Raw genomic sequence first — 144179 nt, 5'->3', positions numbered from 1 at the left:
AGAGCACCGCACTACTCGCTGGAGAGCTTTGCAGTTGTAGGCGGTGCTGTTGCCATACCAGGTGGTGATGCATCCAGTGAGGATGCTCTCAATGGCACAGTGATAGAAGGTCCTGAGGATGCGGGGGCTCATGCCGAATCTTTTCAGTCTCCTGAGAAAGAAGAGGCGCTGCTGCGCCTTCTTCACTGTTTTGTTTGTGTGTACTGACCACGTAAGATCCTCAGCCAGATGTACTCCAAGGAACCGGAAGCTGCTCACTCTCTCCACAGCAGCGCCGTTGATGGTGATGGGGGTGTGTACTTCTCTGCACCTCCGGAAGTCCACTATCAACTCCTTTGTCTTTGCGACGTTGAGGGTGAGATGGTTGTCTTGACACCAGTGGGTCAGGGCGCTGACCTCCTCCCTGTAAGCCGTCTCATCACCATTGGTGATAAGACCCACCACTGTAGTGTCGTCCGCAAACTTCACAATGATGTTGGAGTTGTTAGTGGCTGTGCAGTCGTAGGTGTAGAGTGAGTATAGGAGAGGGCTCAGTACACACCCCTGTGGAGCACCAGTGTTCAGTGTGATGGGGGATGAGGTGATGCTGCCCAGTCTGACCACTTGGCGTCTGTCAGACAGGAAGTTAAGGATCCAGCTGCAGAGGGAGCTGCTCAGTCCTAGATCCTGCAGTTTCCTGTCCAGCTTCGAGGGAACGATGGTATTGAATGCTGAGCTGTAATCTACAAACAGCATTCTCACATACGTGTCTCTCTTCTCCAGGTGTGACAGGGCAGTATGTAGTATATATATATCTTCTCAGTTTTGGCACCATGATCCTCATCAACTACACGGACAGGAGCTTAAAGTGTAAATAGTATGAATCACATTTTTCACATTAATATTCAAGTCATATCCCAAACATGTTAGTATCCAATGCTACTATGACTGATCCCCAATTTGAGAAGCTTAGTTGAGTCAGTCAATGGAGAAGAAGCGTAATGCTTATATCCATAAATGTAGATTGTCCATATTTATGGATATTTATACATGTCAGGGACTGAGACAGAGGTATTCAGCACTATGTGGAAATGTCAAGTATGTCTCTAAACAGTTGTGACACGCTAAGTGATGATCAAATGACATTTATAGTATTCCAGGCTGCCAAATCTTCCCCATAGCAGCCAAGCAGACAGAGGTTAGTGCAATTTAACCTCTGCTCATTCTCTTATCCTTCGGACCACATACAGCATTGGAGAGGGTGATTATACTCAGAAAAATGCATAAGCCAGTTCATTATGTATTGAACCCTACTTGGCTGAGCCACTATATTGATGCACAAAAGCAAACACAATGTACAGTGGGTCTCTTTACCCTCAATATTGTCCCTGTAGGTGCAATTTTTGAAATGTAATGCTTGTCTAGTTAATGCAATGTGTGTGTCTGTGTACATGTACCTCTGTTTGCAATTCCTAGTGCATGAATCATACAGAATCAGTCAATTACAATTACAATTCCAACTCTTTTTTTCCGTCTTCCAACTCAAATACATCACTTCAAACATCAAACTAATGTTACAATACAGCTCTGTGCTCTCCTCCCACACATACAACTCCTCCTCTGGAGAGGACCAACAAGAAATGAGATTCCACATTGAGCCAATTAAGCTGATGGGTAGCTGCTGTGCTGGCACGAGCATATGTTTACGATCTCATTATAAACACTCTTCCTTGTTCTGATAGGGACCGCCTCATCATTATTCTGTGTCGAGAGTAATTCCCAGGCCTTTAATTTGGCAAGGCAATAAAAAGAGCCAGCCCTCCAGAAGTGGGAACTTGTACTGAGATTGTCAGAAGGCCACCTGCGATTCAGGTGGTGGTAGCAGGTCATGCTGCTGGCACTGTGGAAAGAAGATGAAGGGTTAAAGTGCTGCAGCAGTTTGGGAGATGTTTCACCATTGTTAATTGAACATGCTTAAAGGTGTGAAATACAGGGATTCCCTTGCAAAAATGTGATGTCATCATTGCAAATAGTGATGGAGTAGCATGGTAGAATAAAATCTATCCTTCCAGTGGAAATTAAACATAAGCTAAACTAAACAACTAAACAATCTTTAGAGAAAAGCAGACTATGGTGAAGATTTCATTTGAGAAGTTAAACTGGAATTAAACTGGATAAATTCAAATTAATACAGTTGTAGTGTGTGAACACCCATAGTTAAAGATTGCAGAGATGGCAACTGGGACATGCATGGTCACATTGTGACAATGGTGACAATGGTGAAGTGTATTACTGGAGTTGTTTCAATGTGGGGTGGAATTACATCAGGTTACATCAGGGATCAGCTTTGAGCCCCTTCTTGTGGTAATGGACAACTTAACAGATGAAGTCAGGCAGGAGTCTTTGTGGAGTATGATGTTTGCTGACCAACAACACTGATGGTGTTTGCACACAAAGATGAACTCAAAGTGATAGAAATGTTTGGTGCACACATGGGGCACTGTACTTTGAATTAAAATGGTTAATAAAGGATTTAAAGGGTTAAAGATCAAATATAGAACGTTTCATGAACATTCATGAATCTTGGGTCTTGAGCATAACACAAGCAGCAGCATACATCCACGTGATTTACGCACACTTTCCCAGTATGGATTGACTCGAGGAAAAGGCAAACTTGAAATACTTGGAGGTAAAAAAATAAAACGAATATCATAGTGGAAAGTTTGAAGGTAAAAGTTTCCCTGCACAATAGAAATGTAGACTTAACCTTAAAATGAGCCATGTCCACTACTGTGATAGTCACTTCACCTTGGAGTGGCAATAGTTTAATCTTGACACTTTGCTCAAATTCATTGCTTTGAAGTGTGGGGGATTTGAGTGGGGTTGAACCAGATCAAATTTTACTCAAGACTCTGCAAAGATTTTGGTGGCACTCAACATGAGGTATTCATACTGTCACCTTGATTGACTCAATAGGCTGTGAAAACCAGCCGTTGGCAGTTCACATGGAGTCCTCTCTTTCTAAGCATCAGCAGTCAGCCAGTCAGCCAGGCAGCCATGCAGCCATCCGGTTGTTAAGTGAAAGTGAATCTCCATCAATAATGATTAGTTGGTGCCAAGCACTCTGTCTCACCCTTTATCTCCAACTGTATGGATATAGATGGTTGTTTCTTTTTCACCAATATACAACCTAATTGCTTCTTGTGACTAGTCAAGAATAGAAAAGAACGTTTACACACTGCCTTGTGTACCAGTTTCTGGAAGGAGCAGGATCATACATTATATCAAGTGTCTGCAGTTTCTGGAATGAATGAGATAGCCGCTAATTATTTGTAGCCATGTTTTCTGTTACCCTATTCTCTGGATGTAAAATGCAGCTTTATTTTCCAGTGTGTTTTTGTCACGCTTGTTGGCCAAATTTTGCAGAACTCTTGAGAATACAATTGTTAATTCTGCTAGCCTTTTCTCACAATTAAACCCCACCTTCACTAGCCTTCAAGTCAAGGAATTCTCCAAAGGGTTTCTTGCAAGTAAACAAATATCAGCCTGTGTGTCCTCAGCTCAATGGCCACCCAAAGCTAAGCAGGCCATGCATACATAGTTTACAACGTGTAGGCTGCAAACAACATGCTATGCTGAGCCCATTGGCTGTTATGTCAAGATGAGTGGACAGGAGAAAATTAGATTTTTTTCGACCTACTGAGTTAGTTATACACATCCTATTACAGATGCAGCAAGGTTTAATTCATAGACTGAAAATAAACAAAATTTGCAATAGCTTCAAAAATGCAATCTAAGGTAATCTGTAAACAGGCAGAGAGGCAATAGCCTTGTGAGAGCATTTGATTGGCACATTCATTTTTCTTATTTAGCTGCAGAACTACTTCCCTCACCCTTTTACTTTGAACAAATCATATTTGTGTTTTGCTAGGTTATACGTATGTATATACACACTAAAATTCAACTGTAAAGGAAACCACTTTCTCTATAATGCACCATAACTAAAAGCATTTGTAGAAAATAGAAAATGGATTACTTTAATGTGCAGTGCAAACTGCATGGCAGAATAGATATTGACTCGTTCCTGTGGACCCCCCACAAGTGCAGAGAGACAGAGAGAAAAAATAAAAGCAGTCAAGTAGTAAGTGTAATAACACCCATGAGAGGTACCTCAAAAAACATATCTGCAAGTCCCATCCAAGACCCCTGAAACATTGCTGCGGTCAGTGGTGGGGAATCAGATGTGATGATCCTTTAAAGATCAGTGATGGGTTTTTATCTCTTTTTCTCCCATTTAGGTCTTGCTCTGTCTAACTATTTCTGAGTGTTTACTGAGTGCAATTTCTGATATAGGACCCTTCTGGTGAGTCGGAGGGCAGAGGTCTCTGGAGAGAGTGCATCCTGTAATTCCTCTAAACAAATAGATAGCGGGTTAGCCAAAGAGCATCTGTTGTGGCACAAGACCAACAACACACAGCTGCCTGGCTGGATGCAGCCAATCTGCCTCCAAGACATGCTCAGGAGGATAGAGATCAGAGAGAGAAACAGAAAGAGACAGACAGAGAATTTGTGTGAGAGAACACTGTAAGTGCTGAATAGGGAGAGGGAGAAAAATGTATGTGAGAAAGACGAGGTAGCAGAGCTGCAGAGAGAAAAGCAAGTAAACCTGAAGGACACAGTGATAAAATGATTCAGAGTGGGAACGTGGTATGTGTGAGGGAGACAGAAATCCTGCAGATATATGCCAATCCCTGAGTCTAGAATTGAAATGTATCCAAGGCATAATACAAGATGCATCACATTTCTATTCTTGATAGTTGCAAGCGTAAACACATCATAAAAGTCCAACACAATGTTAGTATCTTCTATAACCATGCTCTAAATCCTCACAGTGCATATTTTACACCATATAAATCAATTTCCATTAGCGATTCAGAAAAAAAAGTACTTTTAAGTACTCGACATTTGTGTAGTTTTGATAAATAAAACAAAAGTTATCTTTCTTTTTGCACTCTCCAAGCCTTTAGTGATTTAAAAAAAAAAATACAGTTTAAGAATTTATGACATTAAAGATCTAAGCAGCTGAAAAAACTAGACACTGACCATGTTTTTAGAGACTTATTTAAATACTATTGACATGAATTATTTGAAGTTTTGAAAGTGACGGGAATCGGTGTTAATAGTGGCCACATGACATGTTCTGATTCACTTAAGGTCTCATTACAATAGTCCAAGAAAGATCTATAGAGTGCAGCAAATCTTCCACCATTACATACTGCAGTATTTTTACAGTAAAACTCCCACTGGCAGTATGACCCAGGGGGTCAACTTCACAGTGCACAACCCCTTTTAATGTGTGAAAACCAAAACAACACAAACAAAAAAATAAGCAGTCTTATGCTGCTGTTGCAGGCTGTTCCACAGTTTGATTTTTTGATTTTAAAGACGCTGGAGATCCAGTTTTTTAGAAACATCCAAAGCCAAAAAGGTGAAAAGCTTCATCGTGAACAATTTTATTAACTAATTGTATGTTTGTTTGGAAAATCTTTATCTAAGAATCAGCCAGTGTTAGCAAAAATAATCTAGTGAAGCTAAAAATAAATGGGCATAATATGGAAATACTGTTATGCCCATTTAATGCAACTAGCTCAAATTTGTACTTGTGAAAATTATTTCTCACCAATGAAAAAAGTGTCTGTGCCAACACATCAGTATTTATAATATAATATTAATTTATTTTAGTCGTGTACACTAAACAAACAAATAGACAAAACAAACAACAGTTGTACATATTGATTGCTTTTAAATTCAATATCCGGTACATTTTATCCACAACTGTTAATCCATACTGATCACACTATACAGGGGCAATGCCTCACTGCAGGATGTAAATCAAAGAGTAAATACAGGCAGGAGTACAATCCTGCTTGTATTTACTGTACATCAGTGTATTGAATCTACTCATTGATTGTGGGCTACAGCTTTATCATTGCTTAAACGATCAAGCTGACATCATTCTGTATCTTGCTGTGTGGGTCACCAAGCTCACAAAAACAGTTTTAATTAACCCAGATCTCTGTGGGGTGAGTTTTTCCTAATCCTTATGTGATCACGGCTGGACACCACCACCCGCTTGTGTTGATGTTACGCAACTCTTCCTGCTAGCCAAGAGACATTATGCAAACACACACACACACACACCTAATATGCCCTCCCCTCTTTTAAGAATCAATGTGCTGTGAAAGAGTTTATTGCTGATAAATACAGCTGTTGGCAATGTAGCTTGCAGTTCTCTTCTCTGTTTCATTTGCTTTCTGTTGGCATGCTTTATCCAGCATTGGGAATAACCAATTATAAAGCAATATAATGTCAAAAATGTGTCATCTTATCTGGAGTACAGTGTATTGGAAATATGAGTAGTAAATGTCAGGCTTTGGTGTCATTTCACCAGAATCAAAGGGTAAAGTCTTTTTTCTCCAGTCACACATGGTTGCATTGATGTTTAACTGTCACAAAGTTGGTTTTTTTGGGGTTGTTTTTTTTTTTTTTAAAAAAAAAGCACCACAGAGAAAGCAGAGACATGTCTAATTCAAGGCCAATGCAGCCTCAAAAGCCCAGAATGCAATGCAAGAAATGTTGTCCTTTAGGAAAAACACACTGTCACTTTTAAAATAAACAAGCTTATATTTTATCTTGGACCATAATATTTAAACAGATGTAGATGAGAAATAAGAAAATAGATAAACAAAAGGTCATCATGTAATATATTTGGTATAGGGCAGATTGTGATACTGGGTTACATAGATTTAGAGAATTACATGGTATATGCCAATTGCTCTACAAGCATGCCTAAAATAATTGTATTATCTTCATGTAAAATTTTAACTTTGAATAATAACAAATACAAAAAAGAATCACCTCAGAGCTGAAATTGAAAAAGAGCTCACTTAGTTTTAATATCTGTTTTGAGTAGTCTCCATTATCGTCTCATAACTGAGCATGCTCACTAGGAGCTCTACCATAGACACTAATGCTTTCCAGCATGCCCTGTAGGGTGCCTGTATACACCTTAGTGAACTGTGTGTTTTTCTTATTAAGGACAAGATTTCTCTTCCCAGTCACACTTGGTGCAGGTCAACCTATAGACTGTAGTAAAAACTATTTGTATTCTGAAGTGTTCTTCACTGCAAAGTGAATCAACTGAGTTAGCATTAGTGGAAGGACTTCTGAGTATCAGTTTCCTGCAATTCTATCTTAAAATGCTTTTCATGCTGCAGGGATTTTCATGTCTTAGGAAGAAATGCAGCGCTAATAGTGTTAATAATGGCTTTATTTCAGCAAGTTGAACCATTTAACCATGCCAGTGAACTATTATAAACAAGGATACGTCATACTAACATATCCTTGTTTATGTAGCCCATACTTCCAGAGCTCTGAGTGCTCCGGGAGTATGGTGAGTTTGACCCATTGCTACAGGCCATTCGATCTTTATACAACCATTGCAAGAGCTTGGTTCGCATTGCCGGCAATAAGTCGGACTCATTCCTGGTGGGTGATAGGCTCCACCAGGGCTGCCTTTTGTCACCGATTCTGTTCATAATTTTCATGGACAGAATTTCTAGGCGTAGCCAAGGCTTTCACTTGGGTGTTCTCAGGATCTCATTTCTGCTTTTTGCGGATGATGTGGTTCTGTTGCCCTAATCAGGTGTTGGCCTCCAGCTCGCTTTGGAATGGTTCGCAGCCGAGTGTGAAACGGTGGGAATGAGAATCAGCAGATTGACAGACAGATTGGTGCTGCAGCTGCAGTGAAGCTCACGCTGATAGGGTGAGCAGTTCGGCCATCTGGGAGGGGCTCAGAGTAGAGCCGCTGCTCCTCCACATCGAAAGGAGCCAGATGAGGTGGTTCGGGCATCTGACAAGGATGCCTCCTGGGTGAGGTGTTCCAGGCATGTCCCACCAGGAGTAGGCCCTGGGGCAGACCCAGGACACACTGGAAAGATTATATCTCATGGCTGGCCTGGGAATGCGTTGGTGTTCCCCCGGACAAGCTGGAGGAGGTGGCTGGGGGAGAGGGAGGTGTAGGCTTCTCTGCTTAGGCTGCTGAACCCGTGACCTGGCTCAGGATAAGTGGAAGAAGATGGATGGATGGATGGATGGATACGTCATAATGCAGTGCAGTTTGTTCTCTGTATATAATGTAGCTCCTATTAGATAGACATGGCATAATTCTAATAACAGTTGAGTTAAAAGACAGGACTGAATTTTAAAACTCCTATCTAAAATGATCTAAATTCATTCAAACAACTAGATCGAATTTTTAGCCATGAAGAATGCCCTGTGTTCTGCATCCAGTAACCTTTAATATGTTACATTCATAGCAGGTGGTGGTATATTGTGATAATATGAATGAGGAGACGGTACAGGTGGATAGATGCTTTGCTATGAATCAGTTCAGCAATATTGATAAAGTGATGTTCATATTGTGAACCATGGATGACCTTATTATTACAGTGTGGATGTATAGTAGATGCCTTGTAAATAAACTCTGAAAAGGCAGAGCAAATATCTTACTGTTTGTTATAGCACCAGATTTCTTTATTTATCTTCTTGTAAACTGCCAATAAGTAAATATCTCAAAATCACAGCATAGTCAGCTGTTTTTGTTGTTACAGTCAAAATTGCAGGAACATTAAAACTGTTATTATCACCACTTTGCTCGGGCTCATTGCTCATCCGCATGCACAGGAGATTTTATTGTCGCAATGAGAAAACCTGAAAGTGACATAGCAGCTTAATTCACTCTGATTTGCCATATTCAGTATGTCTCAGCACGTTCAAGCACAACATGAAGCGATTTGCAAGTGTTGAACACTGACAGCCGATGTATTTACCTTATGGGCTTTGCAAAAGCAACAAACACATCAATCCCTCAAGGACGCCATTTTTGTTAATCCTACTTCTTTAGACTGTCATGGGGGGGAGGGGTTTAAAAATTAATTTCATCACTTTAAAGCTCCCTATTGCTACAATCCCCTAGTTCCTTTTCAAACTAAAACATCTTCCCTGAAACCATTAATCTCTATATTGTACATATCTGATGGTAAGTCAGAGGGCTTGAAACATATTAGTCTCTCCCTTTAAAAAGAGAAGCCATCACATTTCTTCATTAAACCTCAACTATAGCTAGGATGGCAGTCTTTTAATCTGGTGGTTTGGTACTTTAATCTGCCTCACATATGGCCTTCTAGATAAATCAGACAAGCTTCACTCTTCCCTGTACAGCACTGCTCCACTGGGGTTATCAACATGTTTTTCCCTCAGCAGTAATAATAACTATAGCTGCAATAAGCCAAAGTCAAGTCTCATTTACGCTTTCTGCACTGTAGGGTCTCCTCACACTTAGACAGCTTCTGTCACCTATTAGAAAGACAGAGCGAATCTACTTCTCACTTAGCTCGAAGCAGGTGTTTCTATGGAATATTGTGCACTTATTTGTTTGTGCTGCAAAATGAAGTTGTAAATAGACGTGCCAAGTGCTCGTCTATGCTGTCAGAATAATTTACAATTTTTAGCTCACTACTTCCGGGCTCGGTTTTAATGTTTTGCAAAATTGATATGTCCACCTTCTCAAGCTTAACTTCAACATAGATGATTTAAACTGTAATGAGGATTTGCCAAACTGTTTTTTTTTTACCAGAAATATAGATAACTATATAACAGCCACATTTCTAGCAGTTTGTGTGACTAGGCTTTAACCTCAAATTCACATATATGAGTAGGCATATACACTGGATGTCTGATTAGCTGATCGAAGTTTACCAGAAAAGTTTTGGGTAAAAGAAAAAAGAGAGGAAGTAGAAGTATCTAAAGCATAACATAGCATTTAAAAAGTGAAACAGTGAAAAGCTGAAGGTAGAAGAAACCAGGATTAGTCTGCTGATGCTCAAGGCAATTCTTCTTGTGCCATTCTTTTTTGTGAACCTATTATATTGACATGCAAATGTATAATGCTCATGTATGTTTCCAAATCTGCATTTTCATGTTTTTCTGGGAGATTTGTCCTTCCAAATGTATAATCATATGACTAGTTTGTGATGTGTCTATGAAATCCTGTTCAAGAACCCACGATTTTTATGCAGTTACTTGTAATGCAATTTGAATAAGTGAAAAATTAACCCTATCATGGGATTACACATGATAGTGCTGCATTTACATCTGTGAAACCTTATCTGGAAGTGCCGCTTTAGCTCACATAATCCTTGCCATTGCTTGCCTCCATATGACACCAGCCAACACCATTAATTTAAATATCTTCCTCAAAGATGTCTTCATTTCCCCAGATACTTTCAAAGAAAACATCATCAATCATGTGGTCCTCTTGAGCTCTTTCAGTTTGACCTGCCTCGTTGTTTGTGGGCACTCTAATTCAAAAGTTCCCCAGTGAAATGATTATAGTTCAGTGTCTACTAATGTCCTCAGTAATTTGTATATGTAGAGATGGCATTCATTCAAATGTCTAAATGCCATCATTATTAGCTTAGATGCATAATTCCTTATAATACAAAGCTGAGAATTAAAATATTAAGTACTTGTTTGGTTGCTTAACCAAAGGCCAGTGGTGGGCTTGATGTAGACAAATCTCAAAAGATCATTCAGTCAAAGAGCAACTGATCAGTCTAGTTCATGATGATTTTGAAATATTTCAGAAATATCTAAAAATGCTTCAAAGTGACTATTATAAAAGAAAAAAATGGTTTCATATTCACTGCAATCACCAGAAAGTGAAATGCTGTGACACAGAGGCTGAGACCTCTAACTGGATGTTGTTAGGATTAAATTGCAGAATGAGGGTTAAGAAGTGGGTTGGATTTTATCCTCTCTGTTGGCACATATTTTCAGACACGATAGATTCGGTAGGTACACTGAGCGTCACAGAGAGTTTTTTTTTTTTTTCAAAATCAGGGATTAACCTCCATTGGTTGTAATTAGATGGAGCAGGCACTTCCACTCCACTACAATGGATTTGTGTGTCTAACACTCTGGTGCTCCATTTTCTCTGTGATTCATTTGTCATTTGTCTGCACTGAGCGCCTGCCTTGGACAAAAAGCTCAAGGAGGTAAATGGGCTGTGCTCCAGGAAGTTTAGAATTTGGCAAGGATGTGCCACTAGACCACAACTTCCCAAAAGAAGAAAAACATACACACACTTACATATATGCTGTTAGTCCTTCTTGGGAAAGCACTGCCTGTTTTTCTTCACCAGTGTGAAAAATAGTGCCATTTTGTCAAGGCTGTAATGTCTCAGAGACCCCTTAAATATCATTTAAAAAAGTTGACCAAACTGACAAAGTGCCCATTTTCTTACAGCTCATACATAAACCAGAAATAAAACCCTATTCACAGAAAAGTGCAGCAACGTAATCTTTGATCTTGTGTAGTGTTCGTCACTCAGAAACATACCACCAGAACAAGTGTAATAAAAAGCCTCCTTTCCTATTTTTGATGTCCAACATTTGATGGAGTGTATGTGTCAAAGTAATGCAATCAAAGTCTTACCGGTATCTGTGACACCAGCTGTTTATGATAAAAAAAGCCATATTTTTAATCCCCTGTAATGGGAGCAAGTTAGAAAGCAATATATCTTGATTCATTTGTGCATCATTAAACATTTACCCTGCCAGCTCATGTGTTTTAATTTTTGGGAACCGAATTCTAATTAGCTGTGATCGGTAAATATCTTAGATCTTTAATCGTAGATTAAAGTACAGCATGCATAAAAGTGATCTACACTGCCCCTGTTGTGTTTGATTTCTTTGTCTATTAACTTGCTCTGATTGGAGGATTATAATTATTACTCTACAAAGTCTCTTTACTACAATTTGACTTGATTCACTGAGCATAGGAGAGAAAAATCTATTCATAAAAGCCACCAAAATCAATTTATTCAGCTAAATTTGAGATATGAGCAGTAATTTAGACAACTAGAACCTGATTAGGAGAGATGAGTCTTGCCTGCAGCAGGCTGGCCTGTTTACATCACTGTTTGATTGTCACGGTTAACTTTCCTTCCACCATCTGCCTTCCCATTTTTCCTCACAACCGTCTGCTACATGTAATCACGCACTTAAACAGTTAACTTTTTATTTCTCACTATCTCTTGTGTATGCTTGTTAAACTTCAGTAAACTTGTCTCTAAAAAAAGAAAAATGCACTGAGGGTGTAGTTTTGGTGCTTTACTTTAAACAGATGTCACTGAGCTACAGATGCTATGTTAAAGAGAGACCTGTGTATAAAACGGCTATCTTAGTCTTTTTTTATTTTTTGCAGTTTTGCAATTTTAAATGATTTATTGGCTCAATTGTTGTTGAGCATTTGCATTCAGTTTGCTGCATTCAGTTTATATGCAACAGTATATAAAAGCTTCATAGCAGAAGCCAGTATATATAGCATTCACCATTTCTGACACAAAATGCATATATTATTTTATATTATTGAAACATCCTTCGCATATAATTAAATGGTGTAGTTTTTATTTACCAACAGTTTTAACATGCTGGTGTTCCATTTGTTCTGCGATTCATCCGTCATTTGTCTGGATTAAGAGCTCAGTTTGGACAAAGAGCATGAGGAGGTAAATGAGTTCTCTGCTAGTGACTTTAGGATTTGGCAGTGATACGTAACTGGACAGCTACCCCTCAAATGGACACAAATATCTGTTCATCCAGTCTTGGTAACTTGTAAATAATTACACAGATCTAGCAAACCTTCATGACAGAATCACAAGATTGTGCATTTGATTCCTACACGATGGAACGCCACACCATCATTCCTCATTTTGCACTTTAGAGTTATTACTTCATTGATAAATAAGCTAATCATGGTAGTGTCATTAAGATGTTCAAAAGATGGCCTACACTGGCTTTACAAAACTGCTTCACACAAGAACAATGGGGTGAGGACAGTTTGATTGTCTCATCTTACAGATCCAATAATGGACTCTAGCATGAGAACCACCAGGGTCAAAATAGACAATCTGCCTGCAGAAAGCAGACAAGATCACGAGCTGAAGAACATCCACCATGACAGTTGTATTTACCAGCCAGAAAATCAAAGCAGCCACTTAATGAATCAGCCCATCTCCGCGCTGTCAGGCGTTTCAATAAAAGACAGTACTAAACAGCATCAAAATCCATAGTTCTATAGAAGACAAAAACCCAACGTGGAGGATTATCCGTTCAGCAAATTAGGCCAAAGAAAAACAGCTAATGTGTTAAAATGGGAGAGAAAAGGGAGAAAGAAAAAATCTTTATGGGTGTAACAAGATACAAACAGGCCAATAATCCGCTTTTAACAAGATGAGTGATCATGGCCTTTTGTTAGTGCATTGAAGTCACACAATCAATGCTGGCGATTTAGCCCCCCGTTTACTCCGGGGCCCCCTCTGTAGTGAAAGTCTGGATCTTCATTTATGTGGCGCAGGTTTTGCACAAGGCTGTGTCCTCGCCTGCGGGGATTGTTGATTAGGAAAAGTGACAGAGAGGCGGAGAGGAGTTTCGGGCAAACAGGAGAGAATGGAAGTGGGAGCAAGAGGTGAAGACAGAAAAGGAACGACAAAGTGGACATGAAGAATAAGGATGGAAGCACAAGGGGTGGAGGTTTGAATAGAGGCAAAGAGACTCTACTAGTCTACTGCCCTGCTGTCAAGTAAATGCCATCTGGGTGTTTTACAGATGAGACTGCAGCTGTTGGCATTTTGAATGCTCCACCTACACTTTGTCCTTTTCTATTTCTTGCTTGTTTATTCTGCACGGTCTACTCTTACACAGGCTCTATTGAGAAAGGCCCAACATTTGACATAATAAAGCATAAAATTCAATATCCAAAACACTAACATGTGTTATTCAGATTGAAAATAACAGAGTTTGTATGAAAAGAAATGAGGAAATCATCTGTGACATACACACACAGCTATGGCAGGGTGAGGCGATGTGGCAGTGTACTAAAGTAAAATACAACTGCAATGGAATTGCCAGAAAACCAACAGATATGTGTTGATAAAACCTCACATTAAATTATGCCGCTGTTTGACGTTGTTTGTAGCATAAAGTTAAATACTGGCAGACATCTGCTGACATTTTAACATCATTATTGAAATTCAAAAGTCTATAGATTTTAAAATATGACAGTCTTTTTCTTTGGAATTACTGGAACTAATTTGCCAGGGTCCAAACCTTTAATTTATGAACAACAGTTGGTTAACAGAATGATTTTGCCTAGGCAAGGGGGTCTAAGAATTAACCAATAAGTGCCATGAGAGGGGCTAACACTGACCGCTAAGCATTTTTCAAGTGTTGCCAAGCTGTGCAGTAGGAGCAAGGACCAATAACATAACAGAAATCAGGAGAAGAAGGAGGAGTAATAACAGTGGCATATGCAGCAACATGTATTCTTAATATTGCCTGACATTAGAGTTTGTTTTTGTTCAGCTTGACTCTTGCAAGCAACCTTACATGATTTTCTATGTGAACATCCAGGGAAAGTATTGTGAGAAAGGTGAATATTTATTTGACAACATGTGTATGTTCCATTCTGATATATTCTCTTTTGCTGTTGCAAATTTTTTTTAAAAAGTGGGAAAAAATTTTCAGGTAGATCCATTTGATTGCTTATGAAACATCAAATTCCCTACTTGGGAGATAGTTGTGTATAATTCTGTCTGATATCATGCAAATAGTCCACTTTTAGATTTGAACCATGGTGATCAGCATGCCACACTGACTTTATCAGTCATTTTTTTCTTTCTTCACACACAGTTTAGGTTTTACCCCGAGGCTTCCAAAGTATTTTGAACATTTGTGTCCTACTAAAATGAACAGGACCTCCATAGCAATTTTCTCTGAAGGCCGTGAAGCTCATGAAAAATTGATTTTGAAAGCCTTGAAATAGTTTTACTCTGCTTCAAAAACTCAATGCTCATAGACTAGCAAAAATAACAATAGCTGTATTATTGAGACAGGAAATGCCTGACAAAAATCATCCACTGCCTCCAATAATATGAGTTACTTTCCCAGGAGATTTGGAAGAACTGTGAACATATCCACAGCCAGGGCATCCTGATAAAATTGCCCTGCTTGCTCTTAATTCCACAATATTCTCTCTGCTGTTATTGTCAGTCTCTGAAATGTAGGTCAGAGGGAATTTGTTGGCGTTGTATTGAAAGGTAGATTTACACAGCCGCTCAGCACTGCCACAACTGCCTCGCTGCCTGGCAGTTACACCCATCCCTAGAGGTAAAGCCTGCAATTTCCTTCCTCACACTCATTCTGGCTTCTGTTAGCCCTGTAACAACCATACAGGCTATCAATTGGCTTCAATTGCAGCTATAATTTTTACATTAGCCAAGCTAATGAAAAAAGGTTCCTGTTGCTCATGTTAATTTTGCAGCCTCCTACAGAATAAGTGGAGCTGTACAAAAACACAAGTACTCTGACGGAAACATTATACTCACAGCACCCTTCCAGCCCTGCTGCCCACAGAACTGCCACCTGAGTATGTACGTCTATTTGACTTCTGTCTGATCAGTCTAAACAGGATTAAGTGCTTGTAGTCAGTCCCATTTTTCATGTAGAAATAAAAGATTATGTGTTAGGTCTGTACAACTATAAATCCGCCTGCACAGTGGTGTCATTTAGACACTGCCTATGACAAAAGCTGCTGCTTTTGTGCTGCTTTAGCTACACAGCTGCTTGCACACAAGGTTTGAGCTTCAAAGTAACCAAAATCACCCTAAAAATAGAAACCTTTGCTCTCTTACGTGCTAATTAGAAAAAAAAATAGCTTGTTCTACAACACCTCAAACACTTTTGAAGATTTATTTTGATTTCCCACAGACTACTTGGGAAATATTTCATTTGTATATGTGTTTGGATTTTTCCTTTTTGCTAAAGAACCTTTGAGGATTATTTCAAAGTTATCGTGCAATAAGTTTGGTCTTATAATATTTTTTTGTTACTCTTTAAGGATGTTTGCTTTTTCTTTTAGCCACGGAGAAATGCTTAGCTGTATTTTAACACTGTAGGTATTACAGTAAATTGTCACTGGAGGCGACTGCAGTCACAGGTCAAACGTGTGCATCGTCATATTAAGAAAGAAAAAAAAAAGCATCTTTTTGGCCCTTGTCAGACAAACTGTAATCTTGTTTATGACCAATAATAACACCATCACTGAGTTGTAGCCATGAATGGGCTTTTATTGTTGCAATTTGGTTGTTAGCAAAAATTAACTGGCATTGATAGCTACTCTCATTTGATCGTTATCACAAGACAATCCCATATTGTTGGGCTGGCACTGCACTTATAGATAAACAAAGGTTAGTTGACACCAGTCTGTCTGTAGATGATATATTGTACGTTCAATATGAAAACAGTGTGCACTGCTTCACTACTGTTCTCAGGTTTGAACTGAGAACAGAGAATTCTCACATTTAGCAGGTGTGTTAGAAGTGTAACCCAATCAGCACGATGCTATAAATGTTATAAATAAATGTTTTCTGTGTTTTCATCTGGCCAATATGGCTGAGGCTGAGGGTGTGTTCTAGCTGTTGCAAGGGAAATTTGTTTCTTTCAGTTACCTGCCAATTATCATTTAATCATTGTTGTTTGATTCCTGAAATTTTACTAACAGTTTTGAAGGACTGATTTCACTTGGTAGTAAAGTAACAGAAAGATTATGGCAAGGCAAGGCAAGTTTATTTGTATAGCACAATTCAACAACAATGTGATTCAAAGTGCTTTACAGAGACATTAGAAACAAAAACAAATAAAAAGCATGATTTAAAACTGATTAAAACAAGCAAACAAACTAACTAACTAATTAACAAACAAACAAACAAACAAACAAACAAAACTATATAAAATCAAAACAGATAAAATCAGAACAATAGATAAAATCAGTAGTTAAAATGTTAGTTTTGAAATTTAAGCTTAAAAGTGTGGATTTGGTGCTTTATTCAAATGCAGCTGAGAACAGGTGAGTCAGCTGATCTGAGGCTTTCTGGGAGTTTGTTCCAGATATAAGGAGCATAAAAGCTGAATGCAGCTTCTCCGTGTCTGGTTCTGACTCTGGGAACTGATAAAAGACCGGATCCAGATGACCTGAGGGATCTGGAAGGTTCATACTGGGTCAGGAGGTCATTTAAAAGTACTGTGAGCTAAAACAAGTCGAATGTAAAAGTCTATCTGTACTATTTTATGTAAATGAGATATCACCGTTTTTTCTTTCTTTCTCATTTAGTAAAATTAAAAATAAGTGTAAAATCTCTTGGCACACAGGAGTAGATTATTGACCAACAAAACATTTTAAATTATTAATGAAAAAGCATCTACTCCCATGCCATAACTTAGCTATTACCCTGGTTCCTGAACTTCTGAATTGCAATTTGCTGATCACATTTAAAATTTTCTCCAGTGATTCAATGCAAAGTCCATTCAGTCTGAATATCAGGCTACTATTCCACCGCTACAGCAGCCAAAATGTCAATGGCCAATCACTAATGGTGGCCTTGCTGTAGCTCTTAAGGTCTCAGTTAATTGGCTATTTAGACCCAGGGAAATGGCACTGCCAGAAGAACAGTCACCACTACACACCTGGGAATGAACAACCAGCCATTCAAGAGAAGGGAAACAGAGGAGAATTAATCGGTCAAGTTGGAGAAAACAATGAGGTAATGGGTTAGAAAACTCATACTACATATCTTTCAAGGTTATAGCGCGAACCTAATGACCCATGTAAAACAGTCTAAAGGGTGATTGGAGCAAGATTTTAAGAGATGTACCAAAACTGGGGTGATGTGTTTTTAAAGCAGTTAGCAATGCATGCATCTAATTTAAGAGCGTAATAACAAAACAGGTGCTAACATTATATGGAGCAGAATGAACTAAAATGTTGAACCAGTAGATCTGAGAAATCTATCCCGAGCAAAGTAGTTTTATTTCCAGCTTCATCCATTGTTGCACATTTTGAAATCCTAACTTCTACTGAGAAACCATAAATGCTAATGACACCAATTGAAAGCAGAAAATAAAGAGTTGAAGGTCTTAGATGACAAAAGTTGACACAAATCAGTACACATAGAACATATAATCTATATACTACAACAGAAGTAGTCCAAGTACACACTGAGACTTCTGAAGAAACTTTTTTGTGTGTTATCGTCACCTTTTGCTTCCAGGGAAGTATTGCCTATAATAATATTATTGCCTATTTATTTTATCAAAATGTTACTCACTACAAGAGGAGCTGTGGTCATGGAAAAATGACGATGTGCAGCAGAATAATATTAACTTACTGTATATTTTGCCTTTTTTAAGCAAGACGCAAAGGTGCCTTAAAAGTTAAATGGCAGTCTGAATTATGAACTGTGTGATTGTCACCATGACTTTAATTACAGTGTAACACTAAACAGTTGAATTAAGGTAGGCCAGCTTAAATAGGTCACTCAGTGAATTACAAATGATGTAATAGCTGCTGTGGCACACATGACTAAGCATCTAAAAAATCATAAGCTCAGTGGATAAGCCCCTCCTGTAATATCTGAATTCTGCCTTCACATTTGAATTTGATACTGTAAACATCTGACAAACTTAAACAAGGATCATTAAAACAAACAAACAAATTATAGAAATATTATTTATGAATCATCACAGAGAAACACATTTATACTTACAGCCAGTTTGCAATCTCCACGTAACCTAACAATCTTACTGCACCAAATACAATCAGCCCAGCAATCCCTTTTAAGCAAGCACATGGCGACGGAGGGGAAAAAAACCTCCCATTTAGCATAAAGAAAACTTGGGCAGAAACAGACTCAGTGAGAGTGGCCATCTGCCTCTGCCAGCTGGGTTGAGTGGAGAGTGAAAAGAGAAGAGAGGATCACTGTCGAACAACAAACAACCAACAACATAACAATCTTTCAATCAGGTAGATACGGGTGCCTGAGAGATACTCGCAGGAGGAAGCTCAAGCACAAATAGCAGACACAAAGGTAATGATATGCAATGCTTCCAGTTGTCATCTATATAGGTTCCCCCAGTTCTGCAAGCTGCTCATTCTCATTTCGTGCCCCATTCTCCCTCCCTCCTTGTTCTCAATTCTTTAACTTCTTCACTCCTATTTAGTGCATGGGGATCTGCCAGGCCTGGGAGCTGTTGCCAGTCCCCTTCGAGGCCTTCTCCAAACCACAGCTCAAATTATGCCCAAGCATTCACCTTTACCTACTAAAATGCTGTCAAACCTAAAATGAGGACGTGGGTCCAGCTGGTGAAAAATGTTTTTATGTCCAAGTTTAGACTGTAGGCTTTGCATCTATAGCTAAACCTGGTGATAATGAGGCACAGATTTTCTATTACTGAATCTGGAATTAAAAAATTCATGTTTTGAAATATTCATCCTCTAAGAATATGCCCTGTCATTTAAACCAATATGATAATCTGAGGTCACTTATGCATAACAGCAACCTCCCTGAAGTGTTGGGGCTCACAGACCTGTGTGTCCACATCACCTGTGTTGCTTCTGCAGTGCAGCAACTACCAACCCTTTCTTTCCACTTTGAATTTGCCTTTGATAGTTATAACCTGTAGGGGATTTATAGTACACACATTGCCCCCGCTGTCTTCTTTAATAACATTCCACTGTGAGATGTTCAAACGTATCCCAGACACTAAAATCAAGTGAAAGGTGTCAGTTATGCAATATATCAGTAGATGTTTTAACAGCCTATTTTGGCTCCAGACTGAGTCACAAAGGCAACATGCTGAATCTCTAGACGAGTTTCATCTACCAGCATGCGTAAATAAAGATATGTAGTACCAGTCCTGAGTCTCTCCCTACTGATGAGTGAATCAGATGTACCTAAACTGAAATATCCCTGTTTATTAGGTGATTGGCAATTTATATCAGTCAAAAAAAATAAAAAAAATAAAGTGATGACAGTGGAGCGGTAACTAGTACATTCAAGAACTGAAGTTTGGCAATTATTCTTAAAAGTCATATAGGTTGCTTCATTTTAAAGGCATGCCTGTTTTTTGCTTGAATGACTAGTGAATCATGAGGTATTGGTAAGTTTAAAACAACACTCTGGTGTGGAAAGTGTTAATGTTTCTTGGCCCTCAGGATCCCTTATTGGCTTTTAAATTTAGGAGGTTAAATCGATGTGAAGAATAATTATAACTTCTACATTTATTAAATTATCACCTGTGAAGCTGAGGACTGCGGGGAGTAAGTAATGGAAACACCGCTGTTAACACTTGTTAGTTTCCTAAATTATTATGAAACAGTCAAAGTTATAGTAATAAATGTAACAAGGCATATTATTTCTCTTCCAAGATGAAACACAGTTCATACTGATAGTAAGGCAAAAGCACAGTGCTTCTGTCTTGGCCTGTCCTCTGAAGGACTCTGCTTTTTTGGCCAGGTCCTTTAGAGGGTCTTTGTGAAGGGTTACAACAACACTGTTCAACCACCTACGGGTTGTTCCTGAAAAGCTGAATGATGCTCAGTATATGTAATTCTACAGTCATTACTACTTGAACATTCAGTCTTGGCTTAATGCATGCAAATAAAACAAAAGAGGAATGCAAATTACAAATAACGGAAAAGACTGTTGCAACTTTTTCATTGGATAGGCACACTCCAAGAGTAACAAGAGAGCTGAGACTAAATATTTTACATAACCTCTTACAAAAGTACATGAATATGGGTCAAGTTTATTATGTAAACTAAAATATATATGCAAATTAGCACAGTGCATTTGCAAATTATGTTTCCTTTGATTAAATTGCCAACACTTGTAGACATCAAACATGAGGCTTTCAAACAGCTGAGTTCAGCAATGCAGTGACCTATTGCATTTTATCATGTGTTTAAACATACCCATATTTGTATTTTTTTAATCTGAATATAGTATTAAACATGTACTTCAGAAGTCCTCTAAGCAATAGATTACACATGAAAAGGTCTGCATGTTGTAAAGGCTACATCACAACTGAATCTTTGGACAGTTTTTGTATAATTTCTAATAATTAAAAATTTATAATATAATGTAATTCATAATTTACAGCTAGTTAAAAGCTTAATGATACAGCAATTATTTGTCAAATAAATAGTTTTAAGAAGAAACACAAATTAATCACATTTACTTAATTTATAGACATTCTAAGATGGTCACTATGGTTGTCAGATGTTATTCTGCAAAATGCTGTTGCTCCCTGAAGGATGAATTGGATTGTGTGAAATGATTTGATACAGTATGAAAATCTATACTGCATTAACACTCAATTAAGGTCTAACTAGACCGCATCCCTATTGGTCATCCCACATCTCAGGAATGGATCAGCCGTCTCATGCTACACTGACAAAAAGCATGGCGCCGCGACAGATACCACAGCCGAAAAGAGAGGGCAGGGAGACAAGTGAACTCAGCATTTTAACCGGCAGAGCAGAACCCGAGCCCTGGAATCCAGTGGAGCCTTGCAGTACGAAGAGTGACAATGGATCAATACCTGTGATTAATTAACTTCTAATGAGTTCATCTAGACGTTGAGAGACCTCGAAAGTTGGACATGTCCCATCATCTCTATCCTCCCCTCTATTCTTTCCCTCATCCCCTATACTGCGTTTATTGATTCGGTGTAAACCCAAATGAATAATCTTCTCTTTTTATTTGTAACAGCTCTCCTTTCTCTTTTAGAGTACCCTTTCATTGATTAATTAAATAATTTGAAAATATCAGTACAGTAACCTGGATTGTGCTGGATTATTGATTTTTGGTTTCGAGTCAATATCTGTCTTGGGTCACTGCACATTGCCGGTACCTCATTGTTAACAATTCCTATTGTGCATCAATAAAACACAGCACAGTGAAGATTAAATGTCATTGAGCTGACCTGATTTCCTATGGCTCTTAAAGCTAGAAGTCACGGTGAAGTCAGAGCCACGATAGCAGACAAGCATTCCCACATGTAATTACCCCAGCAGTCATTATGATGCTTCAGAGAGTGAGAGTGAAAGCTTGGAGTACAGAAGCAATGGAGATGAATGGTCATGTGAATAGAGAAGTGGATTGGGGAGCCTGTGTAGCTAGGTCTGCCATTTTCTCTCTATTTCTCAGCGCTGAGGGCCAAGCGCGAAGTTATTTGTCTCACAGTGAAATTAGTAATCGTACCGCCATCCATCATTGGCTGACCTGCTATTGATCGCCACTGCACCCTCTCTTTTCAACTAAATTATATTACAAAAAAAGAATAACAAATGTCTGCACAATCTGAGTGGTCCACACTTTTGTCTGCCTCAGCAGAATATTTTGAAAGAAGAAAAAAAACCACTTTATTGTGTAATGTTTGTGAGACATGTCAAGCAATCCTATTCAGAGAACTTAGTGGTGTTTTCAAGGTGACAAGTATTGTACCGATTTAAACCAACACAGACTTTCAAGCGGGGGCAATTTCTGCTAGAACTGCTTGTTATATACTCGTGACACCTTAGTGACAAACACTGTAGAACATGCTGATACAAGCATCAACTTGTAAATGTTTCAGAGGTGAAATGCATGCCCTCTACTGTGGAAAGAGTTTGCACATACTGTATCTAAATATAAAATTTCAATTTCAACTACAGCTATCAAAATGTGCTGCAGTGCACCAAAAGGAGGTCAACATCAGCTTTTTTGTGTAGACTTTTTCCATTACACAGTCAATAATACATACAGGCTCTGTGCTGTGATTAGCCTGCTATTGATCACTGCTTCCCTGTGACTATGAAAACACTGTACACAGAGTTCACTTGTCAAAGGATATTCAATAATGTCCCACAGAATGTCAAGATTTCAACAGGATTTTCTGCTGTGAGTTATATTACTAGCTTAGTAGCTTGAACTCTGTGAATGATAGAAACACTGTCACACAGACAGACCCATAAAGTTGCCATTTGTGGCAGAAAGCTACATAGATAGCTATATAGCTTTAGAGATTATAGAGAGGGGAAACTGTGGTGGAAAAGAACATTAAAGTGGTGTCAGTTACATTGTAGCTCTCTAATTGCAGAAATAGCAGGAGCTTATGTGATCTTGTGATGAAATGGATTCTGGTTGCAGCTGTTACCAAAATAAATAAATAAATAAATAAATAAATAAATAAATAAATAAATAAATAAATAAATAAAGTGTCTAACTGTAATTATTGCAGTTATTAAAACTGTGTTTGATTATCAGTCTTATCCATTCAAATACTTTTCACTGTCACCCAAACTTGATGTAGCTGTGGTGGTGCAGAATGCAGTGTGGGGTTATTTTGAGTAAATGAAAACAAAAGGCAGTGCAACAGAGATATTTTACCTAAGTCTGTTGTTGCATCTGTATCTTGGATGTTAAGAGTGCTAGGGAAACATTAATCGATGACAGTCACCCTGTCTGCGTCACAGTGGTCACCCACCGCTTCACAGTATGAGCAAAGTAAATTAACTTTAGGTCAATACATAATTTAAGAATTTCTGAACAGTAGAAAAATTCTTGAACTTTTTTATAGACCGTCAGTGTTGTACTTTGAATTTACCTTCTGTTGCAGAAACAATACATACGCAGATAAAGATAAAGTGAATTATATGCCTGTCAGTGCCAGGTGTAGGCTTTTGTTTGCTGCTTTCTTTGGACTTCACAGTTCTGCTCATAATATCTGAAATATGAAATGGTTTAGGTATTGAGTCTATAAGGCTGGGTTAATACTATGCATCCCATTCACTCTTACCGCGATAATAACTAAATGGCCAGTCTAAATTGTGATATTTAATCTCTGTGCTCATTCTTTTTGGTTTCTGGGACTCAGCATCAAACAGAACCTGTGATGGTCATCACACATCCCACATATCTGGTAAGCACAACTCCATTTCTGTCAAGTTAGAACCATCCTAACTGGAAACATCACAATCTGGAATGGGTTGTGCAGTCCATGACCTGAGGGGTTTTGAGTGGGTGATTACATGAGAACATGAGCATGACCAGTCCACTATAGACTAATGTGGTGAGGGAGAGTCTGTCCAGAGCCCAAAGGATACTAAAAGACAACACTGACCGCAGTCACAATCTGTTCACCCTGCTGCCATCTGACAACCGATGCAGAAGTATTTACTGCAAATGCCACCAGATTTCGAAGTAGTTCCTTCCCCCCCAGGCTGTGAGAATACTGAACCCATCCTCCTTACTTCACCGTGTAAAGAAAGAAGAGATATTGCCTTCAGTTATCACACTCCTTTCCTGTAGAACGAGTTTGAATGTCATTAACTTTCCTGTCTCGCATAGATTGTGCTTGCTCCTGTTTGTTGTTTTTATTGTCTCTCTGTGGTCCTATTTTGTCTTCTATACTTCCTGTATCTGCCAGAAGTTTCTTCTTGTTAAAGGAGAACTATTTATTCTTAACTGAGAACCATTTCTTCCCATAACCAGATAATTGGGGCTCACTCTTTAATTTGCAATATAGGGGTTAAAAATTAATGACAAACAGACACTCTCTTCTTTAACTGTGAACACTGAATTCTGCAACGTAATGGAATAGAATAGCAAGGTTGATGTATTAAATCCCCCTTTGAATCAGATCAGCACATGGGTAAAACAATGAGGTATGTGGTCATCTATATAGTCCTCTGTTTTAAATCTGACCAATAGGCTTCATTCACATTTTCCTATTTACAAATCCCTAATCCCTGTGCTTTGAAATGGGACACTTGAACAGATGTCTCGACTATGTAATCACAGTACAGTACAACAAACTGTAATCGCATTGGATCTATGTTCTCTAAAATGTACTGTAAATGCCTAAATACAATTTTTGACACACAGCACAACCCATAAAGCCTCTTCACATCTTCTTTTTACCTCTTTGTCACTGTGACTGTTTGCTTTCTGACAGTTGCATGAACCCTCTCCTCATTCTTATCTCCTTTCTATCCTTATCTCAGCCCTTCAATTCCCCTTAACCGTTCCAACCAATATCCCTGTAGATTCTTTGACACACACTAGATAGCCTCTCAGACATCCACTGTTGTGTCTCCTTCTAATGTCTTTGCGCAGTGGACTTTGAACTGCGGATGCCCCGAGCACCCAGCAGAGACCTGAGAGGGCCTGTGGTTTGGCCTCCAATCTGTCATATCTTACCTGCAGCCATGGAGAGACAACCACTCTCAGTTCAGCTGTTGGACTCGATACACACTAATATACATCACAAATATAGATCCCTTCAACAAGCCATTGAACCCCAGTGCTTCTCAGATTGCTGTTATATTGAGCTTCTGTGTGGAAAAAGATATTATGACAGCACTTCAAAACATGTGGCTTAGCCACGTGGTAAATGTGAGGTGACATTTATCAATATTGGAACCAAAAACAATGTAGTCTAAACTATTCTACGATATATTGCCAAAAATATTCCTACACTCATGGCTACATGTTTATAAAATTAAGCACCGAGGGATGCAGACTCTACAAAGATTTCTGAAAGAATGCCTGAGCTCTTGAGAACAACCCAATGTCAGCATGATACCATGATAGGATGCCACCTGTACAACAATTCCACTTGTCCTAGCTACTAAATGTTCCACGGTCAACTTTTTGTAGTATTATCATAAAGTGGAAGCAACTGGGAACAACAGTGCCTAGAGACCTTCATGGAATATGATTCCATGGCTGAGCAGCTCCATTCAACCCTTACATCATCAAGTGCAACACAAAACATCAGATGCAGTGGAGTAAATAATGCACCCATTGGATTCTAGAGCTCTATGGAGTGATGAATCGCTCCCTCTGGCAAGTCAAAAGGCAAGTCTGGGTTTGACCCCAGGTAATTTTTCAGAAGTTGGACTGCTTCAGAATACCAAGAGATGTTGGACAATTTCATGCTCCCAACTTTGTGGAAACCGTTTGGGGATGGCCCTTTCCCGTTCCAACCTAACTGTGCACAAGTGTGCAAACCAAGGTCCATGAAGACATGGATGAGCAAGTTTGATGTAAAAGAACTTGATCGACCTACACAGAGTCCTGACCTCAACCCAACAAAACACATTTACGATGAAACAGAGCAGAGGTCTTCTTTTCCCACATTAGCATCTGTGTTCACAAAAGCACTTCTTGAAGAATGGTCAAACATTCCCATGAACAGACTCATAAATCTTGTGGAAGTCTTCCCAGAAGGGCTAAAGCTGTTATAGCTGCAAAGGGTAATCTGACATCATATTAATTCCTGTGGATTGAGATGGGTTGTCACTCAAGTTCATATGCATGTCAAGGCAGAAATATTAATAGTTAAAACGATTACTTATTTCCCAGAATGTTTAAAGGCTTGATTTAGTTTACATTCCCTTTCAAACCTGAAGCATATTTACATTCAAACGGGAATTTACTGTTTGGGTTTTTTGTTTGTTTGTTTGTTTGTTTACCCTTTCAGTGGCCTGTTGCAAGTAAATAGTGATAACTGTGAGCTTTTTTGGATAATGTTTTGTTTTTAATATTTCAGTCTTAAGCTTATACCGTACTTCTTTTTAAATTTGTATTCAGACAAAGGGAACTTCCAACCAAAGGCATAAGCTTTTCCAAAAACATACAAAAGGAAAAAGAAAAGTAAAATATTTGAGCTGAAAGTACCAGCAACATAAGGCAAGGATGGGGTGAGATACTGGATAACGCTTTGGATAAAAGCCATGGAGTTGTCTTTTAAATCAATTTGTTATGAAAACCAAATTCTCTCAGCATATTAGCAGAGCACTAATAATAGCTCTCTTTCAGCGCCGCTTGGGAAGAGAAAACCCTTTTGAATTTGAATCATTCCATTTTGAAAACTTTGCTACTGGCAGAAACCCAGCTCTTCCTGAGTGAGGTCTAATTGACTCTGTTGTATTAAAAGGAGTGCCTCTAAATGATCCATTTGTATCTCCATGTGTGATTTATTGAGCCTGTGGAGACTTATGCTGAGGTTTAATGTAACAAGTAGAAAGTGAAGACCATATTTAGCTACAATATAACTGAGTACATAGAAAAACTGAAATCCTAAAAAAAGGAGATGTTTCTTTCTTTCTTATCAGGTTTTATACTTTGTATTAAAATGTATGGCTTTTTTCATTCACAGTCAATAACTGATATCCTGGTAGTTATATAAAAGTGCAATTACAACATGAACAATAATTTTAGCTATGAAAGTTTCCACCTTGACATTTTGTGCCCCAATCTATCATATACTAATTAGCATAATGCACCAGATTTATGCCTCTGTGAAGGTTGCGCTGTCCTCCTCACAAACTTCGACAACTCCACACCACTCGTCTGATCATCCATTCTGGAGGCAGTGCTTGACGTTTGAAAATCAACTGCCTGTAAACCTTCCTGACAGGAGAATGAAGACATATTTCCCCTGTCTGTCCATGTATCCCTGGTGATTGTCTGGGAGGATGAGAAAATCATCAATAACGAAACTTTAGAAAGCAGAGGGTGGCAGTTGCAGTGGTTACACAAACCTCCCACTGACACCTCCATGGGATGCAGGGAAATTAAATTAAATCAGAAGGAATCACTGCGCCACTCATGCTGGCGCGCACACACACACAGACACAGAAACACACACACAAAGCAAATGTGATCTTCGTATTTATTTACCCACACAAAAACAGAGTGTGGGAAAGCTCCATCTGCTCTACCTGCCTCAGTCACTGTCCATGTGAAGGGCCCTCAAATTTCCAAATTCATCAACACAAGAGGAGCGTCCATCTGTTTCCAGTACATACGTGGCCAAGTGTGTGTTTGCCTTTTGAAGACATGCCCCAACTCAATGACGGCAAATTACAAAGAAAGAGAGAGGAAGGAATTGAAGGCTCAAGCCATTAATTTCCCTGGAGAAAGTGTGCACTCTGCTTGGAGGGCCAGCCTGACCTTTCGCTGACAACACTGGAGCTGCAGAGACAGGAGCAGTGGACAAATGAGATATTAGAATACACCAGCAAGTGGGGATGGAGGGGAATACAGACAGCCAGGAATGGATAATCACTGTAAGTATGTGTTCTGACTCAAATATACAAGGAAATTTGAAGTATGTGGTAATCTGATGCTTTGCCTTTGGATTATATTGCAATGCTTTGTTATTCATTTAAAATACCTGTACTGTGTTCTGGTAAATGTATAAAATAGATATTATTTAGCAGGTATATTTTGTTTAGTCCTGATCATGACCTGACTGGGAAAAAAGAAATCTTTGTACACTACATCTGCAAAAAGCAAATAATAATCCAAAACATTTTTTATTTGCATCTTTGAGCATATTAACTGTCAATCAAAACGTGAACTGGGGGCACTCAGACTGCTTTAGAACTTTGAACAGTGCAGTTTTAAAATAGTAGCAGTAAGAATTTGTGTTTGCTTTTCTGCTGCTGAAAAATATATCCAGCCATTCAGAAGCCTTGTCAGTGAACATGATGGATACATTACTGTGTTTAAGTCAACCCTGGTGTTATGGGATTAACCAACATTAATTACAGTTTAATTACACTGTTGGATTCTGGTCAACGTGTATCATGCCCTTCACCCTGTAAGAGCTGGGATAGACTGCAACTCCCTAGATAAGCAGCTAAAAAAGTGGATGACTTTAGATGTAGTATTCACTTTAAATATTGTGTTTGCTTTTAAGACAGAAGGAAACCAGCAATCCAGACTAACTCCCTTTCTGAGGTGAGACACTTATACCATGTGCGCCTCAAGAAATTATGATTATTTTGCAACAATGCTGTTCAAGTGCGGTTCTCCAAGTAGCATGTTGGAGAACCACGTGAGAGTTTATGCAAGTGTATACAGAACAACATAACTCAGAAAAAGAAATCAGAAGAGATAAAACAAAATGGGTGATGGTGATGGGGCAGGGTTATAAACCTGTTCATCTCAAAGTAAACAGACACACACACACTAGTAAAATGAGCATGATGAAAAATAAAAACCCATGCCTTGTTGGTCTGCAGTTCCTATGAGGCTCAAGTAAGAAAAAAATATAATAAAAGTGAAAGCAGCAGACCAATAAAACTGGAATCTAAGCCCATAACAGTTTCTTGGTCCATGAACATGAGGCAATTTAATGGTTGTGCAGCATGTGTCATTTTGATGGACAAGGTCACTCTAAACAGGATACGAGTCTGGTGGAACTTTCCTTCATTTTTCTAATGCAGAGATCTCCTGTGAAATTTATGTGCATTGTTTGCTTTGGGACCATACTTACCTGAAAGAGCTGAGGCTGAGAAAAGTAATAAAGGGAAGAGGTATGAGGCCATTGTGAAAGTTATAACCAATCCTTGAATGTAGGCCAGGCTGTAGCTCTGAAGTCTGGCCTCATAGTGGTATCAAAGAAGACTGATTTCAACTGGACAGTCTTTTATTTCATGCAGGATTTATTTGAAAGATGATGTTATGCCTCTCTCTCTTTGTGTGTGTATGTGTGTGTGTTGTTGGACAAAATATTCAATTGCTCACTTTTATTTAATAAACAATATATGTGCAATTTCAGGAATGATTTGAACAGGGCAGCAGAGTGCTTTGGTTCTTGGTACCCTTCTGTGTGGTTTTTGCATATTCCCTATGCCTGGATGGTTTCTCTCCCACAGTCCAAAGACATATATGTTAGATTAACTGGTGATTCTAAATTCCTCATAGGAGTGATTGTGAGTGTGACTTGTTGTCTGTCTTTCTGTGTTTGGACTGCAACAGACTGGCAGCGTGGCCAGGGTACACCCTGTTTCTCATCATATCAAAGCTGGGACTGGCCAGATCCCCACTGTAACCCTACCAGAACAAAAATGGATGGATGGATTAATAATTTGAATTTTGAATTTTGAATTTAAGGCATCAAATCAACTATAAATCCTGGTGAGAGTCAATGACTAAAAACATCTTTTGCAACAACCAAGTCTAACTTATAAGACATTAAATAATAAAATGCCAGAAGGCTTTCTGGAGAATGAACAAGCATAACAAAGCACCTTGTTCAAGGGTACATTAGAGAGTTTTCATGGGCTAAAATGCAGTAAGCTTTCAGCCAACCTGCAGTCCTGTATTAATTAGAACTGTAAGGATGTGAGGATCACTGCAGTAATCTCATAATACACATACTCTACCCACACACAGAGAAAATCAACAGCAACCCCAGCAGTGACTAATGACTAACACCCACTTGCTTGGTCTAAAGAACACAGTAGCCACTTTAATTCAATGGATATGGTGCACTAATGCGCATTGCTTTGTTGAGTGCTGAAAAAAGACAGGCTGAACACTGGAAAATAGCTGAGCTTCTTAGACCAGAAACCTAAAGCTTTCAAATGCTGATAAGCATTCACTAAGTAGTGTCATATCAGTGGGGACCTCAGACCTGTCACTCATGTTTTTACCATCACATTGATTTTGTCTGACACATTTTCATCTAGGTACCCACAATTGCAGTTAATAATGCAGGGTTCAATAACTGGACAGAGTTCAAAGTATTGCATAGTTTTAGCACAAGACTAGTGGATTAGAAGTTAGGCAAAAGTTGTAATCGTAAGCTACATTATATTGCCAAAAGTATTCACTCACCCATCCAACTCATTGAATTCAGGTGTTCCAATCCCTTCATGGCCAAGGGTGTATAAAATCAAGCATCTAGGCATGCAGACTGGTACTGGGATAAGATACCACCTGTTTAACAAGTCTAGTCATAAAATTTCTTCACTACTAAATATTCCACAGTCCCACAGAGTTGGAACAGAGCTTCCACAGAGTGGGAACAACAGCAACTCAGGTACAAAATGGTAGGCTACGTAAAATCACAGAGTGGAGGTTGGTGAATGTGCCACCAGTGGACTCTAGAAGAGTGGAGATGTGTTCTCTCTCTCTCCTCCCCCCTTTTTTTCCTTTTCTTTTGTTCTCACCAGTGAAAATTCTCGATTCCATATCTGTCAGTCCAACGTATGAGTCTGTTTGGTGGTTGCAAGGAGAGTGGCACTTGTCTGACAGCATTGTGCCAAGTTTGAGTCCAGGTTTTGGTCCAAGTCTGCCCCTTAGTTCCAGTGAAAGGAATTCTTAATGCTTCAGCATACCAAGACATTGTGGAAAATTTTATGCTCACAACTTTGTGGAAACAGTTTGGGGATGACTCCTTCCTGTTCTAACATGACTGTGCACCAGTACACAAAGCAAAGTCCATAAAGACATGCATGAGTTATTTAGTTGTGGAAGAACTTAATTGACCTGGACAGAGTCCTGACCTCAACCCGACAGAGCACCTTTGGGATGAATTAGAGCAGAGACTGCCAGGCCTTCTTGTCCAACATCGGTGTCTGACCTTTTGAATGCACTTCTGGAAGAAAATTCCCATAAAGACTCCTAAACCTTGTTAAAAGCCTTTTCAGAAGGGTTGAAGCTGTTATTGCTAAGAGTGGCCTGACATCATATTAAGCCTATGGAATAAGAATGGGATGTCACTCAAGTCCATATGCATGTGAGGGTATGAGCAAAAACTTTTGCATATCTGGGTTGCGAACGAGAAAAAGCAATGACTGCTAGTACATATGTGTCTTAAATGTTTTGTTTTTTTTTTGGTTTTTTTTGTATTTACCACTGCAAAAATACATCCAAGTGAGGCCCTAAACCTCTGACTGCTGGATTTGAACAGTCACATTAGCTTGTGTTCAAGCGTCTGCTAACTCTTAACAAAATTTAAGTGTGTAATTAATATACTGAAAAATAAATCCAGGCTCTTAATAAGGCTGTCTCAAAGAAATAAAGGTTCAAAGTGGAATATAAAATTGCAGGGACTTTTGACTTTTCTAACTATATTCTTCTAACCTCAGAAAAGGTCCTTTGCCATTACAGCGTTCCAGATTTGATGTGCAATGTAAAAATGAAATTAAAATTGTTTAAAAAGGAAGTTATTCAACATTTGACCCTCACCTCTTAAATTATGTGAGAAATGATGCACATGCACACGAATCATTCGATATGAAGGTGAGTTGCTTGGAAAACAGCAACACTTACGGTAAGACACAAAGTGTTCTCAGATGTGTTTGTGGTTAATAAACTTAACAAGCGAATGTAGGAAGACACACATTGTGCATTTACATACATAAAGCAAGTACTGTATGTTAGTTGTATGAAATGCATTTAAAACATCAAAGCGATTACATTGACTTTGTTTAGGAAAGAGCAATTGGGTCTGAGAGTATTGACTAATGCCTGCATTACGGATAGTTGATGCACCAGCTTTAGCGGTCAAAGGTGAACTTGCACTCCTGCCCAAACCCTCCGTTTCCTTTTTCTGCTTGAGAACCATGCATCCATTTGTCTATCATGAGCAAATGTTTAAAGAGATAGAACCACTGCATTGAGTCAGCTAGTCCAGACAAAATTTGACAGCTATTTCTACCCTTTCTCTAAAGCAGTTCAGCTTGTTAAAAGTATTAAACTACGCTGATATATTTTGATGCAAGGATAATAAAAAGCTTCGTTTGTTTGCAGAAATTTACCTTATATTACCTTGTAATTAATTAATTTAAAGTTAAAATGTTCCACTTAAAGAGCATAAATTTCTGCCTGACTAAGCAGCTGCATTATGTTGTATAAATTAAACTTGATGAAAGGAAGATGATTCACAGTCATTCACAAACACGTGTTCAAATATTCTAGTTGTTCCATTTGTGCAGCGTGTTCTTTGATCTCATGAAAATAGATCACAAAGCTAAGACTGTTGTTTACTAGCATTAACAATTAGATGGAAATACGCCTCCTCCATGTGTAAAAAAAAAAAAAAAAGGAGAGGTGGAATTGCCATTTTGCGTACTATCACTGTGAAAAAAACAACAACAACCAAAAACTGCTAATACAAATAAAAACGCTATGGTACATAAGGGTGTATACATTAAGGTATTCTGCAAAACATTTCTTTGATGAAAAAACATGAGTAGTAATTGTCCTGTTTGTGGTTTCGTCCAAGAGATTGATTCTAAAACTTCAGTGTTGTGCTATTGTATGTATAACGACTTCTAAGCTGTACATTACCCTGTTTAGCTGGTGTGAATCACGCCTGAAATAACCTCTTTCATTATCACAGCATAATTGCAGTCAACAACATGGCATGATTAATCAAAGTGTTTCTCTGAACCAGCTGGAATTGCCTCTCTCTCATTTAGAGGAGCACATCCAATCATGACATCACAGGCACATCACAACAAATTAGACGAGGAGGTTTCCATCTAATGATGTTTATCGCTTGATGTGTAGATGTAGGGACTTAATCACATTTCCTTCACTTGGTGTGAAACTAAGTGTTTATCCTTGAGCCGGGCTAATACAATTGGTTTTAGGGATGCTGTTAGTGAATCATGAGTGGAAACTTATCTACAGAGAATGCTCAATTACATCCTGACAAGTAGGGAGGTTTCTCAAACTCCACGCAATGCTTTTCTCCTTTAACCCAATTAAAGGATTTGACGAAAACACCACTTTCATTATTCATCATAAAGCATGTCAGCCTTGTCAAGTAGGACTGCTCACAACCTGATCTAAGTGCTGTTAAACAAAACATCACTGTGAACAGTGAAACATGTTAGATACACAGATATTGGCCGCGGGTGCTGCCGGCTTGTTTTTCCCCCAACTCCTTCCAAGGATTTAACCCTGTGAAGATGGCCTGCTGAGATGACGGTAATTAAACTCCACATTTCCATTGATCTCCTTCATCTCTTCCTATATCCTCCCTACCTCCTCCCTCATTCCAGCTCACATCCCAAGGAAGGATCCTGAATAAGTAATGGCTCTTTCCGAGTGTGGGTGTGTTAATTGGCCTGTCTTTATGAGCGCTGAGTGTTCGTGCTGACCTTTTTCAGAGATAGCCTTTAGCCCAGGGCCATAGGCTTACAGAGAGACAAAGTGAAAGCTGTTAGCCATGGGATTACATCGAGGTGGTAGCACTCTACTCACTGGGGAAGAAGTCCGACCTTTGAGCTTGTTGTGTTTAGCAAACATCAAACAACCAATAATAGCTTAGTTTAATTTGTTTTTGATCAGGACAACAAATGATCACATCCATTATTGCATGTATGTGCTTGCTCACTGAGTTGATTATTTATACTACGTGAAAATACTAATGCTATTGCTACAAAGTTATCAAAATGCTAAGAAATTACTTCCTATTGGTTGGCATGACTCTATAAATGAGGAAAAGCCGTGATTGTAAGATACATGAAGGGTTTAACATGATGACATGTGAGAGATAGTTTTTAAATGATTTTGACTCACACACAGAGGAATATATCACTCCTTGACAGAAGGCAATTTGGACCATTTGTCAGTTTATTTTTGGGCTAAATTTGTACAAAAATATTTGCGCTTATGTGCCAACCGATAGCTCAGAGTACCCAGCCTTCTTGGAGTCACTGACTGGGGTGCTTGAGGGTTCTCCACCTCATCATCCTATTGGGCATCAGATTGTATCATATCATCAGATCTGCAGCCTTAATGTTCTGAAAACTCTGGTAAAGAGAGGACCTGAGCTATCCATTGATCACCACCTGGTGGTGAGTTGGATCAAGTAGAGGGGGAGAATGCTGGATAGACCTAGCAGATGCAAACGTATTTTAAGGGTGTGGCGGGAACACCTGGCAGAGGCCTGGGTCCAGGAGATCTTCAGCAACTGCACTTGGTGCCTGTTGTGGTAATCCCTAAATATATGTATACCAGAGGTGAAGGAAGTCATCAAGCTGAAGAAAGAATCCTACTGGGCTTGGTTACCCTGTGAGACTTTTGTAAACAGCTGATGGGTACTTGCAGGTCAAGTGGAATGCAGCTTGGGTGGTAGCTATAGCAAAAATTCAGGTGTGGGGGGAATTCAGGGACGCCATTGGGCAAGACTTCTGCCTTGATGCAATTCAGGAAAACCGTCAGGTGACTCAGGAGGGGAAAGTGATACATGTGATCAGAGGCGGAGCCAGACATTTGAAACACCCGGGGCTTAGCCCTGAAGGGTAGTATGCATGTGGATTTTTTTTTTCTTTTTTCTTTTTTTGGGGGAGGGGGGGGGGGGTGTAGAAATGACTGAAAGATTAATTGGCTCTGTTTTGAGTTTTGTTCAAAAAAGAATGACTTCATATAGGGAAAAAAAGATATCACATATACAGGACACCTTAAACTAGTTTTTTAATTAAGCAGCAAGGCAGAACAAGGTCAGGGCTGCATCAAGACACAAGGACTAAACCCCAATTCAACCAGACCCAGAACTGATCCGGAATTAAAACAGGACTACAAGAGTTCAAAATCAGGACTACTTAGGATTTAACCAAGACAGAACCAGAATCAGAACTAGATGATAGTAGCACTAAAAATCATCATAGACCTGCACTACACTTATTTTTTAATTCTACCAAAGTACACTATTTAGATTGAGAAGAGTTTATATAATTATTTAGCCTTGTTGTGCAAACAAGCCTGCATAACTTAATAAATATAGAATTTGAAAAATAACAAACCTAAAAAGAAACACTAGGTACGAGATACATGAGTACCTGTGATACGGTGATACTTTTGGTAAACAACCATTTGACTAACATGTGTGTCTCACCTGCTCTTGTTCATCTCTGTTCTGTCCTGTCTCCTCTCTCTCCCTCTCTGTTCCTCTCTCTCCCTCTTTGTGCTGACAATCATCAAATATACAGTTGAAACCAGATATTTACAAACTCTTCAGATAAAAACACAACACTTTTATAATTGTAACATCAAATCAGACTAAATGTTTATTTTTTTAGATTGATAAATATAAAAAACATATTTGTTAACTTTAAGAGTAAAGAGAGAAACTATCTGTATTTCTTAATTGCAAATGGCACCAAATTGTATTCAAACTGAGCCACACTTATGGAGCTCCACAATTCTTTTCCTGGTGTTTTGGTTGATATCTCTTAATTTTCCCATTTCAAAGAAACAGGCTCTGTGTTTTGCCTTATATGCATCCACAGCTGTGCCACCAATTTACTCACATGGACTCTACTAACCTATCAGAAGCTTCTTCAGCTCAGAATGGAATCGTCTGGTTTTCTTATTAATTAACAAACTTAGTGTATATGTACTCCTAAATTTGATGAAAGTGATAAAAAATAGAAGCTCTGTCTCTCTTTATTCTGACATTTAACTAATTCAAAAGATATTTCAATATTTATCTAAAACAAAAGTTTACTCTAAATTGATGTTGTACAGAAAAAATGTTTCATGTTTTCTCCCTAAAGTGTATGTAAATATCTGGTTACAAATGTGAATATCCTGCTGTGTACTGAAATCCCTCTTGTTTTGCATAGAAATATACTGAACAACATACAAAGCATAATATATAAAATAACATTTACCTGAGTTTTTTCTTTGAAAGAAGCCTCTAATGTCCATTCTTATATTTCAGTACATAACTGAAACCGATTTAGTCGGGGAGGGTAAGAACTGAAAATATGAAATAAACACACGTAAGATAAGACTCTATTAAAAAAAAAAAAAAAGCATTTGTTCGGCTTTTCATTTCGCCATTTGTTGATTCACTTGAAGAGCAAGTAACGTAATATTGGTCAAGTGATCAGTTTGATATCAATCTTTCGTGATTCACCGTCATTTGTACGGTATGAATGGTTTGCTTTGGTACCTGGTCAAACTTAAGCTCTCCTTAGTATGGCTGGCTCCGTTACTCCAACAGCACACTCACAGGCACAAGAGCACCTGGCTGCAGCCCCGCCCCCTCGCTCAGTTGCTTAGTGCCTGAGCTCGGATCATACCAATATCAGGGGGGATTCACGCACAGTCGTAAATTCCCACTGTGTGCATTATGTGCTTCGAATATTGTGTGTACTTTTTGTTTTATACAGTTGTCAGCCAGGCATCTAACTATGAAAAAATTACACTCCAAAAGACCCCGGGCTTCTGACAAAACAACCCGGGCTTAAGCCCAGTAAGCCACCCCCACGCTCCGCCCCTGCATGTGATACATGGTGTATTGTGAGGGTGGAGTGCTGCTGACCTCAGCTGAGGATATAGTTAGGTGGTAGAAGGAATGCTCTGAGGACCTCTTTAATCTAGCTTGACAAGCCTTCTATAGATGAAGCGGAGTCTGGAGATGAGGGGAATGATTTGCCCATTACTGACTGTGAGGTCAACGCATACCAGCTACCTCCTGTGTTCACTGAGATATTCAACATCTCTTTATCTCAGTCGGTGATCCCCACATGCTTCAAAGAGTCCATCATTGTTCCTGTCCCGAAGAAACCCCACCCTGCTTCTCTCAATGACTACCGCCCTGTAGCCCTCACCTCAGTAGTGATGAAGTGTTTTGAACGCCTGGTCAGAGACTTCATCATTTCTTCACTACCAGACACACTGGACCCACTACAGTTCGCTTACCGTCCAAATCGTTCCACAGACGATGCCATCTCTCATCTCCTCCACACATCACTCACTCACTTGGACACTAGAAGGGGGAATTACTGTATGTTAAAATGCTCTTCGTAGACTACAGCTCTGCATTTAATACCATAATTCCCTCCACACTCACCACCAAGCTGGAGCATCTGGGACTCAGCTCATCTATGTGTCAGTGGATCTCCAACTTCCTAACTGGCAGACCACAGGCAGTAAGGATGGGCGGACATGTCTCAGCCTCCACCACTCTCAGCACTGGAGCCCCCCAGGGGTGTGTTCTGAGCCCCCTGCTGTACTCTTTGTACACATACGACTGTGTGGCCACTACCAGCTCCACCACCATCATCAAGTTTGCTGACGACACTGTCGTGGTGGGTCTGATCTCTGATAACAACGAGACGGCCTACCTGAAGGAGATTAGGAATCTGGAGAACTGGTGCCAGAGGAACAACCTCCTTCTAAACGTCAGTAAGACAAAGGAGCTGATAGTGGACTTCAGCACTAAGCAGGAGAGGAACTACCAGACCCCCGTCATCAACGAGTGCCCAGTGGAGAGAGTGGACAGCTTCAAATACCTCGGAGTTCACATCACGCAGGACCTGTCATGGTCCTGTCACATCAACACCGTGGTGAAAAAGGCCCGACAGCGTCTCTACCACCTCAGACGCTTGAGAGACTTCCAACTGCCCTCCAAGGTGCTCAGGAACTTTTACTCGTGCACCATAGAGAGCATCCTGGCGGGAAACATCTTAACCTGGTTCGGGAACAGCACCATGCAGGACAGACGAGCTCTACAGAGGGTTGTGCGATCAACTGAGCGCACCATCCGCTCCGAGCTCCCTGACCTGCACTCAATCTAGAGCAGGCGGTGCTGGACCAAGGCCAGGAAGATTGTGAAGGACCTCAGCCATCCCAACAACAGACTGTTCTCTCTGTTGAGGTCAGGAAAGCGATTCCGTTCCCTGAAGACCAACACAGAGAGACTGAGGAGGAGCTTCTTCCAGCAGGCGATACGGTCTCTCAATCACACCACCACACAGTACTGACCCACACATATAGTTCTTACACACACACTGGACATTCTGGACATTGTTTTCACTTCATCACTTAAATCACTTTAAGCATATTTGCACTGCACAAGACATAATGTGGATTGCACAACACTGGTCACTATATTCTTCATTTCCAGTTAATACTTGTACAGCTGCTGTTATTGTGTATATATTTATTTATATTTCTTCATACATCCTTATATAGTTCTATACTGTGTATTGTGTATTTTGTTGTACAGTTATTTTATTTTCAACTTTAATTTATATATTTTATCTTATTCTTTCCCAGTTAAATTTGCCCTTCATTCTAATTTTTGTTGTACAGTTATTTCATTTTTAACCTTAATTTATATTTTATTCCTTCCTAATTAAATTTACCCTTTTTAATTTTTCATATTTATTTCCTATCTTATTCATAGCCTTTTCCTTTTTTTTTTTCTCTTTAGGTCACGAGCAGTTGTTTAAGCATTTCACTGCATATCGTACTGTGTATGACTGTGTACGTGACAAATAAAATTTGAATTTGAATTTATCAAACAATTTCTTTATGACCAGGTACCTGGGGTGGACAAGGTTTGCCTGGAGTTACTGAGAGGTCTGGATAGCGTAGGGCTGTGTTGGGTAAAATGACTTTGCAACATCATGTGGAGATGTTGGGTGATGCCTCTGGATTGGCCTTCCTGGGGAAAGACCATGCCAACGTACTGGAAAGGAGAGTTTATCTGTTAGTTGGCCCTTGGATGCAATAGGAACAATACGGTTTTTATCCTGGTAATAGAGCACTGAATCCAGTTTTTGGCCTCTCAAAGATATTTTAGGGTACGTGGGAGTTATCCCAATCAGTATACATGTGTTTTGTGGATATTCATCTGCATCTCTTGGCTTCTTGCTATGTGCCTTTCAGGCTCTGTACAACCATTGCAAGAGATTGGTCCGCATTTCCAGAAATAATTCAGACTCATTTCTGGTGGGTCTGTTCTAGAGCTGGGCGATATGAGATTTTTTCATATCACGATATGTTTTTTTTCATTTCAGGCGATAACGATATCTATCACGATATAAGCCAAATAACTATATTTGTAAGATTTAAATGTGCCGTTGCTCACAAGTAAAATGTGAAATAATCAGCAGCTTGTTTTTATTTAAATATTTATTTCCCATAATAAGTTCAACAGGGTAGATGTACTTAAGGAACATGAGACTTTTTCAGATAAATAAAGGCAAATATTGCAAACTACACAAAAGGCAGCCGCTAAAGCGTTTAAGTTTCAAAATAGAACAAACGAAACAGACTAAATTGTCAATTCCACTTAGAAACAAAATATTAATTCTAAAAATAAATCTTAGTTTGTTTTACAGAAGAACAGACAAAACTGACTAACTTTTGTCAATATCAAATAAACTGAGAACTAAAAGGAAATTCTCAATCTCTCCTTGTTGTATAGCTTAGCTTTTCAAACACTTTTAACAGTTACTTTAGTCTGACAAAAGCCGAATGACAAATTAGCGCTTCCAGTCAGAGACTGAGGCTACGTCCACGGGTACACGGGTATTTTTGAAAACGGAGATTTTCCGTTTTCGTTGTAAAAAATAATCCCGTCCACACATAAAGGCAGAAATGAAGGAAAACGCTGCTATGAACATGCCAAAGCAGCAGGTGGAGCTAGATTCCTAACCGTGCCGAAATGTTGGCCAATCAGAAGTCTAGAAGCCTCGGTGGGAAAAAGTAAACAAAGCTGCGGCATAGAAGCAGAACCGAGTCGTATGTGTGGAGGGACAGTAACTGTGTGTATATGTAAGCATTTAAACACTGCAGAGAGTAGAATTAACAGTAACAGTATTGTAGAAATTCATTTCACCGAAACAATAACGTGGCGCACAGTGTGACGCATGCACCAGTTTATTGTATTTCCAGACTTGCTTTCGGCACAATTTACAGTGCACGCTACTCTGTTTTTTGTCAGACTTGAAATAGCCGAAATACCTTCACACTACGGAACTTCTATGGCTCTTCCGTTCGACAATCTCTCCGGCATTGGAACCATCATCTGTTTTCTCTTCGGTCACGCTCGGTTGATTTTTCTAGTCGGCACACTCATTTCCTCCATTACGCGCTGGCTCCATTACCCGCTGGCTGCTTCCCAAACAAACACACGTGCGGCTTGGCACTTGTGCTGTACGTAACAAGTCACGCGGACGTGACGCTGCGGCTGTGATTGGTTCGGCTCTGCGCTACTTAATTTGGATTGGCTGACCTTTTTTTTTTTTTTTTTTTTGAGGACAAGAGCGGCGAAGTCTATCGCGATAGCTTAATTTCTCAATCGAGTAAAAGTTATATCGCGATACATATCGTTATCGTTCTATCGCCCAGCTCTAGTCTGTTCATAATTTTTATGGACAGAATTTCTAGACATAGCCAGGTGGAAGTTGGAAAAGGTTTCCACTTTGGTGGTCTCAGAATTTCAGCTCTTGCTCGTAGGGTGTCATCTTATTGTTGGGGTTTCTCTGTATTGTTGTAGGGTCCTTACCTTACAACATTAAGTGCCTCCAGGCAACTGTTGTTGTTTTTTTGAACTTGTAAATAAAATGGAATTAAATGGATGGATGGAAATTTGTTCAGTTCATAAATTTGTCTATAGTCTTTTTTTGTTGGCTGTTATCAGCAATGCAGATTAAAATTCAAGCACTAAGCTCATTGGTGCTCTTTGTTTAGAATATTAGAAGACCAGTTGCTCATTCAGAGATTATGTTAGTGTGAGTAAAAGTCCCTATTTCTCTTAGATAACTACATTGTATATTGTATTTGTATTGTCTGTTGTAAAATGCCAGCTGGCGTCACTAACATTTTAAATCTCTTCTATAAAAAATATCCTAAACTCACCCTCTTCGTAGAGTGTACCACTTCTTGGATAACCAAATTGAGATCCCTGGGGCTAAACCCCTTGTGACTTTCTATCAATTTCATAGGCAAAGCTGGAAAAGTGGGCAGATGTGTCATGCCATGCTCAGGGCTACCCAGCTTCCTCTTTCATTTCCTGCTGAGGGCTACTTTGAAGCGGCTTGTAGATGTGCAAGTTCCTTCAAATGAATTTGACTGCCTTATCTGAAATTCATTTGGACAGAGTACCTGTAAAATGGATAAGGAAGATCTGCACTGTATTTCTGGGGGGGAACAAAAGACATATATTTATATGTTCCAGTAAGAGGCTTTTCTCTTTTTTGATTGGAAGAGAAGATTTCTGAAGGAAATGAATAGTTTAGCCTAGACTGTAGATTACAAACAATCCGAGAAATACAGCATGTTTTGTTTTATTTTTTTATTTTTTAGGTTAATCGTTGTACAAGGGCCATTCTTTCATGGGCCAGCAATTTTAATGCTCGTGTATTATCTTTAAGCTTAAAGAAGAAAGATCTTGATTCTATCTAAGATTGATTATACTCTTTCACAAACTTTCAATATCCTACAGAAAACTGTTATTGTGAAAAAATTATAAACAGACCAGATTTAAACTGGAACATGCCACATTGGACACGCCATCAGGCAATCAATCTAGGTCTGGACCACACATTACTGATGCTGTACTATGATACCATCTATATATATCTAGAGTAAAAAGATCTCATTATATGATTTCACATTATAAACGTAGTAACTGAGTAACACACAAATTTTAATTTTCGACTGAGATGGATTGAGAGATTTTGACTGATAAAGCATACTGAAATAACTTTGTGGTATATTGTGTTACATTTACTGAAAAGAAATGACTTTAGATGGTAATTGTCTTGAGAAATACATGAAATCTGATTGTGCTGGAAAAAGCACTGCATCATTGTACTGCTTGTGGTGCTTTTCCTCAGACAAATGCAATGAGAGAGAAGAGAGAGAGAAAGAAAAGATTAAGGTCCTAATCCAATCTAATTCAGACAATGACATCTCAGCTTGTGAACAACAGAAGCTTCAAAACCGCTTGGAATTTAGTGGCAAATCTGAACACCCTTAATATTTTGATATGGAAATGAGTTAACCATTGTGTCTTACCCATTTCCTCTATGCTAGCTGTGGTAGAATCTTAGTGGGATTTACACATTTAAAAAAGAAAGGTGTCTTAGTTACCTAAAATGCCAAAACCTGAACATGTCATAAACAGTTTCTGGGGTTCAGGATAGGTTACATGCAATAGAAGCAGGAAGCAGTTGACATAATGCTGGTAACAGAGATTCCACTGAGGGAAATGAGGCAAATTGCTTAATTCAATTAAGAGATTTGTCTAATTGACTTTATCTATCCTGGAATCATATCAGATTTAGAAATAATAAGGAATGAGGGGGACTTTAAAAAAGAATTAAGAAAGCTTGTTTGTCAGCTGACCTTGTAGTTTTTTTTTAATCCAACCTATATTTACTCGCAATCCAAAGGAGAACAATGTGGCATATTTATGTAAGACTGACTTGCTGCTTTTCCAGGGCAAGTCAGGACAATTTGTCCTGCTGAGTGACTGTTATACAGTAAAACAAAAAGGCAACATAAAAAGACAGGTGTTTGATCTCAAGGGTGGTTGAGTAGGTTGTATGCAGTGACCCTGTACTGTTATATATGACTAAGAATAAATCTCTGTCCTTTATGAAATATTATGCTGAATAAGTCAGCCTGAGACAACGTTCTAAGTAAGTACAGGACAGAGCTACTGTATGTGCTCATGTACATTTAGGAGTGACGGCAATTAAAAAAACAACATTTAATTGTACACCTTCCTTTTTGGATAACACATTACAAGGTGAATGAGTCATTCAACGACATTTACAGTGAGACGCACAGAGATTTTTTGAGTGAAGTCCTTTAAACCTTATTGGATGGATTTTCATACAATTTAATACATTTATGATAAGTGCAAGAATATTAGTTACACCTGAATTTTCTAATAGTAAAATCACCAGTTCACAATTATTTCTTCCAGTCCTTTGATTCATGACTCACTACCTACAACATTTATGACACTTCCACCTGCTTCAGTTGCACATTGGTAGTAATAAGCAAATACTAGCATGTTAACATTTCCTCATAGTCCCACCTCTGTGAGCTCTGAGGGAGTGTTACATATTCAATCTTTTCTTTGCTATCAAAGCTATATGCCCGATCTGTGTCTTTTTTGCTGGCTTTCTGCCTTTGATAAAAGGAGGTGTCTTCTGTGAGCTGCTGCTGTGAACACTTTCTCACTACTGACTGCCTTTGTGTTGCGAAGTTGTTACCTCTCAGGACCGTGAGCAGCATGTTTTCCAAGTACCCCAACATCTCATGGAGAGCTGGTAGTTCTGAAGGCAGAAAAGTGCCAATTTCACACCCATTTTGTCTTCCCAAAAGGTTACATTTGCTAAAGGTGAAGCGAGGATAGATCCTATCAAATTCCTGCCAGTAAGAGATTGAACCCACTCCCTGAGCTGGAAGGAGCCATAGTGGGCCCTTAGATTTTCAAACTTTTATAGCAGCCAGGCTACAGCAAGGTATCGTGACTTCTGATAGTTCTTACCTTGAGCTTTAAGTGGTCCTATGAGGTTGGATCTCATTTCTTCAGAGCCCATCCTGAATTCTACTAACACCTCTTACCAGTTTGCAGTTAAGTTTGATACTTTACCCAGGGTCATATCATGATATTGGGAACAGAGATTGACATAAGCAGCTTTGATTAGATGGGCCTGACCATTGTTTTATTGTTTTATTGTGTGAAGGAAACAGGAACCTTGAAGGAACCTTATTAGGATGTCTAAAAGATTTTAGTATAAACTTGGTACTTTACTATAGGCCTACCTCAAAGAATGGTAAGCCAGACAGGCAAAGAATGATGAGCATATACATATATATTTTTAAATGTTGGCTATGCAACCTTTGATATAGAAAGTCTTAGAGTCACCTTTAGCAGTCAAACTCGGGCAACAACCCCCCCGACACATTATTTTTGGAACTTTCCAAAAGGTCCTGTGCTGGAGGGGTAGAACACAACAAAGGTTACCTGTCACCCTGGGATACATTGTGTACCTTTCCTGGTGGCTGACAATGGAGCGGGACACCAGAGCGTTTGTCACAGCCTAGTGACCCATTCAAACTAACGCTGCCTTACCTTTCCCCTTGTGAAAAAAGTAGCACATCACTGTTTGTGACCAGCTTTCCAGTAACTGATAGACAAGTTTTCTAATTATGCTCAGTGTATTCTTCATTCTATACTGCACTAAGGTAATGACATAGCTGAAGTTCGGATCAGAAGAGGTGCTCTGGCTTCATGTCCTGGCAGCTGCAATGCTGTGGGCTTCAGCTTATCTCTCCTTTTTTTTCTGTGAAGGGTCTTCTGTCCACCCATCGGTTCATGCACTCTGTATGGGAATTTCTTTTATTTATGTATTATTCACATTATTTTATTGTATAATGCCTTGGTGCCACTGGATTTTAACATGTCTCACACTCATACAGTTAGACAGATGGTGGGGGTCTGGTAAGGAAGTTGGGGGGAAGCAGACAGGTCCACAGGAAGAGTCTTTTGTCTCTTCGAGGACTCTGGGAGGTAGCAAGGGAGTGCGAACCTTAAGGTGTGAAACAGCTGTGTACTGCCTTTTGTTCCTGGAGAAGGTATTTAACTGAGAGCCATGTTAGGCTCAGTGAGACTCTGCTGACCGTCTGCCCCACGATCATGCAGGCTCTCCACCAAGCTTGGTTTTCTGTTCTTTGTTTTGATTAAACAATGTTAGCTACTGCTCACTGCTTGTCTGCAGGCTTTATTTAAATGGAAAACTTCCACAACAACTTACAGACTTATGTACAGCCTGAGAGGGAATACAAACTGGATTCTACTCCATGGTGTTTTGTCTCCCAGACTCTTGTATATATTCCACATGCTTGGAGTAGGCCCACATTGCTCAGCTCTGCTCCTATTGCAGTTATTCTATTGTTATCATTGTCAGGCACCTGTGCCCCTTTCCCAGGAGCATGGTCTGAAAGGCACTAAATTCCTAATCATATATGTGGAGGTGGAATTGTACATGATAATGTGCTAAAATGGCCCTAGCATGAGAGACTTGCCAACCACCATTAATCAGCCACATTTATTTACAAGACTGTCCAAAAGGGACCTACTACTGTGAGTACTGGCTCATTCCCTGTGGTAAAGGTGCTTAACCTTGTGGCTTCCAGTGTCTGCGGGACTATCCTGTGTTCCATGTGTCTTGTGTTGATCCAGTTTTCTGTCATCCACTCATTTTCCTCTTTCTTTACCACCACTTGCACGGATCATTGATGTCGCGCTTTCTTACTTGTACTTTCCTACATCTTTGATGCTCATTTCGGGAAAGAGGTATGCAATGCCCGGAAAAGTTGAAGAGTTATGTTCTAGATGATTTATTCTCATTTTCCCAATGCAACATCTTAAATTCTGCATTTAAATTTTCACCATCCAGTGAAACCTGGCAGGAGCCTAAAGGTGCTGGATATCTGATAGTATTGCACTAAGACAGTGTTTTTCTGTCATCCCAGAATCTTTGTATAAATGCCACATTTTGGATCTCTCATTCTCTCACTCTTACTGCCTAGGGCTGCATACAAACAGCCATTTTTGCTTGAGAAGAATGCTGGCAATAATAAAACCTGGAAATTCTATAAATCCTTGTGAAAGTTGCTTTAGTAACTTCCTTTTTTTCACCTTCCTTAGTGGAGAATTAACTTGAGCATTCTTTATAAAAGGAAAAAAAATAATATTGTCATTTCAGCGTCCTTGAGCCCAGGGTTCAAGTGAGTCTTAGATTCGATTTATAATGTTCTCTATTTGGTTCCTGCTTTGTTTATATTTTTCCAGTTTGACTTTTCATTAATATCTTGAACAAGTAATTTTTAGTTCCAGCATTTTTTTTTTTTTTTTTTGTAATTAGAGTTCCTGAGACTGTGATTAGACTTTATTATTTCCATCTACTTTGTTTTCTTTTTCAGCTACTCCCAGTGTTCTACTGTGTCAAGTTCTTTTTAATTGCTTCCTGATTTACTTTCTTACTTCCTGTTTCTTGGGCCCTAGTTTTATATTTACTTCCTGTCTACCACTGACTCAATTATTTTCACCTATGTTTCATTCCTCTGAATAAACTTCAGTATGACTGTGACCATTTAAAACACTGTCTTCTCTTTGTTCTTTGTTGGAGTATCTGTTTGTCCTCCTTGTTTATTTCGTTTTGCCTTTGTACTGGTTTATTTTATGGATTTATTTAAAACCTAAACAGAGGTTCATTTCCTGTTAATTGACGTTTGGTCTCAGAGTTTGCATTTGGGTCTTCCTTTTAAAATTTATTGCATGCTTACAAAAATATACTGATAGCAATATCTAGGGTGCTACCACAGATTCTTGGAGCATGTGTCAAATTCATACTGATACCACAAAAATACACAATGATTTTCACAGTGTTTTCATGTAGTACACATGTGTTATGATAGAGTTTATCTTGGCTAGTGTGAGAAAGTCATGTCCATTAGCTCATTCAAAAATTGGCCCTCGCTAATTCACGTGCTGCATGCTTACAGTATAATTGACTTTATATTAATGTAATTTCACATATTTGTCAATATGAAAACCATTTCATACCCATTCATACATACCTGCTTAAAATTATTATATAGTATAAATGGTATGCAAGCCAGTCTTGTCGTACTACACATTTATCCTGTAAAGGAATTCATGCTTTTCATCCCATATTTAGTGGTGAGTTAAACAAATTACATCCTGGATACATATTTTGGGGACTGTAAAGTTAATTAGGGGTGACATACATTAATGCAAGACACAAAGACAGACAGAGAATGTAATATCACATTCACAGGGGATGATTAAGACGAAAAGCAAAAGAATTTGGATTTATAATAAATCTTTTTTTTAAAAACATTCAGATGCCAACAATCGCTGTATGTGTGACAATGTTTGTGCAAAGTTTCGCTGAGATTGGCTAACTCCTTAAGGAGGAGAAATTTGTGTATTTACTTACAGGTTCCTACAGAAGTGAAAAAGGTAATTTCACAAGTGCAAATATAATTAATTAAGCAAAAGCTTCTTTTTTTTCCCATGCCAATGCAGTTACATTACTGTGCATAGAGAAATGCAGGAGGAAAAAGCCATGGCTCACATCTGCTATCTTTGCTTATATCACAGTAGAGAAGCTCAAATTCACACGAGAGATGCACCAAGCCTGTGTTCATTCAACCATCACTTTTACTTTCTGTATCTATCCCCCCAACCCCCCTCCTGGCTATCAATTGAAAAAGAGACAAAATCAAGGTCATGCAACGAAGCACGTGGAGTTGTAGGAGAATAAATTTCCACATTCTTATGCTTATGCTGACAGTCTCAAGGAATGTAGCCTTGTCATGCCAGGTAATATATGACTAGTGAAGACACATGGCATGTTTGCACGGAGACCTCCTTCATTTTCACACTCTTTTCTTGTGCATCTCACACATGACACTCAAATAATATTGGAAATGATGAGTCGGTGGGTGCTTAATTCAGGAGTCAAAAGCAAGTCCAAATTGTCAATGTTTGAGCAGAGGAGAATCTAATTAAAACTGAAAATGGAACGAGAAGAAAGAGAGTGACTGAGAGAGGGAGGAAGTGAGTGAATCTGTATAATTACAGCTTAATGCAAACAACTCCACATTGTCTTTATTCCAATGAGTTAATGAGGTTACACACTAAAAAAAAAGAAAAAAAAACCCAATTCCAACACCGCTATTGTCTTCTACAGGCCACCAAGGAAAATGAGCTGTCACTCGATCTTAATGGCAACAGGGTTTTCACTCGGGCCAGAATTAATATCTGACTCTAAGGCCTAATGAGCAAGAGCAGGGGGAGCAGCACAAACTCTTCGTCCTGCAAGTTTGGAGAAGAAAAGAAGAGAAAGCAAAAAAACATAAAAATAAGAAATGAATGGTGCAGAATCTAATGGCAGTAGCGAGGGAATACATCGCTGTGATTGAATTCTTCTCCTCAAGGGCAATTTCAATTCAAATGTGCCTCATCAGCATGAGGATCAGAGAATTAACAGCATTCTCCAGGTGATTCACTTCACACTGTAAAACTGACATAATTATGTGATAGTTGTAATAAAATTGATTACAGTTCATTTCAGTGCTGGTGTCCAGCATCTGTGACTGCTGTCCATCAGTCATGTGTGATGTACAGTACATCATTGTTGACTGTCTTTTGACATTTTAGTAATATATGCTTAAACATATTTCATAGTGATAAACAACTATTGCTTAAGCAAGCATGTATATACTGTGCACACACTAAATAACAACCTTTATTTATGGTTTATGGTTTTGGCATGGTGTCTGCAGACAGCTGTTTCATCTCTGAGCAGCTGGGAATGTAATCTACAAATGTACAACCCCAATTCCAAAAAAGCTGGTAAGCTGTTTAAAATGTAAATAAAAACAGAATGCAATGATTTGGAAATCTCATGTTTTATTCACTGTAGAACACGGAAAACATATCAAATGTTTAAACTTTTACCATTTCATTGGAAAAATGTCAACTGAGCTTCACCAATCAGCAAAACACTGCCCCTACCCATTGTAGAATAATTTAGTAATAGTCTCTTTGTGCAAGGGCAAGCCTGAAAATCAGTATCTGATGCCCTTCAGGCCCTCGGGCAGCACTGCATTAAGAACAGGCATAATTCTGCCGTGGAAATCACTATGAGTGACTGCCATTCACAAATTCAGGTTATAGCTCAATCGTCCAAAGAAAAAACCTTACGTGAATATAATCCAGAAACTGAGGCAAAGTTGAAAACTGTTCTGCTGTTAGACAAAGACAAATTTGAAGTTCTTTGTATGTACGCTGCCTCCTTGACTAATGAGAAGAGACCATCCAGTTTGTCATCCACACTCAGTTTAAAAGTCTCTATCTCTGATTGTACGGGGGTGCATAAGTGCCTGTGGCCTGCAACCATCTGGAAGGGCACCATCATTCCTGAAAAGTATATAGCGCAACATATGCTCCCATCCAGATGATGTCTTTTCAGGGAAGACATCATCTGGATGCTAAATGGCATACTGCATCTATTACAACAGCATGACTACATAATAGAAATTTTCAGGTACTGAACTGACCAGACTTTTCACCAAATGAAAACATTTGGTACATGATGAAACCAAAATACAACAAAGAAGACAAAAGTGACCAGCTAGAATCCTTTAGCTGAGAAGAATGGGAACATTCCTCTCCCAAAAACCCAACAACTGTTCTCCACAGTTTGTAAGCACTTACAGACTGTGAAGTTAAAAGAAGAGGAGGAGTTATACATTGGTAAACATGGCCTTGTCCCAACTTTTGTGAGATGTGTCTCATTGGCATCAAAGTCAAAATGAGCTAATATATTTAATGAAACAGTAAAATGTCTCAATGTATACATTCAATTGGTTTTCTGCATTCTATAGTGAATAAAATATGAGAATTGGGTCTGTATTTCTTTTATATTATCATCACACAAGCTACCTTGCTTTTATTTCTACTTTTTAGGTTAGTTTTTAATTTGCTAAATAGAGTTCTCTAAATATGTCCGTGAAGGTTCTCAGTCATCCAGGTCATCGTAGGCTAAGGAGCTTGGAAAGAAAAACGTCTGGACCTCTTTGAGTTGCTTGAAGACGTTTCACCTCTCATCCGAGAAGCTTCTTCAGTTCTAAGGTCAAAAGGTGGAGAGTCTCAGATTTAAACCCAGTGGGAGTTTCCCCCCAAAGAGGGACAAAGGACCCCCTGATGATCCTCTACCTAATCACATGAGCCAAGGTGTGAAAGCGGGTGTGGGTCACCAGTTCTCTAAATACATAAAACAAAGTCTGCTGCTATTTCCTATAGTATTTGAAAGAAAGATGTACAAGTAAATCATCTCTTCACAACGTAATTTTTTTTAAAAAAAAGTCAGTATATAAGGTAATTCAAGGGTTCAATTTTATATAACACCAATTCAATCATTTTTCAGAGGAACAAAACCAGAACTTTCTTATTCATATAATATTTTTCACATACCACTTTCCAAAGTTAAAATGTGTATTTTTAATGTGAAATACACCAATGACCAATGTCAGGATTATGAGACACTTAAAATAACTCTCATTCAACAACTGGTATTTAAAAAAGGCAGAATTGCCTTGGATTTTCTTTACCTATCATATTTCACAGACTCATACTGTGAAACTCAGCCAGCAGGGATTCTCACCCTGAGGAGGATTTACATTTTCATTCCTTTTCTTTACACATTTTATTTCTTTTTTAGTATATCCAAGCATTTTTACCCTTCCTAACCTCTGCTGTTGGTTTGGGAAACTTTTAAAAAGCCTATTGCCTAAAGTGACAAATGTACTAATCCAGCTCACATTTAGACTAGCAATGCACAGATAAGGCAAAGAATATCTCATGAAGGTAACCACCTACATCTTTATAACTATTGTAGAATATTTACATAGTGTTGAAAGTGTGGAAAACATAAGGAAGCGTTATCAGGCAGGGGAATGTATAAGCCATGGGGTGCCCTAAGGAACCTCCGTGACCTTTTTCAAACTCAAACATAACTTAACAAAAGTATCTTCAAACTGTTCATTCTGTAATCCAAAGTGTGTAAAGGGAATATGCTTTAGCTGTCATTCATATACTGTGATTAACACTGGCCCTGCTGTAGTTCCTGTGGCAGTGGAACACAACTAACTTTCCTATTACCAAAGGAAGTCATTTATGCCCCTGTTCTCCTTTTGATCTGTCAGACTTGGGATGAAAAGAATAGTAGAGTCTCAGCCTAGGGATCCACTGCCTTTGAGACTCAACAGCTTGACTCATTTCATTACTGTCATGAATTAAAGATCCCCAATCTCCTTTTTTTTCTATTCGCATGGCAATGATCCACCCTTAGTTAATTTACAGTCACTCGTTGTGCAAGGCCTCCAGCCTCAAAGCTCCCACGACAATTTACCTGCATCCTTTTCACTTGCTGGTGCATATCATTGTGATATACTGTAATAGGGTTGGCAGAGGACTCAGTAGTAAGCGTGCATGTTGTATAATGAGCAGAGGAAGTGAGAATAATCACTTGCATAGCATCCGTAAGTTCGTAGCACGAGAAGACGTCATGACACAAACAGCATCCTCACACGTATGTGAGGATGCTGTTTGTAGATTACAGCTCAGCATTCAATACCATCGTTCCCTCGAAGCTGGACAGGAAACTGCAGGATCTAGGACTGAGCAGCTCCCTCTGCAGCTGGATCCTTAGCTTCCTGTCTGACAGACGCCAGGTGGTCAGACTGGGCAGCATCACCTCATCCCCCATCACACTGAACACTGGTGCTCCACAGGGGTGTGTACTGAGCCCTCTCCTGTACTCACTCTACACCTACGACTGCACAGCCACTAACAGCTCCAACATCATTGTGAAGTTTGCGGACGACACTACAGTGGTGGGTCTTATCACCAACGGTGATGAGACGGCTTACAGGGAGGAGGTCAGCGCCCTGACCCACTGGTGTCAAGACAACCATCTCACCCTCAACGTCGCAAAGACAAAGGAGTTGATAGTGGACTTCCGGAGGTGCAGAGAAGTACACACCCCCATCACCATCAACGGCGCTGCTGTGGAGAGAGTGAGCAGCTTCCGGTTCCTTGGCATACACCTGGCTGAGGATCTTACGTGGTCAGTACACACAAACAAAACAGTGAAGAAGGCCCAGCAGCGCCTCTTCTTTCTCAGGAGACTGAAAAGATTCGGCATGAGCCCCCGCATCCTCAGGACCTTCTATCACTGTGCCATTGAGAGCATCCTCACTGGATGCATCACCACCTGGTATGGCAACAGCACCGCCTACAACTGCAAAGCTCTCCAGCGAGTAGTGCGGTGCTCTGAACGGATAATTGGAGGTGAGCTTCCCTCCCTCCAAGACATCTACAGGAAGCGGTGCCTGAGGAAAGCGGGGAGGATCATCAAGGACTCCAGTCACCCCAGCCATAAACTGTTCAGACTGCTTCCATCAGGAAGGAGGTTCTGCAGCATCCGGTCCCGTACCAGCAGACTGAGAGACAGCTTCTTCCACCAGGCCATCAGACTGCTGAACACGTCATAGACACCTCAGCTTCACTACTGGAACTTCAACATTATGCACTCCACACTGTATATAAATGCCACTTGTTTTGCACATATTCAACTCTGTATATTTTATATATTTTATTATTATTATTATTATTATTTTATTTTATTTTTTTACTATTTAATTTGTAAAAATGTGTATACACACACACACACACACACACACACACACACACACACACACACACGTAGGAAAATATTTAGTATACACATCCAGAAATGCATACACTATTATATATTGTACATATATTTATTAGTTTCAGGTTGGCCATTCTTGTATTTTGCTCGTTTGTGTTGTTGTGTTTGCACATCTCTGTTGCTTGTGGGGCTCGCACACAAGAATTTCACTCGCATGTGCTGTGCCAGTGTGCCTGCACATGTGATGTGACAATAAAAAGTGATTTGATTTGTGATTTGATTTGACAACTGAACCAAAATAATATTTTTACTGGAAATAAAATTGACTGGGGTTATATTATGGAAATATCTTGTGACCATGTCAACACTAAATGCTGTGACTTAATTAAGATCTCATTTCATATGCAACTCATGTCTGTTTCATGATATTTTGGTTCGAAGACCTAACACACACTCAACATTCTTGCAGTTCCTGTTGCTGTTAATACTGGGAAATGCAACTTTTTGTCTGCTCATCGTGATTAGTATTATTTTTCTGTGAAAAGCTTCCAAAACAGCACATGAAAAAGCAGCACACGAAAAGCATTTTGTTACCATTCACTCAAGGACACAAAAATGCATAACGTAGAAGTGCATGGCAGGATTATCCACAAACATGTGTTTGTCCACATGGATGCATTAGGATAAAGCATGAGAGGCAGAGACGACTGTGAAAGGTGACAGCACTTCCTTTCTGGCAGGGTGACCTGGTTCTCAGCGGGTTGCTGAGGCGGCTTTGGACTGTCTCTACTGGCCATCTGGCCCTGACGGTCTCCACTGTGAGCAAATACCAGGCTAGTGGCTCACCGACATATTCTGATAGTGTGATTCATTATTGGTGGTAGTTGTAAGCTTGGGATTAGCCTGCTGCATTCTCCATTACACTCAGCTAAACCACCCACCTGGCTGCGGTTTCCATTCACCTGCTCCCCATGGTAATCTTGTATCTTTTATGTCCCCATGTACGTACAATATTGTAATATGCAATGTGTTAATCTTGTGCCTGTATGTGCTGCGAATCAACAGTTAAACTGCTTTTCCAAATACAAATCTGAGAATGGTATGTGTAATTTTATCAATGTTAATTCCAGAATTTCTTATTGAAAACTAAATATAAGAAATGTACCTTCCACTTTAATTTCAACAGCTTCTCTGCCTGTGCTTACAAATACATTGCCAGTGTGATTGCTTGCTGTATCTAAGGCGAGGTGGGAGACATCATCTCGAGATGAGGCTTCTCTTTCTCTTTCTGTGATGCTGAAAATCAATTTTTGTGTCTGTCGGTAGGGGGCGTGTGATACCTATAGATAATAGCCCGCTGCTGCTTCTTCAATCCTCCAGGGTTTCAGCAAAACCCATCAAAGGTGCAGGCCAAAGACAAGGTGAATTGGTCTTCGAGCCAATCAGCGTTAACAGTGCAGTAGTTAAGTAGTTTAATCCTTTCGTAAAAATAAAGGTTATCACATCCGATACACTGAAAAGGAATTCATAATGATGGATTCCGTTGAAAGTATAAAGACATGAAAAAATATTTTAATTGTGTTTTCAATAGACATTTTCACCTAGCACAGTTTTGTTTTCATTGTTCTTTTTCTATATACAAAAGAAAACATTTCCAGAAGTAGTTAAGGGTCTCAGGTGAGCCTCAGGATTACAAATGTTATTGTAACGGTTCAGTTAACCAAGTAGAACTGAGATCTTTGTTTCTCACGGCTTTAACAACTACACCTACGTCAGGACAGCCAAACTGAAGTCCCCAGGAGGAAGCTTGGGTCCCTGCAGGAAGCCTGGCTCTCAGCCTGTCTTTTGGGGGTGTTTTCGTATGCATGTGCGTGCCTGGCCATGTCCGATCCAAATAGATTCGCCTCACGTCACCTTCCTACCCACCACCAGCCCACCACCCCTGCACATAAAACATTCATTAGAGCACAGCCTAGCACTGTAAGAAATGTCTCTCCAAATAAGTCATTAAGTATCAGATTCACTCTTTGATTCTAGGAATGACACCAGTTACCTAAAATTATGATTATTATTGTTATTTTCAATTCAGTTTTGTTTGTGTTCAGTATTTTCTATAAATAGCCTCGGACATAAAATCTAGTCTTTCTTTTATTTGCCATGATTAATAGCCCATGCACTCAGAATTAGGAGGGATATTTTTTGCAGCGTGATACAGACCCATAAAACATTCATCTTCGAATTCTCTCTCTCCCTCTTTCTGTCTCTTTCCGCCAAACGCCCCTTGCCGCCCCGCCCTCCCTTTCCACCTCTCCGTGGTAAACGCACACTGGCGCGCACCAGTGCGACCGACAACCGTGCTCATACCACACACTTTTTTTCAGTGTACTTGGGAAATACAGAGGGGCAAGTAATCAGACTGGATATCTGCTGCGATTTCAAAAGATGGATTCAATACTCGGTTTTCGCCTGTGCCGTTGATTCTCCACTTCTGCGTTAACACTTTGAGCTCTTCTCCCGAGCTGTTTGCGCGTCCTATATTTGGGGAGGTGTCGACTGGTGCGTCGAGTCTACTGATCCCAAATTGGATGTTTATTGCTGACTGTTTTTGAATCTCTCGTCCACATGACTGAGCCAGGGTGCAGCTGGAGACGTGGCTCCCCACTCGGGAAGACCTACGGCTAAAGTTTGAAGGGTGCAGGGGTGCTTTAGTCTGCCTGTTTCCCGTCTTGCACTGGATTTGCAATAACCCATAAATTGCAATAATTAGCGGATTTCCTATCTATCTCCGTATACGTGGGATTCATTCTCGGAATTATAAAGCCTCTGGATTTCACTTTCATCTGAATCATGAAGACCGTTATTATTGATGGTGAGTACACATCAGACAGCTGGACACCTTTGTAAAGTTTTCACATATATCAGACAGTAGGATCCCGCTGGGTTACTGCGCACTGATAAAATCCACAACGGTGCAGTGTCACCGCTCTGTGGAGGACAGACAGAAAGATAAATCAGGTGTCCTAATTGGAGTTGACTCCGTTCAACACCCCCGAGGTTTGATTAAAATAAGGTATGGCTATCAGCATGACAATAAAAAAAGAATCGAAAGAAATCGAAAAATAAAGCCTTTATATACAATCAAATATAATTTTATTGTTGGAACGGAAAAAAAAAAAAACTAGAAACAGAAGTGTCGGCTGTAAACGACCTTGAATCAGTGGCTCTTAATTGAGTCATAATTCGGATCTTATCTTGTGCGTGTCTTGCTTTCCCTTTTTGTATGCGTATGTCAGTGAGAGTGCGCACGAGAGAGCGAGAGGCCGTGTACTGTTTGCAGTGGTCAATATGCTCTGCATGATATCGCAACTTAAACCGGGCATCCGCTTCTGCCCGTCTGGACGCTGTGGGCTGAGCGTTTGATGAAGTCTGCAGATGGTCCGCTTGGCGGCCCAGTAATACCGCTTCATTCCCCAGCTCCTTGGCTTATAATTGGTGTTTTGGTGGCATCGTCCCACTCAGGGTGCCGCCAAAGTGACGGGAAATTGGGCCTTGTAGCTTTCATGACTGGACTTGGAGCTATTCTAATGAGGGCAAGAATGCTTTCTCAATTCCGCCAGAAATGGTTAAGAATTTAATTTCTTGTCAGTTGTTTGAGTGTGTGTTTGTGTGCGTGAGGACACTCACGGAGAGCTAGAGGGAGGGTGGGAAAGGAAGGAGGATGCAGCACCTGGCGTGTCATTGTGTCTCTTCCTGCACCTGACTGTAACCCTGTGTTTTTTGGGGGTTTTTTGGCTTTTTTTGTTTGTTTGGTTTTTTTTAGTGATCTAGTCATGTTTACTGCAGTGCAGAGTGTATAACACAGATATGACATGTGCTGTTTGGTCAGCAGCACCGAGGCTGTAACATCCACTTGGTTCAAATAAGATATTGTGGAAAATCTTAATTTCCACTTTGCCCCACCCGTGCATAGACTGCCCCAGCACTGTCACATGCATACACCACTGCCACAGTGCTTATGCAACATGCTGTACACACTCCATCTTCCTCATGTTCATGACTTGGCTAAAACTGCAGGAATAGGGTAAGAAAGCTGCAGATTATTGTGGGGATACAGAATAACTTTGCTTTTCACAAGTAGCAAAATCAAAGAGGCACATCTGCTTGTGCATTCTCTTTGATATGTCACAGGGTGATGCAAATTCAAGTGCACACCCCTTCATTGGCACAGAATGGCTCTGGGTCCCTCAGACCCTACAGGCAACCTTTCATTACCCAACTGCTGGCATGATTTAGCACCACGCGTCTGACACACACCTATGTCTGATTTTTATTCATTTATTTATTTTTTTGTTTCTGCTGCAATTATAATTGGTATCCATCTCTCAGGCTCCTGATTTGGCTGAGAAAATATGGCCTGCCTTTTCTTGTGTTTAAAGTGTCACAATGAGGAGGGACTTTAATTTACACTCTTTTTCACCCAGTCAGCATATGATCAAATGCCTCTGTGGGAAAGCTGTTGCTTGGGGGTGCCGTCGCTCCCTGTCTACTGCCAGGCAAAGCCAATGAAGCCCAAATGAATGGATAAAACCATTATAGTGGAACTGAACGCTTTCTCTTTGAAACCACTACACATTTAGGGCATTTTTTTCCCAATTAGTTAACTCTGTTATTTTTTGGCAATGCCTTGCCAAAAGCTCTGCCCCATTTTCAAAAATAGGCCACAAGATGCATCATCTGAGGTGGCAAGATGATTGTTCTGAATGCATTAAGCTATGAGAAAATGGTGCTAATAAAAGAAAACAAATAAACAATAAAAAAACAAAGCTGATTTGCATTTCAGCATTAGGGGAATCCAACATCATGATATAAACTGACAATAAGGCAAGGCATCTTCCGCACCCTGAAAGGGAATGTGAAATTGATCCATCTTTGTGTTTGTATGGATGTTTATACAAGCGCAGGGGGAGGGCTGGAAGAGATAATGTGTGTGTGGGTGTAGTGTTCAGTTAGTTTATGGGGAGGTCTGGAGAAAGGAGAGGAAGTTAAGAAAATGAAATAAATGTTTTTGGGGGGGTTTTTTTGATTTCTTTCATAATGTACTGTATGGATGGCGTGGCAAGTGAGAGAAAAATGATTAGGGATGTTATTTTGAATGCTGTTTACATCCGTGTGAGTTATAGAGTTACAGGTTTGTTTGGTTTTTGTCATATTAGTCATTCATGGTCAGCAATGAAACCAAACAACACTGTTGTTCTCTTGAGGTATTAAATGAGAAATATGCAAAATCACAATACACCCTCTGGTTACATTACTGGTCCACTTTGCTAGTATTGGGTTCTACCCCCTTTTTTTCTTAACAACTTAAGCAGGATGTAGATTCAGCAAGGTGGTGGAAACAGCCACCAGAGATTTTTGGTTGATATTGAATTGATAGCGTCATCCATTTGGTGCAGATTTGTCAGCTGCTCCATGATACAGATGTCCTATTTCACCACTTTCCAAAGATGCTCATTGAATTGAGATGTTGTTTTTAAAGGCCATTTAAGTTAATTTAACTCACTATCGTGTTTAAGAAACTAGTTTGAGATGATTTAAACTTTGTGACACGATGTGTTATCCTGCTGGTCTCCAGAAGGGTACTCTGTAGTCATAAAAGGACAGACGTGGTAAGCAACAATACTCAGGTAGGCTGTGGCATTTAAATGATGTTCATGCCCAAAATGGGAAAACATGACACCACCACTATGACAGGATGGACCCGTGCTTAATGCCAAATCCTGATTCAATGATCTAGATGTCACAGGAGAAATCAAGGCAGTGTTTTTCCCGTCTTTTATTGACCAAATTTAGAGATACAGTCAAAAGTCTCAGATTCCTCTTCTTGGCTAACAGGAGTGGTACCTGGTGTGATCTTCTGCTGCTATAGCCCAGTGTGTTCCAAAGTTCAGAGTCTTGTGCATTCAGCGATGCTCTTCTGTATACCTTGGTTGTAATGAGTGGTTATTTGAGTTATTGTTACTTTCCTATCAATTAGAACCAGTCTGGCCATTCTGACCTCTCACATCAACATGGTGTTTTTGTCAAGATAGCTGCTGCTCACTAGATATTTGTTCTATTTTACAGACTATTCACTCTTTACTCCTAGAGATGTTAATATGGGAAAATCTCATTAGATCAGTAATTTCTAAAATATTCAGATTTATATTTATTAAATATTCTTATTTTGATGTTTTGATGATACACCGGTTCAGAATCTCTCATTTTCGTTCTTTCAGTTGAGATGTGGTGACTGGGATGACCCATAGACAGGGATGATAAGTTAATTCAAACCACTGTAATAGAATGTCCCCCAACAGCATAAAAGAGCCAACTACCCCCTCACTGTAGGCATGAAACATTGAAGGTTTTTTTCCTTGAATTCCTCACCTGTCAGAACAGGAGTCAGAACAGTGATGATTGATCAAGTTTTCATGAATATCTCCACGTCTACAAATTGTTTATGCTCGAAAAGGAGTAGGATGAAGTTTACACTTTTCCTGTTCCTACACCCTTATTTCAAATTCCATTATTTACAAATCAATATTCAGAATTCAACATTATATGATCCATACATTTTAACTATATACAATTCTACACTCATATATAATACACACATAAAACAATTTAAGCTTGTAAACCAAAACAACAGCAAACTACATTTTTACATAAACTAAGCATAACTGGCAAATCTGAGCTCCTTCAAAATAATCTCACAAAGCTCAGAGATTTTGCCATAATGATGATAATGATGCATGCAAGAAGTCACTGATTTACCTCAACTGAAGGAGGTAAACAGGAGGTGTTCTTGCCACTTATTTCACATAGTGACCTCGGGATTGCCACTGCACACAGGGTTTGTGGTTAAATACACTGGTGTCACCCGTTTAGTGGTTCATGGTTCTATGTATTTTGGTTGCAACCTTTAGTTTCATCACAAACGGATGTTTCATTCAAAGTAAATGAAATTTCAACATTCACCTTTTCAGCCAGATGCATATTTAAATGTCTTAGCAAAATATACTGTTAACTTTTTAATAATAGGTATTTAAATCATGTTGAAAAGACTTTTAATCTCTCTAATTATGACTAAAATTGAGTTGTTCTCTTCATGTAACGCACTGCTGGGTGATGTAATGACATCTTTGGCAGAGTTTTTGAATTAAAATAATAACAAGATTTCCCATGCAATTATAAATTTCTATAAGATCTGAGTTTGTGAAACGTTACAATAGATCAATTTTATCATACAGTTTCTCAACGTCAAAGGATAAAGATGTCAAAGTTTTATGCTACGGAGCTCTGTTGTATTAATGCCTTAGTTACAGTGACAGATTCCAGCAGGCTATCTGAAAGTGGATCTGCGATGTTCACTGCATCCTGATGAGCGTGCTCCTTGAGGGGCTTCTTTTAATTGGCCGCGCCCTTCAAGTAGATCAGCATTTGTTTATACAGTACATGCACACACACATTCAGACTCCCACTGATGCGCACACGGGCATGCTGGCCTAAGATATCCTTGGAACCATCCGCTCTAGGTTATCCCAGTCTCACAGCCTTTCACTTCTAATCAGAAAGACAGAGAAACTAAGTGGATAAATGAGCAAAATTCTATTTGTTTATACAGAGGAAGCTAATGGGCAAAAATATAAAAAAAGCAGTTGAAATGAAATACACTATTCCCCCAGATTACCAGTTCTTAATCCTCTCTGTGGGTTATTATTGTACTGTCAGAATATTTGGAGAGAGAACCAGCAGGAGAAATGCTGCAGTTTTTAACCCCCACTCCCTACAAGTCTTTTTTTTCACATAACAAAAAATAAATTAAAGTGTTGGCCCTTGTCTTGAAGATGGTGTGGGGGAAGAAGGAGGGCCAAATGAATTAATGTTATGCGTGTATATGGTGTTGACGCAGGTGGAGTCTTTATGAAGGGATTTAGTTACATCTTTTTACAAAAAATAGAAATCCACTTTGACACCGTATTATAATCCTTTCAAGGTGCCTACGCATAACAGAGCAGATCACACCTTCCACTTTTACTTTACACAACACTTTATAAAATGACAAGTGAAATTTGCACACAATATTCAGTTGTGTTGACCCAGCAGTGATACATACTGATGGGAACTCTTTTTTCCTGAAGATTATATGGATGAAGGTCCTAGTATGCACAAACTGAGCTGCCTAATTTGTTGAACACAATGCCCATCTCACTCTGCTGCAGTGTCATCTTTCATTCTGTGGTGTCACAGTTATTCTCGCTGCATCTTTGGAACACACAGTGCCCACTTTTCTGTTTGTGTACTGATGAAAGTTGCATGGATGCGCTAATCCTATTGCAGATGCGAAAGGGTGCGATGAGCTGCTTGAACGTCAGTGACGCTGATTATACCACAATGGGGAGGCTGACTGATGGCCTAGTAAATTGTTAATTAGACAGAGCAGAAGCCGCTCTTAAATTAGACGCATGAATGGAGCCGTTGTCAGCCTTATAAGTCAACCCTGCTCTGCTCCTTTTCTTGCAGGCTACAGTGACATTCAGATAAAGCAGCTGGTTGATCCAAGATGTGAGCAGTGTAAGGCGAAGGGTTAGCATAACAGATCAACACCATAGTGCATATATAGCTAGAATCAGGGTTTTCAGGTTCAATTTTTGAATATCATGGTTTTGAGCTGTAAAAATAACTACAAGGATTGGAGATATAAGTAAAAACATGATAAATCCTATGGCGAGTGATTCCTGCATGCCCAGGTATTGCTAAAGGACAAATTCCAGCTCCTATAGATCAACAGCTGAGAGCTTAATTGCTGCAGAAAAGGAGTTCTATCAGTAGGTATCTTTAGTAAAAACAAACCGACATATAATTAGTAATATTGTGCTTGCATATATGATATGCAATCTGCACACATTCATTACTGGCTGATGTGCATATTCTACAGCAGGACTATAAAATGTAAATGTAAACTCAGTTTTACAATGTAAAAGTTTTAGAGAGAGAAGAGGAACTTCCGATTTCTTTTATCCTGAAAGAATAGCTACATTCTTATTTATCACCATATTCATTTCATAAGCGAGGTCCTTAAATTACCCCTCATTATCCTGATCGAGTCAGCCTGTGTTTGTCATTAGATTGCAAACTTAACAGATGGGAGCTGGTGTTTTGATGCAGTCTTACTGAATGTCTGGTACCACATTGTTGAGATGCTTAAGCCAGCGGGGTCACCTTTCTCTCCTTTTATGCATTGTTGGATTTTGTTCTTCCTTTATTTATCTTCATTCAAAGCAAAGTTCTTAACAATCACTCCAGGGTGTTGTATGTGAAGGACACATACTTTATGTTGAAGACTGCATATATTACCTTTCTAAGGTGTTTTTTAGCAGTAAATACGCACCCTGAGTTGACAGACAGATAGATAGATAGATAGATAGATAGATAGATAGATAGATAGATAGATAGATAGATAGATAGATAGATAGATAGATAGATAGATAGATAGATAGATAGATAGATACTTCTATTTGAGATAGTGGTAGAACAAAGGCTTTCAGAAATTCTGTGACATATTATTCTTTACCTTATATTGCAAAACCTTCACAACAGCAATGCGTCTGCCTGTGAGCTTGGTAGTTCACCACTGAAATATGTATTGGGAGCCCTTCAAAAGAAATAGGTCATTACTCCCCGACTCAGGGGAAATTGATCTGTTATAGATGTGAAAGCTCATTCTGTAGGTGCTAAACATATATAATGTGTACCTGTTCTGGCAGCTTTATACAAGAATTCCACAGTTTGTTTGTTTTTTTTTTCGCGTCTGATAACTTTCTTTCATACACAAATCGGTGTCCTCAATGTCTGGTGGGAGTGAAAGGATTTGTAGAGCAGGAAATGCATAATCCTGCAACTGCGGCAGAAGGAAAGAGTTTCTAAACATACTCACAAGCATAACAGTGGAATCAATGAAGATCCCACTCATCTGCTCCAAGAAGAGTACCCTATAACCTTCACTTAGAAAGAACAACACCACTCTTTATCTGCATGTAATTGAACAGGGCTGACCTCACAAAGCAAACCAAAGTATGATGGAGAGGCACCCCTCTCCAAGCTAAGATGTAAGGTCTGTGTTGAAGAATGTTGACAAAGATTTAGGTTTTGCTCTCAAGTCATTTTAAGTCCAAAGTAGATTATTCTTATTAAAATGCAAATCTTACAAGTGTGCTTCACTTAATCTTTTGTTGTTTAGCATGTGTGCTGAATACATATACCTTCCTATTCCCTTACCTTACGTCTTTCTTTTACTTTTACTTTCTCCCACTTTTCTCGCAGTGTCTTGGTCATTCTTCTGTCTCTACCTCGATGTCTTTACCGCATACACATTGTGGCGTATATTTCTGTCTTCACTCTCAGGTGTAAATGCTGATTATCTCGTGTAGATATCAGGCCATGGCAAATTAAATGTGACCGCAGCTGGCCTGCCAGGACATCCATTATAATGATATCTGTAATCTGCTGGGTTCAGGGGAAGCGGTGTCAAGGGGTTGGAAGATAGTGGGATGATGATGGAGGGGGATTCAGTATGGTTCCAATAGCTGGCAGGAAAATAGAGCACATGGATTTCCACCACTGATGAGGTTCAAATTGACCATATGTCATCCATGGGTTTTAAATCCTACGATCAGAATAGCATCCAAGCCTGTAAACACACCGTAAGCTGAGGTTGTGTACAGTATGTTGAATTCATTATACTCCTTTATTTTGTCTACTTGTACCATCTAATATATAAATAAATTGTGGTTTCAACCTTTAACTTTTGAATTTTCTGTCATATCGGTCAAGAGTGTATGGAGCTCTTTGTTTAACCAAGTGGTCCATATCCTGATAACTTATTGGTTCCTTAGATTATATAAAATACAGCATAAAATCTGCATTCTCTGACAGTCAATAGGGAGCAATACCTAGGGCTGAAAAATAACCAAAAATGTATAAATATCTAAACGTAAACTTCCCTAATGACCTATGATCTCAGTTTCTAATTTCAAGCCTAAGTTAATTCAACATGATGGTTATTTAGTAAATATATGATAAAACAGGTTATGCCTTAGGGCAGCGGTCCCCAACCCCCGGGCCTCGGACCGGTACCGGTCCGTGAGTCGTTTGGTACCGGGCCGCGAGAGTTGAGGCTCAGGTGTGAAATGTATGGTTTTCAGGGTTTTTATCGGTTTTCAGCGTTATTTTGTTATCGTTTTTATCGCTAACTTTTTTTCCTGGGTCTTTTCACATGTGTTATGAATAAATCTTCTTTTTTTTCGGTACCGGTACTAGTTTTATTTTGTTGTATTTATCCACGACACCTTAAAGACCGGTCCGTGAAAATATTGTCGGGCATAAACCGGTCCGTGGCGCAAAAAAGGTTGGGGACAGCTGCCTTAGGGCATTTCCACTTTGTGACTGAAAAATTGGTAACATCACGAAATTGCCTAACTGGAGTCCAAAAATCAATTGCTTTAAGTAAGTAAATTCATTTTTATGTACATACCATTATTTATTCCAGTTAGAGCTGCTGATAAAATGAAAAAACAAATAAACAAAAAATCCCAAACAAGCACATTTTTTAAAGATTTTAGGACCTGCAAATATTTTCTCTCTACTATATTATCAGTCGGTGAGTTTCCGAATGGAAATTTATCCATTTGAAGGTATTCCTGTTGATCATACTTGGGCACTGTGCAAAATTGAAATAACAGTATTTAAATCCCGCAGTGTTGCATTTTGACACAACTCTAAGTGTAGAATAGAGATTAGATAAGTGTTAAAAAAAAAAGCATGGAGTCCTTTGACATTGAGCATCAGACAGCCCAAAGCAAGAATTGATTTGATGAGCGAAACAGAGATATGTCACTTTTGCGGTCACATCAGCTTGGCTGGCTTTCCAAACCCTCTAATCTAAAATGGTGCATGTTTTCACATGCCTGTACATGTTCCCAGCAAAGCCTATCATCACAGCAATTATTCCGGGGGGAGAGATGAGAACTGCCAACACTCAATCTCCGAGCTGTAAACAAATTATGCCGAGGGGTCTTGATGATGGCTGTGTGAGAAACAAAATAGTCTAAAACCGATCTTGATGGTCCCACTGTGCCATCTTGGGTCTTCAACCAGCAAGAGTGTGCCATCGCTAGAAGGAAACTGGCTGGTTATAGCACTGCCTTCGGAGGTATGGAGTATCTGTGTAGCATTTTTTTTTCACAATGTATTTTGCATCACTATCAGAAGTACAGCGCCCACTCCACTTGCTTGGATAATGAGTTTTGACAGATCAGTCCTTTCCTTTGTTAACATAAATCAAAGCTTGAAATTTGCACCTAGCACTTTCAAGAAGTAATTAATAGATATACAAATTGCTGTATGCGTCCTTAAACATAATTTATTTTGACACAATGGCAATGAGTCTGCGAAGGCTCACATCATTTTATAATTAGTTAAACAGGTGGTGCCTTGTATTTTGACCTGTCACGTTTAAGCTCTTTTGTCATGTGGAATTTTCTGGTTTTCAATAAATCTTCCTGTGGTTTTGCTATAGGTAATTGACAAGTTATGTTTTCTCCCCCTCCAAAGCTCCCTAGGAATGCATTAGCATATTGAGTTTCGTGCCTGACTATGAAGTGATTCCCACCATGCCTTTAAAAGGCATCGCATGAACAGGCAGCACATTATACCAAAGAGAAATATGAGACAAGAGAGAGAGCATGCTCTTCCTCCACTTTTTCTCTCAGCTCATACACACTTTAGCAATACAAGTTCAACACCTGCACACATACAGCACATACTTGCACGGACACATGTTTGCTGCTTGAATCCCCCCTCCCGCCCCCATTACTTGCTGATTCATACAAGGTTTAGCAAACGGACCATATTTTCGGGAAGGGTGAGTGGTACATGTTACATTTACATTTCCCACAGTTAACTCTGGAGAAAAAGCCATGAAATAGTTTCACCTTCCTCTCCAAGTTAAAGACACCTGAGCCGTTCCGTGGTTTTTCCTTTGTTTATTGTTGTTTACTCTACCGTAACACAGAAATTAGAGCTGGAAACTCTATAGACTCCATCAGCAGTTCACAATCACTCAGGATTTATAATACTTGGCTACTGGAAATGCACAGAAATTAAAGTGCTGTAGTACTTTCCGAAAGTCAATATCACGGTTAAAATCTAATGTCAACAGCCCACAGTGTCACAAAATACATTATTGAGCAAGCTAAATACATTATTTCTAAGTGCATGCAGTGTTGTTGTTTTTTTTTAAAGCTTAAGAGTGGGACTTTTCCATTTCACACATTCATATTAATGAATGTTCTTTACATTTAAAGCATTGCACAATTAGTACACACAATGCTGATTGAGTCTGTCAGCACCAATAAATCACTAAAATTTCTCATGCTCAGTCTAAAAAAGAAAGTAACAGATAACAAAGACAAATGTGGGCTTTCCTCATTATAAAAACACTTTATTAGCATTTGTTTAGAACTCACACTGCCAGAAGGAGCAGAAGGGGGGGATAAAAAATTCCAAACTTTTAGGATGTCAAGATGCTTTTCAGGGTTTTCACTCACATTAACATGAAGAAAAAAAGAGACGTACTCTTAAGCAGGAATTATACTTTCCATGTCCGCGGGGGTCTGCCCAGGTCCTAGTTACATAAGTTTAGCCAACAGACAGTGCAAGGGTTTGTGTAGATGTCCACGTGCCTGCCTTTTTTTTTTGTGATCTCACTTACTTGAATTGCATTACAGTTCCCAGTTACACATGCTCCCTAGGCAGCTGACTTCCACCAGACACCAAAGAAGTATAACAGGAATGAATGCCTGGCTGTCGAGTTTTCACCTGTCCATGTCCAAAATGGAATATTATCTAGGCTTTGCGTCAAATGCAGTTATCCTTTCTGTAAATATATTCTTCTGGAAAACTGAGATGTTTTTTACATTAAACGTAATGCACTACATTAGATAAAAATAACAGTGTGAATTAAAACAATGAATGCAACAACAGAATAAAGCTGTGAATAGTTTTTTTCTATTGAAGTGTTTTAGTGGGGGGGGGGGGGGGATCATAGCTATGTGCCCTCATAATAACATGTGTCCTGCTACATTTGTGATTAGTTCCTTTGTGAGATTTTTTAGTCTCTCTTGCATTTAAATAAATAAATAAATAATTTGTCAGTTCATGTAAATTACTCTTCATACTTCATACTAGCAGATTTTTATTATCGCACAGGAAACTAGGTATTTAGCTTTGGTCTTCCAGGTTTTATGTTGAGCCTATCCCAGCTACCATAGGGCGAGAGTTAGGGTATTCCCTGGACTTTTTGCCAGTATGCATGCATAGCTAACACAGACAGTCACAAATACAGCCCACATGTACAGCCAATTTAGAATCACCAATGGATATAATCCCACTAACTGCCTGTCTTTTTGACTTTGGGAGGAAACCAGAGTTCCTGGAAAGAACCCACATACACACAGGGGGAATTAAATTTCAATTCAGTTCAGTTTTACTTATATAGCGCCAAATCACAACAACAGTTGCCTCAAGGTGCTTTATATTGTAAGGTAAAGGCCCTACAATAATACCAAACAAGCATACTCCACACAGAAAGGCCCCAGCCAAATGATGCATTCTAACTCAGAATCATCTTGTTGTGCTGCGCTAATCACCGTACTGCCCAATAGAAGTAATCTGAACACTTTTTATTCATATAGCACAAATTCAAGTTAACTCAGGGCATTTTGAAGCATTATAATACTTTACATAATTATAAAGGAACCCAACTATTCCCTTTGAGCAAGCTCTTGACAACAGATTAATAAGTAGAGACCTCCATCAGACCAAGACTGAGGTAGGGTGGCCATCTATCTTGATTGGCGGGGTAAGCGGAAAGCAAAGAGAGAAATGATGAGCACAAGCAAATTATTAAAAAATCAAATAGTAACCATCCCCAGATTGGGGAGGCCTATAACTGCAGATTAGGAACATGCAGCTTCAGAGCCAGACACACTTACAGAAAGTTACAAGGAGACAGAGGAAAGCACTACAGAAGAGTTAATAACATGCAATAGTGGCGATTAAGGGTTTTTATATAGGTTCAATAAGAAAGATCTATTCTGTCATATCTATCTCCATTCCTTTTTGTAATATTGACCATTTTTGCTGCTGTTTTTTAACTCCCATTTTTCCATTTAAATGAGGTTGAATTAACCTCATTGAAAATGTCAACATTATACCAGGTATTGAGCAATCTATCTGCCCTTGTTCTCTCAGCCCATCAGCTAGGCCCTAGTCTCTGTTAAATTCATTGTTATCTGTCGTGCTCCCTTTTGAGCCATCTGTCATGCAACCTCGCTGTAATGTTGAGAAGATACATTTCATAGTATGTTCTTTTCTTCCCAGTCATGTTACGCAGCTATATTTTTGGTAAACCAGAGATATTTGATCTACTATCTACTAAACTCTTGAATACTGGAATATTATTTCACATCGATGGTAGATTTTCCAGTCTTCAGCAGCTAGTAGTTAGTATTATTAATCTAGCTCGTAGTCTGCATTGTCAGTTCTCAGTTCATTCTCAGATTCTATCAGTCTCCAGTCCTGCAAGAGCCCAGCAGTTGTGTTGAACTTGCTCAGAGTTCCCAAACTAGGTTTCTTATCATCAAAAAAGACTGAAAAATTCACCCCAGCCAAAGCACAAATGCAAAAGTATGAACCACCCAACCCTACCCTACCCTTGCCCTTCCACCAATAAAGCTGGCATGGCACCATCTCTCTACGCTGTAATGGCATCTGCCCCACTCATCTGGTGATTCTTATGTATGATGTATGATTTCTAAAACATTTCAATAATAAAGGGCGTTCTGTCTTATCTTTCAATGTTATCATTTTTAAACTCTATCTCAGACCTTTTATCGCCATTTAATCACAGTTTGTCCAAATCTTAGTTTATCAGTATTCAGGCTGCTCCATCAGAATCGGTGCTGCTACTTTAGCAGCTACACAGGAAATGTTATCCTAATCTCTTAAACATCTGGGTCACTGCTGGTCATCTGTTGCTAACATTTCATGACTCCTGATTCTGATATCAGCCTCTAATCACAAGATCTTTCAGGTCTTAAGATTCTTGGGGTAAGATCAGCATATGTTTAGTTTATTGTTCACATTTGTCTATTTTCATCATATTTATTTTTGTTTGGTTCACCTGTTTCTCGCTGTCTTACAATCCTTTAATGACAAACCAGTTACAGTCTCTCGTTCTTCTATCTGCTGACAACCTCTGGGCAAAGGCTGTCATTTCTTTTTCTCTGGCCTCTGACAGTCAATCAGAAAGCTTCATTTTTCACCCTCTGCCTCCCGACATCCTCTAACCAATCAATGGCCTCTTTTCTAGCCTCCAATGGCCACCAGCCAATGAAAGGCTCTAATTTCTCGCTTTCTTTGACCTTAAACAGCCTCTGGATGATCAAAGGCTCTATTTTTTTTCTTTCTGGTTTCCAACATCTTCAAGCCAATCAAATGCCCTCATTCTCTCTCTGGCTTCTTTTCAATCAAAGGCTCTTATTTCGTTCTTTCTCTGTCCTCCAATGACTGCCAACCAATCAGAAGCCTACGTTCTTCCACTCTCTCTCTCTTTCTTTAGCAGCCTCTAGCCAATCAACGACTCCCAGTCCTCTCCCTGTGACCTAGTCAGCTAGCCTTCTTTGCAAGATTTCATCTTCGCTGTCTTTAATCTATTTCTGACTTCTTCTCTCATCATAATTGTAACTGTTCTTTATCTGTCATTTTTCTTGACTTTGCCTGTTTCATATCTTTTCTACTCTGGAGATGAGATTTCCATGCTATGTTAAGACTGCCCCTGCTGTTCTCTTTTAGGTCCGGTTATAATCCCCTACCTTCTTCTGGGATTGTACACTATGATCTATCAAATTGTCAGTAATACTTAAAATTTTGAATCTTCACATTTTTGCTGTTAATATTGCTCTTTTATTCCAAATGAGCCCCCTTTGCTGAAATTACGTTTTTATGTATCTTAATTGAGGAAGACCTGTACTCTCACATATGTCTTGGTCATATCTAAAATGCTTCATGGCTTTTTCTCCAATACCTCTCTTTTCCCACAAATTTGAATTGAGCTTTAAATTTTAATGTCACTACTTGTATCCAAAAAACAAATCTATCTGTGAGCTCTGAGCCAATCAGCCCCTTCTCCCACTCAATGCTCCTCCTTATTTCCACCTTATCAATTGTCAAATGTGCGCTGTCCAAGTCTCCATCAGCCATCTGCTTACTCTGCTCCACCACCCCCGTTTGTTTTACTCTCGGGGTTCCAGTCTCCATTGCCTATCTTCATCTGGGATTTGACTGCAGGATGTCACTTCTCATTGAAGTATAAAATTTTGCATGCTCATATTTTTAAGCGAGGAAGGGAGGTGGGAAACAAGTTATGAGTAAATGTAAATGAACAGCCAAATTTAATGTAGGGACACTATTCCCTTAAAGACTCATAAACAGGTAAGAGAGCAAGTATACGTTCATAAATTTTTTGGAGGTCAATTGTAGCATCACAGCATTTCCTGATGACAAATTCTATCCACACACAACATTATCATAGAGCACATTTTATTTCAAAAGCCATAGCATCATGCATTAGAAACCATAAACAGCCATTAGCTTTTTCCAGTGTGAAAGCACTGCACCTCACCACTGGCTAGGCAAGGCATTACTCAGCAAATGGAAACTGGAGACTGGAAACTTTATTGCAGATGAGTGGATGAAAGGAGAAATAGCTTACTGACATGAACTTTATGGGGCTCTTTTCTTCAAGGCTGCCTCGTTTACTGAATCTGTAGGGTTTTTACAGGGAAGAGCTTTCATTGGGCAAATATTGTCAAGCAAAGCTGAAATTATGTTGACATGTTTGAGTTGGCAGTGTTACTTTAGATATCTTTCTCTCTTGAAATACTGAAAATATAGGCTCTTATTAGGTTTTGTTCAATTCTTACACTTCTGCTAAACGACCTGTTTTTTGTCTTTCACATCATTCCAAGGATATGTTTACTTAATAATTACATGAAGATAGCTCCTTTTTTTCTCTTGATAACAGACCCTTTCAATGTTTCATCTGCTCCAGTAAAAACTTCCACATTATGTAAGTGACATTGAAACAGCTCTTCTGCAATGATTTCTCTGCCAGTACAGGAACACACTAATTGTCGTTTTCATATCAGTTCAGTGATTGAGCGCTGTCAGTATGTGATTTTTTTTTTAACCTTACAATGGGTTTATCCAGCCCACTGACATTACTATGCAAACTATCCTCCTGTGCACCACCTTCTCAGTGAGATAAAGTTGGAGCCGTGCATACTGGGACTATATTACATTATCGACTCCTTATCCACTTAACAGGAGAATCAACTCCGTTTACAACTAATTAAAGTCATTAAAGGGGGCACACAATAATGCATTTTTGCTCAGATAACAGAAGTACGGGTGGCAGTGGCAGCTGGGCTCATTCTACCAGCAGGTCAAGATGAGAACAATTAACTGCATATTAAAGTCGCAGTGTGACATGTTTGAGACAAGTGAAGATGGTGAATTCGGTACAAAGTGCTGATATGGGTGTCATCAAAACTGTAACTGATTGCTTCTCTACTTAGCACCTTTTAGCTCAAAAGCCCTATGTTAGGATCCATTAAAGAGATTCTATATCTGTAAAGAAACAGCATTAAATGTTTTGCCAATCACAGTATAAGATTTGTGGCTCACTGTGTAACATCAGTGTTAGTTAATTTCCAAGCATTCGCAGACATACTTTTTGAACACTCAGATACTACTGCTGCTTTTGTAGCAGTACTTTAGAGCACAAATAGCTCTTGGGACAAATTATAGGTTACATCATTAACATTTACATAAAAATGCTTGGCAAGTTTTACCATGCATTATATGTTTCTACTTTATAACATTTTCATTATCTACAATTCTAATGGAGGCTTATGCAGGTTAAATGCATGAAAGGCTTGCATAATAGCTTTGACTGTCCACAGACAGATGCTACTTTTCAGACATTACAACAGCCTGCAGCCTATGGGCAAAAAGTGTTCCATATAACCTACTTTAAATATACAGTACATATTCCCATCATAAAAAACTGTGGTGAAGGTCAACATTTTTTAAGATCCAGGGGGAAAGGTAGAGTATGTATTACATACATTACATAGGTAAATATTCAGCGTCCAGATGTCGATTAAAAAGACAAAACAAAGCCTGGTTTCTAACATAAGGAGCAAGATGAAAGGAGAGGCTTTAAGAGTTCCTCCACCTAAGGTAAGCTGTTACAAAGCTGAGTCTGCAGTTATCTCATATCCACTGTGCTCAATACAGGAAGAGAGGAAAGGGAAGAGAAAATAAGGGCTCGGCATTCTGTTGCCAGATTGACTCCATCTTCAAAGAGATATTAACATAGCACCAGTTTCCTTTTATCATCCTTTAATTTCAATGATGCCAACCCAAATTAACATGACTGAAGCTCAAAATATCACAAACACAAACGATGGAGAGTAAGATTAGGAATAACAAAGAGAAAGGTATGCATTTTGAAGACAGTGATCTGCCTGCCAAACAGTGTCTTACTCCATCACTGAGCAATCATAGGTCATATTGTCTGAAATTCTTCATTTCGTCGACCTAGTCATGTCAAATGATGTTTCTATGATGACATATGAACTATTATTGGGCAAATACATTTGTATTAGTAAATTCCAAAGGTTCTAGTTTTTCTTTAATAGGATACCCTGGTGACAGTACTGTTTTATTGGTGAGGAAAATGTGCTACAAAAACACTCCAAGTAACTGCTGTAATGACTGTTTTCCATGTCGGGGACATAGACTACAGTCTTGCAGCTGTTCTCTACGCAGTTTGTTGAAAAATTATCTTCTGATGAGGCAATGTTTCATTCCAAATGTGGTGTGGAAATTAAAAAAGAATTAAGCAACTTGTTTGGAATACCAAATAGAGATTTAAAGAAAATTGAAATAAATTAGTGCAGGCTTCCTATAGGCTGCTTAGATCAGTGGAGAAAAGGAAATACCTTATTCTGCATCAACTTTCATTTCACATGAAAACATGTCTGCGAGACAAACAATCTCACTATCACTCCCACTCCTTATATATTTAATTGGCCTTATGTGTCTTGGAAAATGTCCTTGAACATTCTGCTCTGTTTGCATCTCAAAACTTGCAGTAAATTTTAAACATGTCATCTCAGCAGGACCAGTTGTCCTCCTTCCTTCACTGCGGAGCTACCCAGCAGCATAATGTTAGAGATCGAGTGCTACAGCAGCTTCCTAAGCCTCTCAAAAGAAGATTTCGGCTGCTCTTTCCCCATGCTACATTGCTGTTGCAGACATTGCATGTTTAAGATAAAAACAGGGAATAGAGGATCTTGGAAGATGATGTAGTAGGGCTGGCAATGGCACAGAAGATCAGACTGCAGTGGAGAACTCTGGGAACTGAGTAAGACAGAGTGAGGAAAAGCATGCATACTAATATAGCCCTCAGCATCCTTGTCTCTCTTTCACTACTTTGCATAGAGGTCTTTACTTCAACTTTATATTTCATGGCTTTCATTTAATGATGCCTCCTACACTATATTCCTCCTTTTGTATAACTTCCCCACTGAAGCAGTCATGAATCACAGAGCTGAGGCTTTTTTCCATTCTATGTCATCAATATGTCATCCTAATTCATATACAACTACCTATACCATAGTGTCAACCTGACAGAGATGTTGGTACTGCATAGAAGTAATTTACCTGAGGTATAATGTGGGTAATAACTGACACAGCATATTGGCTAGGGTAATTAACTAAGAAATGATGGTAGTCACAAGATAAATGACAGTGTGTCTGTGGTATTTCTATCATTAGTTGCATACTGTACTAGAGTGACAGTCTGAGAATGTGCTTAGCGTGGCTTATCTATCTGAGAAATGATGATGAAAGCAGATGAAAGTGATGGACGCTGGGTTTTCTGTCAGCTTGAAGGATAATGATGTAAAGTTCAAATGCTCCTGGTCATATATAGGCTTAGAATTTTTAGATAGTCTAGTTTTTTTAGTAATGCCAATATTATCCACCCAGCCATTTTTAGCCACACTGGAACTAAAATGAGATTCCCAGACCTCCCTGTCCCCGGGTACCTCCTCCTCCAGTTCTTCCAGGGGAATACTAAGGCCTTCCAACACTAGAAAAAGGAAGTTGAGCATGCATTGTATTATGTGTCCAACTTCTAGTTGGACACATAATACATCACTTAAGATGTATCCAATAGGCTTTATGGTCAAATACTCGAACGACCATAGCTAACAGCTTTAAGTGTGGAGAAATATTGAAAGCGCTGTCTCTAGATGACTGCACTCCTTATCTTATCTCTAAGTTTGAGCCCAGACACTTTCAGAGGAAGCTCATTTTTGACGCTTGTATCTATGATCTCATACTTTCTGTCACTAACAGCAGCCTGTGACCAAAGGTGAGGTTAGCAAAGCAAAGAAAACAGTAAACTGATTACTGTCAAATGATGTTTCTATCATCCCATATGAACTATTATTGGGCAAATACTTTGGTTTTAGTAAATTCCAGAGGTTCTAGTTTTTTTTAATAGGATACCCTGGTGACCATACTATTTTATTTGTGAGGAAAATGTGCTACAAAAACACTCCAAGTAACTGCTGTAATGACTGTTTTCCATGTCGGGGACAAAGACTACAGTCTTGCAGCTGTTCTCTACACAGTGTGTTGAATAATTATCTTCTGATGAGGCAATGTTTCATTCCAAATGTGGTGTGGAAATTAAAAAAGACTTAAGCAACTTGTTTGGAAGAGATTTTAAAGAAAATTGAAATACAGCTTTATGTGTGGAAAAACATTGAAAGAGCTGTCTCTAGATGACTGCACTCCTTATCTTATCTCTAAGTTTGAGCCCAGACACTTTCAGAGGAAGCTCATTTTTGACGCTTGTATCTATGATCTTATACTTTCTGTCACTAACAGCAGCCTGTGACCAAAGGTGAGGTTAGCAAAGCAAAGAAAACAGTAAACTGTTAGCTGTCAAATGATGTTTCTATGATGAACTGACAGCTCTTCTTTATGTTTAGTGTGTCAGTCTTCCATACTACTCTTCTCCCACTTGAGACAAGAACTCTTCCCCAATCCAAAATGGATAATAGATAATAGAGCAATATTATAATATTTCGGTCAAAAACAAAAACAAAAACAAAAACACCCATCACAATATTTAGAGTAAAAACCTTGAAAAAACCCCCACTAGAATTGGCAAACATAAAATATACAGTAAGGAACTTCTAACCTAGCACTATAGCTGTAGCCTATCGCTTTTTATAGCTGTTTAAGTTTTAAATAAAAAAGTTGTTTTCAGCTGTCGATGCCATTCTATATGATATTATTATATAAACTGCAGTTTTGGCCATCGATCTTTAATAGTAACATGTTAATACATATAATAATAATTTTGCAATTCATATTTTTTTATTTCATAATTTTGTTTTTTAAACAGACAAAATGAATAAAAAAATATATACACTTTTGTAGAGCCCACGGTGTCCTTTTTGGCGATTAACAGGTAAAAGCTGAACTATATAAATGTAGTTCTGTTATTAAGGAAAGATGTAGACTCTTCAAAAATTTGTTTATAATTAGTGTGCCATTGCTCATAATGGTTCATATGTTTCTAATTACTCAAATTCAGCCTGTAACAAATGTATTTTGAAAGCCAACTAGAAATAATCCCGATGACAACATTTGTCAGTTTTCCTTAGAGTTTGGAGCAAATCCAGTTCAACTGTTTGGACACGCTGAGTCGTTTCTCAATTTGGTATCAAATGCCCATCTGGAGGATAATCAACATCAAATTGTTAAGCATACACACAAAGTCCATAGACAAGATAACAGTAACATTTAATAATTTGCCTCGTTAACAATCAGTTACTTTCACTTTCTTTAGCGATTCTTCAGTGTATATGATTTGTTATATTGCGTTCTAATGACTAATACGCTCTAGTAAAAGCAAAATTAGTGGAATGCACCTTTATGTTCAGAAGATTCACTTCTTTTTGACACACCTTTCAGGACTCACTGATGAGGAGTCCCATTAAGTATTAAGTATTCTCTTGGCTCTCAGAGGAGGCGGACGCACTTTTTCTCCTCTCCCTTATCTTCCCTGCTTATGTCCTTGTCTAGTCTCGTGTTATTTGTATTACTTCTCCCTGGAACACTCTCTCACAGTCTGTTTCTAAAACCTAAAGAGAATTATGGATTTGATCAACTGGTCTCTGAATGCTATTGACACCCTTTTCTCAACGAGAAGTCTGAGAGTGCCCTGGAGGTACTTTCCCTGCCGGATACACGATGGACGGGTGGCAGAGGATCGTGTGCCTGGCGGGACTGTCGATCGAGGACGCTGAAGATATCTACCTATTCGGAACCATGATAACAGGGTTCTTGCTGATCGGAGCTGGCTTGGCCCTGGCTTATCGGAGAATTAAGACAGCGGAACCGGCTGTTCAACCCCCCCCAAGGCTGCCCGCTGGGATTGAAACGATGGGACGAGGCACGACTTCTCAGAACGGGCTCATTGAAAGCAGCATGGTTAAGACCTTGGAGATGCTTACAGCTGCTGTGAATACTCAGAATAACACCTCTGAATGTATATTGGGTTACATCAAGGAGAGGCCTGCTCAAAATAACACCTTTGAGCGAAAGTTGGATTACATCGTAGAACAGCTCACTGTGAGGTCTCAGAATCGGCTCTCTGAGCAAAAGAATGACAATACCACGGAACGCAAGTTTGATAACATCATGGGGAAGCTCGGGGTTCTCCAACGGGAGATTGAGAGACCAGTGTCAGAGTGTTAAAGAACAGCTTTGAAATTCTCATGAGTTGTTGCAAAAGAAAAATTACCATCATAATCCGGCTACCCCTTCGTCTCCAGCTGTGGGCTCAAGGCTGGAGCCGAACAAAAACTCCCTGATAACGACTGTGTTGAGTCTGTTCCTTCCCATTCCATGCAAGGCCACCTGGGTTGGCTGGAAGACTGTTTACTCAGCCTGGCAGGGCGAAGGACACCGTCTCAGCTGAACTATGGACACGCACACACATACATATACTGATACTGATAAGCACTCACTGACGCATCACCCTCCCTACCCCGGATCCAACGCCACCTCCAACGCTTACCTCCCCTCTGATGTGGACATCGGGTCAGCTGGAGGCGCAGTCGAAGATTGCAGCGCTCCCAGATCAGATGTACACACTGGAACACTTTCCCATGTTGCCTGTCCGTGTTTATTGTGCTATGGTGTGTTGATATCTGTGCATTCCTGTATTATCCTTCTGTGTTACACATTTCGATGTTTTTTTTTCCTTGCTACCTAGCTTGACCTGTCTCCCCAATGTGATGTTTGTGTATTGTATGTACGGGCGGCAAGTTCTGTCATCTCGGTTGGGGGCAAAAGACCTGCAACTGACAAATAAAGGCTATCTCATCTCATCATCTCATCCCATTAAAGCACTGAGTAAAACAGCAGTACTGTACTAAGATAAGATAAGATAGAACTTTATTAATCCCTCGGGTGGGTTCCTCTGGGAAATTCGACTTCCAAAAAAAGCACAGCAACGACCGAAGTTACAGTTACAGAACTGTTATATATATATATATATATATATACACACACACACACACACACACACACACACACACACATATATAAATACAGAGACAAATATAAATAAAATATACAAAGGGGATAAATAGAATAAATAGGAATAAAAAATAAAAATACAAGTGAATGAATTGCACATTTCAAGTATTGAGTCTATTGCACTGTTGACTATTTACAAAAAGTATTGCACAAGGTATTGTACAGTGAGGTGCAGAGGCACTGCAGCTTAGTTGTTCCCCCCTCCTTTGTCCTCCTGTTTCCCCTCCCTCTCCCCTCCAGAGAGGAGTTAAACAGTCTGATGGCATGTGGGACAAAGGAGTTTTTAAGTCTGTTAGTTCTTGTCTTGGGGAGAAGCAACCTGTCACTGAACAGACTCTTCTGATTGTTTATGGCCGTGTGCAGAGGATGCCCAGCATTGTCCATAATGTCCATCAGTTTCTTTAATGTCCTTTTCTCTGCCACTGTCACCAGAGTGTCCAGCTTCATGCCGACCACAGAGCTAGCCCTCCTGATCAGTTTCTCCAGCCTGGATGAGTCCTTCTTTGCTGTGCTGCTCCCCCAGCACACCACAGCATAGAAAAGTACTCCAGCAACCACTGACTGGTAAAACATCCTCAGGAGCTTCCTGCAGATGTTAAAAGACCTCAGCCTCCTGAGGAAGTACAGTCGGCTTTGGGCTTTTTTATACAGGTGCTCTGTGTTGCATGACCAGTCCAGTTTATTGTCCACCCACAGCCCGAGGTACTTGTACTTGTTGACCACCTCCACCTCCTCCCCCTCTATCTGAACTGGCAGTGGACCTTCTCTGGACCTCCCGAAGTCCACAACCAGTTCCTTAGTCTTTGAGGTGTTGAGTTGCAGGTGGTTTGTGTGACTCCATGCGACAAAGTTCCTCACCAGACTTCTGTACTCCTCTTCCTGATCATCCCAGATACACCCCATGATGGCCGTGTCATCTGCAAACTTCTGAATATGGCATAATTCAGAGTTGTAGCAGAAGTCAGAGGTGTACAGGGTGAAGAGAAGAGGGGACAGCACAGTTCCCTGTGGTGCTCCTGTGCTGCTGACCACTGTGTCAGACGTGATGTCCTTCAGCCTGACGTACTGTGGTCTGTCGGTGAGGTAGTCGGAGATCCAAGCCACCAGGCAGGGGTCCACCTCCATCCTGTTCAGTTTTTCCTGAAGCATACAGGGCCGGATGGTATTAAAGGCACTGGAAAAGTCAAGAAACAGGATCCTGACCGTGCCTTTTCCCCCATCCAGGTGTGAGTGGGCTCTGTGTAGGAGGTACAGGATGGCATCCTCCACTCCGACACCCGCCTTGTATGCAAACTGTAGTGGGTCCTGGGCATGTTGTACCTGTGGTCGGAGGAGGTTGAGGAAGAGCCGCTCTAGAGTCTTCATAAGATGTGACGTCAGTGCCACCGGTCGGAAGTCATTCAGCTCATTGGGCCGGTTCTTTTTGGGGACCGGGACGATGCAGGATGTCTTCCATAGGGCGGGCACTCTCCCCAGTCGCAGACTGAGGTTGAAGACTCGTTGTAGCGGCTCCCCAAGTTCAGCAGCACACGCCTTAAGCATCCTAGGACACACCTTGTCTGGGCCTGCTGCCTTTCTGGGGCGAAGCTTCCTCAGTTGCCTCCTGACCTGATCCACTGTGACACTGGGAGATGTTTGGGAGGAGGGGAGGGGGGGAGATGTCTTGCTGCTGAGAGAGGGATTGGAGGAGGGGGGTGTCATGGTGTCAGGAAGGGGGGGAAGCGAGGGAGGCAGGAGAGTGGGGAGAGGACTCTGTAGTGAAGGTGAGGGTGAGGGTGGGGGGGTTGTGGGCTGGTCAAACCTGTTGAAGAAGTTGTTGAGTTCGTTTGCCTTCTCCACAGTCCCCCCCACTGTGCTTTTCTTGGTGTTGTGGCCTGTGATGGTTTTCACACCATTCCAGACCTCCCTCATATTGTTCCTCTCCAACTTCTGCTCCACCTTCCTCCTGTAGGTGTCCTTTGCTTCCCTCAGGCAGCGTTTCACCTCCCGCTGTGCTGCTTTCATCTCCTCCTTCACTTTGCTCCTGAAAGCTACTATGTTTACTTGTAACTTTCATATTAAAATGCTTTGTAGAAAGAAATCCAGCCTGTGAAAGAAGGATGGTATTTTTGAAATGATTACAGTGTGACAAAATTTAACTTGACTTATTTGGGGAAAACAAGCAGAATCCAAATGGCAGTACTTAACTATTTGGTTTGATGTTGGATAGAAAATGTCAAAATATGGCCCTGAAAAAGAAAGTAAGTCAGAAGATGGCATGATATCTCAGGCTAAATATGTTCACACCACCAACACAGTTCCAGAGTTTCCCAACATCATAAGACAGGCTTTTACGTCACTCACAGGCACATATTCAGATTTGGTTGACATGCGTAGTCAACAGGTGCAAGAACGCAACAGCTGCTGCTTGCCTGCAATGATGCTGCCCTGGGGAGCTCACTGCCAGAGCTGGTTTGGGTTCATCACACATGCTTTTTTCCCCCCCTTTCTTTTCTTTTTTTTTTAACCAACTGTAGAAGCCATGATTTAAAAAAGGGAAAGCAATAGTTCTGTTCCCAGAGATGGGGTAAGTGAACTGATCTTTTGTTACTTTCATTTATTATTCAGGCATCTACGTGACATTTGTTTCCCAAAGGTATGAGCAGATATTGGTTTTTATAAGTGAAAAAAAAAACAACTGAAATAAAAGAGTTAATGGCAGAATTCAGCTGATTTTTGGTTTTCAGTAGCAATGGAAAACCCAAACATTAACACCTCTTGACCTCCTCAAATAAGACAGATGGATATGTTCTCCACTTAGCTCCATTGGTGCCTATTTAAGAAGCCGCCAGTCTCTGCTCTGTTTCATCTGAGCCACGGAGGGACAATGGCTATTCGAGTTCAAATGATTGATGTGGTCTCATCTCTCAAACTGTCACACGCTGCTGATGAGTAGATACTTTATCGACTTCAGTGTGTCAGAGTGTGTCTAGTCTTACTCTTTTAAAGACCAGAATCCAAATGGTGACCTCAACCCTGATCTTAAAAGCGTTGATTTAAGTGTAATGTCCCATCAGATAAGTTCTCTTTGTAAGAGAACATAGTCTTGAGGATAAGGTAGAAACCATAAGAAATAGTCCTGTGCTCTGTACAAGACCACTGACAGAAAAAGAGATACTAGCGTTTGAATAATAGCATTAGCTAAGGTGACAAGATTGCACTGATATTTGCTTTTGATGTGGCATCTTCTTTTCTTTTTGGCTCTTTTCTGCTGCAAAATATATCTTGGTCAGCTTACACTGAACAGCAAGCTTCTTATAGAAATTGCTTTCTTCTTCTATGCACATATGAAAAAGCCAAAGTAGAAGCTATTTCAAACACAAACAGGCCTGATATTACATTTAAATATACAAGAGGATTTCCTGCTGTTGTTTGCTTATCCTTGCTTTGTGCTTCAGTTTAGGAAAAAAAAAATTAAAACTGTAATCCACAAAGTCTCTCTTTCCTTGCAATAAGGTGATGGCTTTGCATTTTCACTCTTAAGCTCTGTTGGCTGTATCAGAGAGTGGCCTCTACAGAGGAAATTGTACAAACCCATGTAATAGCCCACTTCGCTTATAAAGGGCAGGTGCTTATCTTGTCCGTATAAGATCCTGGTCAGCCTCGTCTGTTGTACAGAAAATAAGTCATAACCTGCATGTTCAGCTCTGTGTCAACCAACCATCTCTAGGCTGGCGCAAGCTCTCAAGTGGAAAGAAAAGAAAAGAAAAAAAAACAGAGGGAATAATGTGGAAAAATCATTAAATGCAGTGCTTTTTAATATGAGTATCATTTTTTTCTTTTGGTGGCTTTCTCTCCCTTTTGTATCACGTACAGTGTGAAACAGTTATAGTTGAGACAACCAGTTTATTCCAGTAAGTGATGCAGAAAATACTTCGATAACAAAAAGACTAAAACTTGAAGGAGCAAGGCAGCAATCAGCAACTTTTGATCAGGCTTGATTAAGAATTTTGCTACAATGTGCTACCAAAGCATTCGGTTTGTATTTCCGTTACTATAAAGAGATCTCACATTCCTTCCTGTATTCGTGGCACTGCTTTTCTTGTCATTTTAAATAATCTCTTTTATTTTGGCATTTAACCTAACACAACTCTGAATCGTAGAATTTGAATTGTGAAATTATACAACCGGAATAAGCAGCTTGTTTTAACACAGGCTGTTATTGCATGTAGGTGTTTCCTGCCATAAACCAAGAATTGGCCCTCGTGAAACAAGAGTTTTGATTGGAAGCCAGTATAAACAGTCAGAGTTTCCAGTGTATTTATTCACAGACTGCAGAGCCTTGGGAGAAAAAGGAAGAAGAACTATTAAAAACACCACAGAGTAACATAACAATAAGATTGCACCATTTAGGCCCAAAGGCATATGTATTAATAATCAGAAGAATTATGACATTCTGAAACAAGTGACAGGAGCAACAAGGTAAGGAAGTGAGGCAAAGAGCAATGCAGAATTGTATCCGTGCTAGAGATTATCACAGCGCTGTGCTGATATGTTATATGATGCCTATTTTGTTCAATTATATTTCAGTGATTTCTAATGTAGTGTTTTATGGTAGTTGAGTCACATTAATCTTACAGTGTCTCAATCTAATTTTGTTTTTATTAAACAACAGTATGTCATTTCTGTAGTCGGAGCATGTTCAGTGTGAATGGTTTTGTGTGTTTTCTTTCTTGGTGCTGGCATTTCAGTGTTGAATCATCGCACCTTATTAAATCAAATCTGCTGCTGGCAATACAAAATGGAGAATTTCGAAAGACGAGCGGAAGAAGGTCTCATTAATGGATTGCATTCTTTTTTTATCTTTCAAATAATGAATCTTTCTATTAATGTAGTGCTGACTTTGATGTCGATCCACAAGCGTATACACCATTAGTCATGAAACTGTCTACTTCTCACCATATTTAGCCTTTTTTTCCCCACTTTCGCACATAGTTTCTTCATGGCTTTGATTACAGACAGCTTTATTATTTATTAACATGCATAAATCCAGTTACAGAAAATATCCAGAACCTTGGAGTCGAATTGTAACGGCATGTGTGCCTGCATGCATATATGCAGACAATTCCAGTGGCTGCCACTACAGTACATCTTGAACCAAGAAAGAAAAAGGCACAAAACAGTAATCGAAACAAAAGAATGTTTCTTTGTTAAATAAGCATCTTGAAACAATATCTGTTAAAACAAATTAATAATAATAAAGGAATATTTTTAGATTGTATTTTAATTGGGTTTAAGAAACCGAATATCTTGCTGTAATTTTCTAATACTTTCCAGTGTGTTGTTCGGATGTCATAAGGGAGTGGAATGAACACTAGGGGGCAAGCTTAAGCCTTTCTCACATGTCCAGAGCATATTTAGGCATTTGAGTCTCTTCTTTTCTCTTCCATCCTTTAACACCTCATGTTGTGTGTGTGTGTGCACCACGTACGTGTTTGCTTCACAGAAGAATAAGCTTGTGACAGCCCGTGAACGTTTGTTTGTGTGTTTGTTTGTGGGTTTGTGTGTGGTGAGCCAGCCACATTAATCTTAATCCAAAACTAACGTTCGTCACTTAGTATTCTGATTGAGGGACATTGTTCGAACGTCTGGCATGTTGGATTAAAAATGAATTGCATTCCCAAATCTTTCCTTCTCTCTTTCTTTCTGTGTGACCACACGCAATGTCAAATCTCTGTTGTTGCTGGCTGCGTCTTCAGACATTCTAGCGTTTCCCCCCTTATTCTCCTCTGCTTGGATAGTCTGTCTTTGGTCTTTTCCGTTGCATAGTGGCTACAATCTTTCGTTCTCTCCCTCATCTCCTGCCACATCCCACTGGCTTCCTTTCTCCTGCTCCTTTGCTATGAAGAGTCTCTCTTATTGCACGGCAGCTCCTTTGCAGTGTCTGCCTCAATTTCCATCATTCCTTGATGTGCAGTGTCAGCTCAGGCCTCCTGATCAAATTCTAACAGCTGATGACTGCTTTCATCCCCTGTTTAGCTGCCCTGCATTTGTGCAGTAGCCTCCCTGTTTCCCACAATTCTTTGCTAATGCAGGAGTGGTGGCCGCCTGTGTCTGCTGGTCTGTCTGCTGTGTTGGTCTGTCTCTTGTTTGTTGCCAGGGATTGGGGAACAGATGGTGTGCTACGTTTTCCCCTGCAGAGGGTGAGTTCTACAAAGTGCATCATTGTGCAAAATGGGTTTTGCTGCACAAATTTCTTCTACACAGTGTCATATTTGAAAAAAAACAACAAAAAAACAAAAACATTACCACTTTATTATATGCTATATACAACTTTCTCTTTTGGTTCCTTTACAGTGCAGGCTTTTTAACTTGTTTATCCTATTTATATGTCTATAAACATCAAACAGCAACATTTTTTAAGTCTTTGAGTGAAATCTTAAAGAGCTGAACATCCGATGAAAACTCAAGAGAAGCTTGGGAATTTCTTTGTGCTAAAGTAATGTTGGATCTATAGTTATTTGACAATTCCAAAGTTCTTTAGAGATTATATACTTCAGATGATCTCCCTTGACAATACTGCTGTACCAAGAAATACATTTACAGGAAACCAGCACCAGTTCAATCACGTATGCAGGACTCCCCTCTGGGAGGATGAGTGGGTTTAGTATGGATGGTAACTCTCAGGAAGCAGCACTTCCTTAATACTATCAAGGCAGATTAATTCATTTCCTGCTAATGATTGTTGCCACTGATATTACCAAAGCACACAAATGGCAGTGATTGGCAGGATTGGGTGATGTAACCTGTAGGCCCTATCGTACAAATGGTCAGGCCAGCTGAAACCGTGTCACTCACCGCAGAGTGCGTTTTTACAAAAAAAAAAAATCAGTTGTGTCTGGGCTAGTGCCAGGCACTGTGAAGCAAAGATTAAAACTCTGCTTTCGCTAATCATAACTAAAACCATGGGATTAGTCATTGGAGATAGAGTCAAGGTCCTTGCCCACACAGCTAATTGAGCTCTTATCTTGGCATAGACAGTAATAGCATTAATCACACATAGCATGTCATGTTCACATTGTAATGCTCTTCTTTCTGGGCTACCAAAGAAAAGTTTTAGAGGTCTACAGATGGTGCAAAATACAGCTGCTCGCATTTTAACAAGAACTGGGAAATTTGAGCACATTAGCCCTGTTCTGAGATCTCTGCATTGGCTACCTTGTCAGGTTCGAGCAGATTTTAAGGTCCTGCTGCTCACCTACAAGGCTTTAAACGGATTGGCACCTTCATACCTCTCCGACCTTTTACATCTTTACGTTCCATCCCGTGCTCTCCGATCTCAGGACTCTGGCCTTCTATAGGTTCCTAGAGCCAGAAAAAAGACAATTGGAGAGCGTGCTTTTTCTTTTCGTGCCCCGTTTCTGTGGAACAACCTCCCTCAAGATGTTAGGCAGGCATGCTCTGTGGAAGTTTTTAAAACTAAGCTGAAGACACATTTGTTCACCTTATCTTACAAGTCTTAATTCTATGGCTTTTAGTTTTTAAATTTTTACTGTTTTTAACTTGTATTGTGTCTTTTACCTGTATTGCTATGTATCGCTTTTATTATTATTTTTATCTTTTTAGTTTTAAATAGTTGTACAGCACTTTTTTTGAAAGCGCTTTATAAATAAAGTTGTTATTATTATTATTATTATTATTCACATGGATATGTGGAAACTGCATAAGCTCCCAGTGAGCTCTGAAAGTCCATGGTGCTTTGTTTTTAAAAGCCCCAACCGCTTTGTGAAAGTTGTAAATGTGTATGAAGATTAGCATTTTGGTTAAGTTGAGTTTGTGTAAAATCGTAGAACCAACATTGACACATTAAGATTTGTTGATTTGTGTTTATATGTTCAATTCATTGCAGCGCTCTTGCATTTTGCCAGACTAATGGCAATCTCATAATTTCTTTCTTAGAAAAAACACAGAGCATCTATTTTCCTGTTTACTCTGCTTCACTGGAGGTCATTTACCTTAGTTGCAGCAGAAGTGAAAGCGCAAACATAATCTATTGTTAACCACTGCAGTTGCTGCACAGCTGCTATTTATAGATGCCCTGGAGAAATGCGCTGCCTACCTGTGAAGATGAATGTAGTTACAGTACTTTTCTTTGTTCTCTGTCATACTTGTTTCAAAGCTATTATGTTCTTTGGAAAATGTGCATAACCATCTTCCATTGTCATGTCAAATTTTCCTCAGGAGAGTGCAAAGTTGTTCTTGTTTCTATTCATATTTCCTTTTTTAAATTACACAAAACTTTAATTGCCAGCCAATGATGGTGTCTATGAGAAAGCCCTAAAACATGAGTGCTCACATCAGTGTGCACTAGTAAATTAGCATGACAGTGGCAGGTGGCTGCATTGGGAATGTGGGGGAGGTGGTGAAGGAGGAAATACAGATATGAGCCAAGCACAATGATTGAAATCCCTGCTGTCAGGCGATGGCTGCTCAGGTAATGTGGCACCGCGCTCCTCTAAGCAGAATGCAGTCAGTTGGAGAGTCGACTTTAGAGGTTTTCAGATGAGGGGGGATCAAGCGGTATTTTGTCCAACGCCGTCTGTCTTTCTCTTTTTCCTTCTTGTTTTTCTAACAGGGCCACATGTTCAGCAGCATGCATATGTGAACAGCATGCTAAACTACCAGCTAATACAATTGCATAACATGAACAGAAGCCGTGTATGTAAACACAAACAATCAAAGAATGTTAAATAGAAACGAGGATTAACTTAAGAGACTTGATGGCTTCTTAGGAGTAGATTCTGGGATGTGGAAATGCCAAAAGAACAACTTAGAGCCACAGTTCTCAAAGTGTGGCCCAAGAACCACTGGCAGCACTTTGTAACATTTTCGTGACCCTTAACTATGACAAGCAAGAATGCAGTATGTAAATTATAGTCATCTGCAGTTCATATTCCTGCCTTTCAACACACATAAAAAGATATAACAAACACTGTGCTAAAGTATCTGTGCATTTTTGTACATCATTATCACATCTTGATCTCAACAAGTCGCATGATAGGGTGAGGCACGGTCTCACAATGGTTTCACCCCAAACCCCTGCTAATAATGACCCACACTCTTTTTCACACCTTGGCTCATGTGGTAAGCCACATGATCAATAGTGGGTCAACGACCCTCTTAAGCAACAACTTCCACTAGGGCTTAAATACCTGGGCCTCTCCACCATTTAGACTTAGAACTGAAGAAGCTTCTCAGATAGGGAGGTGAAACATCTTGAAGAAACTAGTCCAGTTGCTTTTATTTCCAAGCTCCTTAAAACGCACGGATCATAAGAAATTCATTTTCACACACATCAAATTCCCGTAAAGATAACATGTTGTATTTAGTGAGTTTTGCAGCAACTTACTAATAATTGTTTGTCATCTTTGGTGAAGTGACTCAAAAAACTAAAGTAAATTTGCAGGTGTCAGCTGTTAAGCTATATGGTGTGAGATTATATAAGACAAACACAGACCTGGGATTGAGGTGGCTTTTGAGTTTTGCATATATACAAATTGAACCTACTAAACTTACAATGTGATGCAATTAGTCAGATAAATCTCAAAACAACAAAACAGGCACATAATATAACACAATATGAACATTTTTCTCACTAAAATCAACTTCTAAAGTAATTTACCAGCTACGTTCAAAGACACTCAACATTCGTAGTATTCTTGCAGTGGTAGATCAGTTAATTCTAATCTAAATATTTGTGCACTGTTTAATTTTGGGACGTATTGGCCAACTCACTTTTATTTTATCCAACAGCTCCCTCAAACTCATATTCTTATATTTCGGTGCTGTGTGATTCTAAAACTGAGACTAGCATACTTTCTAAAATTTATGTAACACATAGTGTTTGCCTCGCTTTTAACATTCTAAACGCTGGAGTGTTATAACCTGAAAAAACGCTAATAGCACTGGACTACTGATTAAATGGTAATCTCACATTTTGCTGCATTGTGTAGAGCATTAAATCAGAATTGTTGGGGCATGGATGAACCAAGAGTACCATTAAAAGGTCTGCAATGCATTTCTATTATTCAGACATATCAGGCCCATTAGCACAAGAACTACAAATGGCATTCGTATTACAAGCCACTGAGAGCTTACAAGATGGAGCTCGAGGGAGAAAGGAACAGCTGAAGGATGCAGTTTAAAAATACCAGATTGTTTTTCTCCAGGGCTGGAATGACTCATTACCCAGGCAGCAAAGCAGGAAGTCTTGTCAGTTGGGTCATCCCACACTACAGTGACACGCAAATTGCGCCAGCGCATAATTTACAGTGTTACAGTTATTTTGGAACTGTGACAGCAACAACAATACACACAAATACTTGGATGCAATTTCATATAAACAGATACACACACATACACACCTGTGTTGGAATCCGGTTAAGTGATGTGTGCAAATTGCTTTAGGTTTTTGGATTCTGGGAGGCAAGCTAAGGTTTCAGGTGGCCGCCATATGCTGGTGTGTTTATCCCCTCTTCTCAACTCGTGACTGTTTTGTTCAGAAGGGAGGGGTGTAGGCTGACCAACCCATTGCTCGGACACTGCAGCATCACTGAGCCACTAGTGGTCTGCCAGTCTGGTCTTATTGGATAGTGTGATGTGATGCAAACTTGTGCGCATATAACCAAGTTTACACTTCCTCTCTCTATCTCTGGGAGCAGCCCAGGAATTGAAGAGGTTAGAGGGCGTATTGGGGGCATTCTGACATGGCACTCAGCCTTGGATCATCCCTCACCTGGGAGATAAAGAGCAGGGATGATGACTTCCCAGCATGAACTGAGCTTTGGGCCAATGCTCGACCTTTTCAGTAAAAAAGGTTACTGATCCGTGGAGGCCTCTGATGTAAAGAACTGCCCTTATCAGGCCAACAGGGAGGATGAGGTGGAGATAGTAGACAGGTTGATGTGAAGAAATTTAACTGATTCTGGGTTTGGCTAATGTCTCTCTGTTTTCACCCCTTTTTTTGTTTTCTGTTCTTCCTTCCCCGTATATTTCTTATCTGAGCTCCCCTGCAGGAAAATCCATTTTCCTGCACTAGGCCACTTTGTCTACGCAGGGTGCGGCGGTACTGAGGCGGGTGGTAAATAATGCACATCTCTTTCCCCTTTCATTATTCCAAAGGAGCGAGTGCTTGCTTTAAGACGCTCTGTGAAGTGAGCTTATTAAACGAACCAGGCTTCAGCCATTTCTTTTTGTTTTTAGGGGTCGAGGTTAGGAAAACATGTCCCTAAAAAATATCTGTAGGAAAGGCCCAGTATCCCATTCTTTCCTACTCATTGAAACTAAAGAAGATTCTAGATGAAGGCCTTTGCAGAAGTTGAGATCCTAGAATCAACAAATATCTGCTCTGTTTCAGAACAATAAGATGGCTAACTCGGTGTTTTGTGTTATGACATTTACATCAGAAAGTTTGAAAGGCTTACTTATCCTTTCTGTCTATTTTGCATTCTCACAAGCAAAATATTCACTTTGAAATGAAACACTAAGAATTTATTAGAGAATGCCCCTTTTAAGTCATTCTGTTCATATGCAAACAAATGTGGTTTTATTATTCACCTCTTATTTTCATAAAGGCCTGCAACTCCACTCCATTTGTATTCCATTTTCAAGTAAATTGCCAGCGGTTGTCATTTTTCTTTTAAGCACAGTGAGTTTTCTACCATCTGCTTTGCCTCAGCACATACTGTCAGTGGTGAATCGACGGATGCTGGCCAAATTCTGCTTCAAACCTCCAGTTTTCACATGCTTTGGGTTTAAGTGGAAGGTCTAGGATGAAGAATGAATCAGATGTATGCGGAGGCAGGGGAAGATATGAGATCCTATACCTCACAAATGTCAAAATCCACCTACATCTGCTCACAGACAGTATTGCTGCCTCCACAATTATTTACCGGGTTTTCAATAGTTTTCATTACGCAACTAGATTCCAGCGCATTCCTCTGACAACACTATTTTTGAAAGAATGGCCGGTAAAAATCCAATGTGATAGGTGCAAAACATTGCTAAGAACACTGCTGTTGTTTCAGGGCAGAACAGCAGAAGTAGGCCTCATGATATTGGCCGTAATACATTTGCTTGCAGGAACTGACTCAGAAGATGAAAGGAAGGGAGAGGTTTGTCTTTTTCAGGTCAACATGCCTCCAGGGCTGCCTACACATCCAAAATAGATGGATCTACAAGGAAGCTGGACAGAATTAGTTAATGCTTGCAGTCTTCCACAAAATTTTTGTATTTCATCATTTTCATTTTCCTGTGATTTCTTATGACTCATCAGACATCTCTGTAGTTCCTTTACTGTGTGTCTGATGAGTCATACAGAGGGAATAAAACAAGCTAAAGAATAAGTGCATGAGATAATGGATACATAATTCCTACCCTAAAAGAACACATGCAGTGATTGGATCTGCTGTAAATGATTGGAATCAGTTAACCTGCTGGCATTACGGTATGAGTCAATAGTATAAATATTACATGCCTACATACAATTACACAAACCCAGTGTTTTATATCATGCAGCAAACTGGACATTAGCTTCCCCCCTCATCTTATTTTCTGGAACTCCCATATTCATCTTCTTCCTCTTGGGATCTCATTGATTTCCTTTTCCTAGAGGGCAATTAAATGTCATTAAAATGTTATTAAAATGTCATACCTTTTTTAAGAAGGCATGGATCTTACATTCCGCATGATTGCCTTTTCATCTCTTTCAAAGGTATACTTTCTTGTGTGTCATATAGCTAAACAATTTGTTGACAGATGACAGCTTGATAACTGCTGCGCTGTATGACAGATATCACAGCGAGCTCTATCATTTTGTCTGTTGAGCAGTCTGTGATTTTACTGAGAAAAACAACACCACCCGACTTACACTGTTTTGAATCGTACTGTTGTGCTGTGGTTCAAACATGCTGGTCAGCTGGGGCCCTGTGTAGGTTTTTCATGTTCTGTACCTGCGTGTGGCTTTCCTCTCACAGTTCTAGGGACCTGCTGTCAGCTTATTTGGTGACTCTAAATTGGCTGTAGGCGTGGATCTGAGAGCAGGTATTTGTCCTTCTGTGTTTGCCCTGTGTTTGAATAATGACTGATAAAAAAATAAATATTAAAACACAAAAGCATTCATTCATTTTTATAACATAGTGGAAACAATTTATGAAAAAGACTAATGTATTGAAAACCTAATGATGATATTGTAAACATGCTGTTAAAAATACATTTGTACATATTCAACAACAACATTAGCAGTCATTTGTGTGACTTCAACTTATTCGCAAATTATTTGCCTGGCTATCTATTGACTGCTCCAGTTATTATTCTCCTTTTATCTGCCTTTTGCTCTTCACCAGCGCCTAAGGGAAAAATCTGTCTCTTAAGCTGCTAAATGCTCTACCATGTTCCTAGAGCCGCCTACTGTGACTAAAAACATTGCTGATGAGAGAAGTGAAACTTAACAAAAAACAGATAACTTGCAGACAAACTATTTGAATTTGCCGAGGAAAAAAAAGGCTCGAAGGGGGAAAACAAAATCAAAACTCAGTAATCATATTCTCTGGGAGCATAACAACAAGAAATTCTTCACATTGTTATACAAAAATGATTTATATTACTTCAAAATCTAGAACTCTGCCTCCAGTACCATTTCTGAGGCTTCAGTAAAGCATCTCTAACAGATGAGACTAGAAGATACCCCTGCCTCAAAATGAATGAAGTGAAGTAAATCAGCTGTTTATAGACAAATGTTTTCATTAGATATCGATAGTTTTCAGTTTAATTATGTCACCACTAGTGGAGTGTAGGGCACATGTAACAAAAAGCAAAGCATTTTTTAGTAGCTGACAAAAGTACCAAAAAGACTTAACAAAACATGAAATTAACAGTAACCAAAAAAGACAAAGAATAGCACAAGCACTTCTAAGCTTAAGTGCTAAGTATCTAACATTCATACACATTCACACTCCGATGGATGCATCGGAGAGCAACATGGGCTTAGTATCTTGCCCAAGGATATTTGGCATGCAGACTGGAGCAGCCACTGGAGCAGATCGAACCACCGACCTTCTGGTTAGTGGTTGATCCGCTCTGCCACCTGAGCTACAGCCACCCCATTTGCCACCCACAATGAAACCAAATAGAAAATGAAGTAATAAAGATAGAGCTCAAAGAGCACACATTAAACATGATACAAAAGAACACAGAGGCAGTAAACAGATTTTTAAAGTAACAAGAAAAAACTCAAAGTACTGTAATATCCATGGAATTGGCATCATGGGAAATCAAAACTTAAACTAACATTATTCGGACATCAGCAATAATGAAAACAATCTGAAATTACCAAATAAGAAACCAGAACCCAGAACTCAAAATACTAGTACACATGTAAAGGGGGCAGGACAGTGTACCATTTCAGCTTGAGTGCCTGACATATCACTGTTGTGATTAACTTTTTTAATCTGCTAAAAACACATTTTACATATGGTTACTAGCAATTGTTTGCTCAAATCTTCTGCGCATTTGTGTATGTCTTAATAGGGAGATCTAGTCCTGGAGACAACTAGTGTGATGGGGAACTATCACAAAGTTCTTTGATTGGTATTTAGATGTCTGAGGAATTCGTACTGATTAGTCATGTAATGATGTTGCAATGTAGTGATGACTAATGGATTGTGAAATATCAACATCTTGACAGGTGTTGCGACCAGTGTGAGATGGTCTGTAGTTCAAGCAGGCTGTAGAGGATAAGCCTACGCTTGAAGCCACTGAGGTGTTCGTTGGCGGGGGTGACGCGATATCACTGGTACAGCCCAATAACTCCAGCTGTACTTATCTTGACCTTTAGAATCTTTATTCCAACACCATTTTAACATAACAGCGCAGCAGTTACAAACAGTTTGCTTCCTCCCAAACAAAAACACCTGGTGTTAATTACATGTGTCTACCTTAAATACCTACACATAAACACACCATACCAAAAAACCCAAAAGGTGACCTCTAGCAGCATACATAAGGTATCAACCCAAAAATGGCTCCTACACGGGCCTTTCTTCTTTCCTAGTTTCAGTGCGAGGTGATTGAAGAGGACACATTTGCAACCAGCCTGCATAGTCAGCAGGCCAGTATAGCAGAGTGCAATATTGCAAAAGTGGAGAAGACTGAAGAAGGTTAGATAACACATTATGGCAGTAAAAAGGGGTGTCAATAATGGTTTGTCTTCAGAAGTATTTTCAGCCTCATTTTCTCTACCTATCACCCCTAGGCATTGAAATACCTGTGTCATTCATTGCATTTTCACATGAATGAGAAATCTGCCAACTGAAAATACCAGTCTCTGCTGTACACCCACCAATGAATTACCTCAGAGTGACTAATGTATATGCTTGCAATTTTTCGATCATTGATGCAAGGGTTTTGCAAGGTTAAGTTGAGCGCCTGTCTCAAGAACAAAAACAACAAGGTGGTAGGAATTCTGAATTCCTTGCTAGTTTTCCCTACAGCTACTCATTTCTTCAAAGCAATTCTCCCAAACAACTACATGGATTACTCACAGAATGATGTTTGTTTTGTCTAGACTGGGCAAAGATTAAGCGCTTGTTTGGTGCATTTCCCCCCAATTGTAACTCACACAAATGCAACAATTTATCTAGAGCTTGTTTCTCTTCAACAAGCACAATCATTGCTTGTATAAGAGGGCATCTGCCAAACATAGGAATTTTGTAGTAATGAAGCCATCAGAAAAATGTTGAGTGGTTAATGTTTGCACCCACTTTACTTCCAGCCCTGCTAAACACAGTATACTATTCTTTGAAAGCTCAAATTTGCCCACAGCAAAGACAGGCTACAATGACATCAAGCTGTGCAACCACTTATTACCGCATGTTCTCAGCTCGACCAAACTGTGTTTCATCATCTTTAGATGCAGCAATATACAGGGTCGCCTGTGGGGGCTGTCACTGCTTTGACACTTTCAGAGCAGAGCAGAAACTTTTTGTTTTTAACACTTAATGTGTGATGGTGTCATTATCTGAAGCTTTCGTTTGCATGGGCTGTTATCCTTTTCAAATAATTGAGAACAATATTACTAGTGATACGTTATTTTCATGCCACGGCAATACATTAAATGTGATTGTAGCAGTCTCCATCAACTTACACATGCAGGACCATGACTTGTTTTTTTGGAGTGGTAAATATTTTATTGCATTCAACATGATGTGCGTCCACAATAGACACTCTGGAAACAACATAACTTATTTAATGTGAAACATCTATGACTCAATAAATAGAACTGGTTACATTGCAAACAATTAAATACAAAAATCAAAACAAACACAGTTTTGACCATGCAAAGTACTTTCTAAATCATAGTGGCAAACCTTAGGAAACATCCATCCATCCATTCATGATTAGATGCATTTAAGAGTAGCCTAACCTAACACCCATTAATGATAAAAAAATATTAAAAATTACTGACAAATGCAATTAAACAAACACTGCACTCATTGTTTTATTAGTTTGGCTCTAAACTGTTGTTTAACCATTGTTTTGAATTTCATTGCAGAAAGGATTTTCACATTAATCCTCTCAGGTCCTTCATGTCTGCTCTGTTTAAACCCCCCAAAAAGAATGCATTGTAAATGTTGTTAACACCTGCGCTAAAGTCTAGCTCAGAGCAAAACAACATCTAGGCACATGGGGCATGTACTGTAGCTGCTACCCTCATTTATTTTCTTTCCAGCTATGTGCAGATAAGGTAAAGCCTCATACACTCTGTTAAGCAAAAAACTGCACTACTGGCAGTCTGCATGGCACAAACCCTAAGGTAGGCCATTCTGAATTTTTGGTCTTCTGTGGCTCAAGGAGTGCATCTGAACTCCTTGAGTCCCCCAAAGCCAACCCCACCACACACACACAAACACGCACACTGCTAGCATTATTTTCAGTTAACATTACTTGAATTACGCATTTTGCATGGTTTCACACAAGAAAATTGTCCATGTCTGTGACATGTGGGGGTGGGTATAAAGCTGAATTTGAGCCATTCTGCAATGGCTCAAATTCACGGGTAGACTTGACTCCTAACGCCTTCGATGGAACATTTCATAGTGAGTTGTAGAAGCACTGAAGGCCACTTGGTTTGCTGCCAACATACAATAGAGTTGTGAGGAATATGCCATTTCTGCCCCTTAATCCAATGGCACTTTGCCACCACTTCACAAATATTTCATTTTAGTGGCATTCAAGCATATCTAACTCTATCTTAGCTATCATTAATGCAACTTGGAAGAAAAGGCAGTACCATTTAGTAGATAAACTGACTGATAGTTGCAGAAGCACTGTAGAGTTGCACAATCACTGATGCAAGAATTATCCATCATATACTAGGGGACATGCCACCAATTGAACATGTCATTGACTATTCAGTATTTATCTGCAATTGAACACAGCACTGCTTAAAAAGAACTGAATAATGTTTTTATGGCTCTCAAGGAAACATTAAGTCATGCCCTCTTATAGTATTACATTTTGTTGCATAAGCTGATTTTATAGTTTTGTTATATGTAAAATGTTCTTGGCATTTGAAGTACAAAAAAGCATTAAATAAAAATAGAGGTAAAAAAGAAATGCTTGAAAATATTTATTGTTATAGTACGTGTGCACATTTTTAGTTGAGTATTTTTATTTATCAATTTACTTCCACAGCGGTATACAGCGCTAACAGTTTGCAAATGTTGAGCCTAACACAGTCTCGAATGATATCCTGTTGAGTGACAATTTGAGCAGCTATGAGGTCAGTGCATCATTGAAGGGTCGATGGTAATTTGATGGCAGTTGTTGAAAGGGAGAACTCTTCACCTCCACTTTCCCTTCCACTTGCTTGCCAGTCAAGCAGGGATTCGATCCGACGGCCCTCTGATTGCAAGCTCAGTCTCTAACTGTCAGGATCTTGCCAGCCCACTGCCTTTTGTTACTGCTGCCATTTCTCAGTGGTTTGACATGACCACCTATTTGTCTACCACAGTTAGGTTTAGTCAGAAGTATTCAGTGCATGATGCATTGCCATTTATTTTAAATTTCTCCAGGCAATAAAAGAATGTATGTAAATGCATATGCATGCAAATCTATGCAGGCCCACCTTTTTACATACACACACCATTGGCTGGCTCAGTTTTTTCCTCTGCCTGCCGACCTCCGGTTCCTTCAGTTATTCATGAGCCATCTGTTTGGGCAAGTGCTGTGTCAGATGTGTGTCAAACAGGACCTCATCTGTCCCCATGTTCGTCTTCTAATTGTGTGCTCATCTGGTTGCTAAAGCTGCCACTGGTGCCCCAGCAACACTATGGTTAGCTGAGAGACTCCAGCTGAAGTCTCTGGTCCATAGTGCCCTAAATAACCTGTTTGATCTGATGTGTGCATCTTTATTTAAGATTATAGCATCTGGTTCATCAATATTGTAAGGACAAGCACAAATCTGTCTTTGTGTATTTGTTTTGAGTTTTTGTGGACATTCTTCTGGGAGATTGGTTGAAATTGAAACAGGTCCACATCCGGATGCAGAAAGAAAGAAAAGTTTTTCAATAATAAATACTAAATTGCCTTTTACAAAACTTTAAAAGTAAATGTTATACTATTTACTGCAGGTTATGTGAAAAAAAAAACTTTTGGAATATATAAGTGAAGAACTTAACTTACAAGTAAGACTAACACCAATGAAAATCGAGTAACAGATGAAAAGTGTCTCTTTTGAAAACTATACTTTCAGTGACAGAGTGATTATAGTAGCATTAAAAAGGTCAATGTGGACTTCAGATCATAACTTTTTTCCATATGAATATGCCCTTCCAACCAATTCCTCTGCAATTCCGTGAAGCTCTTGAAAGTGAAGACCATTTCTTCTCCTTAATAAAACTTTTCACAGGCTTATGAAGGAAAAAAGGTTCAAAGCAAACTTAAATGGAATATCCTCCGGTTCTGTCATGACCGAGGGACTATAGGCTACCCTGTAATTCTTGCTTTTCCTAAAGCATTATTTTGTAAAAATCTCTACAGCAATGAAAGTTTTAGAATGTATCCAAAGTTTAAACAGACAAAAAGAGAAGCTTTACAGAGAGAAATGTAATTAGTTTCTTCATATAAACGTTTGTTCAGGTTCTTCACATTCATACCAGTGTGCTGTACATTGGTTTAAACTATCAAATCATGTCAAGTTACGTTATTTATGTAAAATAGTTAATAGTGATGATGATAATAATAATAATAATAATAATAATAATAATAATAATAATAATAATAATAATAGATTAAAACAGAAACCACTTATTCCATGATACACTGGGGTAAATGGCAATAAATTGAATGTGAATATGAAAGGGCCAATGACAACAGTATCAGCTATCAGGAAATCATAATGATTTGTGTTACAATAAAATCTTTCACAGCTTTAGCCATGTTAGAAGATTAAGATGGTTATAGCGTCTATCGAATCATAAATAAATGATTTGCTGCCTGGAAAAAAAGAATAACAAGAGGAAGGCAATAAAATAAAGGGCAAAGATATGTTGATTACAAACATTTATGATAAATCTCAAACAAATGTATTTAAGAAAGAAATTTAGTAGACAGAGCTGTCATATTGCTTTGTAATTAATACCAGAAGGAAGGGAACACAGAGCAAAAATAGTCAACCCCTGAGGATAAATTAACACAGAAAGACGTGGTGTCATAACACTTACACAAAAAGTTGATACAGTAGAGTTCCAAAAGTCAAGATACACTTTAAATGACAGAGGGAAAACAAATAAACGCATAAACAGCATCAAAGTAGTTTTGTCTTTAAAAAAGAAATAATGAATTTGGAATGTTTTCTTAGTGGTACAATATAGTTTCATATCTATGTTTTCACTTTTCATAACAGTTTTCTGTTTGTGATTTGTGAGTAGGCAGTGCCTCAAGTTATTGCCCTATATTACTCTATAGCTCAGATTGTCATTTCTAGTTGCATAGGCTTTGCTAAAATTGGACTTCATGCAACTGTCATATCAACCCGGTATCCTAAAAAATATGTTTCCATACAGCAAAACTGCATTTTCAGTTACCTTTTAAGGGTAACATATTTTCTCCCTGCAGCAGTATGACTTTCTGCCAGAAAGGTAGCAGTTCCCATTATAAAGACAGACAAATTCTGTATTCAGAAGAAAAGGGGATGGTGGCGGCATCAGTAAAAATGCTGAACTTTCTCCCAGATCAGGGTTTTACTAGGCACAGACATCAAAACTACTTGGTTAGATTTAGGAAAATATCATGGTTCAGGTTAATATATACACCCTTTCACAACATTAACCACATCTTTAAAGCTTCTTCATCATTTTTACCATGTGGCTTAAGACAGAGATACAGTACGAAAGCAAGAACGTGTTTGTCAAACATTGTCAATGTATTTGGAAGTGAGAATTTAATTGGGAAAATGTATCCGTGAAAAAAATCTGCATTCAATAATATAAACTCTTAAATCAGCAGCGTACATTTTGCAGAGTAAATGGTGAAACCTCTGACTCTAATCCCACTCTAATGACATCAGTTATTTGATTATGGAAGCAGTTTATTTTATGTGAACATAACCCTACTATAATTTTTAGGAAAGAGGTCTAGTAGTATCATCCACAGTTTCTCTTCACATTGATATAAGAAAAATATGCATACAAAGAGGGATTCATGGAGAATACATGACCTTTCAGTCAGGGACCATTGCTCTCATATGCAGTTCTTCTTCTCTTCTTCTCTTACCTTTCAAAACACAATAATGTATAATTTCAGAAGGAGGCCAGGAGGTCCCTCTGGAGAACTACTGTGATTCATCTTTGACAGAGACATCGCTTTCACTCTGGGCCAAGGGGATAAGACTGTCATGTTAGCTGTCCCTGCCCAATCCCCAGCCCTTCAAAGCAAAGCCACCGTGATGAATCTGAAGCACTCTGAATTTGCTGTCCCAGTATGCCCTCTGTGTTCCTTGGAAGGTCCAGAGCATTTAAATGTATGTTGTATTTTAAGACAAAGGAGCACCAACTCCAAACATGCCAGAGGCACATGAAAATGAGTGAGAAGACTGGCTAAGTGACTTCTCACTCATACAATAAGTAAACAAAGCAGTCTGCACCCACTCATACCTCTCTTGCTGACAACTCTCTGTTTTTGCATTCCAGTATTGTATCCTCTAGCTACTACTAGGGTACTGATACCAGTATTTTTGGATGGGAGTTGGCTGCTGATATTGTTTATCTACAACACTGACTGTTTTCACGATTTACTTTCTCAGAATATTGATTTGTTTTTTCTTTTATCACAATCCTGAAATTCAAACAATAAAAAGCTTGACATATTTTTTGCATTTCTTAGTACGTTTCAGTCCAGGTTTTAAAGACTGCCATTCAAAAAGATGGGTGAATAAAGTGATACTTTCACCTACAGAATAGCAGCCAGTGAAACAGACACTGCAAGACTAGTTTTTGTAGAATACATGGATCACCCCAATAATGAAAATGTAAATAGAGGTGCTGGTCTTGGAGAGAGAGAAGGTGAAATGATGTACTTGACTCGGGTGTCTCTCAAGAGAAAACAAAGAAGTTTGTCCGCGCCTAAACAGACTAGAAGGTTGCTATTGTGCAATAATATAGCTCTTAGAAAAGAGGCTACTGGCAGGGTATGAAAGCGGGAAAGCTGTGCTCTGAGCCATGTTTTGACAAAAGAGATAGTAGAAGATTAAGAGTTGAAACCAAAGCTGGCAGAAGCTGATAAGGAATGGATTTTTCACCATAACCTTGTTGTATTTTGTGTCAACAACTCCACAACTTGAACTCAACAACAACATCAGGACAGCTCCAAAGCATACTTTTTTATGTAACGTTTCAGATTATTGTGTATGACTCTCTGTAGAGTGAAAGGTGAAAGGTCTGACACTATGACATCAAATACTTGATTATGAAAGTGTAACATAATACAAAACTGCCAGGATGCTATGACTGTCAGATTTCTGGTTATAGTGTAATTGGTCTGATCCAGTGAAGATGCATTTTGGAGTTCATGACATTGTGTGGCATATGCTATCTTTCAACAGATGCTAACAAAGACAAGACATTATGCAGAGAGCTGAGGAGCCCAGGCTTTGACATGCAATGCGTGGGTGGAAATAGCCTGTTAATGAATAGACAGCAGAGAGAGGGAAAAAAATGAAGACGGCATAGGAGATACACGAAGCGTGCCGTGCGATAAAATATTGCTATTGTTAGGCAGTGCTGAGGGAAAAGTGCTGCGATGCAGAAAGAGTGGAAAGCCTTGACAGCTTTCCGGTGGCAGTCTGACGGCTGAGCAGGGAGATTGCAAGGAAAGTGCAGCAGAGGGCTGCTGTCAGGCCACACCAGAGCTCCGTTTAACAAGGTCCAGAGATGAGCTGCACCACAACACATTGCAAGGGAATGAGAAGAGGGAGAGTGAGGCTGGAGGGAGGGCTGACTAAGGCTCATGCATTTTCCAGAGGCTCACTACCTGTCATGCCTGCAAACCTGGGATTCCTCACATGTGCATGAGAGCAGAGATTGGAAATCCTCAGTAAGAACAGGAGCTGAAGAGGATTCAGAGATTTAAAGGAGTACCTGCCATTACATGATGATACTAGACATGCTCTGACACTTTGACACCTTTATCGCTACGTGAAGATATATCAGCCCCAATAGATACTTTATTTTTACCTCAGCTGTTCCTACAACAAAATAATGTCAAAAGTCATTGTTTACATGATTGAGCCCACTTCAGTCATTGTCGTGTTTAACAAGTTCATGCTAACAGTGGCGTCATGAATATGCATTACTTTAAACATGGATTTTTACAAACCTCGTGGTGTGTCATATAATATGTCCTGTAGCCCATTTCCACAATGGCCCTTGGCATCAATCCCTGGCATGAAAGCTTCTTTGCAATCTTCACATTAAATGTCAGTTTCTAGACGATCAAAACATCTTTAGTTGTGTCCCCCCCTATTAGAGCAAGCTAATTCCATACAAAACACACCCACTCAGTTTTAAATGAGACTTCTTCAGCTGCTTAGGTCTTTAAGTCATCAGAGTCATCAGGGAAGCAATGTGTCCCCAGATCCAAATAACATGACTGTTGAATTTCATGCTGAATCTCTGTTACGAAGAGGATTAGGTATTCTGTAGTAATGTGCTGAATATTATACTTCATGCAATTAAATATTTTGGAATTTGTCTGTTTTGTAATTTGCTGGTGTGCACTGTCACATTAACTGGTGGAGTCTTATTTTGCTTATACAGTAACATCCTGTCACAAAACACAACATTATCAAGTAGAAACTTCACAACTGTTTCAGCCACAATTTTCATTGCTCTGCATCAGGCTTGTTTCTACATTTGCTGTGTGATTGAAATCTACTTATTGATTCAAGGGTTTTTGTATGTTACAACCTGACCTGGAGACATTTGTTTTTACCTATTTTAGTAAATCTTTCTGCCTACGTTAATTACTAATCTACTGATGATTTTCTGTCTCCTTAGGGGGGCGACTCCTTTTTCTGGTGATGTGGCTGAACCTTGTGCCTCAGACTGACAGCTGCCCTGCCAAGTGTGTGTGCTACAGAGAACCCAGGCCCACTGTGGCTTGCCAACAACAAGGACTGTTTTCCATCCCTACTGAGATCCCAGCACGGAGCCAACGAATATTTCTCCAGAGCAACAAGCTGACGGTGGTACGGTCCACCAGTTTCAGTTCTTGCCATAATCTTACTGTTCTCTGGCTGTACTCCAACAACATCAGCTACATTGAGGCTGGAGCCTTTTATGGCTTAGAAAAACTGGAGGAACTGGACATTGGAGACAACAGCAACCTCCGCACCATCAGCCCAACAGCCTTCCGGGGCTTAACTAAGCTGCATACCCTTCACCTGCACAGGTGTGGCCTGTCAGAGCTCCCTGTTGGGGTTTTCCGAGGAATGTTCTCTCTACAGTACCTTTATCTGCAGGACAATAACATTCTAACCCTGCATGATGACACTTTTCTGGATCTTGGTAACCTCACCTATCTCCACCTGCACAATAACAAGATCAAGATAGTAACAGACAACATGTTTCGAGGGTTAATCAATCTGGACCGGCTGCTGCTACACCAAAACCGGGTTATTTATGTCCAACCCAGGGCTTTTAGTGACCTCGGTAAGCTGAAATCCTTGTTCTTGTTCTTCAACAATCTTACCGTCTTGACAGGGGAGACCATGGACCCACTGGTTTCTCTCCAGTATTTGCGTTTAAATGGGAATCAGTGGATTTGTGATTGTCGGGCCAGAAGCTTGTGGGACTGGTTCAAACGTTTCAAAGGTTCCAGCTCTGAGTTGGAGTGCAATGTCCCCGAGTTCCTGGCGGGAAAGGACCTTAAACGACTGAAAAGCCAAGATTTGGAGGGATGTGTGGAAACACCTCAAATCCAGACCAATCTCTTTAGCTCCAAGCCACAGTCTGGAAAATTCCTTTCCACTGAAAGCCCTGTGGGGGACACCATCCCCAGGTGTTGCCTTGGAGATAATGACAAGTCCTCTATCCTGTCTGGAAAGAGTCGCCAAATCACTAACAACCCCCTTAAGGAAAAGGAGAACATGTCCAAAACTAAATATAAGGATCCAGAAAGAACAAAAAATGAGACCCAAAACAAGCAGAATGATGGACCACTAGGAACCTTGTCGAACACCCTGGAAAGGTCTTTGGAAAACTTAAACCCTGACCTTATAGACAACCTGGAATCATCCACAGCATCAAACAAAAAGAAAAAGAAGTGTTCCAAAAAGCCAAAATCAGACACCCACTGCATCAAAGGTCGGGGTTCTAATTTGCAAGTGCTGCACTTTCTCTTCATTCCCATGACCTGGATATCTCTAGCCATGTCTTAGGACTCCCGCTTTCCCTCAGAACACTGGACTCAAGAATATTGATGCTCATGACAATGATACAGAAGATGCAGTGGCATCTAAGGCTGGCAGTGACTAAAAGGAGAGGAGTCACTTTGACCCAACATTGCTGAGGAAAAACAATAATGAAGACGTTAGAGTACATTTAACAAAATGGATGCCTTTACAGAACACTACAGATCTAATGTAAATAATGAATTGGTGCCCAAAATTGTTTGTTCTCTATGTACTCAACTGTACTGTGTCTAAGCTACACTTTGGAGACTCCTCCCTTTCCCTCTCAAAAGCTTTTACTGCTTAGACAGACCACTGGAAGACGAAAAAAAAAAAAAGACGAAAAAACATAAGAATAAGAACACTCGTACAGGAAATCAGAGACAGAAAGCACACAAAGAATGTTTGGTCTGTTTCATGAAGATAAACAATCTCTCCCCATTATTTATTCAAAGTCATGCATTTGTTGGGTAATGTTTTGGTTTTTTATGTTTATAAAAAAAAAAATGTTTTGCCTCCCCTGATTTTAGTTATATTTTCATGACAGAAAGGATAATGGATAGCATTTACCAAAAAAACAACAACAATGCTATCAGTTTGTTCATGGAGATTGCAATGGAACCATAGATATGCATTTTATTTTACTTGTGTACAAGTATGAATATATTATGAATAAAAGTTCTTATTTCTTAGATGTTGTTATTGTGTGGTGCTTTTAAATATAGAGGACAATTACTTTCTATCCAATTTTTCTAGATCTGAAGTCTAAGTTTTACGCTATCATTTGAGAAAAAAAAAAAAGAAAGATTTTCTCTATTTATTATAGATGTTGGAAGGGTACAATTCTTATCAAAAAAAAAAAAGGAAAAAAAAAAGAGTCAACTGAAAATTTTATTCAACCAGGTTGTGGTTGTTTTTTGCTCAGCTTCTTCAAAGTTTCAGCATTGTGATGCTCCACACAGTCCGAAGAGAACCTGCTAGAGCAACAGCAAAATTATCCTGTGAGTGACATAGTTTTCAGACTTTTTTCACTTTATTTCTTTCAGGTAATGGGCCCGTTTATTTTGACTTTGCTCTCATAATGATGAAGAAATATTTTTTTCAAAAATTAGTTACAATGGAAATTAATTTTTACGCCCGTTGTTCCACAGTGTGTCCATGTAACTACGATTTTCTGAAAAATCACACAAATCAGTGGATAATCTAACATACATGCATGCAGTATATCTACAAGTCTTTAATGATTGCGGCACATGTAGTATGATGATGTTGAATGATTCGCTTCAGGCAGCTTACAAAATTCAGAATATGATTAGACCTAGTTTTGTATATTACACTGCCACATCCCTCATCATTTTGATTGAATTATTAAGCAATGTATGAAAATGCTGCAAGAATATTTAAAAAGTGACTCCTCGCATCACAACCTTGACTTTGAAAACAGAAGAGACCCTCAAGGCATCTTATTAAGAACTGCTTTGCTTTCTTCACATAGAAAATACAGTATGAAATATCTGCATACAGAATAATTTAAGCTTTAAAATGTCTCTATGTCATACAGCTCTGCTGGGGCTAGTTGCCTGTGGTAGGCCCATGGCAGCTTGTGCACAAGGCCAAGATAATGTGGAGTTATATTTATCACTAAATTAAGTCAAGATCTTATCATCAGCCGTACATCTCTTTTTTGCAAAGTAGAAAAAGTAGAAGGCTGGGACTCCTGCAGCTTTCGGCTGTCATTGGTTAACCCTAAAATCTAAAAGAACTGAAGTCAAAGTCAAAGTCAAAGTCAACTTTATTTGTCGATTCTGCCACATGTACAGGACATACAGAGAATAGAAATTGCGTTACTCTCAATCCCTAGATAAATAGCAAATGAACATTTAAATATATTTAAATATAAAAGTGATTAAAAATGCAAGTAAAATAATTAAAGAGTAAAAATTTAAATAAATACAATTTTACATATAACAAGAAAGCTATACAATATACAATATAATGGGTAAGTGACATTGAGTGTAAAAAGAAGAGGGGGAGGTGAGAGGATATTGATCTTAAATAGGAATCAACAGGGAAATCATCAAAGTCTTTCCAAAACAAGCTGGCTTCCCTATGCTGATACACAAGCAGGCTGAAAGGGTCCCAGTAATTGTACGTGACTTGATCAAATCATATGTGTATATCTAGCCAGACAATAATCACAAACAAACAAAAAAAAGAAACAAGAAAATTTGGCATTGAGCTATACTGTAAAATCTAATTAGTTCAAAGAACTCAAAAAAACTATGCAAACTCGTTGCCTCAAAAAAAACTAAGTAAAGGTTACGTAAGATGACTGTTAGGACAACTTATACATTGCAAGTCTGCAGTATTAAGAATAACTTGATATTTCTGACTGTACAATACTAATTGTTTACCTACTGACAAACATTTCAAGTTCAACTAAATGAAAAATCAATTTGTGGTAACCTGAATATGATTAAAAATAACATACTAACACTTTCTGTAATGATGTTAAAATCAGCCCAACTTTTATTTTCAAACACAACAAAGTATAACAGCCAACATACTGGACACTATTCTCATGAACAACAAACAATTATATTGCCATCACTGTTATAATCTTACAATGAAACAAAGTCTCAGATGTAATTATTCTGAAAATAAGTTTAGGCCTACCACAAGTTTGTTTTGTACTTACATTACTTATATAATCAAAATAACATATTTGTAGTTCTGTCACATGTGCAGTCTCTAATTTAAACAACACATTTGTTTTTCATCCCAATGCAGGAGCTGGAATGTTGTAATATTTTAAGGATGGCTTGTTTCCAGTCCAGGCATTACTGCCTGAATGACTATCATGGATCGAGGTGACCCAAATGTAGGTGCTGAAGAAAGTCTTTAATTTCCCTTAAGTACAGTGGCAGTGGATGTGGGTTGGAGATGCAACGAGCTTGAACCTGCAGGCGACCATCTTCACTGACCACACCATCTGTGACGGAGGACTCATCTCTCCTGTTGTCCTGCAAGCAAACAATCATATTTTTTGGAACATGAACTGCTGAATTGCTTTCTTAAAACATTTTTTCTGCATTTATAGAACAGACCTCAATTTAGACAATCTCAGGCTCCCTCCCCACCGGAGAGGTGACATTCAATGTCCCACTTGTTAGTCTGGATAGCCCTGACCACCACCCGACACACAATAATGTCATGAAAGCATCATTTTAAAAAGGGCTATGCAAACATGGCCAATAATTTCCATTCTAATGATGTGCAAAATGATTTGGGCACAAAACAAATTTTTCTGTTAGAAAACTTGCAGACTTCACTATATACAGTGTAGACCCTCTAAACTAAGTTTGGGGGATGTGATCTTTCAAGAAATGCAGACCAAACTGTTGTTGTTTGTTTACTTACACAGCATGTCTTGTAGAATTAACTGGAGTCAACAGCAACAGCATAGTGCAGTCCATATCTCAAGTCTAATAACAGAAGACAGGAAAAGATCAGTGAAGAAACAACTTCCCCAAACCAAAGCACAAATAAAACAATAAGTAAAACAGGCTGATCTAAAGTATGATTAAAGTTCAGCCTGATTAATATAAATGTCACTGACAGTTGCTAATATATTGGAAAACCAAAATACTTATCACTGAGTTGATGTCTTTCTGTCCAACAGCAGGAGTGCTGGTCCCGAGCCGCAAAGACAGTAAGAAGCCAGCAGATGGAGAAATAACAGAAAAATTTTTAGAAGCTGATTTGATCCTTAATGGCTGTGCAATCATTGTAACTTACAACACAGAAGGTCAATGTAGAACCATCCATCCATCTTCATCCACTTTATCCGAGGCCGGGTCGCGGGGGCAACAGCCTAAGCAAAGAGGCCCAGACCTCCCTCTCCCCAGCCACCTCCTCCAGCTTATCCGGGGGAATACCAAGGCGTTCCCAGGCCAGCCGAGAGATATAATCTCTCCAGCGTGTCCTGGGTCTGCCCTGGGGCCTCCTCCCGGTGGGACATGCCTGGAACACCTCACCCAGGAGGCGCCCAGGGGGCATCCTTGTCAGATGCCCGAACCACCTCAGCTGGCTCCTTTCGATGTGGAGCAGCAGCTGCTCTACTCTGAGCCCCTCCCGGATGGCCGAACTTCTCACCCTATCTCTAAGGGAGAGGCCAGCCACCCTTCGGAGGAAGCTCATTTCTGCCGCTTGTATCCGCGATCTCGTTCTTTCGGTCACTACCCACAGCTCGTGGCCATAGGTGAGGGTAGGGACGTAGATCGACCGGTAAATTGAGAGCTTCGCTTTTACACTCAGCTCCCTCTTCACCACGACGGACCGGTGCAGCGTCTGCATTACTGCAGCTGCAGTCCCAATCCGTCTGTCGATCTCCGGCTCCCTTCTCCCATCACTCGCGAACAAGACCCCGAGATACTTGAACTCCTCCACTTGGGGCAGGAACTCATCCCCGACCCGGAGTGGGCACTCCACCCTTTTCCGGCTGAGAACCATGGCCTCAGATTTGGAGGTGCTGATCCTCATTCCCGCTGCTTCACACTCGGCTGCGAACCGTTCCAGTGCGAGCTGGAGGCCCTCACCCGATGAAGCCAACAGAACCACATCATCCGCAAAAATCAGAGATGAGATTCTGAGGCCACCAAAGCGAAAGCCCTCCGCCACTTGGCTGCGCTTAGAAATCCTGTCCATAAAAATTATGAACAGAACCGGAGACAAAGGGCAGCCCTGGCGGAGCCCATCACCCACCGGGAACGAGTACGACTATTGCGAATGCGAACCAAGCTCTTGCAACGGTTGTATAGGGATCGAATGGCCCGTAGCAATGGGCCAGACACCCCATATTCCCACAACACCTCCCACAGGACACCCCGAGGGACACGGTCGAATGCCTTCTCCAAGTCCACAAAACACATGTAGACTGGTTGGGCAAACTCCCATGCACCCTCAAGTATCCTCGAGAGGATAAAGAGCTGGTCCAGTGTTCCGCGACCAGGACGAAAACCGCATTGTTCCTCCTGTATCCGAGGTTCGACTAGCGGACGAACTCTCTTTCCAGCACCCTGGCATAGACTTTCCCAGGGAGGCTGAGGAGTGTGATCCCCCTGTAGTTGGAACACACCCTCCGGTCCCCCTTCTTAAAGATGGGGACCACCACCCCGGTCTGCCAGTCCACAGGTACTGCCCCTGATCTCCACGCAACATTGCAGAGGCGTGTCAACCAGGACAGCCCTACAACGTCCAGAGCCTTCAGGAACTCGGGGCGGACCTCATCAACACCAGGGGCTCTGCCACCAAGGAGTTGTTTAACTGCCTCAGTGACCTCGCCCCCGGAAATTGGCGGGTCATTCCCCTCATCCCCAGACTCTGCTTCCTCCTCGGAAGACATGTCAGTGGGATTAAGGAGGTCCTCGAAGTATTCCTTCCACCGCCTGACAATTTTCTCAGCCGACGTCAGCAGCCCTCCGCCAGCACTATACACAGTGCAGGTAGAGCACCGCTTTCCCCTCCTGAGACGCCTGACGGTTTGCCAGAATCTGTTCGAGGCAGTCCGAAAGTCTTTTTCCATGGCCTCTCCGAACTCCTCCCACACCCGAGTTTTTGCTTAAGCCACTGCCCGAGCCGCATTCCGCTTGGCCTGTCGATACCTGTCGGCTGCCTCCGGAGTCCCACAGGCTAACCATACCCGATAGGACTCCTTCTTCAGCCTGGTGGCTCCCTTCACCTCTGGTGTCCTCCATTTGGTTCGGGGATTACCACCACGGCAGGCACCAACCACCTTGCGGCCGCAGCTCAATGCAGCAGCTTCGGCAATGGAGACGCTGAACATGGTCCATTCAGACTCAATGTCCCCAGTCCCTCCCTCGGAATGCTGTTGAAGCTCTGCCGGAGGTGTGCGTTGAAGATCTCGCGGACTGGGGCCTCTGCTAGACGTTCCCAGCACACCCTCACTACGCGTTTAGGTGCACCAGGTCTGTCCAGCGTCCTCCCCCGCCACCTGATCCAACTCACCACCAGGTGGTGATCAGTTGACAGCTCAGCCCCTCTCTTTACCCGAGTGTCCAGAACATATGGTCGCAGGGCTGGTGATACGATTACAAAATCGATCATCGACCTACGGCCTAGAGCGTCCTGGTGCCACGTGCACTTATGGACACTTATGTTCGAACAGGGTGTTCGTTATGGCCAAACTGTGATTAGCACAGAAGTCCAATAACAAAGCACCGCTCGGGTTCAGATCAGGGAGGCCGTTCCTCCCAATCACGCCCCTCCAGGTCTCGCTGTCGTTACCCACGTGAGCATTGAAGTCTCCCAGCAGGACAACAGAGTCTCCAGGTGGAGCACCTTCCAGCATCCCACCCCCCCCAGGGACTCTAAGAAGGCTGGGTACTCCGAACTGCCACTCGGCGCATAAGCGCAGATGACAGTCAGGACCCGTTCCCCGACCCTAAGGCGCAGGGAACAAACCCTCTCGTCCACCGGGAAAAACCCCAACGTACCGGCAGCAAGCCGAGGAGATATTAAAATACCCACCCCAGCCCGCCGCCTCTCACCAGGGGCAACTCCAGACTGAGACAGAGTCCAGCCCCTCTCCAGGAGACTGGTTCCAGAGCCCAAGCCATGCGTAGAGGTGAGCCCGACTATATCTAGCCGGTACCTCTCAACCTCACGCACTAACTCAGGCTCCTTCCCCACCAGAGAGGTGACATTCCATGTCCCTGTTGCCAGTCTTGGCAGCCGGGGGTCAGTCCGCCAGGGCCTCCGCTCCTGGCCGCCACCCGGCACACAATGCACCCGACCCCTATGGCGCCTCCTGCGGGTGGTGGGCCTGCAGGAGGATGGGCCCATGTCTCCTCTTCGGGCTGTGCCCCGCCGGGCCCCATGGACCAAGGCCCGGCCACCAGACGCTCGCCCTCGGGCACCCTCCCCGGGCCTGGCTCCAGGGCGGGGCCCCGGTAACCCTATCCCGGGCAGGGTAAACTGTTCCCTCGATATTCTTTTCATAAGGGTCTTCTGAATTGCTCTTTGTCTGGTCCCTCACCCAGGACCAATTTGCCATGGGAGACCCTACCAGGGGGCAAAAGCCCCCAGACAACATATCCCCTGGGATCCCTGGGACACACAAACCCCTCCACCACGATAAGGTAGCGATTCAAGGAGGAGCAGGACCCCCTACAACCAAATTAGACTAACACATATAGTATTAGAAACACCATCTACTACTGTGTCTGGATGTGTGGTATTGGCAATGTCAGTTTAGGCCTAAAGAGATATGTGTTTAAAACAAGATCACCTAATTTAAATATAATCATTACATGCTTGTTAAAAACTTCCAATATATAAAGTTTCTAATAAGCAAAATGACCAGATCTAACATATGGCAGGGTTTATATGTAACATAATGTTTCTTATGTTTCAACTGTGGAATTGAACTTATTTTTTAGAAGGACAAGCTATATTACTTTATTTCTCAATTATAAAGCCAACCTAGACTTTAACCATTTAACAGGCCACTAATCTGGATTATAGCTTACACAACAAAACTTGTTTTTTAAACACATTTTTTAACAAAACAAATACTATTGTTATGAAACACAAAAGTCGGTTAAGTATACAAGCAGTTTGCTTATGTTGTTAAAGAAAAGCTAGATTGGACATACATACCATACATGTCTTTGTGACCAATTCCACCTACCAATCTAAGACCAATGTTGAAAGTGGACTTTTACATGCCAGTGATACGTAGGGGCTGATAGCTGATGATAGCCATTTAAATTGCTCAAAGGGCCCTTCTATAACTAGAACTCTAACATCTAGAGGCAAACTTGTTGTTTTTTTACAGATAAACTTTTACATTGGCAGATGATTTTTTGTATCTTTATTGTTGATTAACAGTAAATGTTTTTAATATTTCAAAAGGATTTTGGACATTTGAAAAATACAAGAGGTCATAAGGCAGCTACAAGGCCATTTTTAATAGTATTTGCTTTTATGCAGCTTAGTTTTCAGATATTTAAAAAAGTAAACATGCATTCCAGATTCATCTGCCACGCTCTCCATGCATATTTAATAAATACAAATTTGCAATTAGATATACTTTTGTAAACATTTGCAATCCCACAATAAAACTGGATATTTGAACTTGCAAAATCACAGGGTGATCAAATACTTATTGACCTCACTGTTTTTACAGTCCCAGTTTCTGAGATTTTGGCTTTCTGTTTTCAAGGAAAGGAATGTAACCTAAATTCTACTTTGAAAATGTGTTTTCACTAATGTCTTGTGTCATTAACTATGATTCTGCTTTGATTACAAAGGACTGCTCATGCTAGCACATACCACATACGTACTAGACGGATTTTCTTTAAATCACAAATTCTGCTTTTTCAAACAAAACATATCTAGTGCCCCAGAAGGAATTATTACTTTGATATGAGTCCCCTTTTACTTAAAGGGCATTACTCGAGTAAAAATATGCTTCACATCAAGAGAACAGTTGTAAATTAGCTTGATCATCAGAAGCATTTTCATTCTAGCAAGCACCACGGCGGTTAATTGGAGATTTGAAAAAGAGACTCATGCTGAGAGGAAGCTGGAGTTTCTCGGAGCAGAAAAATTTGGAACACTTGACAAGATATGATCCACCCTTAAAAGCACATTTCATTTACGTTCTCTCTTATCCCTTTACATTTACATTCCCTTTAGAATTTTTCTGTTTTTCATTCTGTTCTCTCTGGATTTCCTTTTGTGATTTTGTTTGTTTTTAAAATCTTGCTACAACAAAGTTCAAAATTTGAACTATTGGACTGCAGCTGTATATAGCCACTCAAGACGGGATCATTCCAATTTTATTTCAGCTGCTCGCCAAGGGGACTAAAATCCCATCAGCTTTGGACTCTTTACAAGCCCCTAAAGTTCCCAGTAGAGGCTGTGAAATCTGCAACTGTGCAACATTGAGGCTGTAACTCCATTTAACAGTGTCTAGAATCATGATGACCCAGGCCTGCAGGCTTCTGCTGGACGTCAAGAACTTTTTCATCAGATGCTGAAATCCACCCCTGAGACTGACTATATTTCTAGGTCTGAGTAACAGTTCCACCCTCCTTTTGCACTGATGAAGGGAAATGAAGCTAATTATGGGCACTCCATCTGCAGCGAGGGTCCGGATGCAACATGTATTAGCATCTTGGCTGGGAATCAAAATAACTGCAGGCTATGCAAAAAATTATGTTAAGGGAAAAATAATCAGCAAAGCAAAATGTTGAATTTAGTCTCGATTCTTCAGTCTGCAGCTTTACATCCATGTAAATAATGCTTGCAAAAAGATATTTGCTACATTATATATAAAATGCATAATATAAAAATTTCTAATGCTAATAGCAATAATATTAATAGAATAATATATTCTCCTTTTTAAATCAATGATTAGTAGAGTATTTCTGGTAAAATAAATTAATACTCACTGTTATCCAATCTGCCACTTCTTAAGTTGAGTAACATTAAGTTCAACAGAAAAAGACATTGCTAGCTGGATACATTGTACTATAATATTTAAGAAATACATATGTACTATGTCAATATTTAAGAAAATCTAGAAAAAAATGAGTGCCTTGCTGCTAAAGCTCCAACATTGCAAATATTAAATCCATAAATAAAACATTTTAAAATAATATTAATAGAGAATTATATTTAAAAGATAATCCATAATTAATTATATAATTCAATAAATTATTAAACCTCATCTTAAATGTTGTTTCTTTATTATCTCCAACGAAGGGCAGATAGAGGGTAGTGTGAATTTCTCATTAGTTGTCCTAATTAAAATGAGCCCTCTGATGGCTGTGGAAAAGCTGGAGACATGTGATCAGTTGAAGTGGGAAGAGGCTGTTGAGTATGCATGAATCAGAAGTAACTATCAAAATTATTACACCATCTGTGGTATGGTTGGAATAACAGGATTAAAAAAAATGAAAATGTATAAAAATGTCTATAGTTACTCAACAATTACATTCATCAAAAGTCTTGACATACAGCTTAAAGACTACTTCCATCACATGTTTATTATTCGAATGAAAATCCACTATACAGTGCAGAAACTACAAAAACTATGTCACTGACTAAAATGTTATTAACCCAGCAGTATGTGTTTCACAGAAATGAGTAGGCTACTTTATGATAACATAATAATATGGTTATGGTAATTAATACATAGAGTTTTTTTATGTATTCATAGTGAACTTAACAGTGATGGTTACAGACGTATGATAGGAAAAAAAACTAATATTCTCCCATCTTAAAGTCCAAGAAAAAGAAGAAATGTAAACAACATCAACCATCCCAGGTTTTTTTGTGTGTGTAACTCAGCCTCCATCAGTCTAGGGTGTACTCAGATTTGTATGCACTGAAATTTGTAAATATTTAGACAAATTTGTAAATGTACACAAAAACATGGATCTGCAATATCTGCACAGTCTAAGCATTTTGCTCCAAGAGCTCAAAGTCTTGAGTTAAATGTGACATTTGCTACACTTCTCTTGTGACAAATCTGAAAATATATTTTAGTATGTGTGGAAATTTGTCTGTAACTCCTAGGTTGTATATGCCATACCCCAGGCTCACAGGCTTAAGCTTTTGGGCTGTGTACTGCTCTGCTCATTAGCGTCAGACCCCTCTTGGTCTGCCCACACTATGCCTCAGTCCTGTGTGCAAAGAAAGCTCGCTTGACCCATATTACCCAATATTTTTCATGAACGAAGAACTGTGAGGCTTCCTCTTATTTGGCGTGAGATTTGTTTAGCCAGTGCTTTCATACACTGGTTATATGGCTAAAGTCATGCTAGCAGACACTGCTGAGTATTGTTGGAAATTCTGAAATTGCCATTTGTGTGTTACTATAAGTAGTCAATTTTTGTTGATAATGTTGTCACTGTAACCATGATTAATCTTCCTGACAGCTTTCACCCTAACTGCCTATGCCTTTGCTGTGGGTTGGCTCTGCTCAACGAATTTGCTGTGACGATTTTAAAGAGTTAAGGTCGACTAACTATGTGTCTTAACAGGGAAATAGAGATTTATCTCTTCATTCCTATTGATCATATTTAGATTTCATGAAGCAATGTTTATCCATGTAAACTTTCTTCAAAGGAAGTGAGCTTAAAAGCAGTGAAAACAACCAATCCCCGCCTTTTTCTGGATGTCTCTTTATTCACTGAAAATAACCCGCCTTCAACTTCTAATGCAAATTCTAGCAGACGCTCTATGTCTCCTCCAGAAAACACCAACCTTTGATCATAAGTAATAAGACTTTTTTTTTTTCCTTAGCTTCAGTGAATGTGACTGAAATATCTGAGCTCATGGCCCGAGGCGAAGGCTTATATGAGAAAGTTTAGACTGCTCACTGCAGAGGAGTTCCAGACTTCGACAGAGGGTCTAAAAGTGTTTGCGTTCTGCATACTAACTGCCCTGACTCTATCATACTCACTTTCTGTCAAATCTCACTCTAATTTCCCCTCTATTACTGTTTATTTATGTCACTCTCTCACCCTCATTCTCACCTTTCTCTTCCAGCAGTCACCTGCTATTATTCATGTTGGAAAAAATATACTAAACATGGGTCATATTTGTAAACTTGTATGAAAATGCATCAAAAAGTCACATGACTTCATTACCATTTACAAGGTACCAATTACCATTTAATTGAAAATGTAAGATGAGTACATTTCCAAAGAGTAATATATAAACTTACATATAAATGGAAGTAAATTGGAATTGTTACTCAGGAAAAGCATTTTATTAGACATTACTCATTACTTTGCTTGAAACATTACTTTTGACATTACTTCTTCATTATTGTTTAAAATGACCTCAAACACATTGCCACATAATTACCACTTAACAATATAAACCTGCAGGCTACATACATACGAAGTATTTAGATATGAACACAAAGCCGACGACACAAAGAAAAGTTCAAAAAGCAGTCTGTGCAGACACTTGCAAAGAGTCAGTTTTCTCTTAGCAGTGTAATGCAGTTGTTTCTGTCCTGGATATAGTTTCCACTTTACCATCGCGCGCTTGTCCTTTTGTGCAGTAAAAATATTGGCCATATCTCCACTCCTGACAAATTGTATAACTGTAGACCGGTCTATCATTTCTCTCCTCCCACAGCGGAGCTGAAAAAGGTTGATTGTAGCGCAAGTGCACAGGGAAAAAAAACAAAAACAAAACCCAACATATTTATCAAATTGTTTTTTCTTTCAGTGTAGCGCACAGATAACTGAAGAACCTTTGTCACATAAGAAATGGCATAATTGTAACTGTGATGTAATTACTGAATTTATTAAGTGCCAACATGTTACATTACTGCATTACTGAAAAATGTAATGTGATTACACACATACACACTTCTATAAATATTTATATAACATACTACATTTACTATATTTCCATTTAATACCATTTACTAATCAGCTTAGTGAACATTTTGAACATTTTCAAAGGCAAGTTTTTAAACATCTGTTATACAGTATTGTGTTTACAAGCGTGCAGTGTTCTTAGAAGTTTTAAATGGCATAGTTCTGGCATCTTGGCACAGAACCACTAGGTATTGACCAGTGTAGCTTTACTGTTGCATCTAATGATATGTGTCTCTGCACGTGTGATGTTTGTCAGAGGACAAACTCACAGAAAAGCAGGACTACTTAAATTCTAAAGAAAAAACGTATACTTGCATGAAGTAGATGAAATCTAGACATAATCATACATACCATTTTTATTCATATTAGCTGTAAGTCATTTATTTGAAAGCAATTTACACAAGAGTATTGCTAGCATGTGGTGTAAGCTGCTTAGAAATGTGTAGCAGTGTGACAAACTCATGCAGTCTTAGTTTAGTTTATGGAACCCTGTGAGTGGAGTAAATATAGAATTCAATACATTCGTTGTGCTGTAAATTGGATCTTGTAATTCAACTGCCCTTCACCCCTTTCAGTGTTCTCCTGAGCCAACTTTAGAATTGTGACTGTATTGGCTTTAGTCTCCAGAGCCCACTCTAAAGGTCATATCAGCAGGACCTCCATCCTGATCCTCTTTTAAATGTTGAGGATCATCGTTCTATTTTTACCATTAGTGCTATCATAACGTGAAATGCTGCTAAGGGATAATCTTCAAGGGGGTGGACCGAAAATGAAGCTTTCAACATCCAGGGAAGGTCAAAGTCTAGAGGGTTATCACAGTACTAATCCTATACTAAAAAAGATGCAAGACGCTCTGTGTTAGGCACAAGGCTGGAAAACATTCACCAAATTTACAAGATTTATCATAGAATGTAAGAAATATGAATAGACTGACATTAATACTGAGAACCTTTGCCTGCTGAGAGTTGTTCTAGCTGACTCACACACAGGCTTTATCTTGTTATATCCATGATAAGTCTGTACATCATAAAACCATTTGACTTCATGGCCAGGATAGAGGTGAGCTGTGTGTTTCTGAAGGGGATAATCTAGTGAACCATTTATGTAGGCTGAGCTGCTCATTATTTCTCAATCACACCAGGATTTGGGAAGGTAGAGTGGCAATTTGTTTTTAGCCCTACCTCTGCCAAATTAATGCTTCATGCATGTTCATACCCAGGCTTGAAGCTAGGGATGCAGAGTCCTCACCAAAGCTACAACTGGAAGCTACAGAGCTTTTGCAATAGATTAGGCCGATTTCCAAGAGGATTTGGTACCGCACACCTCATGAAAACACTTTGTAAATGGGTCCATCTAATGATCCAACTTAATATGATTAAAAAGAATAAACCACCCATATGCACATGATCCCTTGTCCCACACCCCACCCTCATCTTGCTCTCATTCTCTCTATGCCTCAAAATACAATAAAATAAAATCTTTTTTTTTTTTCAAACAGGGTCATAGGAAAAATATTCTGTAAAAAAAATAGTTTCTGTTAGCAAAGAAAAAGCCCCTAATATGTTAGAAAGTTAAGAATGCTCTCCAAGACAGGAAGTATTTCCATGTTTCCTAGAAGTCTTCACTTGAATAGTCAGCATGTTTTGAAAAACAAATATTAAAAAAAATTCAGAAATTAGATATAAATTGAGCACTGTCTCTGTCCAGCACTGAAAAGTTTTTTGTACTAAATTAGCTTTAGATCTTATGGATTATGTTTTCAAAACATACTACAGGATTAAAAACTGTCAGACTTTTCATTGACACCAGCCCGCATCAAAATCCAAGGGTTACAGAAATATAACCACAGGACTCAGTCAGCGAAGAATAACATGTTGCATTAATGTACCGTCTGCTACTAGGCCATCTTCACAGGTGGAGCATGCTCTTAACTGGGAGAGCATGGCAAACCGACTTACTTCCCTCAGGGGTTTAGAGGGACATATGTCCAATTCTTTATACTTCCATGGGTCCAGTTTTCACTCACTAATGGAGTGAAACATGTTTGAGTACTAAGTAGTTAAAACGTTACCTTCAGCCTTGCAGGGGTTCAGAGTCACAAAACATTAAATAATAAAAAATTTTAAAAAATGATTTTTTCTTCTTATTTTGGTTTACTATAAATATTTAAAATGTGTCTTCTTTAAAAGCCATTTGACTTCATCTTTGTTTTCTTCAGCTAGTTTTAATTCATATATTCAATTTCCAGGATAAGTAAATGAAGCCCTCTTTCTGTCAGTCATAAATGTGTTCAGTGTTTTATTCTATTTCTCAAGGGGGTTGACTCTCAGTTCTGCTTTTCCAACTGCCAGTAACCTGCTGGTGCCTCACCACAGGGTGACTCTGTCCTGCTGTTAACTCGTGTAAATATGACTGATTCCTTTTAATCCACACAATTGTGTACTCATTTGTCGCTGGAGTTCGCCAAAGTCTCTTCATTCTTCGATTTAGACAGTAAAGAAAGCAGAAAGAAAAACTGAGAAACGAAGGAAGAGAAAGGGGAAGAAGTGATGTGTGATGCTGTTTATTGCTGGAGTAACTCCAGCACAACCTATCTCATTAGTCTGTTCGTGATTAAAAACTACTCTCAAGCTGATATCATTAACCTGCCCACACAACCATACACTCTCAATGGGGCCTTACAAACGAGCTAAAAGAAATGAGCTTGTGCCTTCTGTATGAGGTCTAAATTCCCCCAGTTTATTCACAGTTACGTCAATATTATCATGAATGTTGTGCTAAAAAGTAACAGGCTTACAGTACTGTGCAAAAACTTCTCTATATTTGCCTCCAATAAGCAAGATTTTCATGCAATTTTCTTAAATGGGTCTAGAGCAATAGGTCTCCAGGCCTTTAAATTCTTCTTAACTAACTTCAGCTATCCATCTACTGAAGCGAGTCATCAGAAATGGTTCAGTGTAAAAGTGGTTGTCAAGAATCCTTAAGGAGGGAAACAGAGAGAGAAGGCTTAGGTATGCCAGATTACTGAACTAAAAGTGGCTAAAAGCCAATACCATAAAAGCAGACCTGGATAGAAAAAACAGACATAAAACACTATCAGCCGTGGACTGACCTCCCCAGAGCCTGGACTATGGCATTATTGAGAGTCTAGTATAATCTTAACAGAGAACAGAACAAAAGGGAGCCAACATCAAAAGGAAAGCTTTCGAATGTCCTTCAACAAGCTTGGAGACCTATTCCTGAAGAACATTTACAGCAATTACAAGAAAACTTGCTGGAGAAAGTTCAGACTGTGTTGCCATATATGTATTAATAATTATTAAGTTGGCGAATACACTAAATAGCCTTTAACAGGAGCAAAAAGAGATAATTTGCCATCTATCAGTGATTATAGTAGATGCTATAGCCTTTTCCCACTGTCACCATTTATAATCCCTTCCTATGTCCCTTTATCTGATTGCAACCCCAGTCACAAGCTTCTCGTTGTGAGATTACAAACATCTGGTGCGTGATCTACTCTCAAGCTGTTACGATAAACTCGGCAACAGAAAGGGCTTTTGGACAGCCAGGGGGAAATTTAGCGATGAAATGTCTTGTGCAATTGACATCCTAATGTAATGCTTCGTCATTGCAATAAGATCCATCACCTAATGCCTTGCTGGTGTTGATATGTGATTAAAAAGCGTAATCGGAGAGGTCTGTATAGGCTGATATGCAGTATATCACTTCACGGCCAGAGTTTCTCCTGTTGGCTGCATTTTTTATTGAGTGTTATCTAGTCTACTAGGATGTCGGAAATGTGTATATAGACAGGATTAGTGAAAGGGGGAAAAACTGAAAAATGATAAAGAGAAAGTTAAAAGAAAACACTGAAATTGTGATGAGAGGAAGAATTATATGCTCCTCCTGAATTTTCTAGTTTATATACAGCCATTACCCTCCACAGATCAAAAAGGCTGTTGAATCCCATCCAAAGCATCTGACACGCAGGATCTGGCAAAAGATCAAACCAAGCACCAAATAGAGAAATGAAGCTTGTTAGAAAGTTCTTGCAGGGTTAGGTTGTTATTCAAAGTTAAAGTGAGCATTAGTGGAGTTTTCATTGCATTTTGTGTGCTAAATATTCACATTTTAATAATTTAAACATCACTTAATGAAAGTCTTTTTTTTTTTGTCCAGCTAGGTGAATGGGTGGTAATGTAGTTAGATTGCTGACCTTTCCCCTACAACAGGGTCAATATTTTCACTTGTTAAGATAATTATCTTAACAACTGCCAGATGGTTTAGTATAGATTTGTCTCTGTACAGCAATATTTGTGAGCCCTCTCTTCAATCAGGTCACAGATGATCCAGTACTTTAAAAACCTCAGTTGGAGTTTTTCCATTCAGTGCTAAATATCAACATTGCATCAGCTTAAACTGCTATTTTATTCATCTTAGGCAATGAATAGTTTCAGTATAAACATAGGCTTTAGAGAAAAAAAAAAGAGTAGAGATCTGTGGTTGCAGACTCCAAGCCTTCTGTACGACAGTGTGCTAAAGGTTTAAAAACCTGGAAGATACATCACTAATGATGTCTGATGAGGGGAATAAATAATGACAAATCAGCCATCATCATGGTCATGATTTACATCACAATATTCATGTATTGACCCCAAATGTAAAAGCAGCTGCATTACTAGTTACAATAAGCTACGATAACAAGTAAGCACATGTCCAAATAGCCTGTGACTTTTAGCAGTTAATCACTTCCCCAGTGCTAAATCTGATTCTCTCTCTTGTGTTTTACATCTCCTTTCATCAGTGCTGCAAAAGGACAGCTGCACCATAAACTGAGATTTTACACTCTGGGCAAACTGTGACTCAAGCCAAAGTATTGCTCTTCAATGAGCACCTGAGATAAAAAAAAAGTCATGCTCTCAACCCACACTCCTTCATTTCCTTATAACAACTTCATAGACATCCAAGAAACAGAATTTCATTAACATCAAATATAACTCTTGAGATTTCGTGTGAGACTTGACCAAGAAAACTTTCAAATGAATGCACCTGCTAAGGCACCCTGCTATTTCTCTATCAAATTTTTACTGTTGCCTCGTAGTTAGCAAAGACTTCAGCGCGCATAAGTGGAAATGACATTTACTCCAAAGACTTTTCTGGAAAGGGGAAATGAAGGAGAGGCAGACATGGGGTGAGAAGGACAGAAACATTAATATAAAAAAAATTGTGAATCTTCCATGTCTCCATCATCCAACCCTTTCTTTTCTGTTATCCTCACCCAAATCTAACAGCTGGTGGCACAAAAAAGAAGAGAGTTTGTTTTGATGTTTGTGCAGAGTTGAGGCAATTTATTGGACAGGGATTTAGCAAATCAAAATTCATTGCAGAAACTTTCTGATCCTGGGGGTTCAAGGGCTCTGGATAAACAAGACTGATTGTTTCGGAGGCATGCATATATTACCTCTATTTGAGCCCAAGCTATTTCACACAGACAGCTATGGGAATATAAGCCAGATTCATATCGAAGGATTTTGCAGGAAAACATGGCTAGATCAGTGGATTTCTTTATGCAAGGCAAGCAGGCACTGGGAGACATTTCTTACAAATTGCTCAAGCCTCGACACATGACAGACACAATGTTAAATGTCTTGAGTCCTGTTCAGAAAATATATATGACAGAATAGTTTGTCAGGGGCTAAAATGAAAAGAACAGCTGTCATGTTCCTTTTTCATCTTAAATGTTGATGATGATGGCTGACAGCAAAACACTGAAAATATTAAGAATGGACTCAAAATATCACATCCATCCTTTAACATGAAGTCAGGGTCCAGAGAAGGGAACAGCTCTAATAATAGCATGCAGAAGGTGCTGACAGGCTGAATTCACAGCATTCTGCAACACACCTCTGAGGACAAGAAATTATGTGGGTCACATGAGAAATGCCCTATTAGTTCATCAGCTTCCCACTAAGGCTGAGCCTGCATTTGAGATCCTAATTTTCCAGAGAACATAATCTTGATGAGGTAATTTAATTTGCAAGCTCTGTCACAAGCAAAGTCCCCTTTTAGAGAAGTAGAAAGTCCCTTGAGTGGCGATAAGGACAATTTTTACTGCCCCATTGCGCCAACTATTTAGTATATATGTTAAAGGGGACAGTGTAAATGGGGCTGTTTATCAACACCAATGACCCAGCGAGTACCAGGTGCTCAGATTTCTGGCCCTTTGAAACACGAATAATAAGTGCCTTTTGTGATTTCTAGGGTCTTCTGTCCCTAACACTGTTCCACCTCACAGACACCACATTCAACAATATGCATGTAATTCTTACTTTTTATTTAACTCAAAGAGTTTAAAGTCTAATTCTTTAAAGCATTTTAATTAGGTTTTATTGTGTTGTGAAATTGTGAGTTTCACCTTCAGATTTAGAAGATGTGATAGGCCAGTCCATACTATCATAGTAAACGGTGTATAGAGACACATGATAAATTAAAGTGGTTGTTAAATAAATGTATCCAAAATGATAGTAGATAGCTTAAATCTACCAATATTACTCATAAGAAACACCGCTGATTTAACAAAACAGTTCTTCTATGACAAGATCCCATCTGTGAACCTGGTGTCCAGTTTTAGGGAAGAACCAGGTCCTGCATGAAAGAGGTACAACAAAAATCTCCATAACTGAGGCTCTAGAAACTGCCAAAAAAAATGGGCTCACAACTTTTGTTTGGCTTGCAAAAGCAGGTATTGATCCAAACAGGGCAGATCATGAAGGATCCCCACAAAGGTACAACACCATCAAACTACCGGCCAATTACTGGCCACATGGAAGCTCCTGTCAGGCAGTGTAGCAACCAAGTCAATATATGAGCACAGCTCAGAAAGGTATTGAAAATAACACCAGAGGGCCAAAAGGACCAGCTATTGGTTGATAGAGCAGTAAACCAGAACTTTAAGTCCAGGGATTTGAATACCACCTGGTACATGGATATTAGAGTGTTTGGAACTATACAAGGCTAATAGTCTACTTATAACATTTATAATGAACTCAGTGAGATTCTGGAAGACAACACTACCAGCCAACTCCAAGGCAATAACACATTTCACCATCAAGTGTGGAATTTACCAAGGTGATGCACAGTCTGCCGATGTTCTGCCTAGGCCTCAACAAATAAAGCCACCTGTACTTCGATGACATCAACCAAGACAATAATACACACTGATCCACCTCACTAGGGTCTATAGGGAGTACATTGGGGTGTCATTCAGACTGGATAAGTCTGACTGAATGGATGCAAAGAGAGGGAAGACGACTGATGTAATGAATGGGGGGAGTTACCAGAAGGCAGAAAAGCAGATATGCAGGATAGCTACAAGCACTATGGTATCCCACAGGAGAAGGGGAATCCTGACAAAGATACATGAAGGTCAGCCACAGCCAAATACCTGGTAAGGTAAGACAGGTACTGAAAAGCCAACTGAATGGTAGGAATAAGATCCAGGCCACCAATACAAACGCCCTACTGGTCATAAAATATGAATCTGGAATAATAAGTTTGCCAAAGGAGGAGATAAAACCAATGTCAAGACAAAAAAAAAAAAAGCTTCACAATGTTCGGAGGTATTCACCTGAAGTCTTGCATTCTGAGGCTGAACAAGCAGCACCAAGAGGGAGGGTGAGGAATAATGAGTTCCAGAGCCCCAATCCTGGAAGAAACAGTCCGCAAACACATCAGGAAAATGCCCCATCCCCAAGATTATCTGTGTCAAGAATTCCTGGCAACAGATGGCGATGAGAAAAAGGAAGGGCAACTATCACCCTGGCAACAGGACCAAGCCCTTGCATCAAGTGTACCATCAACAGATAGAGGAAGTGGCTGACAAAAGAAATCCTACACAGTGGCTAGAAAAGTAGTTCTGATCATTGCAGTACAAGAACAGGCCCTAAGCATTACATCATAGAGGCAGGAGGCTCCACAGCTGTTAGGACCCAACTTGCATGATGTGCAAAAGGCACCTTGGCGACTGTCCAGCACATAGTAGCAGAATACAAGATGGAATCTTGGAACATGTACATCAAGGCTGAAATAGTCTACAGGGACCTCTATGCTGCATATGGACTAGAAGTCCCCAAGTCCTGAAAGGAAAGACCAGCAACGGTGGCTGTGAACAATAGGGCTACTGTTCTGTGGGACAACTTCTAGACAGACAAGCAGCTGCTGGCCAATCAGTATATTATATATGAGGATGACACTGGGGATGGTCACAATGATCAGTGATAACTCAGCAGTCAAGATGAGTTAGCGCAGATCCTTTTTGATTCATTGAAATAATACAATAATTTTTATGAGATCCATAATATTTTCAGTCTGCTTCACAATAGTTTCACGTTGCATCTCTACATTTAACTGACAATTGCAGCACAAGTTAATGTTCAGACTGAAATTAATGTGCCTGTGGAGCAGCTACACTGATCCACTGTCATTCCCAAACGAGAGAAAACAGGAGAATTTCTGAGTGTTTGATTTTTAAATTAGAACTTAATGTGACTATGCACTAGCAGAGATGCCCATTTATCTCATCTCCTTTTTCCCCCACTGGGGACTTTTGTCTGTGAAAATCTCCACTGTGTGGTGGGGGCACTGTGAAGAATGAAGGAGAGGCAGATAAAAAAATTACAAAATCACTGGAAGAGATAGTAGACTTTAGGTCTTATGAAAACAGTATTTTTTCAGCAAGTCTTATGATCATATACTGTTTTTAGCTGTTTGATATCCATCCACTTGTGTTAACAAATTACAGTTGGCAAAATCATCCTTGCAACAAATCTTTTCACAAGCGCACTTTTTGTTGTTGGGTCACCCATTGAAAATTGTGGTGGATGTTAACCTTCTCTGCTGCCCTGTCAGTGTTGCTATCAAACCTCAGAGATTTCACAAAGGGCTGGGTAGTGTGATCAGACTATGGAGTAGGGTGAGATATTTCACCAAACATGCCTTTGAACTATACGGTATCCACTTGTCTCCTCCTCATCTGTCCCCTCAATTCTCCATTGAATCTTTGAGTGCATTGTGCAACATAAGCAATTCTTCTCCAATGTTTTACTAAAGTGCATCTATCTTCTGTTGTAGCTACTGATTAATTGGTTGGGAGCAGAATGTCATTATTAATACCATCAGGCAGATTTCAACCCCTGGGATAAGGGGTACAGTGGGAGTTCCATTATATTCTGCCAAGCTTAATCTAAGGTCTTGGTACAGTAATAGAAAACAAACCATATTGATGCATGTAATGGGTCACACATCCAGTCAGAATGGCTTTTCAAATGATAAACCTGCAGATGGTCTCAACAGACTGTTTCAGACTCTGCTAGAAAAATTCAATTTCATAGGCATCTGAATAAACTTACATCCCTGATTCACTGTAAGACATCATTTATGGATTTGCTACATGTGCTTTGGAGAAAGTTTGGATGAATGCTATTATTCTGCTGTGCCCCACTGCTTTGATGCACATTGAAAATAATCACATGCCCACTCTAAATACCAGTCACACTGAACAGGGAAAATTCAAGATCCTCTATGTCAAAAGAGAAAGAATTATATTTTTGTTCTGGATTTCTATTAAATCCAAAAGAGGTCTTTTTTTTTTATGAAAAGTGATGATAGCAAAACTTGCACCTGACAGAAGACAACTTTTCAATATGTCTTCTTCAAGGGCTCTTGCAATATCATGGGGTGTTTTTGTGAAGGAATTCATCAGCTCAGGGAGGTCATCCAAGAGGCATTCACCCCAAGAGCATTTCCTGGACAAGAACACATTAAAGAGGGATGAGCATTCACTCAGGGAAGAGATTTGCCATTTTCATGCTGTAGGCTGAAATATCACTGTATGTCAGCACAATTGTAATCGCTCACCGTTTTGTCCAAAGGTGACAAAAGAAGTCTCCTTAACAAGTCATGCAATGCCTTCAGGCCACTTTCTATCATTCATTCACTAAATCAATTTAAAATTGCTTGTAGCATTAATTAATTACGGTAGTTTGAACACATATTTAATCTGTAAAAAAAGCCATACACTTTCTTTGTTCCAGGTTATATTCTCCAAGTAAATAAAGATTTTGTGAAACATGCACATTAGTAACGCTTAATAGATGGCAACAGTGGAATCTGAAAAGAACAGAAGGTTTGCCCAACTGGCGAACAGTTTAACACTCCATGTTTTCCCTGCATTCATTCTTTTGTCATTTTTAATAGAAACCAGAAACAATCTCAAAGCATAATGTCTGATACATTTTAAAGGTTTACAATACTTGCGTTCCATATTTAGCTGGTACAGTATAACATTATTTGGAGTTCCATGTGTGGTGAATTAACAAAGGTTATCACAACCAACCACTATCTTTTACATTACACACAATTTCCCCCATTGTCTATAGCATACTATATAAACTCTACATCTTGCTAGTGGAGGCTGAATGTGTCTGCACTGGCCATGTGTTCCTTGTACTTTCTTGTAAAAACACATTTTTTACATTCTGTTGAGCCAGATTACTATACTTAGTGATAAGTATAAATGGCTATTATGACTTGGACATATGGGCAATACATAAGGATGAATGCAACATTACTTCACAGCTTCATACAGACTAAGAGTTACAAGTGTAGGAAGCTTGTTGGAACCGAATTTCCTTTAATAATATGGTTTCAACTTGTTTTTTTCTGTCACTTAAAAATATATATTTGTTGTATGTTTGAAAAATAATGAAATACTCTTTGTGATGATAGTTCATGAAGGTATAACTCTGCAAGAGACAAAAAAGTATAATCTGTCTAATGTGAATAATAATTACTGCTTCATCTTTGAGATTCTGAAGGATTTCCAGATGGATCTAGATAAAAGCATCCTCTATAGTTCACTCATAACTTGCAGATTATGAATGTCAACTATAGCTCATTGCAGATCAAATTCAGTGGCTACTGAATTAGAACATTAATAAGTGGTAAAACTTTAAAGTGCTTCTTTATCCTGTTTACTGACAACAGAGGTGCAGATATTTGTGGGGTAAAAAGGCATTCCCAGTGAATATGAAGATTAAGATTGTGTTAATCTCCATCGTCATTTTGTTTTGACTCATCCAAGATTGCCAGGTATGTTGCCAGAAATGCCATCTGGTACAGAGAGCCTTGTGTGATTATTAAGCAAGCTGCCAGGTACTGCAGCGACCATCTCCACACATATTGCTATCTAACTTACCATAGAATCCGCACCAACTTGGTCTAAACTAAAGGGGTTTTCTGTTGTTTGGTGTTAGTTTTTAGCTGATTTTACAAATAATTTGATCAGGCAGTCGTAAATATTTACGGTTTGAAATCAAGTACTTGTGTCTGTATTTTATAATGAAAAAAGAGCTTAATGAGTAAAAGAATAAATGTGATTATCTAGCTAGTGACTGAGCTGAAACCATGAAGCAAGTAGGAATAACAGAAAATAGTAATAGCTGTGTAATGTTAATGAAATATCACAAATGTTTAGAAATATCATTGCTATTTGTGTATTTATGTTTAGAAATTGTTCAGGATTAGCGAGTAAAAACAGAGATTTGTGAATGTTATTATAATTTTAAAAAACTCCCGTTTATGTCAAGAGAGACAAACTCTTCCCTTTATGAATATAGTAACTAGACTTCAAACACAGGTGCCACCTGAATGTTCTTATCAGTACCACGTTATATTCAATTCAATAATTTAATTCAATTTTAAGCTTATAGTTAAATCACAATATTCACCTTAATGCACTTTGTAAGGTAAACACCCTACGTTTAAACGACCCACTATGAGCGAGCACTTGCTGACAGCGGGAAGGAAAAACTCCCTTTTAACTGGCAGAACTCTCAAGGAGGGGCAGCCATCTGCTGGTACCGGCTGGGGGTCAGGGGAAGAAGACAGGACAAAAGACACACTGTGGAAACCAGAAAGAGATTAATAACAGCTAAATGCAGAGTGGTGTATAAATACATAATGAGTGGAAAAAGATGAATGAAGAAAAAACACTGAGTGCCTCCAGAAGTCTAGGCAAGTTTCAGCATTGCTAAGCTAGGATTCAGAGTCACGTGATGCGGCCCTAACAGAAAAAGAAACGTTTTAAGACTAATCTTGAAAGTAGAGTGGGTGTATTTTCAAAATCCAAACTGGGAGCTTATTCCCCACAAGAGAGGCCTGAAAGCTAAAGACACTGGCTCCCATTCTACTAAAAAAAAGAAAAACAAAAAAAACAAAACCTAGGAACCACAAGTAAACCTGCAGTCTGAGAGTAAAAAACTGCTCTGAATTGATCTGGTACTATGAGCCCTTTAAGATAAGATGATTATTACCTTGTATGTGAGGAGAAGCATTTGAAATTTGATTCTGGATTTAACAGGGAGCCAGTGAAGAGAATAAATATGCTCTCTTTTTAGTCCCTGTCAGTGCTCTCGCTGCAGCATTTTAGATCAATGGACAAAAAGTGGGCCACCTGCACATTATGCCTGCAGGAGCTGTTCCACCATGGAAACCCATGCCATGTAGGTCTTGTGGCATGTTTTTTTTCCTCCTTGATGTCAATGCTAGAGGAAATTTGGAACTCTGCAGTTACTGAGTGATTAGATTCTAAGTTTATTTCTTGTTTATTATGGAATATCTAGCAGGGAAAAACTGTCATTTTGCAGTGGTGGCATGTTTTTATAGTAAAACACTCAAATTCATTGAGTTCCTTCTTTCACATACAGTGGGGCAAAAAAGTATTTAGTCAGCCACCGATTGTGCAAGTTCCCCCACTTAAAATGATGACAGAGGTCAGTAATTTGCACCAGAGGTACACTTCAACTGTGAGAGACAGAATGTGAAAAAAAAATCCATGAATTCACATGGTAGGATTTGTAAAGAATTTATTCGTAAATTAGGGTGGAAAATAAGTATTTGGTCACCTCAAACAAGGAAAATCTCTGGCTCTCACAGACCTGTAACATCTTCTGTAAGAAGCTTTTCTGTCCCCCACTCGTTACCTGTATGAATGGCACCTGTTTGAACTCATCATCTGTATAAAAGACACCTGTTCACAGGTGTCAGACTCCAAACTCCGCCATGGCCAAGACCAAAGAGCTTTCGAAGGACACCAGGAAAAGTATTGTAGACCTGCACCAGACTGGGAAGAGTGAATCTACAATAGGCAAGCAGCTTGGTGTGAAAAAATCAACTGTGGGAGCAATCATCAGAAAATGGAAGACATACAAGACCACTGATAATCTCCCTCGATCTGGGGCTCCACGCAAGATCTCATCCCGTGGGGTCAAAATGATCATGAGAACGGTGAGCAAAGATCCCAGAACCACACGGGGGACCTGGTGAATGACCTGCAGAGAGCTGGGACCAAAGTAACAAAGGTCACCATCAGTAACACACTACAACGGCAGGGAATCAAATCCCGCAGTGCCAGACGTGTTCCGCTGCTGAAGCCAGTGCATGTCCAGGCCCGTCTGAAGTTTGCCAGAGAGCACATGGATGATACAGCAGAGGATTGGGAGAATGTCATGTGGTCAGATGAAACCAAAGTAGAACTTTTTGGTATAAACTCAACTCGTCGTGTTTGGAGGAAGAAGAATACTGAGTTGCATCCCAAGAACACCATACCTACTGTGAAGCATGGGGGTGGAAACATCATGCTATGGGGCTGTTTTTCTGCCAAGGGGACAGGACGACTGATCCGTGTTGAGGACAGAATGAATGGGGCCATGTATCGTGAGATTTTGAGCCAAAACCTCCTTCCATCAGTGAGAACTTTGAAGATGAAACGAGGCTGGGTCTTCCAACATGACAATGATCCAAAACACACCGCCTGGGCAACAAAGGAGTGGCTCCGTAAGAAGCATTTGAAAGTCCTGGAGTGGCCTAGCCAGTCTCCAGACCTCAACCCCATAGAAAATCTGTGGCGGGAGTTGAAAGTCCGTGTTGCTCGGCGACAGCCCCAAAACATCACTGCTCTCGAGAAGATCTGCATGGAGGAATGGGCCAAAATACCAGCTACTGTGTGCGCAAACCTGGTAAAGACCTATAGTAAACGTTTGACCTCTGTTATTGCCAACAAAGGTTATGTTACAAAGTATTGAGTTGTAGTTTTGTTATTGACCAAATACTTATTTTCCACCCTGATTTACGAATAAATTCTTTACAAATCCTACCATGTGGATCCATGGATTTTTTTTTCACATTCTGTCTCTCACAGTTGAAGTGTACCTCTGGTGCAAATTGCTGACCTCTGTCATCATTTTAGGTGGGGGAACTTGCACAATCGGTGGCTGACTAAATACTTTTTTGCCCCACTGTATGTTTGTAAAGGCAGACTGCATGGCTAGGTGCTTTATTGACATTATCACAATATTTACAAGCAGTATATTAAATGCCCGACCAGAGAGGAGAGAACATTAGACCACTGTTACAGTACGATCAGCGGGGCCTATTGTGCGGTGCCCCGCGCTTCACTCGGACTTTCTGACAACGTCATGATCCACCTAATCCCCGCGTACAGACAGAGGCTGAAGCTCTCCAAACCTGTCGTGAGGACTAAAAAACTGTGGAGCAACGAGGCTGTGGAGGAGCTTCGCACGTGTTTGGAGTCTACAGACTGGGACACAATGAAGGCTGCTTCTAACAGCTTGGACGAGTTTACGGACACCTATCTCCACTTCTGTGAGGACAGCATTGTGCCATCACGCACCAGGGTGAGTTATAACAATGACAAACCCTCGTTAACTCCTAAACTCAAAAAGCTGTGGCTGGAAAAGAGAAAGGCGTTCAGATGCGGAGACAGGGACTGCTACAGAGAGGCCAAGTACAGGTTCACTAAAGAAGTGGACATTGCTAAAAATCAGCACTCTGAGAAGATGCAGCAGCAGCAGATCTCAGAGAATGACTCGGCCTCTGTGTGGAAAAGTTTTAGGAAGATCACCAACTACAGGCCTAAAACCCCTAGTGGTTGTGAGTGGTGGTTCACTCCATGTTATTATTGTGTGTTTGAGGGTACAGTTGTCCATTGTGTGTGTGTGTGTGTGTGTGTGTGTGTGTGTGTGTGTGTGTGTGTGTGTGTGTGTGTGTGTGTGTGTGTGTGTGTGTGTATGTTCAGTCCATGAGTTTAACGTGGGTCAGATGTCAGGAGGCAGAGTTCAGGAGTCTGACAGCTGTGGGGAAGAAGCTGTTCCGGTACCTGGTGGTCTTAGTCCGGAGGCTCCTGTAGCGCCTCCCAGAGGGCAGGAGGGTGAAGAGTCCATGTGATGGGTGACTGGGGTCTTTGATGATTTTCCCAGCCCTTTTCAGACACCGCTTCCTGTAGATGTCTTTTATGGCAGGAAGTGGTGCTCCGGCGATGCGCTGGGCAGTTTTCACGACCCTCTGCAACGCCTTCTGGTCCGAGGCAGAGCAGTTCCCGTACCAGACTGTTATTCAGTTGGTGAGGATGCTCTCGATGGTGCAACGATAGAAGTTCACCAGGATGTCTGAGGACAGGTGGTTCTTCCTCAGAGTCCTCAAGAAGAAGAGGCGCTGGTGAGCCTTCTTGACCAGCTTGGAGCAGTTGGTCGTCCAGATGAGATCCTCGGAGATGTGGACTCCCAGGAACTTGAAGCTGCTCACACGCTCCACAGCCGTCCCCTTAATGTGGATGGGTGGATGTGGGTCAGCATTCCTCCTTTAGTCCACGATGAGCTCCTTGGTCTTCTCGGTGTTAAGCAGCAGGTTGTTTGTGTCGCACCACTCAGCCAGACGATCCACCTCCTCCCTGTAGGCGGCCTCATCGTTGTCACTGATGAGGCCAATCACCGTGGTGTCATCTGCAAACTTAATGATGGTGTTGGAACCATTAGCAGGTCTGCAGTCGTGGGTGAAGATGGAGTAGAGGAAAGGGCTCATCACACACAGCCTTGTGGTACACCGGTGTTCATTGTGATTGTAGATGAGCAGCGGTTATCCAGCCGGACATGTTGGGGGCGGTTGGTCAGGAAGTCCAGTAACCATTTGCAGATGAGGGAACTGATGCCCAGGTCTGTCAGTTTCCTGAGGGGTGGATTGTATTGAACGCTGATGAAATGTGGTTCCCTGACTTCTGTCTGAATGACGTGGCTATTTGATTTTAGCCACAGTAACTGAGATAATCAGCGGGTGGTGAGGAGTGTACAGCGGCAATTTCCAGAAAGGTCACAACTCTAATGAGTAGCATCAGCCCACTCACCAGCCACAGAGGAACTGAGAACTATTTTGTGGTACACAAGCAACTAGAGACTGGCAACTGAGATGCATCCAGGAAGTAAGACTTTCAGGTCATTTTTTCACATGATTTGAATAGAGTCTTGGTTCATCTTTAAAATGTATAATAAGGTAAATTATCATTACCTTGTATGTGAGGAGATATATTATCTATACTGGAAATTATTACCGTGAATGATAACTGCACTTGATTATTCTATTAAGGCCTTTTTTTAAATTGCAGTGCAAGGTTATCCAAAAGACAAAAGGACAGTTCTGCAAGTATTCATGTTTAATCATAAAGTCAGGCTTTGGTCAGTAGACCTAAATATGTAATATACTTTTTTCTCTTTAATATGCAAACATGTAATGAATAAACTGTACAATTACAAAATAAGGGTTGTTTTTTTCCCTGCAGACACAGTTTAAGATTTGACTTCATTGAGCAAATGCATTTTAACATAACACAAAGATATGTAGTGTAATTTGTGTTTTTAGTGTCAGCACAATACATTGTTACTGAGAGCTAAAGCTACCATACAGTCAGGTTCTTTTTCAATCTTTGAATCGGTGACAATCAAGGGAATGGTGAGCCATTGTGGCTGGCATCATTAATGTCAAAAGAGACTAAACCAAGAGTCAGCCCCTCAAACTTGAGTGGCAATTGAAGTGTAAACATTGCACCTGTCAGCTCATTACTGGGGCTTCAGTGTGGCAGCAAAGCTGTTTTCAGGATGGACAGCAGTTGTCTTGCAGCCAGGGTAAATACGTTGCCCTTCTGCTGTATTCCCAGGATTCATTATACTGCAAACCCAACACACAGGAGGATCTGTCAGGAGTTACCAGTTCCATTACCCACTAAATCCTTTAACAGGGGCTTTAACTTGTTGAATGAGGCTGATATTGATTTAGGGTGGGTGGTGAGGTTTTGGAGCAGTAGATGGGTTGATCCAAAGCACTGAAGTACTTAAATCGGACCTTTAAAAATCAGATTCCACAGAAATTTCTACACTTTTCACTGATAAAATAATATATGCCTTCCAACTATAATAGAAATCATTTTCATTAGTGTCTATTAATCAAACTTACTTCTCCACATGCAATAAAAAGTTATTTTTCACTATGTTAAATAATATAGTCTATAAAAAGAAAATCCCTTTAATTGCAAGGCAGATAAGCTCCTTACCTCATCTTCAACATAGCCAAGCACAACCTGCTGCAAGTCTTTGTTTTCTATCCAGCTATTAAAGTGATTTATCCCCAGTGTAGTCACCCCACCCCACCCCCTCCAAACAAGACTAATTTAGAGCGTTGTTGTGTATTTTAAAAATTTATTATTCCATATAAGCAACATCAAGCATTTGATTAACAAACTTAAGTCAGTGGGACAGTGGAAGACGTCGGATCCAAGCTGTGTCAAAAATCATTTTCAAGTGAACCCATTTACCATTTTTTTCCTTTGAGAGAAGAAGATTTCTCTTTTGTATCATTTTCTCTGACAGCAGTTACACAAATGCAGATTTACACATCCATCAAAGGATAAACACATTGGCCTTTTTTCATACAGAATCCTAGTGAATGCTGGAAAATACTGTGCTCTGTCAATTAAATATTTTATTTAGTAGCTTTTTGGAGTTAAACACAAATCTGGTAGTTAATGTTTTGCTTAGCACATAAGCCGGCTCTCTGGGTTAGTACCGTCAGACACATAAGTCTTTAGCAGTTTGGGGGGGTTCAATATATAACATTGTGTTGTTGCTGCCGTTTTAATGTGATTCTTTTTTATTAATTTGTTTAATTGTTGCGCTAAAAGTGAGTCTGTTTTAGAGATCTTTTCTTGTATTTTTACAAGTAGTAAAATAGTTTCACGGCTCGGCAGCCAGAAATGAGAAGTGGACCCGAGAGCAGATTCAAACTGAGGCTCAGGGTATAGTGACCAGAAAACTTTATTTACAGTGACATGGTGAGAACAAGGTAAACAGTTACTAAGGCTGTGAACTAGACTAGAGCAAATGAACGTGAACTATGGGTTTGCAGCCTAAAATACAAAATGCAATAGACATGAACTATGAGGCTCCAGACTAAGGCAGCTGGGAACAGGAGCTTAGAGTGGCTGAGCTTGACAGGGAAACTGTGGTGAGAGAGTTGGTGGTCAAGACATTGTTTGCAGGCGGAGTGAAGCATGAGGGGGGAGGAGAGAGGTAGAGACCATGGTGAGTACAGTTGGGAATAAGTCCAAGGTTTCAAACTGTGAAGCAGGTAGGCAGGCAGTGTACAGGTAAGACTGGAGAGCATACCATGAACGGTTACTGGCTGAAGTGGTGCAGAGAAGACCAGCGGACAGGTTAGTGAGGTTATGGCAAGGCTGGGTATGTTTTTCCTTGAACCAAATGGGTTAGCAGACAATCTGGCGAAGGCTGGTTGTGAACGCTAGTCTTAAACACAGCCTGTCTGATTAGCACCAGGTGGAAATTCTGGGAGGAGCGATGAAGAAGAGCAAGCACTGTGGAAAATTATTCTGACTCATTCAGACCACAACAATAAGCCTTTTTAATTTTTTTTAAATTAATACTTTTTTTAAAATTTTGAGATACACTCAACGTATTTAATAAAACTTCGTAATTAGTCACTTAGACCTTTAAATAACCAAAATACATGACTCTGGTTTGCTATTTGCTCACCACATTTTCTCAAACATTTCAGAGTTATTCAATTACCTGTATCTGTTTTACAATAAATTGATTGATTCTGATCACTGTCTGGTATTACCAGGTCTGGATCTTTCTGGGCCACAATTTTAGCACCAGCACTTTTATCATCATCATTTGAAAACAAACATATCTATGGTATTGTCGAGTGTTTGATTTCTACAGTGAGCAGTAAGCACAAAAACAGCTGTTATATTGATAAATGAGCAACTCCAGTGACAAAGGGCTCTTGAAAACGATAAACCTTTGTATATGTCTACTTATACTCACATAAATGTTATATAAATTATACTTTCTGGGGAGAGGTGTGCAGCAGCTATATGTTGTGCCTCCTGGAGGCATATCTTTATATCACTGAGCAGCCATTTTCCAGTCTTAGTATGCCTCTCCCAGGGGAATAACAGGATCTTTTGTCTGCTTGTGATTTATGATGCCACCGTGTCTTGCCTTGAAGGGAAAGTAAAACATTTCTGCAATAATTGAGGTAATTTATGCTTTTTTCCCTTTAATTCATCACTTTTTAATCTAGAATTTTTAGCACTCGCAAAATATATTTTCTGAATTGCAGCAGGCTGTACCACCAAATGGTATGTTTGGGCTTACTTAAAAGTAGTCCATTATAAAATTGCGAGGCTCACAAAGTCATTCTAAAATATAATTGTGAATTAGACATGAACTGATTTTGTGTATACTCAGATTTAAAAGATCAAAGTGACCTTGAAACCGTGTAACTCAGTTTTAACCTCAATATTTAGCTTTATCTTTTTCGAAGGAGTATCATTCACCCTTGACTTTTCTGCACAGCTGAAATCCATCCAGCACGTCAGGCTTAAGGAGCACTATTCTGATTAGGAAACGATCAGTGCCATAAGAGAAATTGTCCATATGCCACAGATCATTAGCTGACTATCCCTGAGCGCATAAATGTGCCAAGACATGTCTCTGAATCCATCACTCTTACTTTCTCAGTGATCACCTCTCAGGTCTCTGAAGTTCTCATACCTTCCGGCCTTTGTGTGTGGAAACACACTGGAGCATATGGTATGAGAAAGCTCATGGGATACACACAAAGGAATCACTTGATCCATGTCTTTGTCAAACCTACAAACACTGTTATGTTACCTCTGACAGAGATATCAGGTGCTTGCAGCTGATGAGTGTCACATTTCTGCCATGCGCTTTAGACCACAATACTTTTCCCTGTCAAGTAACTGCATCAAAATGATAAACACGCTTCATCTGTTGGTAACATTCACACAAGATAAATGCTATGTCATTGTAGCCAATGGGAAAATAGTTTGTTTTCTTTTTCAGAACAACGGAGCAGTGATACATACCAAACAGAGAATCCTAATATTATTTTTTTGAAGATTAACTAGTTGTGCCATAAATGGAAGAGCCAAATTTAAACCAATCATCATGCATTTGGGATGAGGAAGGTGTCCCAGATTCTGTCCCTATAACTGACAGATTAATCAGTCATGTTATTTGAACCCTTACAGGATTTAGAGAACAGTTTTTAATCCAATGTACTTCAAGGAGGGAACGGTAACTGAGAAACACAATGAAAAACATCTCGCACAAAAGAGGACAGAGATTAAGAGAATTTGACATGGTCATCTAAAAAGCCTGCTGAAACAAAAAAAAAAAAAAAAAAAAAGTATTTGTCATTAATGTGCATTATCACACAAGCCTCCATTACCTACACATATTGGAATATGGGCTGCAGGTGAACCATTAATGTCTACTTCAGTGTAAAACATCATGAAGTTAAGGGGAAATAAAGGAGAACTTATAAGCACAAAGCAGTGTCACAGAATCTGACTGTAGCTACACTCAACTATATAATCATCCAACTGTGGATGCAAACAGGGACAACTCTGAAAAAAAAAAAATTCAATAACCAGATTGAAAAAAATAATAACAGTTTACGGGTCACAAACTAAAATTCAATCATTGTATTGAGAGCGGCTGCTCATTCTCCTGTGAATCCATGTTGAACTTATAATGAAATTCCTAAAAATCACAGAGTGTGTCGTTGCCTTCACCGAGACGAGATTAAGAGATTGTGTGACTGAAGTAAAATTAATGATATTCCTAAAGGATGGCAGTATAATAATCAGCACAAAAGCAGTAAAATGCTAACTGAGTCAACATTGAAATATACTTTTAATATAGTGTAGGTAATGACTTTACACTACAGTGCAAATTTCTAGAACCATGTTTACAGACTGCTTTACTCAAACAGCTTTTTCATAACAAGCACATTTTAATACAGCTGTGTAAAATTCATAGTTTCCTTTGGTTTTTTGAAAACTTGAGGTGTTGAGCTCTTCACTGTCTCACTGTCTTGGATGTGGGCCTAAGCTAATTTGGAGAACAACCTACTGAAGTAGAAGGGTCTGTTGATGCAGCTCATATGGACATCAGTCTAGAACATCTCCATTCAAGCTAATGTTTCTGTTTTGTTTACATCAACAGCAAACAACAACAAAATGATAACAATTATAACAATATTTATTTAATCTCTTCCTTAAAATTTGAAGGATGTGATCAGTTGTGATTATTATGTCACAGTGATACTCACAGACAAGGAAAAAAAAAATCACTTTTTAATCCAAGCTTCCTCTACTTAAAATCACTAGTGTAGCAGTTTCTAAAGGTTTTTTCCTTGCTAGCTTAATGTGGCCCTAGCTGGCTTATGTCAAAAATGCTAATACCTTGTTTAATAGCATTACATAAACATCTATTTAAACAAAATTTACAATCAATTTAGTGTCAGTTATCAAAAGCAGAACAAAAAGAAACTCCTATAAAATATCTGATATTTTCTAGTTGCTTCATTTTATATAGTTTGAGGCTGGCTTTAGAGAGGCTGTCCTTTCTCTAATGACTTTAAAGACTGACTGTAGTAGGGCCCATGCCCCAGAAAGGCTTTTCCCAATTGAACTCCTGTAACTGTAATTTAAATAGACACATCTAGATTATGGGTTGTAAAAATGACAAATTCTGCCCATTCTTTACAAACCTTGATTGGTCAGTGTGAATTGCTGGACAAAGCTGGAGACCTGTCTGAGACCCACAACATGAGGTAAGTAATTAATATCTTGTTGGTAGCTTTGAATTATTAGTGACGCTGATGCTAAGCTCAATACTAAAATCTAAGCTTGCCAGAGAGCAATTCATCTTCTGAAGGTGTCCTTTATTATCAGACATATTAAGATGCAGACATCACTTTGCGAGCCAAACACCTCAGGCTATAAATAGTTTTCTCTACAGGGAGTGCAGAATTATTAGGCAAGTTGTATTTTTGAGGAATAGTTTTATTATTGAACAACAACCATGTTCTCAATGAACCCAAAAAACTCATTAATATCAAAGCTGAATGTTTTTGGAAGTAGTTTTTAGTTTGTTTTCAGTTTTAGCTATTTTAGGGGGATATCTGTGTGTGCAGGTGACTATTACTGTGCATAATTATTAGGCAACTTAACAAAAAACAAATATATACCCATTTCAATTATTTATTTTTACCAGTGAAACCAATATAACATCTCCACATTCACAAATATACATTTCTGACATTCAAAAACAAAAACAAATCAGCGACCAATATAGCCACCTTTCTTTGCAAGGACACTCAAAAGCCTGCCATCCATGGATTCTGTCAGTGTTTTGATCTGTTCACCATCAACATTGCGTGCAGCAGCAACCACAGCCTCCCAGACACTGTTCAGAGAGGTGTACTGTTTTCCCTCCTTGTAAATCTCACATTTGATGATGGACCACAGGTTCTCAATGGGGTTCAGATCAGGTGAACAAGGTGGCCATGTCATTAGTTTTTCTTCTTTTATACCCTTTCTTGCCAGCCACGCTGTGGAGTACTTGGACGCGTGTGATGGAGCATTGTCCTGCATGGAAATCATGTTTTTCTTGAAGGATGCAGACTTCTTCCTGTACCACTGCTTGAAGAAGGTGTCTTCCAGAAACTGGTAGTAGGACTGGGAGGACTGGGAGTTGAGCTTGACTCCATCCTCAACCCGAAAAGGCCCCACAAGCTCATCTTTGAGCCCAAACCAGTACTCCACCTCCACCTTGCTGGTGTCTGAGTCGGACTGGAGCTCTCTGCCCTTTACCAATCCAGCCACGGGCCCATCCATCTGGCCCATCAAGACTCACTCTCATTTCATCAGTCCATAAAACCTTAGAAAAACCAGTCTTGAGATATTTCTTGGCCCAGTCTTAACGTTTCAGCTTGTGTGTCTTGTTCAGTGGTGGTCGTCTTTCAGCCTTTCTTACCTTGGCCATGTCTCTGAGTATTGCACACCTTGTGCTTTTGGGCACTCCAGTCATGTTGCAGCGCTGGAATATGGCCAAACTGGTGGCAAGTGGCATCTTGGCAGCTGCACGCTTGACTTTTCTCAGTTCATGGGCAGTTATTTTGCGCCTTGGTTTTTCCACACGCTTCTTGCGACCCTGTTGACTATTTTGAATGAAACGCTTGATTGTTCGATGATCACGCTTCAGAAGCTTTGCAATTTTGAGACTGCTGCATCCCTCTGCAAGATATCTCACTATTTTTGACTTTTCTGAGCCTGTCAAGTCCTTCTTTTGACCCATTTTGCCAAAGGAAAGGACGTTGCCTAATAATTATGCACACCTGATATAGGGTGTTGATGTCATTAGACCACACCCCTTCTCATTACAGAGATGCACATCACCTAATATGCTTAATTGGTAGTAGGCTTTCGAGCCTATACAGCTTGGAGTAGGACAACATGCATGAAGAGGATGATGTGGACAAAATACTCATTTGCCTAATAATTCTGCACTCCCTGTAGTCTTGCATAGTTTACACTTATTTTCATTTCAGAGGCTTCTGTCTGATTAACTTTCATTTTCCCCTCTGGGATTCATTTACACCTGATGTCAAAAGTCATTTACTGAGTCTTAAAATTGCACTACACCAGTGTTGATTTGAGAATCACCAAGAGCTGACATGGAATGCTGCATGTAAACAGACAACCAGGCTCATTCTGAAGGCTGAACTTTTGAGATCTTCCTGTTATGCCTCATAGGAACTGATCCAGCTTAGAAATATTGTAGCTTTTTTTTCAGTTAAGGTTTAATCTCATTATTTTCACATTCTACCATAGCTCACATAACACTAAACTCTAATTATTTTTAAATCTCTGTATCTTTCTCATATACCATCATCCTTTTGCAAGTACCTTTTCAGAACTGCTTGTTCTACCTCTAAATAAATCTGCTGCAGCTTTAAGACCAAGAAATAAAATGTTGATCCAATGTCAAGGGGGAATATATATATATATTTTTTTAATGGAACTAAGCAATAATAGTTTTGTGAAATATTTTAAGTCAGCTGTTATACAGTAACACTGGGTCACACTGGGTGACCAATTACCCACAGTAACAGAGAAAGTACTCTATAACAAAATGGGCCCAGAAGTGCAACATGTTTTGCTAATAGCTTTTCTAAACAGTGATAATGTGTTTTTAGGTGAAACCTTTTTAAGACCCCTGTCTACTGTATGTGATGTTTCTGTTTATTGCACCACACTGACTGTAAATAGTTTTCATACTTTCTGAACCATTCAAGGCTTATTCTTTTTCAACATGACACTAAAGAAGGTAAAATATTGACTCTCTCTTTGACACTGATCCACATAAAACACAAAAAGTGGAAACATCAAAGCATCTCGATTGTAAAGCAAACCATTTTAGTGTTTTAAAGTAGCTTTAGCAACCTATTTCACAAGAGCAATTTGACCCATTTTTATTATTGCTATTATTTAATATTTTTTATTAGAAGCCTTTTTTTGCTAGGCTTGGGGTGCTCAAATTCTACTACAATAAATGTTATAATTAATAATATTTTTGGGAGTCATATTTTAAATGATGTTTCTGTTTGTGTATTTTATTATAGTTCTGTATTGTTCCCCAGTTAATGTTTATTTATTATAGTTTCGCATCTATGGTGTATTGTGGTTTTATGTAATTGAATACCATAAAATTTTATTTGTGGCTTGTGAATATGAAAACCCAGCAAGGGACAAGGGTTGGAAAGTATAACAGATCAGTTTTATGCTGTTGGAACAGTGTTAAACTGAATCATCCTGATTAAAAATAAATAAAAAGAAAATAAATATTTTTTTTTCAGAAAACCATGGCAACTAGTATAACAGGTCACATTTTATTATATCTATCAATTTTCTTCCTTTTTCCTCTCTTCTTACCCATTCTGCTGACACACAACAAGAACACACCCTAGACAGATTGCCAACAATTGCAGGATAGGACACCCATTCATGTTCACATACTTATTGCTAATTTGGAATCACTGGTTAACCTAACATGCATGTCTTTGGACTACAGGAGGAAGATGAAAAGTCCACACAGAAAGGCCCCTGTTGCTGTCACCTTGTAATCTTACATTTTTTAAAAATACCATATTTTAGTCATGTTTTACTGTGTGCTTCAATATATAGTGTTTCATGAGGGAATCATATCTTATTTGACTCGGAGGATATTCACCATTTTTCTTTGTGCTCTTTTCTAAGCTTAAAAACATTCGCCTTTTGGGTTTCTCCAATATGTTCCAAGGGAATAAGAAGGCATGTTGTCACATTTCTAGCAGTTTCTGTAAAGTGTGACAAACATGCGACAACCAGACTTATTCCCCCAACAAGCTCAAGAGATGTGACAAAAGTATTCTGAGAAGTTGTTTTTTTTTTAAGCTCAGCATGAACACATTTGGGACATATTTTGAAGGTTTTGTCAAAATATTCAGTATTCAAACTAAGTGAGTTTAATGATCCCAGATAGTTTAATTCAAAGAGCAGTGGAGTGATTTGAATAGAATCCAACTTTGCAAAAGCATAGATCATGAGTTCTTCAGTTTTGGGAATTAGCACATGGAATTGTTTTTTTCCTTTTCTTAAAGCTTTGAGAAATTAATTTTTTTTTCTTTTAACAGTAATAGGATACCAAACTTTATTAAGGGAGGGGGGGGGGGGGGGGGGCTGTGTCATAGCTTTCTTAGCAGAGAAGGGAGTCTTACTCCCTCCCTGTGTCAATTTTCCTGATTACTTGGGCTTAAATACATTCAGGGATAATGAGGGAATGAGACACGGGAGGAGAGCACAGGTGGCAGTAATCAAACATAACAAGACAAGGGGAAGCAAAACTAGATACACTGCACGCAGGACTGGGACTATCAAAATAAAACAGGAAACATTTGACAATTCACAAAGATGATGACTTGACACTGAGAAACAGACTGAATGAATATGACACATGGAACACAGGGAAGACACAGCAACTTAAACTAGAAGCAAGAACATCAAATATAACATCAAGAGAACTAAAACCATGAATAACAAATATTCAAGAAATATAAATTAAACACAAAACACCAGGTAACACCCAGGACCATGACAAGATGTCTTTCCGCAAGTGCCGTAACTAAACAGAATTTACAACAATGTAAGGTTAAAGATAGAATTCTTTCACTGTTATTTTCTCCAATGCCATGTGCGGCACATGAACTCTACTCCCCCAGAGGTCAATTATCAGGTTAATAGGTTTTAGATCTTTACTGTGTACCACTCTGGACGCTGTGGCTCCTCTGAAAATGAAAACATTAATTCAGAAGTACTTAATTCATTGACAAAAAACACGCATCTTAAAGAGCAGAACTCTTAAGCTGGACAGGAAATGGCATCACACTAATTTAGATCTTTATTTAACCTGGAAAAATAGTTTGCTCTATAAAAAGCCTCCCATAAAGCGAGAGCATCTTATTATCTTACTATTAATCACTGATTGAAGAAAATCAACCCCAGGTTTCTCTTTAGTACTTTAGCCAGACTGATAAAAAGTCACAGCTCTGTTGAGCCAAGCATTCCTTTAACCTTAACCAGTAATGACTTCATAAATTTCTCCACAAATATAATTTTAATGATTAGACAAAAAATTATTCGTAATCTTACGGATGTAACATTCGTTACAGCTTCTTTCGGTACCATTGATGTGCAATTAAACTCTTTTTCTCAAATTGATCTTTCTGAGTTAGCTTCAGTTACTTCCTCCAAAGCATCAACATGTCTTTTATACCCCATTCATACAAGGCTGCTCAAACAAGTCCTCCCATTAATTAATCCTTCAATCTTAAATATGTCTCTATTAATGGGCTATGTACCACAGACCTTCAAGCTGGCAGTAATTAAACCACTGCTTAAAAAGCCATCACTTGACTTATCTGTCCTAGCTAATTATAGGCCAATCTCCAACCTTCCTTTTATCTGAAAAATTCTTGAAAGAGTAATTGTTAAATAGCTAACAGATCATCTACAGAGTAATAGTTTTTTTTGAGGAGTTCCAGTCAGGTTCATCACAGTACAGAAACAACATTAGTCTAGCTAAAAATGATTTTCTTATAGCCTCTAACAGTGGCCTCATCTCTGTGTTTGTCCTGCTGGACCTCAGTGCAGCCTTTGATACTGCTTACCATATTTTGTTGCAATGATTAGAGCATGCTGTCCTCTTCATAAACTACGGCTAATTATAGAGTCCCACAGGGTTGTGTGATAGGAGCAGTTCTGTTTAGATTATACATCCTTTTCTAGGGCAATATCATCAAAAGGCATAGCATACATTTTCACTGCTATGCAGATGATACCCAATTTTATTTATCCAGCAAGCCAGATAATGCACACCAATTTGTTGAGCTGCAGTAATGTCTTAAAGACAGGATGTGACCTCTAATTTTCAGACAACATATGTCCTTCAATGTGCAAATAGTCCAACAAAAATATAGGACTGCTTTCTTCCATTTGCACAACATTTCTAACCTTAGACTTGTCCTGTCTCAGAAGGATGCATAAAAACAGGTTGATGTACCTACTGACTTCTAGACTTGACTACTGCAATTCAATATTATCAGAAAACTCCTTGAAACTCCTTCAGTTGTCCCAAAATGCTGCAGCAAGAGTGCTGACAAGAAAGCATATTTCGTCCTTACGGGTTTCTCTTCACTGGTTTCCTATTAAATCCAGAATTGAATTTAAAGTCCTTCTCATCACATACAAGGTCTTAAATAATCAGGCCCCATGTTATCTTAAAGACCTCATCGTACCATATCAACCATATAGAGCACTTCACTCTCAGACTGCAGGTTTACTTGTGGTTCCAAGGATATTTTTTTAAAGTAGATTGGGAGTCAGGGCCTTCAGCTTTCAGGCCCCGTCTTCTGTGGAACCAGTTCCCAGTCTAGATTCTGATGAAAGACACCCTCTCTACTTTTAAGATTGAGCTTAAACGCTATTCTGGAGTTTATCATTAGTTATTATTAATCTTGTGTTCTTTTCCACAGTGTGTCTTTGTCCTGTTTTCCTTCTCTCACTCCCAACCAGCCGCGGGAGATGACCACCCCTCCCTGAGCCTGGTTCTGCTAGAGACTTCTTCCTGTTAATATGGGTTTTTTCTCCCCACTGTTGCCAAAACACTTCCTTGTAGGGGGTCATCATAGTTGTTGGGGTTGTTTCTGTTTTTATCTTTACATTACAATATAAAGCTCCTTGAGGAAATGATTGTTCAGTCTTATATAGGGAAGTTTAACAAGTTCAGTTTACTTTAATCAAAAGCATTGAGCCCACTGCAGAATTCCAGGGGGAAGGGATAAATGGCTGACTTTCTTTGTTTTTAGTTTCTTGTTATTTCACTCTAAAGTAAGGGTGGATGTGTGGCTAATGTGTCCATTTCTTTTGCTTTAATATCCTGGTGCGCTAGTGCAACAAACAATAGATCCAATGTCACTGGTTGGTCATTTAAAGATGTTAGCTAAATAATGAGTTCATCAATCTCTTTTACTTTAGAATGATTTTCCGGCATATCTTCTTATCTGCCTACATTCTCACACAGAATTTACATTTAATTTATCACAATTACCACTATAAATAGGATACTGAAGTAAATTCTAAATTCAACACCTAAATACTAAGTCTACAGTGAATGCACATTTGTTTATTTATATATTTCTTTCATCAAATTTCATGCAAGATAAATGCCAGTTTTGCAAATGATCACAAATCATATGCAAGA

At 39.5% G+C, this 144179-nt stretch overlaps 1 protein-coding gene across 1 annotated transcript; it reads left to right on the top strand.

The window, feature by feature from the left end:
• Positions 1-55114: 55114 nt before the first annotated feature.
• On the top strand, positions 55115-106904 carry rtn4r (reticulon 4 receptor). Its single transcript, XM_086315201.1, has 2 exons — positions 55115-55681; positions 101259-106904. Exons 1-2 carry the CDS (start codon positions 55660-55662, stop codon positions 102638-102640), a joined length of 1404 nt encoding a protein of 467 aa, XP_086171327.1. The 5' UTR covers positions 55115-55659; the 3' UTR covers positions 102641-106904.
• The last annotated feature ends 37275 nt before the right edge of the window (positions 106905-144179 follow it).

The sequence above is a fragment of the Aulonocara sp. 'chitande type north' Nkhata Bay genome, linkage group LG12, assembly GCF_057382095.1.
Source record: "Aulonocara sp. 'chitande type north' Nkhata Bay isolate Kocher_YH1m ecotype deep benthic linkage group LG12, A_spYH_male_GT1.1, whole genome shotgun sequence".
Taxonomy (NCBI): Eukaryota; Metazoa; Chordata; class Actinopteri; order Cichliformes; family Cichlidae; genus Aulonocara; species Aulonocara sp. 'chitande type north' Nkhata Bay.
The sequence above is the reverse complement of the archived record's forward strand: the minus strand, read 5'-3'. Positions and strand labels throughout refer to the sequence as shown.

Excerpts from the sequence above, each read along its gene's own strand:
- rtn4r (XM_086315201.1), top strand. The coding sequence starts at position 55,660 with ATGAAGACCGTTATTATTGATG. Across the intron at positions 55,682-101,258 it reads GAAGACCGTTATTATTGATG|GGGGGCGACTCCTTTTTCTG; the intron begins GTGAGTACACAT and ends CTGTCTCCTTAG.